General features: G+C 47.9%; 3 protein-coding genes and 1 non-coding gene across 4 annotated transcripts; all 4 read right to left on the bottom strand.

Annotated features, from left to right (window-relative positions):
- Positions 1-63,746: 63,746 nt before the first annotated feature.
- LOC8030498 (ras-related protein Rab-34) lies at positions 63,747-106,713 on the bottom strand. The gene is made up of 9 exons (XM_042290099.1): positions 106,670-106,713; positions 106,088-106,321; positions 102,442-102,507; positions 97,530-97,631; positions 91,396-91,460; positions 84,411-84,544; positions 79,997-80,087; positions 67,435-67,548; positions 63,747-66,763 (listed from the first exon to the last, which is right to left on the bottom strand). The coding sequence occupies exons 1-9, from the start codon at positions 106,711-106,713 to the stop codon at positions 66,690-66,692; spliced, it is 924 nt and encodes a 307-aa protein (XP_042146033.1). The 3' UTR covers positions 63,747-66,689.
- On the bottom strand, positions 101,332-101,404 carry Trnas-gga. Its single transcript has one exon. It is a non-coding gene; the product is annotated as a tRNA-Ser (tRNA).
- A 5,796-nt stretch (positions 106,714-112,509) lies between the features above and the next one.
- Positions 112,510-118,688, bottom strand: LOC115311613 (corrinoid adenosyltransferase). Its single transcript, XM_029970334.2, has 8 exons — positions 118,577-118,688; positions 118,438-118,484; positions 117,245-117,390; positions 114,815-114,887; positions 114,638-114,735; positions 113,182-113,246; positions 112,758-112,817; positions 112,510-112,650 (listed from the first exon to the last, which is right to left on the bottom strand). Exons 1-8 carry the CDS (start codon positions 118,642-118,644, stop codon positions 112,575-112,577), a joined length of 633 nt encoding a protein of 210 aa, XP_029826194.2. The 5' UTR covers positions 118,645-118,688; the 3' UTR covers positions 112,510-112,574.
- A 2,988-nt stretch (positions 118,689-121,676) lies between these two features.
- Positions 121,677-143,547, bottom strand: LOC8030493 (lissencephaly-1 homolog). Its single transcript, XM_002401435.5, has 12 exons — positions 143,392-143,547; positions 142,384-142,513; positions 139,381-139,459; positions 137,595-137,669; positions 136,149-136,355; positions 133,800-133,896; positions 132,447-132,518; positions 131,780-131,882; positions 129,413-129,509; positions 128,556-128,798; positions 127,988-128,144; positions 121,677-123,630 (listed from the first exon to the last, which is right to left on the bottom strand). The coding sequence occupies exons 2-12, from the start codon at positions 142,419-142,421 to the stop codon at positions 123,557-123,559; spliced, it is 1,242 nt and encodes a 413-aa protein (XP_002401479.3). The 5' UTR covers positions 142,422-142,513; positions 143,392-143,547; the 3' UTR covers positions 121,677-123,556.
- Between the last annotated feature and the right edge of the window lie 632 nt (positions 143,548-144,179).

The following is a 144,179-nucleotide window of genomic DNA, read 5'->3' as shown; positions in this document are numbered from 1 at the left end:
GAGATCCACGGTGAAACGTGCCCTGTCAAGTTCGTCGTTCTGCAAGACTGTTCGAGGGACGTTATCCTCGGAATGGACTTTCTCTGCGAGTATGGCGCCGTCATCGACCTCGGAACAAACCGGCTGACGCTACGAAAACCTGCTCCACCAGCGGAGGAACCCGAAGCGACGTCACCCACGGTCCGAGTCCTCGCAAACCACGTAAACCTACCACCGCGGTCGAGTGTTTTCGTACTTGTCGGGATCGATGAAGCTTCCTGTGGCGAAGTTCTTCTCGAGGGAAGCCTCCAATTGCTCCTGGGAAGAGGCATAGGCGTCGCAAGGGGAGTAGCTGAACTTGAGGATGGGCGGACTGTGGCCCTCGTGACGAACTTCCGAAACGAAACGCAACACCTCACGAAAGGTGCAGCCGTGGGCCACGTCGAGAAACTCCGAAACCCCGCCGAAATCACTGCGATCACTGACGAATCCTCGCCGCCCCAGCAAGACAGTACGTCGCCAGCGCAGCTAGACATTGACCCTAAGCTTCCGGACCCTGAACGGCGTCAGCTGGTTAACCTCCTCGCCGAATACCGCGACTGCTTTGCGACGTCGTCGAAGGTGCGCAAGACCGCGGTTGCCAAGCACCGCATTGTTACTGAGGACGACGCGCGCCCTGTGCATCGATCGCCGTACAGAGTCTCCGCTAAGGAAAGGGAGGTGATCCATCAGCAAGTTCAAGAGATGCTGAATGACGACATAATCCAACCTTCAAGCAGTCCATGGGCCTCTCCAGTCGTGCTGGTTAAGAAGAAGGACGGAACTCTTCGGTTCTGCGTGGACTACCGGCAGCTAAACACGGTTACGAAGAAAGACGTCTACCCACTCCCCCGCATCGACGACACTCTAGACCGGCTGCGCCACTCTCGATACTTTTCATCGATGGACCTGAAGAGCGGCTACTGGCAAATCGAGGTCGACGAACGGGACCGAGAGAAGACAGCCTTCGTCACGCCGGATGGACTGTACGAGTTCAAGGTGATGCCCTTCGGACTATGCACAGCGCCAGCAACTTTCCAGCGTGTCATGGACACCGTACTGGCAGGGCTGAAGTGGCAGAGTTGTCTCGTCTACCTTGACGACGTCGTAGTATTTTCAGCTGACTTCGACGAGCACTTGAGACGACTCCGAGCTGTTCTTCAAGCCATTCAGACCGCCGGACTCACACTCAAGCCGTCAAAGTGCCGGTTCGCCTATGACGAACTGAAGTTCCTTGGCCACGTGGTTAGTAACGAAGGCGTCCGCCCAGACCCCGAGAAGACTCGCGCCGTCGCGGCATTTCCAGCGCCGACAGACAAGAAGGCCGTGCGAAGATTCCTTGGACTTTGTGCCTATTATCGACGCTTCGTTCGGGATTTCGCAAGGATTTCCGCACCACTTACGAATCTCACGAAGGACGCCAAGAAGTTCGAATGGGCCGAGGAGCAACAGCAGGCATTTGACGAACTGAAACGACGACTCCAGACTCCTCCTGTGCTTGGACATTTCGACCAGGATGCGGAAACAGAAATTCACACGGACGCAAGTAACGCGGGACTGGGCGCAGTACTAGTCCAAGTGCAAGAAGGCATCGAGCGAGTCATCGCCTACGCAAGTCGGACATTGTCCAAGGCGGAGAAAAATTACTCCACAACTGAGAAAGAATGCCTTGCGGTCGTCTGGGCAATAACGAAGTTTCGTCCGTACTTGTACGGCAGCCCGTTCCGTGTAGTCACGGACCACCACTCGCTCTGCTGGCTTGCGAAGCTGAAGGACCCGTCAGGACGCCTCGCTCGATGGAGTCTTCGACTACAAGAGTTCAACATGACTGTGGTTTATAAGTCAGGCCGCAAGCACAGCGACGCCGACTGCCTGTCCAGAGCCCCCGTCGAAACCCCTTCCGGCGGCAGCGACGACAATGACGACGAGTGCTTTTTAGGAGCAGTGAACACCGACGATATGGCACGACGTCAACGGGACGATCCTGAGCTGCGCGCATTAATCGAGCACCTGGAAGGGGGCAGGAGTACCGTGCCACGTGTCTTCTCACGAGTACTGCCGACCTTCGCCATCCGACAAGGTGTACTCTACAAAGAGAACTTCGGCAACAACAACACACCTTGGTTGCTGGTAATCCCGAGTGACCTTCGAGAGGAGATCTTCCAAGCCTGCCACGACGACCCGACATCCGGACACCTTGGTTACAGCCGGACACTGGCCCGTATTCGTGAAAAGTATTACTGGCCGAAGCTCCCCAAGACCGTCCACCTATACACACGATCATGCCACGAGTGCCAGCGACGCAAGAAACCGCCAACGAGGCCGGCCGGACTTCTGCAGCCCATTTCTCCTCCAACTACACCCTTCCAGCAGATCGGAATGGATCTACTTGGTCCTTTTCCGCCTTCGACGTCGGGGAACCGCTGGATCATCGTCGCCACAGATTATCTCACGCGGTACGCCGAAACGAAAGCTCTTCCTTCAGGGACTGCTGTGGAAGTCGCCAAGTTTTTCATCGAGTCCATCGTCCTCCGGCACGGCGCTCCCGAGGTTCTGATTACAGATCGCGGATCTTCGTTCATGGCCCAGCTGACGCAAGAGATCCTTCGTCTCAGTGGCACCGGCCATCGTCGAACCACTGCATACCACCCGCAGACCAACGGACTGACCGAGCGACTCAACAAGACAATCGCCGATATGATCTCTATGTACGTCGACGTAGAGCACAAGACGTGGCACGAGGTGCTGCCCTACGTCACGTTCGCCTACAATACGGCGGTTCAAGAGACCACTGGATTCACCCCTTTCCAGCTGGTACATGGTCGGAAGGTAACGACCATGCTGGACGCCATGCTGCCCCATGAGCCATCTGACAACGAGAGCGACGACGCCCAGGCGGTTGCTCAACGCGCTGAAGAAGTTCGCCAGCTCGCCCGACTCCTAATTCAAGACCAGCAACGCGTCGACGCCGGCCGCTACAACCTTCGTCGCAGGGACGTCCACTTCCAGCCCGGAGATAGGGTGTGGGTATGGACGCCCATCCGTCGCCGCGGCCTCAGTGAGAAATTGCTGAAACGATACTTTGGACCCTACAAAGTGCTTCGTCGACTCGGGGATCTGAACTACGAGGTGATGCCCGACGGAACACGAACATCGTCACGCCGCCCACCACGACCTGAGGTCGTCCACGTCGTGCGCCTGAAGCCGTACTACGCTCGATAGGACTGTGGACCTTTTGTGCTCCAAAAGACTCTTTAGTTTATCGTTCTTTTTTTTATTTTGATTTGTTTTACACTGCATCGGGGCGATGCACTTTTAAAGGGGGGAGTAATGCCGCGCGCAAGGCTGAGAAAGCAACGCTCGGTCACGGTCCTCCAGAAAGTTCCCGTTTATTCATGTACCGCACGTAACTTCTATCATTTATCCCTGCTTTTGTTTTCTAGAAAGTGCGTGTTCATTCTCGCCCCGATCACGCGACGCTCGAACCGCTTTCGCCGAATCTTCGAGATAGCGGAGCACTCTAGATAAGAGGCCGCCCGCGACCTTGTCGAGTCAGTCTCGCCCCAGCGCTCGATTCTGCTGACACGCCGACTTCGACGCCCGCGACGCTCTGCTTTCTTCTGTTTCCTTCTTTATTTTTTGGCACAAGTTCGCCACATTAAACGTTTATTTCTTTCTGTTTATTTCCTGTTTTTTTGTTTGGTCACCACCCGTGACAATATGTGGTAGTTATCCAGCACATGTAGGAAGAGTTAGTGCGTATACCCAAAAGCTAGTGACTGGACAACCCGTAAACTCGTACAGTGCCGTACTCGGCGGCCGCTGCCGCCGTGCGTGTGCCATGCCGTACTTGTCGCTAGTATACCCAAAAGGTAGCGACTGGAAAACGAGTGAACTCGTTCAGTACCGTACTCAGCGGCTGTCGCCGTGTGTGCAGTCTTCCGTACTCTGTCGCTAGGCCTAAATTGTCATCGGGGCTCCGTGGATGGAGCGGCGTTGCTCTACGACGCGCTGCCAGTGAAGTACAGTACTGGGGGCCCTCTCGCTTTCACGCTGCGGGTCAGTAACAGACACGAAGCTTTGAGGCTTTCCGGCACGAGCTGCTGCGTTAGGGCTGTACATGTCCGTTTTTGCATTCTTTTTTCCTTGGGCGCGTAAAAGCCAAAGTCCACTCGTCGAACAGCGTTTACCCACACCTTCTTCAATTTCTGGTACGTTGGAAACTTGTGAAAAAGCACCTCCGGGTTGTGCAGCGGGTTGTTTGAGCAGCCCACAGCACTATACAAGTTCTACTCGGCATCCTTCGAGGAACAGCTGGGCAGTCTTGGGCGCTACGAGTTGCTCGCTAAAACCAGTCTTTGAGTCCTCACAAGCAAATAAACAAAAGGCTATACCGAAGCTACACGGGCTACAGATAAAAGCAGTGGCTAAACATGACAATCACAACTCCAAGTAGCGGTGGTAGCGGCTCAAAAAGCGCACTCCGCGTAACGCTTGGAGGAAAAAAGAACAATACTGACGTCACGGCCCAATGTTGCTTTAGTGATCGGCAACCCGCTAGCCGACCGCTAAGGTGCAGCGGCTCGCGGCGGGTCACATTTTTATTATCGGCATTAGTTGAGAATGCGGCATCCCACGGACGTAATATTTTGGCTGGGGTTGTATTTTGTGTCACTACAGCGATACCAGTAATTTCTTTAATTTCGAGTTTTGGCCGGAGTTGCCCTTTAAAGTCATCGTCCGGATTGTCCTTGGATAACTGTCAAAGCCGTAGTCGGGATCGTCTTCCATGAAATTGTTTGAGTCTTCACCTGGGTCATCATCAGTGTCGTCATCAGTTTCACCACCACGGTTGAAGACTGTTTGTCATCGAGGCCGTTGTCAGGTTGGTTGTTGACATTGTAGCCGGGTTTGGTCTTTGGAGTTGTCGTCCGTTTCATCATCAGCGTAGAAGTCGTCATGATATTTTCGTCTAAGTGTGGTAGCCAGGGGCTTTGTCAAGTTCATTGTACGGGTCGCTTCCGAGGCCATAGTTGAGGTCGTCGTTGGTGTCAGAGTTGGAGTCGTCCTCGGATGATTTCAAGGACGTCGCCTTCACGATCGTCGTCTTCAGAGTTATCGTGTTCACAGATGGTACGCTTTATTGGCATAGACTGCGTTACCCTGCACACCCACCAATATGTCATGAACAAAAACAAACTTGATTAATAAAACTTCAGATCAATGTTAAATGCAGCGAACTTGTGCCGAGAAACATAAAGCAACAAAGACCACACATACTTTGACGGCGACAAAAGGACGACTGACTCGAGCAGCCATGCGAAGCTCTTTTTGTAAGCCCGTAGGTATCTAGAAGGTTCCGAGCTCGAATAAACAAGATTCTCGAGTCATCTCAAACATTCTAGGCGTGCAAACAAACAAAAGATTCCCCATTCCACCCAACTCCATTCCAGAGAATTGGAATTTTCTAATACTAATTCCATTCCTTTGAACTCCTGGATGGGCTGTCCTCACAGCCCATCCAAAGCTGTTATTACAATAACAGCTTTGGATGGGCTGTGAGGACAGCATTCACACTGAACTGGGTCTTTGGATGGGCTGTGAGGACAGCATTCACACTGAACTGGGTGCCTTGGTGACTATCACCAGTGTTGAGGAGTCGCCACTCCAGAGTTGGAACGATTCCGCACTTCCACAACCCTGGAATCGAATGCAAATAAAATGGTGGCAGCACTGGAATGGAATGGGAATGAAATTAGTAGTTACATTTTGCCCAGAATAGAGTAGGAATGGAATAGGCTTTGTTCTAATGCGAGCTGCTTAGATGCCGTCAAAGGGGCTTTCGAAACGGCATTATTGCACTTAGGTAACTGACGGTTTGGTTATCTGACTGCTTATGTTCCTTCGAGGATGAAAGTGGCAACCCCAGTGAAGCAACCCAAACTGTAGAGTTGTAGGCTCACAAGGGCAATTTACTCGATCTTAATCCAGGGTAAGGGTTTTGTACCTCAGCGTTCCAAAAACTACCCGTGCCCAGCACTTTTCAATCTGTGTTGTCACGTGACACGACGAAGTATTTGAATTCGGAAGCCTGTTGTGCAGATTTGTACCTTGCATTGTTTCCGGTATTTTTTATTTCTTTTGTATTTTATAATGGACAACAACCGTTGTAATCTCGGTATTGTTGCCAAACCTGAAGGTTTTATCATCGGTGCACTTTTAAATAAATACATATATGCCACAGCCGCAGCTCAGCGATGAGCACTTACACTGCGACTTAGGTGTTTCGTAAGTATTCATTTTGATTGCGCGATAATGATGTTTGTCTTCTGTTAGAATTAAAAAAACCAAAACAATATTCAACATGATGGATAATTTTGGACACCCGCGGCATGTGTGATCTGAGCATTTGTTCTTTTCATCTGAAGTGTGTCTCTTGCTTACTACCTATAGAGTATACGATGTTGTGGACGGAAAAGATGCTGCGACCGACTCCGAGCAATAAAAACATTCTGTTTATTCTCATGTCGTTGAGCTCGTGGTGACGAGTATGAGTAGCACTGTCATCTTTGGCGATGCCAAGGCTGAACCGATAGACTGCCGCAGAGCTATCGCCCTCAGCTCTGCACTGTGAGGAATGGCACGATTTTGTTGAAGTGATTGCGGCTCCAGAGAGGTGTCGTTGCTGTTGACATGTACCGCAAGCAGGATGACATACTAGAGAGCAGGAAAGAGAGCGTTTGGAAGCCGTGCATGGTAGTTCCCGAGATCAGGAAATGAGGCAGCAGACGGGGGAAATCGACCCTGTCGTGCTTTCAGTCCGGCTCGATCAGTTTGTAGTGTACAGCCTCGGACTGAAAGGGGGATGCCGGCCGACTGCGGGGCCGATGCAACATCCCCTAAGATGAGGAACCGGACTGAGAGCGAATGCCTGACATGGCAACAATGGGGAGACCCTGGTCGGCTAGCAACATGCCTTGTGAACAGTGTGAAGATGTCGATGAATATTTACTTGCCAAGCCGGTGGGGCAAGCAAGGTGGTCGCAGCCCATTGCTGGGAGATGCCGGTGCTAGATGCGACAGAGCAGAGGTGGTTGCGGAGGCGCTGCAGATGTGGAGGCTGAGAAAGTTGAATATGTGCCTACTGCATTTTCGTCCAAAAAGGCAGAGCCATTGCCGTGCCCTTGGCCACGAAGAACATTCCCCTGGATAGCAGGTGCTCGGAGTCAATCATCATGTCCAGGTCACCAATCTGTAGCACTTTCGATCTTGAGGACGGAAGAGACGGTGCAACAGACTCTGAGTTTAACTGTGAAAACATTCTCTTTATTCTCGTACCGTCAAGCTCGTTCCGACGAGTAGCTTGCTTTTATACACTGCAGTCATTAGCATTATAGTTGATCTAAGTATTTAGCAACACTATTAGTACGGCAGATTGGGCGAGTTGGTACGGCATAATTACGAACCAGCGCACAGGTAGACCAGTTACTCAAAATCCAAATACACAAAAATATACACTCGCACAACGCTGATGTGAGTTTTTTGTGTTTGGATTTTTGGTAACTGTCTACCTGTGCGCTGGTTCGTAATATTGCAACACTGCCGTCTTTAGGCGGTGTGGAGGCTGAACCGATGGACCGCCAGAGGCCCATATCTGTATCTGTTTCATATACTGAATGCCTTTTTGCACGGCTCTGTGTTTACTTTTGTCTTCCAGATTTTTACTGCTCACTTGTTTTTTTAATTTTATTTAGAGGATACTACTGGCCATTGAAGGCCCAAGTAGGAGTGGGGTACGTACAACATATGCATTCACACACCTACAACAACAAACAAATAACACGACACTAGGTTTACAACAACTAACCAGCAAATATACAGGGTATATATATTTAAAAGGGGGGGGGGGGGGCGGCGGCACAGCATGCATCAAGCAGCATGTAATTCAATCATTTGTAATAATAGATGTGAAATTTAAAACTCATATTTAAGATTGAACATTATCAAACAAATGTGAATTTAATTAAGCTATAAATTTTATATAGACTGTTACTTTTTATACAATTTTATCTAGATTTGTCAGGATACAATCTGCAAGTACACATAAAGTAACTGGAAAGTTGAAAGAAGCAAATTAGAGATTGCAAAACCTACTTCTCAATAGATATTTTTTTCCCAAAGTATTTACGTGATAGTGCAGCTGAAATAAGGCTCCTTTTTCAGTTTTTTTTTATTTGAAACACCTTAAAAATACATTGTTTTCTAAGATTTTTTTTTATTATTATGCTTGGAAAATTAAGTTACCGATTGTGTTCAGTTTATTCTAAACTATTTATATGAAATTCCAGAGTGCTTTTGTGCATAACAGTGGCTAGATAAGGTTTTTATAATTTCTGATAAAACAAACTGACTAGTTTCTCTTTGGTGACCGTTTCGCCAAGGTGACAGCAGAACAAGTAACGGATCCCGACGTCAAACTGCAGGAATTTGAGATATATGTTTTCTTAGCGAATGCACGCCACTGTTGTGACATATTTGAATATCCTTATCGCTTGCTTGGGCTCAGCGGGTAATGCAGGTCGGCACTAGCGTGAGTATAAAGGCTGAACTGCATAAAGCGATTTAGCGAGCGACGGCGACAGCGACGAGTCAGCGACGTATTACGAAGATTTCTTACTATCGCTCGTCGCGTCACTCGGTTTTTGGATTTCTAGAAAACATCGTTCCGCTTTCATGCGGCTTGCGTCGTCGCGCGAGTGACCGAGCGTCAGCGAAGCGGGTCGCCGTCGCTGTTCTCGTCGCTCGCAAAATCGTTTACATTCGGTTTATACTTCACACTGTCAATAATATCGACTCGAGCGCGCATAATTTCATTTCCACGGGAGCGCGTGTAAATCAAACCCTAAACCAAGACGGGGGCTGCAGCCAGCAGCTTTGAGAGCGTCATACAATGGATTATAGTTTGACAGAAGCAAGCACACACTTCGCTAGCGCATTCCAGCCTTCAGCGCTCGAACTTCCGAAAACGAAACCAGATTTTGCTACATTTTGGCTAGCTCGAAACATTTTTTTAAAAATATAGGGTGTCTTTTAGCTATAATCTAGACTAAGAGAAATGTGTACCTTCCCAAATTATATTTATGTCGCCGTACTATATAAGTAATAATTGTGTAATATCGTTACGTTCATATAAAATACGGGGGGTGTCACCGGACCTTCGTCTGAAACAAAAAGTCTGCTATATATACCGAGCGGGTTTCTATTTCGATTGAGTAGGAGTGTCGGGTTGTTAGTGCCTCTGTTCGTTGTTTGTGTATGTAGATGCTTGTATGTTGATCTTGTGGTATGTGCTGTGATGTATGTGTTGGTATGCTGCCGTCCGTGTTCGAGCGTGTCACTTCCACAAATGCCAAAATGTCCTTCATTTTTGTAGTTTTCCGCATACTCACTAGGTGGCGCAAGCAGCCGCCCAATTTTATTTTAGCTTCGCTTGTACGTAGTCCATTTATGTGTAAGGAACCACACCACATAGCTACGGTCTAGTAGAAAAGTAACCGCGTGTTTAAATGGCGCGCCGGCGTTCAGTTCGTCTTCGTTCGCTGGCCGTTTCGGTAGCCGATTCGTACCCGGAAGCCGCAAAATTTGCGTACACACGAGATATGAGTGGATACGTCGAAACGTCGCGTACAACTTTGCTCGCGGTAATGAGGTGAGCGGGACGTCGGTAACGCCGGTCGGGTCGGGTCGGGTCGGGTCGGTGTCGGAGCTATTCGTCGTCGCTCGCGGCAAACGGGCTTTTTCAATAAAGTTCATGTCTGTGGTCGCGAAAAGATAACTGCTGTGGGAATTACCCGGCGTCGGTGACAATGCAACCGGCTTGAGGCCTCGGCGATCGGCTGAACCGCCACGCGAACGAGACCTGCTCGATGGGGAAGCACGCTGCTGGATGCAGTCGATGGTCGCTCCCACTGTCGCGTAATCGCCGTAATGGATACGGCGTCGGCGCTTGGGGGTGAATGCTTGCGGTAGTTCAGCACGTATGGACGATTACGAACGAACACGTGCAAACTACGCTTTTGCTGCGGCGAAAAGCCGTGTAAAGCGCTGGGCCTCGCTCGTCGAACCCGTCTTGCGTCAAACGGCCGCCATTGTAAAAAAACACCCCTAGACGTGTGATCGCAGAACGAAGTACACGTTCAAAGATGTTCATTTTACACGAGACCTCGGGTGCAAACGAAATACACCGAGCCTCGCGTGTAAAACGAACACCATTTGGGGAGTCCGCCCTGGGACAACGGTTTACACGTCCAGGGGTGTACTTTTTCGCTGTGTGTGTAGACGCCACTTGCACGAGCTGCAACCCCCTTCTCTCTCCTCTTACCCCAGGGCTCGTCTCCCTTCGTTCGACGCGCCGGACGGCTGTTCTGGCAGCTCCAGTGTATTCTATGGAATGAGTACGTTTCGAAGCACAGCGTCTACATGGCGTTTCACCGTACTCTATTGAATGCACAGGTGTGCAAGGAGAATCTAGGTGGCGCTTCAAACGACGGGAGGCAAAGGTGGTTTTAACTTTTACGGGAACTAGACTGAAGTGAGTGAGGAGTAGAAGAGGGGGGGGGGGTATTTCCCTCCGCAGGTGCTCCACAACTGAGGTAATCTAGAATTGTTGGTACAAGGTCAACTTATTGGGCTTCGTACCACTTGTGGCGGCGTCGCTAAGCTCGAACGTCACGTGACCGATGGTTTCCTCGAGACTTGTACGTAGTCCGACTACACTACTCAAGTTACTCTAGTTTACCTACTTTTATGGGTATAGCTTAGTAACTTTCAATTACGTTTTTATTTCGGTAAATAGTAGTTTACTTTAATTATTTTTAAGCGTAACTTTACTCAAATTACAAATTACTTTTTAATTTTAGTGGAAGGTTTGCTCATTAACGAAAGTTCCTGCACATAAGGCGATAAGATATTGGAAGATCAGCTGATATTTGCAAAAAAAGGGGGGGGGGGGTAGCATGCTAAATGTATGTACGGGCTAGTTGGTTCATGAGCACCTCGGTCTAAAATAGCGCGACAAGACAAGGACAAAGCATGTGGCGTAAGTAAGGAAAAAAAAAAGGGGGGGGGGGGGATGATTTGGATGGTCCAAAAAAACCTACAATTTTTATGAGCGCCCCACTGCAACAACCCTGCTACGAGGCACGCGGAGAGGACACGTCGCCAGTGAGGTCGAGTAGCTGCGGGCTTAGCGTCTGTCCCGAAGCTCAAGGAGACTTGACCCATTTGAAAAAAACGCATGTTCCCGCTTCTCCCTAACGTAGAAACTCCAAGGACGACGCCTAGAGGACGACGTCTATTTCGACCTTAAGGACAACTTCTACGACGACCTTGAGGACGAAGTCTGGGACGACCTAAGGGACAACATCAAGGACGACCGTGTACACGCTGCATCCTCACCCAAAGGAGGCAACACCCCTTTTGAGTGAGGATGCACTCAAAGGAGCAACACAAAGGAGGGAGCGCCACACGAAACTCACGTGCTGCTCCCGTAGTTTGTGCTGTACTTGAAGAATCACGTGCTAAAGGGCAACGCAAAGGTGAAAAGGTGACCCCTCTGCATTGCCTTTCCTCTCAAAGACTCGGAATATGCAGGTCTTCCAAGATTCGAAGATTGTTCGAGAAACAATTCCCCCAACGTGTTTACATAAGAAAATATTAGCAAACAAGTAATGTTGGGGAGTGCTTTAAATACATGGTACTTAAAGTGCTACCTAAAGTAGGTTTAGAAAACCTGTACTTTACTAAACCCTGTACTAAAACAAAAATGACGTATCGTCGTGTGAAAACGCGCTATCGTCCTTTAAGACGTCATCTGGTCATTTCTCTAAGTAGAGTAATGGTGGCTATAAGACCGATACAAATAAGTGCCTTATAAGTTGATTGTCTTAAATAGTTTGTCAGCGAGAGTAGAACAACTACTCGGTGGCGACTTGACTTTATCCAATATTTGCCGCCATTTTCGAAAAATATTGATGCACCTCCGATTAACCTTGAGCAGTTCATACCAGTTTAAAAAAGACACTGTATAGGGGACGAGGAGGCATTATAAAATATGGTGTTAAAACGTACTTGTACTTTACTTTGAAAGTACATTGTATTAATATTACTTCACCTCAAGTACATTTTACACGGTGTACTTGAGGTTTCGTACTTCAAGTACATAATCTCTAATTTATTTTCTACTTCTCTTCAGGTACTTTAGATGTACCTTACGCAACACTGTAAATAAGCAAACAATGTCTGCAAAATCAAGCTGAGGAAGTGCTAAACCTGAAAAAAGAAATGATGCATCCGCACTGTCATTAATCCCCCCCCCCCCCCCCCCCCCAAAAAAAAAGTACAATAAAAATAAACACGCGGAAGCAGAACAAGCTATTAAAGCATTTCTGTTAAAACACCAGATTCTTTATATTTGGCTAACAGAGTTTTGCTAACGAATCAAAACCTACGGACTTTCTTGTTACCATGAAAAATAACTTCAAAAGTGATTGGCTATTTTTTTACCCTAGTTAACAATTTACTCAATTACTTTACATTTGAGTAATTTCTACCCTACTCAAATTGCTTTTGAAGACAATGCTCGAGGCGCTCGAGGTGCTCGACCAGGACTGAGAAATATTTGGTGCATCTGTTGTAATATAAACGCCTGATCATTAGTTCGAAAAAAAAAAATTAAGTGTTTAGGGAGAAATTAAAATACTGTAAACGACTTCATTTTCGCGAGGTCCCAATTTTCGCTCATTTCGCGTGTCGCGTAAAATTCGTGAAAAATAGATCACGCGAACATTCGGGCAGATTTTCAACACATAGGAAGCTACAGCGAGGTGCTGGTGGCTCTCGAAAGTTAGAGCCCGCGAATAATTCTAATTTTTTTGTTTTTTTTTAATTAGGACCAATTCGCGAAAATTTGAGCCGCGAAAATTATGTCGTTTACAGTATAAGAAACTATCTCTTACGACCAGCGTCAGTAAAAGCCAGCTTCAGTCAACAATACCGGACACCTGTTTTATGCTTTATTATCATGATGCGTTTATTGTGAGGTATAGACAGCCGAAGTTAAGCATTAGTTTCGCCCCCTTTTTTTATTTTTGTTCGTTCTATAACTTCAGTGTTTAGGGGTCCATTTGTTTCCCCGTTCATTGTTCGGTTTGAACTCGACTTTCCCTTTCGAGAGGTCAGGGTGACCTCAATATCCTAGATAATGGACCTTAGCTAGTCCTAAAGATATCAAGGTCAGGTTGTCGCAGTGGGTTCGGATGGGAAGAATGGAGAGGGGTGAGTCAGTGTCCCCCTTTCCCCAACTACCCTGAACTCTAGTAGGTGAATCCATTCGTCATTCGAGCACTGGCAAGTGTCGAGTAATCACTTCTTCCTAGATCGCTGTTCTGTAGTTTTTCCCGCCAGAAAACCTCATCTGCCTTTCGACGCCCGGACATTGAGCAGAGCAGATACGAATTGACCTTCAAAAGGATTTCACGGCTGCGCCGAACCACAGGCGCGGATGGCGTTCTTCAGTCAACAGGCAAGTGAACTTCACTTTCGCGGCGATCCCCTGCCAATGGCGCCGACGTGTAGCGAGCAGTTCTCCGTGAACCAAATGCAACAAGGTCTCATGAAGGAACCAACCTGCACCCTTGAACAGCCGCAGTACGAGGCACCGACTAGCATTGTGTGGAAAAACGCTGCGACGGGACATCAGTCGATCCTCTTCAACGCTCCTCAAGGCCTACCACCGGTGAGTGTTACGGCGCCCCAAAGCGTCGAGCCCGGCAACATCCAGGTTCTTCATGGCAGCGAGCAGTTCTACGCGAACCGAATACAACAAGGTCTCTTCGAGGTACCAACCTGCACCCTCGAACAGCCGCAGTACGAAGCAGGGAGTAACATTGTGTGGGACAACGCTGCGACGGGACCCCAGCCTCCGTTGAGCGCTATGGAGCATCAAAACGTCCAAAACCTAAGCGAGAGTGCCGCGCGTGACGTCGTGCCTTGGCACTTCCAGGCTGTTCCTGACACGCAACCTCCGGCGTCAACGTGGTCGCAAACTGTCCGGGAGAAGAGATTTCTCTGCAGCCTCTGCGATTATATTGGCTCCAGCGAAGAGCATTGGCATGCGCACGCAGAGGCCCACAGGATGTCCGCCTGCAACATCCGTGCGAAGCAGGTCAAGCGAGAGAGCCTGGCGCCTCAACGCAAGAACGCTACACAACCTCGACCCCGAACGCCCAAGATGTTCCAGTGCACCTATTGTCCGAAATCCTACGTGAGAGAGGTGTACTACCTTTCGCATATGGAAAAACACCTGACGGCTATTCAAGAGTCTGGTCTGAACGCGAGAAGCCCCGGCTGGGATCCCGTTGCTGTTGTGTCCGCTGCTCCGATGCCCGCTCCGGTCGTCTTCGATCCCGTGCCATGTCCCTCATCGACTGTCTCGATGGCGTCTCCTATCGCCGCAAGCGACGCCGCATCTGCCGTTGCGGGTAGCCTGCCTGCTATGAAGTTCCCACCGGCGGCAGAGTCTCAGTTTTGTCTGGACGACCTCGACCTCTCCGAAGCATTGGTGTTCCCATCGGAAGTGGAAGAAGAGAACTTCGAAAAGCTTTGGGAGGCGATGATGTACGATATCATGGTGACCAACTTTGGGGACTTTGGAGACTGTTATGGGGGCTAGGACACTCGAGGTCGATGGGTCTTGCACCCGCAGGCGTTCTTGATACCTGTGATGCTGCCTGTGCCGGTGCTGCTTGTGCTCTCACTACACGTAGCTTTGAACTTGGGAAGAGCTCAGTGCTTGTCTATTTTTTATTCCTTTCGCATGACAAACGATGCTATCGTGCAATATGTATCGACTTAGGACTAATAAACAGTCTTTTCTTTGACGTTGATTTCGCAGTGCATATAAGCATGCAGTCGTACTATTGGGTTTTAAATCTAACCGCCCAGGAAGTGTTTGTTGTCGGGTATCTTGTGACTACTGAAGCGATAAGTACAGAGCATTTAAGAGATAAAATAGAATCATCAGGTAATTCATCGAAGAGGTGTTTTATATCTAGCTGAGGTATTATTTTCTGCTGGCAGTTGCATAGAGCTTGTGCCAGTAGTCATGTAACCTATTATATCCTGTAGAGGTGTTTTCAACGGCAGTCCACGTGAAACTTGTATTACCCTCTTACCTTGTGTCAGCGAACAAGGGTGGCACTTTTTGTAACACCAGAGATTCATTCATAATTTCAGAATGTAATTGCCAAAACGTCCAGTGTCAATTCAGCAAATTCGGCTCTCAGATACATATCTCGAGATGCGCATGCCGACGTTGCGTTCGTCACACGACTGCCAGTCAAATAATCAAGATGTTGCTATGCCCTAGAGCAAAGGTTTTCAGGCAACGTCGGCCTCTGCTGGCCGACGATGGGTCCTTTCCGGAAAGTAATGTACAGAATTCAGTTTTGCGATCCATTTATCTCGTAGGTGTTCGCAGCAGCCATGAGCAATGTTGCAATTTACATCCATTTACGAAGAACCGGGCGATCCGAAGATTTGCGGCCAATTCTAGAAAAGATGCGAGAAAAAATAACTCGGTTATCTACCCCGGGAACAATTTCTGCAGCAAATAGGCCAAAGCATCCGTTTGCTTGGGCCCTTTGAGTGCCTATCAAAGCTGTGCACGCAAACCCCTAGTTTTTATAATGGAACAGCGCGAATTATTGCAAGGACAGGAGAAGGAACTGGACAGGACGAGCGCTGACTAACAACTGAAAGGTTTATTCTCAGGAAACCACGAAGAAAAACACATAACACGACTCTCTAATCACGATGGAAGTGCGCATGCGCCTCACAAAATTGGGTGCTATCAGTTACACAATGTTACATGCGTCATCCCCGATCTAAAAATTCGACCTCATTGTCCAGCAAAATCAAGGAAGCCTGACTCACGCAGGCTGACCCCTCCTTCTTTATTCTATGAGCTTCAACAATCTCTCGAGCTTTTTGGTCTCGGTGTTTATACAAAACAACGGCTTTTTCCAGTAACGGGGTGCAGGCGCAGTCCCTGCAGTGTAACGCCAAGTGGGAGCTTGCCGTACCTGTTAAAGAACTACGGTGTTCCCGCAGGCGAATGTTGAGGCACCGCCCCGTTTGTCCGATGTATACCTTCCCGCAGGTGAAGTTTTTGAAGTGTCGCAGGAAGTTGTCTCCGTGTCTACGTTATTAGATTAATATGCTGCATTCACACTGGCTTTCGAATCGCAACAGCTAAGCGGATCCACTCGTCTTCATCATCAAATGCGCGTGAAAATGCACTGAATCATTAAGCCGGCGGTCCCACGGCGTCCATCTTCAAAAAGCTTTTAGTTCAAGCACTAGATGGCGGCACTCATTCGTGTGGCCTCAAGTCCCTGGATAAGAGGTTCCTACAAGTAGTGACATTCTTTGAAGCGCCGACTGCGTGACGGTGCAGGTTTTAGGAAGTGAATGGCGGCCCAAAGCAGAGGTTTGAACTGAATGCCGCCATTTTGGTCCAGCGGAACGTGCCTTGTCATTTGTATTGGTTGCCGTTACTTGTAAAACAAGCATCAAGGGACTGATGTTCCTCCTCTGCTCTTAATTTCCTCCTTTCTGCTGCTTGCCCGTGCACGTTCAGGGCTCAGCGCGTGCTCTCGCTGACACATATGCCAGCAAACGTGCCAGTGGCGCTGGCAGTACCCAGTTCGTCCAGAAGCGGGGCCCAGCTACCTCATGTGCCCAAAGAGGGTGCCAAGTTGGGCATATTTTGTTCTTTGATGCTGTTTTTAGGCTGGTTCAGACATGTACAACGAGCGCGATGCGTCCGTTGCAACGGGAGCGACCGGAACGACCGCTCTGCGCCGCGCGTACACACCACTGCAAGCGCAGCAGGTCGGCAGCACGGCGACCGCTTCTACGCCGCCGTCAGTTGTTTCAGCGGTGCCTCTAAAAAGGGGACGCACTGCCACTCAATGCCGTAAAAAATATAAACAGACAGTTTTCTATAGCCTAAAGCTTTAATAATATCTTTTTTTTTTTTCCATGATAGGCTTGCAGGGTACAGTGGATGAAAAAAAAGAAAAGAAAAATATGGAGTACGCCGTCTTGGACGATCACGGCTCTAATACACGACTTTGCCAATAGTACAAATCACGCCACACGCCTTTACTACGATTATAAAAAGACGATGTAATCTTATCAGCGATATAGCAACGTAGAAATATAGTGTAGTGATCAGATGGACGTCGCGAGCGTTCAGGATTGCTAACACTAATCACTTTTCTCCGGTGATGAAAACGCGTGAAAATTTGCATCCTTTACACGGTACGTGCCAGTAATACCTTGAACTTGAGCACACGCATGAAATGCGCCAAATAAGAAATCCGGGCGATGTTCGAGGATACAAATGCTTAGAAAGCACCACTGTATAGTTGAAGTAAACAAACACGACGGCACGCGCGTTTCTGCTGTCTTGAGTGCCGCCACGACATCGCCGCACGAGAATGGATCTTCCCTTCTAGTACGTGCTGGGTTATCATAGCGACACACGACGAAAATTCACAGTCAAGGAGAGCGCTTCTACGCGGAACGATGAGCTTTCACCACGTCGTCCATGTCGACGATCACCACCGACGCCATGTTTGCAGATGGAAGGAGCCGGCCCGCGACCGGCATGCAACGCGCGCCACCCATTCTCTTCGACCTGTGATTGGTCTGTCGTTTTGGTTGTTTCCAACGCAGCGGGGAAAGTTGGGCTCGCTCCAACTTCTTGCGTTGTGAACGACACGTGCGTGCGTCCCTCCGTCGCTATGGCAACTGACGGTTGCAGACCCTTGCAACGGTCGTTTCGGTTGTTGCTGTCGTTCTGGTCGCTACGGACGCATGTGTGTGAACGGGCCTTTTGTTCCGCGCTGCAGGGTGGGCAAAGCGATTTCGTTAAAGGCTCATAAGCCAGTAGCTATCGTTTTAACTATTCAAGCATTAAAAACGTATTTTCAATCAATCAGTGAAGAATGTTATCAAACGATAAAGAACATATATAGGACATGCCTTGTCAGCATTTTGTGAATTAAAGAGGTTTCGCAAAACAAACTTTTAAATTTATTTTCACTGTTGGTCAGAGCGCAGCCGAAATAACAAGTAAATTAGGCCACTCAAGCAGAGCCAAAAGCGCTACGTCACGTGTTTATTGGATTTTACTGTAAAAAACGATATATAAAAGTATAATAAAATATATGAATACACGATAGTAATATGTACAACTACATTAATACAATAAAACACACATGGCCAACCTTTCATGGACATCCTTCAAATGCTTTCGGTAATAATCTTATCCGAATCATAAACACCATAGAGTTATTATAATGTACGCTAGAGGTTCAACTGGCGCTAGTGTCTACGCGACTTCCGGGAAGCAAATTGAAGCAGACAGCAACCAGTCTACTTTTGCAGTGCTCTTGTGCATCGCTATGGGAAAACGCGCGTGCATTTTGTCTCTTCACCGAAAAATAACATGAATAACTTTTGTTATTTCGGTTGTACCGGATAGTATATACCTTTAATAATATTGGGAAAGCGTAATTGCTTTAGTTACAACATTTTTCTTTACCACTGAACGTCGCTGTATTTCAGGCCCAAACCTATGTTCCATGGCAGGTATGTAAAAACGAGCGACGAATCTAAGCAAAATAACGATCGAAAGGAATGTAGAGTGTGTTCAAGGTTAGCTAGCATTCCGGCGGTGCTTATATATTGCTAATATATAAGCCTGTCATTATATGAAATTGACCCCGTCGTGCTCATCTTTACGATCGGTTAAAAAAACATTCGGACGTAAAAAATAAAGTACGTGGGCTACAAAAGGTTGTCTTTTTATTATTTTCTATATCGGGCAGTTTTTATCAGGCACCTGTTCTCTGGCTTCTCCCTATTTTGGAAGATTTGCAGCGTGCGAGTGATGATTTGAACCCAGAACAAGCATCTTCGCACATATTCACGAGCAGAAAGAATAAAACAGTACTTATTTAATGGAAAGAGGACTATACTACGTGGCTTTCAATTTATTTTGATCCTCTGCATGCACAAGGAGTTACTTATCCAGTGTTCCAGCGTAGTTCTTCCAGTCTCTCTTAGTTTTCCACATGTCCTTCGTTCGTTTGGCACGTATATCCCCCACGCTAGAATGCGCCGACGCCGTGTTCGCGCTAACAGTGTCCGACAGTGCACATCTACGAAGCAGTTTTCACACCGTTTTTCATGCCATGAATTTAAAATAAAAACGCCGTAACTGACCAATTATTTCGTCCGCGTGGCTGAGAAATGCTCCAATGTATTTAGTACGTACAAAATATTCGTGATATTTGCTCTTATAGTCGAGCGCAGAGAGAAAATGCACTCGCGTTTTCCCATAGAAATGCATTACCGGAAGTCAATTTCAGACTAGTTGCTGTCTGCTTCAATTTGCAGCACCACACTAGCGCCAGTTGAACCTCTAGCGTACATTATAATAACTCTATGATAAACACTTCTCGAATCTCTCAAATTTGGAAGTGTTCCTATTGTGTGCCGTACGGAGCTACGAAGAGGCAACTACACTGAACTATTTGGGAATATTGTGAACAAAACTACCCACGTAACTTGTACCATAAACCATGTCTCTATTTTTTTTTAAAAAACCTTACGACTTATGAAGTGCGACAAAATACGGGTACAAATAAAGGAAAGCCCCTGTCATATTGACTGTCATTTTTTGTTTTATAAGGTACAGTTTTCTACCCTTATCAAAGACCTATTCGATATTGCAGTTTCAGTCTGGTGTGCTGAATTCGCTTTGACAAGGTCTCCAGCGCTTGGAGTGAAAATATAAACGAACCTTTGTTCTCTTCGCTCTCTAAAAATAAGGTGCCTCCGCCCAAAGATCACGCAAACTGCTTTGCGAATGGGTCTTTCATATTGCAGTGATGCAAGTGCTGCGACGATTGCGCCATGAACGGAAGTCTGCTACATGTCACGCCAAAATGCCATTTTTGCCCAAAATTGCGTCACACCTTCGCCAATAAGAGCTTGAACAAAGCACACATACAAAAAAAGATATTGGTTGGCACAAATATTGAACGAAGCTGAAGTGACAAAAAATGTTAAATACAAGATATTCCACGGGGGTTTACTCAAATAGCTAAAAAATTTCGCCTGAACTTCCAAACGATGATGTCGGAGCGGTAACGGCTAGAAGTCGCGAGAAAAAGATAAAATGGTGGTATGGAAATTGCTGCGATCAGATAGAACAGAACCAGGGTCTTATACTCCTAATGAGATCACTTGATTTGCATGTCAGGCCCATGCCTCCACGCCGTGGCACAATCGCCGCTCGTGTTAACCTTCACAACCCTCGCACAAGCGCGCGTGCGTCGAGCTTCACGGCGTCGCATCGGTGTGTTAGGCGAAGTGGCTTACGCAGGTCAAGCGCGGTCCAAGCGGACTCGTATAGACCAACTCAACTCTCCGACGTCACGTCGATGCGGTAGTGCTGCTATCGGCACTGCGCATGCGCAGATGCTTCGCCTCGGGCGAATCTGGTTTCTGCGCGCGCGCAGTGCCCTCACCCGGTGGGCAAACGCGGGTTTGTTTGTAAACAGTGTGTTGGTCGATAGACCCTTTCCGAAATTGAGTGCCATCTTGTGGTTCGTGTAGCAGTTTAGGTTTTGCCATAACAATGGCGGAAATGAGCTTGTATGTTATCGGTCACCGTCACTTTCGCAAGTCAAAGGCACGCGAGAAATTGTTCAATGGCAATGTTTTGCCGTCCTCCGTTCTACGAAGGACTGTAAAAAATAAGACCGGCCATCATTCCTTACCTCAACGCTATCTCCCACAATTTGAAAAACAAAGTTGCGGGACGTTACAAAGTTCCGGTTGTTTTTACGGCCCCGAACAAGCTTTCGTCAGTGTGTAGAAGAATCAATGCTCCAGACAGAGATAGTGAAGAATCCAAAAAGAAAAACCAGAATAAGTTTTTGGAGTTCACAACCTTTTTGCTTTCCACAACATTCCACTTAAAGTTCTTACATAAGGGCTTCCTACAAGCAGCGACATTTTTTTGAAGCGCCGACTGCGTGACGGTGCAGGTTTTAGGAAGCGAATGGCGGCGCACAGCAGGGGACTCGACTGAAGGACGCCATTTTTTTCCAACGGATTGTGCTTCGTCATTTATATTGGTAGTCGTGACTTGTAAAATGAAGTATCAAGGGACCTTAATTTTAGTATCCTGCGGGCGCACCTACGTGGACCCAACAGGCCGCCGCGTAAATGACCGTACTAGAGAAGAGGCACCGGCTATCAAATAGACGCCGTCTGGGCATCTGGCCGGGCATTGCGGACGATGTCCGTGCACCCCCTTGTTTTCAATCACAACCAGCCTGGGACGACAGCGGAAAATCAACTAGGGAAATTCAAGAAGCGTTTGTCATCAAAACAAGGGGCGTCGATAAATGCATCAGTGAGCCGTCTGTGGCACTGTTAGATAAGGAAATGCTATTTTTAGAGAGATAGAGAGAGAGGGGGGGTGGCTGGAAGTGACGGGGTTTCATTAAAGTATTTAAGTCAGGGTTTTTCGAATAAACTTTCAGTAAGTCATGAACCAACTAGACCAAATTAACATTTTGTTGCTATTTCAACTTTTTTTGCGTGTGTTTCTTGCCGTATATTATTCTTCGATCTAGTTGAGTGGGTCCCATCTTTCTGATTGTTGCAACTGGGGAAACTAAAAAAATCCTTTCCCAGGGAGGAATTTGTTCTGGAAAGTTCTCAAAGTCCTTCGTGCTCCATCCCAAGAGTTTTATAAAATCTCCTCCAGCCGGCGTATGTTTCAACTTGAGCTCGTATACTCCCTCCTGTTGCTTTCGAAGCTCCTCAAACGTCGGAAAGGGGACACACTTATGTAGCTCTTCGAGCTTGACGTTCTTCGGCAGCCCCGCGGTGCATCTTCTCGCATCGTTATGCAGGCTTTCAAGTTTCATCACGTCCCGCATAGTGACATGGTGAAATCGCAGTCCGTACATGATCCAGGAGACAAGCGGAGACTTTGTCAGTGAACGAGGTACCAACTCTGCTACCCCCCGCCCTTCCCCCCTCCCCCCCTAGCATGTGAACATCTTCTGCATCCAACTCCCCTCGCTGTTCCTGGTGTTTACGCGGGTGCGGAGTATGGGGTATTCGTCTGTTTTCTCGATTGCCTTTCTGTCAATCTCGAGGTCTACGTGGGTCGGCGCCCCCTTATTAAAAATTAAGTACTTTGCCTTTTCGGCGAGGGACTGAGGCCTACGCTCTTGAGTTAATTTTGTATTGTGTCGAGTCAGGTTTGAACAACCTCTCGTTGCTAAGAGTGATATCTCCTGTTCATACATAGCGTTAATTCGTCAGCATTAACGTACTCTTAGACCGTCGATCTTCGCAAGCTCCCAAAACAGCGGGGCCATGGCTAGGTTAAAAAGAGTTGGAGAGAGCACAAAGCACTGTGTGGTATCTCAATATTGTTCGTTCTCATCGAGCTCAGCGTGTCACCCCACCTTGATAGTATATCTACAGTCTTTCAAGAAGCTTTTCGCAAAGTTTAGCGTTTACCGTTGATTTCTTGTTTTCTGAGACACCTGAAGATGACTTTGTGCGGGAGGGTGTCCTAGGCTTTCTTTATGTGCACCGCAACCATCATCCGAACTTGGTAGTGCCTGGTCGGGAGGAGGGTGACTGCCTGCCAAATGAACGCAAGACTATCGTGTGCGCTTAAGTGCTTACGGAAGCCCGTTTGAGCGGGGTGGCAGGTGCCGTGTTTGTCCGTGATCCAGTCGGTTGTACCTAGCACCATCTGATCCATCAATTTGCAGAGAACAGATGTTAGGGAGATCAGTCTCGTGTTTTGCGGTGCATAGCTTTTTTTTTTTTTTTTTTTTTGGCTTTTGTTATGGGGGCAACCCAAGACAGCTTCTGATCCTCTTATAGGTTCCCCCGTCTCCATACTTCGTTAAACTGTTTTTATAGTAGTTCTCTCGTCCTTGGAGGTACGTTTCGTAGCATGGTACCGCTTACCTGAACGGGTCCAGCAGTGCTCTTTACCCTTGTTTTTGGAAAATCTGCATTGTGCGGCATAAAAGAGTCCACTTCAACCGAATCGTAAATCGCACAGTTCAGTGCTGCGGTTTGCTGCGGAAAAAAAAAAATTGGTCCAATTTCTGCCGGAATTTTTTCTACCGCAACATCTTTTTCCAGCGCCATGTAGGGTGCTGCCTGTCTGGTTTTCTTCTTCCCCGGCAAGGCGTTAAAAAGGACCCACACCTTGAATAACGATGTACGCTCGATGAACGTCTCGCACATCTCGAACCAGTTCTCCTGTCCAAGCTTACGGGCGTGTTCTCTTGCTTCTTTGGTCAGGTGGTCGACTTCTTTGAGTCGTAGTGGTTCTTTTTTTTTTTTAGACTCATTCAATTTGATATTCTTCAAGTACCATAACGAGAAGAGCCTCGTATGCGGTGTTGGAGCGTCAACAGCCACCTACTCCTTGACGGTGGCCATGTTCACACCCTCCACCATTGTCTTCGTGAGGTCCATTATGGACATAGCGTCATGTGTTTCCGCGAGTTCTCTCTCCTCAACGTATACCATTTTATGTTTTTTGCTGCCCGCCTCGCTCTGCTCTTTACCACACTGCATGGTGATCTTAATTTCTATGTACAAAGGGAGTTCTGGAACACCTCCCACTCTGCTTGAGCTTTTTCGACGTAAAAGTTAGGTCTGGGTCTGAGTGAAAGTCAGGTCGCCACGGGATGGCGCCACATCCAAATTGGCTAGGAAACGTTTTCTGCAAGCCCCGACAGATGGCGGCGGGATGCATGTTTTGAGACAGCGAAGGGAGAGTGGATTTCAAAACTGTAGAGATTACCAAGCAAAGATTAAGTGAATGGTGGCAGAAAGCGAGAGAAAACTAGGTATTTACTTATTAACTGATGGCAAAGGGGTTTTATAGCCTCGCTTTTTTTTTTTTTTTTTTTTTTTTTGCAGTGCGGAGTGAATATAGATTTCACGTTTAAATATTCTAAGCTTAAATGGTAAAACAAAATGGCTAGGTGGCGTAAGCTACCGCCCGATCCAAAGGGCTCAGCCGGATTCATCCATCCATCCACCCATCGAGGGGCTAAGCGATAGGACGCATAGCAACGGAGGCTGCACTGGATTGGATGGTCAGGGAGCGTCGCCATCAACCACCCCCTTCACCAATTTTGACGCCGCGCAGTGGGGGACGGCGAAAAAATGTACCAGCAGCGTCAACGCTACTTGAGTGAGGGCATACGAATAAGAAGCAAAACGAAGCTACGTGTTCTCACAGCATTGCAGGGCTTTAGAAGCGTGGAAACCATGCTAGCCTCGAAAACGTAGCACTGGAAAGTCTACACTTTTTCTAGCGGTTATCACCCAGGCAAGAAATGTTGAGTCACTGGGCTTTGGACACCTGCGCGGCGTCTGATACACCACGCTAGTGCGCATGCGCAGAATGCGTCCCATTGTCCAGTAATCAAAGAAGACAGCAAGCAGTAGAAAATTATTGAAATGTTCTATGACCATTCTAATAACAGCCTTCTTGGCATTTTTACCCATTGGGCTGTTGAACGCGCGTTCTGCACATGTAGCTTTCTTCTGCGAATTATCAAACGTTGCGCACACGTTGTCTAAAGAAGCAGGCGAATAAGGACACAAGTGAAGCACCCACGTCCAGTATGCGCCTTTCGGTGTCCTCCGCAAGGAAGATCACGCGTCCTTGCCATTTGTCGCGTGGGCTAATTTTTTTTTTTTCACGACCAGGACCAAGAAAATAAAAACGATATTTTGATATAAACGCCTAATCATTCGTTCGAAAAAAAAAATGGAGTGGTTCAGGAGAAATTAAATTATTAAGAAATATAAGTATCATGCATGAATGCGAGCAAAAAACAGCGGTAGTCAACAAAAACTGACACCTCTTTTCTGCATTATCACTGTTTATTCTAAGGTATAGATAGCTTAGTTTCTCCCCCCATTTTATTTTTTGTTCGTTCTAGGAATTCAGTTTTTAGGGTCCATTTTTGTGGCCCGGCCATTGTTCGGTTTGAACTCGACTCTCCCTTTGAGAGGTCAGAATGACCTCAATACCCTAGATAGTGGACCCTTAGCTTAGCCCATCAAAATCAACGTCAGGGGGTCGCAGTAAGTTCTTCGGATGGGAAGAAAGGAAAGGGGGAGTGACTGTTCCCTTTCCCTATTACTCTGAGCTCTGGCTGGTGAAACCATTCGTCATTCGAGCCCTTGAAGGTGTGGAATAATCACCTCTTCCTAGATTGTTTTTCTGGAGTTTTTCACGCCAAAAAACCTCATCTGCCTTTCGACGCCCGGACATTGAGCAGAGCAGATCCGAATTGACTTCCAAGCGGATTCCACGGCTGCGCCTACCCACAGGAGCGGATGGAGTTCTTCAGTCAACAGGCAAGCGAACCTCACTTTCACCGCAATCCCCTGCCAATAGCGCCGACGTGTAGCGAGAAGTTCTACGTGAACCACATGCAACAAGGTCTCATCGAGGTACCAACCTGCATCCCTGAACAGCCGCAGTACGAAGCAGCGAGTAACATTGTGTGGAACAAGCCTGCGACGGGATCCCAGTCGATCTTCTTCAATGCGCTTCAAGGCCGTCCTCCGGTGAGTGCTACGGCGCCACAAAGCGTCCAAAGCCGAAACCAGAGTGCCGCGTTTTGGGTCGAGCCTGGCAGCGAGCAGCTCTACGTGAACCAGATGCAAGAAGATCTCAACGAGGTACCAAACTACACCCTTAATCGGCTGCAGTACAAAGCAGCGAGTAACATTGTGTGGCACAACGCTGCGACGAGACCCCAGTCGATCCTCTTCAACGCTCTTCAAGGCCAGCTTCCGTTGAGCGCTATGGCGCACCAAAATGGCGAAAACCCAAGCGAGAGAGCCGCGCGTGGTGTCGAGCCTCAGAACTTCCTGGCTGTTCCCAACACGCAACCTCCGGCATCAACGTGGTCCTCCACTGCCCAGCAGAAGAGGTTTCCCTGCACCCTCTGCGGCTATATTTGCTCCAGCGAAAATCAATTGCGTGCACACACAGAGGCTCATACGCTGTCCGCCTACAACGTCCCTGTGAAGCAGGTGAGGCAGGAGAGCCCGGCGGTTCAACGGAAGACAGCTGCGCCATCCGGGCTCCGTACGCCCAAGATATTCCGATGCACCTATTGTCCGAAATCCTACGTGAGAGAGGTGTACTACCTTTCGCACATGGAAAAACACCTGAAGGCCATTCAAAAGTCTGGTTTGAACGCGAGGAACCCCGCTGCTCCGATGCCCGTTCCAGTCGTCTTTGATCTCGTGGCATGCCCCTCCGCCGCCAACGTCACCGCATCTGCCGTCGCGGGTAGTCTGCCTGCAATGGAGTGCCCACCGCCCTCAGAGTCTGACCTTCATCTGGACGACCTCGACTTTTCTGAAGCGTTGGTGTTCCCATCAGAAGAGGAAAGAAAGAACTTTGGGAGGCGATGATGCACGATATCATGGTGACCAACTTTGGAGACTACTGTGTGTAATAGGACACTCGAGGTCGCTGGGTTTTGCACCCGCAGGCGTTCCTGATCCCTGTGATGCTGGTTGTGCCGGTGCTGCTTTTGCTCTCACCACACCCAGCTTTGTACTCGGAAGAGCTCTGTGCTTGTCCATTTTTATTCTTTTCCTATGACAAACGATGCTATCGTGCAATATGTATCCACTTAGGTCTAATAAACAGCCTTCTCAGTGACGTTGTTTTCGTAGTGCATATGAGCATGCCGTCGCACCAATTTGGTTTTAATTCTAACCGCCCTGAAAGTGTTTGATGTAGGGTGTCTTGTGACTACTGAATCGATAAGTACTCAGGTAATTAATTAAAGAGGTGCTTTATATCTGGCTGAGGTATTATTTTATGCTGGCAATTGCATAGAACTCTTTTGCTAGTAGTCATGTAACCTATTATATCCTATAGTGGTGTTTTCAATTAAAGTCTTTATTAAACTTGTCTTAGACTCCAAGCTTGTGTCAGCGAGCAGAGGCAACACTTTTTGTATGCAGGCCTTCATTGATGATGTCAGAAGGTAAATGACGACATCTCGACTGTAAATTACGCAAATTCGGCTTTCATATTACCCTCTCAGTATTCGCACTCCAACGTGGCGTCCACCACACGACGGCCAGTCAAATTCTAAAGATGTTGCTATGCCCGCGAACGACATGTTTCAGCGAACGTCTACCGGCACTGGCCGATGATGGGTGGCATCCGATGAGTGGCTTGCGAAATCCAGCTATGCGATCTTGCTGTATAGGATGTGGTTGCAGTATAGCCGCGAGTGATGTTGTAATTTACATACATACAAAGAATCGGGCGACCCGCACTTCTATGGGTGCTTGTAGAGAAGATGCCAGCGAAGACGACCTGAGCTAATCTAGTAACATTGCCCCGAGTATTCACCCTTTTTTTGTTTGGCAACAAAGTCAGTGTCAGCACCTATTTGGTAGCCCCGGCACACTTCCGGCTCACGTATACTTTCAAATTTTTTACTCATCAATCACCAGAGTGAAATAAGTCTGACAGTGCAATAAGTGGCCATTCTCGGAAGATAGCGTGTGTATTTGATTTCGCAGATACTGCAAAACCCGCCGTCTAGCTCAGAACCGGGAGTGCTTGGGGGCTATTTGCACACTGGCGCCACCACGTTTCACAAAAAGTGAAACCGTCTTAGTCTCACCTGGATGCTCCAGAACAGTACAGAAATATTGAAATAGTCTAAGTCTCTAAGAGAATTCTTTTTTTTTTTTTTTGAGGGGGGGGGGGGGGGGGATTGGTGGACGAGTGGGCTCTCACCCACCGTGTTCTCACCTTAGTATAAACTATTGTTAGCTCGCGCGCTAAAAGCGCGAGGTGATGTAAGGCATGAGGTCCAAGTCTTGTAAAGGAATTAAGAAAGTATATTTACATTAAAGGTACACGTTAAGTAGTAGGGCTAAGAACGAGTTGGTGGTGGCTGGTTGGACTGGCTGAAGGCTCGACAAGCTCGCGACAGGCACCAGACAGGAACGCACGAGCGGTCCGGGCCGCGCATGAGGGCGGCTTAATTCTTTGTCTTCCGCCACCAGGCACGCTCACTTGGGGCGCGTCAAAGGTAATAGAAAGAAGAAAAGGGGACGGAGTATACCACACGCTCACACTAGTCGCTTTGAATGAAGCCGCGGCGGCTGCACGAGCGCTCGTGCAGCAAGTGCTAAAGTCAAGGCAGTCAAGGCTGGCCGCTCGCGCTAGCACAGCCTTCGCGGTTAGTCCATGCTAGGGTGAGACGAAGTATCGCACACCAGGTCGGAGCACGTGGAGCGGAAGCTCGTGCTGCAGAACCCAGGGATCCTGGGTTCGAGCCCCACCCCTGCCCGTTTCGATCTGGATGAGCATCGTACCGGCGTGCGGTCGTGGCTAAATTGCCCATCTACAGCTGAGACACCAGACGCCCTCTGAAGCAGGTTAACTTCCGGCTGTGAAAACATACGCTCAACAATTTGCTTTATAAGTGAATTTTTTCACCCTTCGGTGGGGCGGTCATGTGTCCTTCGTCTTGATGCGTCAAATAGGCACAAATGAGTATAGTCAGATGCAACCTGAGAACAATCTTTTAGCTCCACCCACAAGCGCATAGCGCCCATCTGATGTGCCTCCGCCGTCGAGAAAGTAGTTCGCTAGCAACGTTGCTTTTTCTTCCTCCAGGAAACGTGTCTTAAACTACTACAATATTTATTTAATTCATTCAGGACATTTAAGTAAGTTAGAATACGTTTTTGTCAACAAAAAAGCTGTTTAGTAAAGAAAGAAAGTCATGTCCAATGTACCGTCTTCCCAATTCATTTTCTGTCCAAGATACTGTCCAGCTCGCTTGCACCTTTGCATTTAATTGCATTATCATCATAACCTTAAATTGCAAGCTTCACCCTTGTTGGTGTTAGACTGGTGGCAGCTGATAAAACCCGTTTGCTCTACTGATGTCTAACCCCTGGTTAGCTCAATTGGTAGAGTGCTCCACCTGTAATGGAGAGGTCCCGGGTTCGATACCCGGACCAGGCGGATTTTTTCGGTCGCGCACCAGACACCTAGCTGTGTTTGGAGATTTGTGTTTGTCCTTTGTCCCTCTTGTTCCCCTTCTCCAGGGATTATTTTCGTCATATTTTGTTCTTTGATGCTGTCTTTAGGCTGGTTCAGACATGTACAACGAGCGCGATGCGTCCGTTGCAACGGGAGCGACCGGAACGACCGCTCTGCGCCGCGCGTACACACCACTGCAAGCGCAGCAGATCGGCAGCACGGCGACCGCTTCTACGCCGCCGTCAGTTGTTTCAGCGGTGCCTCTAAAAAGGGGACGCGCTGCCACTCAATGCCGTAAAAAATATAGACAGACAGTTTTCTATAGCCTAAAGCTTTATTAATATATTTTTTTTTTCATGATAGGCTTGCAGGGTACAGTGGATGAAAAAAAGAAAAGAAAAATATGGAGTACGCCGTCTTGGACGATCACGGCTCTAATACACGACTTTGCCAATAGTACAAATCACGCCACACGCCTTTACTACGATTATAAAAAGACGATGTAATCTTATCAGCGATATAGCAACGTAGAAATATAGTGTAGTGATCAGATGGACGTCGCGAGCGTTCAGGATTGCTAATACTAATCACTTTTCTCCGGTGATGAAAACGCGTGAGAATTTGCATCCTTTACACGGTACGTGCCAGTAATACCTTGAACTTGAGCACACGCATGAAATGCGCCAAATAAGAAATCCGGGCGATGTTCGAGGACACAAATGCTTAGAAAGCACCACTGTAGTTGAAGTAAACAAACACGACGGCACGCGCGTTTCTGCTGTCTTGAGTGCCGCCACGACATCGCCGCACGAGAATGGATCTTCCCTTCTAGTACGTGCTGGGTTATCATAGCGACACACGACGAAAATTCAAAGTCAAGGAGAGCGCTTCTACGCGGAACGATGAGCTTTCACCACGTCGTCCACGTCGACGATCACCACCGACGTCATGTTTGCAGATGGAAGGAGCCGGCCCGCGACCGGCATGCAACGCGCGCCACCCGTTCTCTTCGACCTGTGATTGGTCTGTCGTTTTGGTTGTTTTGGTTGTTTCCAACGCAGCGGGGAAAGTTGGGCTCGCTCCAACTTCTTGCGTTGTGAACGACACGTGCGTGCGTCCCTCCGTCGCTATGGCAACTGACGGTTGCAGACCCTTGCAACGGTCGTTTCGGTTGTTGCGGTCGTTCTGGTCGCTACGGACGCATGTGTGTGAACGGGCCTTTTGTTCCGCGCTGCAGGGTGGGCAAAGCGATTTCGTTAAAGGCTCATAAGCCAGTAGCTATCGTTTTAACTATTCAAGCATTAAAAACGTATTTTCAATCAATCAGTGAAGAATGTTATCAAACGATAAAGAACATATATAGGACATGCCTTGTCAGCATTTTGTGAATTAAAGAGGTTTCGCAAAACAAACTTTTAAATTTATTTTCACTGTTGGTCAGAGCGCAGCCTAAATAACAAGTAAATTAGGCCACTCAAGCGTTACGTCACGTGTTTATTGGATTTTACTGTAAAAAACGATATATAAAAGTATAATAAAATATATGAATACACGATAGTAATATGTACAACTACATTAATACAATAAAACACACATGGCCAACCTTTCATGGACATCCTTCAAATGCTTTCGGTAATAATCTTATCCGAATCCTAAACACCATAGAGTTATTATAATGTACGCTAGAGGTTCAACTGGCGCTAGTGTCTACGCGACTTCCGGGAGGCAAATTGAAGCAAACAGCAACCAGTCTACTTTTGCAGTGCTCTTGTGCATCGCTATGGGAATACGCGCGTGCATTTTGTCTCTTCACCGGAAAATAACATGAATAACTTTTGTTATTTCGGTTGTACCGGATAGTATATACCTTTAATAATATTGGGAAAGCGTAATTGCTTTAGTTACAACATTTTTCTTTACCACTGAACGTTGCTGTATTTCAGGCCCAAATCTCTGTACCATGGCAGGTATGTAAAAACGAGCGACGAATCTAAGCAAAGCAACGATCGAAAGGAATGTAGAGTGTGTTCAAGGTTAGCTAGCATTCCGGCGGCGCTTATATATTGCTAATATATAAGCCATTCATTATTTGAAATTGACCCCGTCGTGCTCATCTTTACGATCGGTTAAAAACCATTCGGACGTAAAAAATAAAGTACGTGGGCTACAAAAGGTTGTCTTTTTATTATTTTCTATATCGGGCACTTTTTATCATGCACCTGTTCTCTGGCTTCTCCCTATTTTGGAAGATTTGGAGCGTGCGAGTGATGATTTTAACCCAGAACAAGCATCTTCGCACATATTCACGAGCAGAAAGAATAAAACAGTACTTATTTAATGGAAAGAGGACTATATTACGTGGCTTTCAATTTATTTTGATCATCTGCATGCACAAGGAGTTACTTATCCAGTGTTCCAGCGTAGTTCTTCCAGTCTCTCTTAGTTTTCCACATGTCCTTCGTTCGTTTGGCACGTATATCCCCCACGCTAGAAAGCGCCGACGCCGTGTTCGCGCTAACAGTGTCCGACAGTGCACATCTACGAAGCAGTTTTCACACCGTTTTTCATGCCATGAATTTAAAATAAAAACGCCGTAACTGACCAATTATTTCGTCTGCGTGACTGAGAAATGCTCCAATGTATTTAGTACGTACAAAATATTCGTGATATTTGCTCTTATAGTCGAGCGCAGAGAGAAAATGCACTCGCTTTTTCCCATAGAAATGCATTACCGGAAGTCAATTGCAGACATGTTGCTGTCTGCTTCAATTTGCAGCACCACACTAGCGCCAGTTGAACCTCTAGCGTACATTATAATAACTCTATGATAAACACTTCTCGAATCTCTCAAATTTGGAAGTGTTCTTATTGTGTACCGTACGGAGCTACGAAGAGGCAACTACACTGAACTAATTGGGTATATTGTGAACAAAACTACCCACGTAACTTGTACCATGTACCATGTCTCTTTTATTTTTTTTTAACAACCTGATGACTTATGAAGTGCGACAAAATACGGGTACAAATAAAGAAAAGCCCCTGTCATATTGACTGTCATTTTTTGTTTTTATGAGGTACAGTTTTCTACCCTTATCAAAGACCTATTCGATATTGCCGTTTCAGTCTGCTGTGCTGAATTCGCTTTGACAAGGTCTCCAGCGCTTGGGGTGAAAATATAAACGAACCTTTGTTCTCTTCGCTCTCTAAAAATAAGGTGCCTCCGCCCAAAGATCCCGCAAACTGCTTTGCGAATGGGTCTTTCATATTGCAGTGATGGAAGTGCTGCGACGATTGCGCCATGAACGGAAGTCTGCTACATGTCACGCCAAAATGCCATTTTTGCCCAAAATTGCGTCACACCTTCGCCAATAAGAGCTTGAACAAAGCACACATACAAAAAAAGATATTGGTTGGCACAAATATTGAACGAAGCTGAAGTGACAGAAAATGTTAAATACAAGATATTCCACGGTGGGTTTACTCAAATAGCTCAAATTTCGCCTGAACTTCCAAACAATGATGTCGGAGTGGTAACGGCTAGAAGTCGTGAGAAAATAATAAAATGGTGTTGTGGAAATTGCTGCGATAAGATAGAACAGAACCAGGGTCGCATACTCCTGATGAGATCACTCGATTGGCATGTCAGGCCCATGCCTCCACGCCATGGCAGAATCGCCGCTCGTGTCAACCTTCACACCCCTCGCACAAGCTCGCGTGCGTCGAGCTTCGCCGCGTCTCATCGGTGTGTTAGGCGAAGTGGTTACGCAGGTCAAGCGCGGCCCAAACCGACTCGTATAGACCTTTCCAGCGCTTATCACTCGGACGAGAAATGCTGAGTCACTGAGCTGTGAACGCATGCGCCGTGTCTGATATCCCGCACAACAGAGCAACAGCGCATGCTCAGAAGGCGTTCCACAGCCCAGCAGACAAAGATGGCAGCGCGCAGAGGGTGATTTTTGGAAAGGTCTTGGACCCTTTCCAAAATTGAGTGCCATCTTGTGGTTCGTGTAGCAGTTTAGGTTTTGCCATAACAATGGCAGAAATGAACTTGTATGTAATCGGGCACCGACACTTTGGCAAGTCAACGGCACGTGATAATTTGTTCAATGGCAATGTTTTGCCGTCTTCCGTTCTACGAAGGACTGCAAAAAAAAAGACCGACCATCATTCCTTACCTCTACGCTATCTCCCACAATTTAAAAAAAAGTTGCGGGACGTTACAAGGTTCCGGTTGTTTTACGGCCCAGAATAAGCTTTCGTCAATGTGCAGAAGAATCAATGCTCCAGACAGAGATAGTGAAGAATACAAAAAGAAAAACAAGAATAAGTTTTTGGAGTGCACAACCTTTTGTCGTCTACGGCATTTCACTTAAAGTTCTTAGATAAGGGCTTCCTACAAGTAGTGACATTCTTTGAAGCGCCGACTACGTGACGGTGCAGGTTCTACGAGGCGATGGTGGCGCACAGCAGGGGACTAGACTGAAGGACGCCATTGGTTTTCCAACGGAATGTGCTTTGTCATTTATATTGCTTGTCGTTACTTGTGAAAAGAGGTATCAATTAAGGGACCTTAATTTTACTATCCTGAGGGCGCACCAACGTGGGGCCAACAGGCCGCTGCGTAAATGACCGTGCTAGAGAACAGGCAGCGGCTATCAAACAGACGCCGTCTGGGCATCTGGCCGTGCATTGCTATCGATGCCCGTGTACCCTCTTGTTTTCAATCACAACCATCCTGGGACGACAGCGGAAAATCAACAAAAGAAATTCAAGAAGCGTCTGTCATCAAAACAAGGGGCGTTGATAAATGCATCAGTGAGCAGTCTGTGGCACTGTTAGATAAGGAAATGTTATTTTTAGAGAGAGAGAGAGAGAGAGAGAGAGAGAGAAAGAGAGAGAGAAAGGAGGGGGGGGGGGGGCTGGAAGTGACGGGGTTTCATCAAAGTATTTAAGTCAGTGTTTTGCGAATAAACTTTCAGTAAGTCATGAACCAACTAGACCAAATGAACATTTTGTTGCTATTTCAACTACTTTGCGTGTTTCTTGGCGTATATTCTTCGATCTAGTTGAGTGGTTTCTATCTTTCTGATTGTTGGAACTGGGGAAACTAAAGAAATCCTTTCCCAGGGAGGAATTTGTTCTGGAAAGTTCTCCGTGCTCCGTCCCGAGAGTTTCATAAGATCTCTTGCAGCCGGCGTATGTTTCAGCTTGAGCTCGTATACTCCCTCCTGCTGCTTCCGAAGCTCCTCAAACGTCGGAAAGGGGACACACGTATGTAGCTCTTCGAGCTTGACGTTCTTCGGCAGCCCCACGGTGCATCTTCTCGCATCGTTGAGCAGGCTTTCAAATTTCTTCACGTCCCGCATAGTGACATGGTGAAATCGCAGTCCATACATGCTCTATGAGACAGGCAGAGACTTTGTCAGTGAACGAGGTACCAACTCTGCTAACAACCCCCCCCCCCCCCCCCCCCCCTTTAGCCTGTGACCATCTTCTGCATCCAACTCCCCTCGTTGTTCCTGGTGTTTACGCGGGTGCCGAGTATGGGGTGTTCGTCTGTTTTCTCGATTGCCTCTCTGTCAATCTGGAGGTCCACGTGGGTCGGCGCCTCCTTATAAAAATTAAGTACTTTGCCTTTTCGGCGACGGACTGAGGCCTACGCTCTTGAGTTAATTTTGTATTGTGTCCAGTCAGGTTTGGATAACCTCTCGTTGCTAAGAGTGATATCTCCTGTTCGTACATAGCGTTAAGTCGTCAGCATTAACGTACTCTTCGACCGTCAATCTTCGCAAGCTCCCAAAACAGCGGGGCCATGGCTAGGTTAAAAAGTGTTGGAGAGAGCACAGAGCACTGTGTGGTATCTCGATGTTGTTCGTTCTCATCGAGCTCAGGTGCCGCCCCACTTTGATAGTATATATCTCCAGTCTTTCAAGAAGTTCTTCGCAAAGTTTAGCGTCCTACCGTCGACTGACTTTGTGCGGGAGGGTGCCCTAGGCTTTTTTTTTTTTTTTTTTGTGTCTACCGCAACCATCATCCGAACTTGGTAGTGCCTGGTCGGGAGGAGGGTGACTTCCTGCCAAATGAACGCAAGACTATCGTGTGCGCCCAAGTGCTTACGGAAGCCCGTTTGAGCGGGGTGGTAGGTGCCGTGTTTGTCCGTGATCCAGTCGATTGTACCTAGCACCATCTGTTCCATCAATTTGCACAGAACCGAGGTTAGGGCGCTCGGTCTCTTGTTTTGCAATGCCTATTTTTTTTTTTACCGGTAACAACCGGGAAAAAAAATGTTATGCACCGCAGAACAAGAGACCGACCTCCCTAACCTCGGTTCTCTGCAAATTGATGTATGCATGGGAGCAACTCAAGACAGCTTCCGATCTTCTGGTAGGTTTCCCCGTCTCCATACTTCGTTAAACTGTTTTTATAGTAGTTCTCTCGTCCTTGTAGGTAAGTTTCGTAGCATGGTACCGCTGTCCTGATCGGGTCCAGCGGTGCTCTTTACCCTTTTTTTTTTTTTAATTTGCATTGTGCGGCATATTAGCGTCCACTTCAACCGGATCGGAAATCACACAGTTCAGTGCTGCGGTTTGCTGCGGGAAGAAAAATCGGTTCAATTTCTGCCGGAAATTTTTCTACCGTACTATCATTTTTCCAGCGTCATGTAGCCTGTCTGTTTTTTTTTCTTCCCCGGCAAGGCGTTAAAAAGGACCCACACCTTGAATAACGATGTATGCTCGTTGAACGTCTCGCACATCTCTAGCCAGTTCTCCTGTCCAAGCTTACGGGCGTGTTCTCTTGCTTCTTTGGTCAGGCGGTCGACTTCGTTGAGTCGTAATGGTTCTTTTGTTCTTCTAGACTCATTCAATTCGATGTTGTTCAAGTACCATAACGAGAAGAGCCTCGCATGCGGTGTTGGAGCCGCAACAGCCACCTACTCCTTGACGGTGGCCATGTTCACACCCTCTACCGTTGTCTTCGTGAGGTTTATTATGGACATAGCGTCATGTGTTTCCGCGAGTTCTCTCTCCTCAACGTATCCCATTTTATGTTTTTTGGTGTCCGCCTCGCTCTGCTCTTTACCACACTGCATGGTGATCTTAATTTCTATGTACAAAAGGAGTTCTGGAACATCTCCCACTCTGCTTGAGCTTTTTAGTCGTAAAAGGTAAAAGTTAGATCTGGGTCTGTGTGAAAGTCAGATCGGCCACGGGATGGGCCAAATTGGCTAGGAAACGCTTTCTGCAAGCGCCGACAGATGGCGACAAGATGACGACGCGACAGATGGCGACGCGTAGAAACGGAGGCTGCACTCCCTTCACTAATTTCGACGCCGCGCAGTGGGGGACGGCGAGGAAGTGCACCAGCATCGTCAAAGCTACTTGAGTGAGGGCATACGAATTAGAAGCAAAACGAAGCCACGTGTTCTCACTGCATTGCAGGGCTTTAGCAGCGTCGAAACCACGCTAGCCTCGAAAACTTAGCACTGGAAAGTTTACAATTTTTCTAGCGGTTATCACCCAGGCGAGAAATGCTGAGTCACTTGGCTTTGGACGCCTGCGCGCCGTTTGATACACCACGCTACTGCGCATGCGCAGAGTGCGTCCCATTGTCCAGTAATCAAAGAAGACAGCAAGCAGTAGAAAATTATTGAAATGTTCTATGACCATTCTAATAACCGCCTTCTTGCCATTTTTACCTATTGGGCTGTTGAACGCGCGTTCTGCGCATGTAGCTTTCTCCTGCGAATTATCAAACGTGGCACAAACGTCGTCTGAAAAGAAGCAGGTGAATCTGGGCACAAGTAAAGCACCCGCGTCCAGTATGCGCCTCTCGCGGTCCTCCGCTAGGAAGATCATGCGTCCTCGCCATCTGTTACGCGGGCCATTTTTTTTTTTTTTTTTTCACGATTAGGACTAAGAAAAAAGTGACATCGTAATATAAACACCTAATCATTCGTTCAAAAAAAAAATCAAGTGGTTCAGGAGAAATGAAATTATTAAGAAATATAAGTATCATGCAAGAATGCGGGCAAAAAACAGCGTTAGTCAACAAAAACTGACACCTCTGTTCTGCATTATCACTGTTTATTCTAAGGTATAGATAGCTGAAGTTAAGCCTTAGTTTCTCCCTCCCCACCCCCCTCCTTTTATTTTTCTGTTCGTTCTAGGAATTCAACTTTTAGGGTCCATTTTTTGGCCCAGCCATTGTTCGGTTCGAACTCGACTCTCCCCTTGAGATGTCAGAATGACCTCAATAACCTAGATAGTGGACCTTAGCTAGCCCCATCAAAATCAACGTCAGGGGGTCGCAGTAAGTTCTTCGGATGGGAAGAAAGGAAAGGGGGAGTCACTGTACCCTTTCCCTATTACTCTGAGCTCTGGCTAGTGAAACCGTTCGTCATTCGAGCCCTTGAAGGTGTTGAATAATCACCTCTTCCTAGATCGTTTTTCTGGAGTTTTTCACGGCAGAAAACCTCATCTGCCTTTCGACGCCCGGACATTGAGCAGAGCAGATACGAATTGACTTCCAAGCTGATTTCACGGCTGCGCCTACCCACAGGAGCGGATGGAGTTCTTCAGTCAACTGGCAAGCGAGCTTCACTTTCACCGCGATCCCCTACCAATGGCGCCGACGTGTAGCGAGAAGTTCTACGTGAACCACGTGCAACAAGGTCTCATCGAGGCACCAACCTGCACCCCTGAGCAGCCGCAGTACGAAACAGCGAGTAACATTGTGTGGAACAAGCCTGCGACGGGATCCCAGTCGATCCTCGTCGACGCTCTTCAAGGCCGGCTTCCGTTGAGCGCTATGGCGCACCAAAGTGGCGAAAACCGAAGCGAGAGTACCGCGTGTGGAGTCGAGCCTCAGAACTTTCAGGCTGTTCCTCACACGCAACCTCCGGCATCAACGTGGGCCTCCACTGCGCAGCAGAGGAGGTTTCCCTGCAACCTCTGCGGCTATATTTGCTCCAGCGAAAATCAGTTGCGTGCACACACACAGGCTCACACGCTGTCCGCCTACGCCGTCCCTGTGAAGCAGGTCAGGCAGGAGAGCCTGGCGGTTCAACCCAAGACAGCTGCGCCGTCCGGGCTCCGTATGCCCAAGATATTCCGATGCACCTATTGTCCGAAAACCTACGTGAGAGAGGTGTACTACCTTTCGCACATGGAAAAACACCTGAAGTCCATTCAAAAGTCTGGTTTGAACGCGAGGAATCCCGCTGCTCCGATACCCGCTCCAGTCATCTTTGATCTCGTGGCATGTCCCTCATCGGCTGTCTCCATGGCGTCTCCTATCGTCGCCGCATCTGCCGTTGCGGGTAGTCTGCCTGCAATGGAGTTCCCACCGCCCTCAGAGTCTCACCTTCATCTGGACGACCTCGACTTTTCAGAAGCATTGGTGTTCCCATCAGAAGAGGAAAGAAAGAACTTCGAAAGGCTTTGGGAGGCGATGATGCACGATATCATGGTGACCAACTTTGGAGACTACTGTGCGTAATAGGACACTCGAGGTCGCTGGGTCTTGCACCCGCAGGCGTTCCTGATCCCCGTGATGCTGGTTGTGCCGGTGCTGCTTTTGCTCTCACCACACCCAGCTTTGTACTCGGAAGAGCTCTGTGCTTGTCCATTTTTATTCTTTTCGTATGACAAACGATGCTATCGTGCAATATGTATCCACTTAGGTCTAATAAACAGCCTTCTCAGTGACGTTGATTTCGCAGTGCATATGAGCATGCCGTCGCACAAATTTGGTTTTAATTCTAACCGCCCTGAAAGTGTTTGATGTAGGGTGTCTTGTGACTACTGAAACGATAAGTACTCAGGCATTTAAAATATAATATAGAATACTCAGGTAATTAATTAAAGAGTGCTTTATATCTGGCTGAGGTATTATTTTATGCTGGCAGTTGCATAGAACTCTTTTGCTAGTAGTCATGTAACCTATTATATCCCATAGTGGTGTTTTCAATTAAAGTCTTTATTAAGCTTGTCTTAGACTCCAAGCTTGTGTCAGCGAGCAGAGGCAGCACTTTTTGTATGCAGGCCTTCATTGATGATGTCAGAAGGTAAATGACGACATCTCGACTGTAAATTACGCAAATTCGGCTTTCATATTACCCTCTCATTATTCGCACTCCAACGTGGCGTCCACCACACGACGGCCAGTCAAATTCTGAAGATGTTGCTATGCCCGCGAACGACATGTTTCAGCGAACGTCTACCGGCACTGGCCGATGATGGGTGACATCCGATGAGTGGCTTGCGAAATCCAGCTATGCGATCTTGCTGTATAGGATGTGGTTGCAGTAGCCGCGAGTGATGTTGTAATTTACATACAGTTACAAAGAATCGGGCGACCCGCACTTTTATGGGTGCTTGTAGAGAAGATGCGAGCGAAGGCGACCTGAGCTAATCTAGTAACATTGCCCCGAGTATTCACCCTTTTTTTGTTTGGCAACAAAGTCAGTGTCAGCACCTATTTGGTGGCCCCGGCAAGCTTCCGGCTCACGTATACTTTCAAATGTTTTACTCATCAATTACCAGAGTGAAATAAGTCTGACAGTGCAATAAGTGGCCATTTTCGGAAGATAGCGTGTGTATTTGATTTCGCAGATACTGCGAAACCCGTCGTCTAGCTCAGAACCGGGAGTGCTTGGGGGCTATTTGCACACTGGCGCCACCACGTTTCACAAAAAGTGAAACTGGTTGCAGGAACACAAAGCGATGCATTTACCTTAGTCTCACCTGGATGCTCCAGAACAGTACGGAAATATTGAGATAGTCTAAGCCTCTAAGAGATTTTTTTTTTTTGGGGGGGGGGGGGGGGGTGATTGGTGGACGAGTGGGCTATATTTCGTCTCACCCACGGTGTAAGATAATACTCTTCAGGTGAGGACAGCGCGCTCCTCGCGCAGTGCAGATAAAGTTCGTTTTTCACTCTCTCTCTTTCTCTCTCTTACTATGGTTTCAAGCGGCGCCGGCAGATGACTCTTCGACCCGTGGGCACGGCAAAGACGGCTCGTGCCCCCTCATGCTCCACACGCGCAGAGCTCCAGCGAGGTTGTCGCACGTGCAGAAAGACCACGGTGTACCGGGGTGTCATGGCAACGAGATAATTATTTTCGCTCTCACACAGTTTCGCCGTTTGGCCGCCGGCGACACTGTCAAGCGTGTTTCGCATGCAGCGGTTTTGGCCCTAGAGCGGCGCGATTTCTGCCGTCGCGGAACTCTGGCCAGCACCAGCGGTTGAGCGGCACGTGCTCCGCGACGGCAGAAATCGCGCCGCTCTAGGGCCAAAATCGCTGCATGTGAAACACGCTTCAGCCGCGGGCACGATGGCCGTGGAATAATGCAGCCTTTCGGTCGGATGCCCGTCGAACGAACACTATCTGATTCTTCGCGCCGCGCGTTCAGCCCCGCCGTGTCCTCACCTAAAGAGTATCTTACACCGTGGTCTCACCTTAGTATAAACTATTGTTAGCTCGCGCGCTAAAAGCGCGAGTTGATGTAAGGCATGAGGGCCAAGTCTTGTAAAAGAATTAAGAAAGTATATTTACATTAAAGGTACACGTTAAGTAGTAGGGCTAAAAACGAGTTGGTGGTGGCTGGTTGGACTGGCTGAAGGCTCGACAAGCTCGCGACAGGCACCAGACAGGAACGCACGAGCGGCCCGGGCCGCGCATGAGGGCGGCTTAATTCTTAGTCTTCCGTCACCAGCCACGCTCACTTGGGGCGCGTCAAAGGTAATAGAAAGAAGAAAAGGGGACGGAGTATACCACGCGCTCACACTAGTCGCTTTGAATGAAACCGCGGCGGCTGCACGAGCGCTCGTGCAGCAAGTGCTCAAGTCAAGGCTGGCCGCTCGCGCTAGCTCAGCCTTCGCGGTTAGTCCATGTTAGGGTGAGACGAAGTAGCGCTCACCAGCTCGGAGCACGCGGAGCGGAAGCTCGTGCTGCAGAATCCAGGGATCTTGGGTTCAATCCACAGTCCTGCCCGTTTCGATCTGGGTGAGCATCGTACCGGCGTGCGGTCGTGTATCACCACTGCGTGGTGCACGTTAAAGACCCCAGGCTAGCGGTTGTACCGCACTGGCTAAATTGCCCATCTACAGCTGAGACAGCAGACGCCCACTGAAGCAGGTTAACTTCCGGCTGTAAAAACGTACGCTCAACAATTTGCTTTATAAGAGAACTTTTTCACCCTTCCAAGTGAAAATGCTCTAGCAGAACCTTTTCAGCAGGTTCTGCTAGAACCTTTTCACTTGGAAACGTTGGGAGTGTCCGCTTCTTTTGTGATAGAGCGGAACCTGTAAAGTCACGGTGCAGAGGACAAGTCGTATGTGATTGGTTGATGACGACGAGAACGAACTATATAAGAGGGGGTTGTTGAAATAAACTTGTAGCTGAGTTTGAGACTTGTCTGTTTTTTCTGTTACTTCTGCTCTTCAAAAAACAAACCCAGTCTCAGGGCAAACGACGAAATGGTTATTAAAGCATTTCTGTTAAAACACCAGCCCATTTATATTTGGCTAACAGAGTTTTGCTAATGAATCAAAACCTACGGACTTTCTTGTTACCATAAAAAATAACTTCAAAAGTAATTGGCTATTTTTTTACCCTAGTTAACAATTCACTCAATTACTTTACATTTGAGTAATTTCTACCCTACTCAAATTGCTTTTGAGGACAATGCTCGTGGCGCTCGAGGTGCTCGACCAGGACTGAGAAATATTTGGTGCATCTGTTCTAGTATAAACGCCTAATCATTAGTTCGAAAAAAAAAATTTAAGTGTTTAGGGTAAACGACTTCATTTTCGCGAGGTCCCAATTTTCGTTCATTTCGCGTATCGCGTAAAATTCGTGAAAAATAGATCGCGCGAACATTCATGCAGATTTTCAACACATAGGAAGCTACAGCGAGGTGCTGGTGGCTCTCGAAAGTTAAAGCCCGCGAATAATTCCAATCTTTTTTTTTTTTAATTTGGACTAATTCGCGAAAATTATGTCATTTACAGTATAAGAAACTATCTCTTACGACCAGCGTCAGTAAAAGCCAGCTTCAGTCAACAATACCGGACACCTGTTTTATGCTTTATTATCATGATGCGTTTATTGTGAGGTATAGACAGCCGAAGTTAAGCATTAGTTTCACCCCCTTTTTTATTTTTGTTCGTTCCATAACTTCAGTGTTTAGGGGTCCATTTGCTTCCCCGTCCATTGTTCGGTTTGAACTCGACTTTCCCTTTCGAGAGGTCAGGGTGACCTCAATATCCTAGATAATGGACCTTAGCTAGTCCTAAAGATATCAAGGTCAGGTTGTCGCAGTGGGTTCGGATGGGAAGAATGGAGAGGGGTGAGTCAGTGTCCCCCTTTCCCAACTACCCTGAACTCTAGTAGGTGAATCCATTCGTCATTCGAGCACTGGCAAGTGTCGAGTAATCACTTCTTCCTAGATCGCTGTTCTGTAGTTTTTCCCGCCAGAAAACCTCATCTGCCTTTCGACGCCCGGACATTGAGCAGAGCAGATACGAATTGACCTTCAAAAGGATTTCACGGCTTCACCGAACCACAGGTGCGGATGGCGTTCTTCAGTCAACAGGCAAGTGAACTTCACTTTCGCGGCGATCCCCTGCCAATGGCGCCGACGTGTAGCGAGCAGTTCTCCGTGAACCAAATGCAACAAGGTCTCATGAAGGAACCAACCTGCACCCCTGAACAGCCGCAGTACGAGGCACCGACTAGCATTGTGTGGAAAAACGCTGCGACGGGACATCAGTCGATCCTTTTCAACGCTCCTCAAAGCCTACCACCGGTGAGTGTTACGGCGCCCCAAAGCGTCGAGCCCGGCGACATCCAGGTTCTTCATGGCAGCGAGCAGTTCTACGTGAACCGAATACAGCAAGGTCTCTTCGAGGTACCAACCTGCACCCTCGAACAGCCGCAGTACGAAGCAGGCAGTAACATTGTGTGGGACAACGCTGCGACGGGACCCCAGCCTCCGTTGAGCGCTATGGAGCATCAAAACGTCCAAAACCTAAGCGAGAGTGCCGCGCGTGACGTCGTGCCTTGGCACTTCCAGGCTGTTCCTGACACGCAACCTCCGGCGTCCACGTGGTCGCAAAATGTCCGGGAGAAGAGATTTCTCTGCAGCCTCTGCGATTATATTGGCTCCAGCGAAGAGCATTGGCATGCGCACGCAGAGGCCCACAGGATGTCCGCCTGCAACATCCGTGCGAAGCAGGTCAAGCGAGAGAGCCTGGCGCCTCAACGCAAGAACGCTGCACAATCCCGACCCCGAACGCCCAAGATGTTCCAGTGCACCTATTGTCCGAAATCCTACGTGAGAGAGGTGTACTACCTTTCGCATATGGAAAAACACCTGAAGGCTATTCAAGAGTCTGGTCTGAACGCGAGGAGCCCCGGCTGGGATCCCGTTGCTGTTGTGTCCGCTGCTCCGATGCCCGCTCCGGTCGTCTTCGATCCCGTGCCATGTCCCTCATCGACTGTCTCGATGGCGTCTCCTATCGCCGCAAGCGACGCCGCATCTGCCGTTGCGGGTAGCCTGCCTGCTATGAAGTTCCCACCGGCGGCAGAGTCTCAGTTTTGTCTGGACGACCTCGACCTCTCCGAAGCATTGGTGTTCCCATCGGAAGTGGAAGAAGAGAACTTCGAAAAGCTTTGGGAGGCGATGATGTACGATATCATGGTGACCAACTTTGGGGACTTTGGAGACTGTTATGGGGGCTAGGACACTCATGGTCGATGGGTCTTGCACCCGCAGGCGTTCTTGATACCTGTGATGCTGGCTGTGCCGGTGCTGCTTGTGCTCTCACTACACGTAGCTTTGAACTTGGGAAGAGCTCAGTGCTTGTCTATTTTTTATTCCTTTCGTATGACAAACGATGCTATCGTGCAATATATATCGACTTAGGACTAATAGACAGTCTTCTCTTTGACGTTGATTTCGCAGTGCATATAAGCATGCGGTCGTACTATTGGGTTTTAAATCTAACCGCCTAGGAAGTGTTTGTTGTCGGGTTTCTTGTGACTACTGAAGCGATAAGTACAGAGCATTTAAGAGATAAAATAGAATCATCAGGTAATTCATCGAAGAGGTGTTTTATATCTAGCTGAGGTATTATTTTCTGCTGGCAGTTGCATAGAGCTTGTGCCAGTAGTCATGTAACCTATTATATCCTGTAGTGGTGTTTTCAACGGCAGTCCACGTGAAACTTGTCTTACCCTCTTACCTTGTGTCAGCGAACAGGGGTGGCACTTTTTGTAACACCAGAGATTCATTGATAATTTCAGAATGTAAATGCCAAAACGTCCAGTGTCAATTCAGCAAATTCGGCTCTCAGATACATATCTCGAGATGCGCATGCCGACATTGCGTTCGTCACACGACTGCCAGTCAAATTATCAAGATGTTGCTATGCCCTAGAGCAAAGGTTTTCAGGCAACGTCGGCCTCTGCTGGCCGACGATGGGTCCTTTCCGGAAAGTAATGTACAGAATTCAGTTTTGCGATCCATTTATCTCGTAGGTGTTCGCAGCAGCCATGAGCGATGTTGCAATTTACATCCATTTACGAAGAACCGGGCGATCCGAAGATTTGCGGCCAATTCTAGAAAAGATGCGAGAAAAAAATAACTCGGTTATCTACCCCGGGAACAATTTCTGCAGCAAATAGGCCAAAGCATCCGTTTGCTTGGGCCCTTTGAGTGCCTATCAAAGCTGTGCACGCAAACCCCTAGTTTTTGAAGTGTCGCAGGAAGTTGTCTCCGAGTCTACGTTATTAGATTAATATGCTGCATTCACACTGGCTTTCGAATCGCAACAGCTAAGCGGATCCACTCGTCTTCATCATCAAATGCGCGTGAAAATGCACTGAATCATTAAGCCGGTGGTCCCACGGCGTCCATCTTGAAAAAGCTTTTAGTTCAAGCACTAGATGGCGGCGCTCATTCGTGTGGCCTCAAGTCCCTGGATAAGAGGTTCCTACAACTAGTGACATTCTTTGAAGCGCCGACTGCGTGACGGTGCAGGTTTTAGGAAGTGAATGGCGGCCCAAAGCAGAGGTTTGAATTGAATGCCGCCATTTTGGTCCAGCGGAATGTGCCTTGTCATTTGTTTTACAAGTAACATTGCCGTTACTTGTAAAACAAGCATCAAGGGACTGATGTTCCTTCTCTGCTCTTAATTTCCTCCTTTCTGCTGCTTGCCCGTGCACGTTCAGGGCTCAGCGCGTGCTCTCGCTGACACATATGCCAGCAAACGTGCCAGTGGTGCTGGCAGTACCCAGTTCGTCCAGAAGCGGGGCCCAGCTACCTCATGTACCCGAAGAGGGTGCCAAGTTGGGCATATTTTGTTCTTTGATGCTGTCTTTAGGCTGGTTCAGACATGTACAACGAGCGCGATGCGTCCGTTGCAACGGGAGCGACCGGAACGACCGCTCTGCGCCGCGCGTACACACCACTGCAAGCGCAGCAGATCGGCAGCACGGCGACCGCTTCTACGCCGCCGTCAGTTGTTTCAGCGGTGCCTCTAAAAAGGGGACGCGCTGCCACTCAATGCCGTAAAAAATATAGACAGACAGTTTTCTATAGCCCTTTATTAGTCTTTAAGCTTTAAAATTAAGCTTTATTAATATCTTTTTTTTCCATGATAGGCTTGCAGGGTACAGTGGATGAAAAAAAGAAAAGAAAAATATGGAGTACGCCGTCTTGGACGATCACGGCTCTAATACACGACTTTGCCAATAGTACAAATCACGCCACACGCCTTTACTACGATTATAAAAAGACGATGTAATCTTATCAGCGATATAGCAACGTAGAAATATAGTGTAGTGATCAGATGGACGTCGCGAGCGTTCAGGATTGCTAACACTAATCACTTTTCTCCGGTGATGAAAACGCGTGAAAATTTGCATCCTTTGCACGGTACGTGCCAGTAATACCTTGAACTTGAGCACACGCATGAAATGCGCCAAATAAGAAATCCGGGCGATGTTCGAGGACACAAATGCTTAGAAAGCACCACTGTAGTTGAAGTAAACAAACACGACGGCACGCGCGTTTCTGCTGTCTTGAGTGCCGCCACGACATCGCCGCACGAGAATGGATCTTCCCTTCTAGTTCGTGCTGGGTTATCATAGCGACGCACGACGAAAATTCACTGTCAAGGAGAGCGCTTCTACGCGGAACGATGAGCTTTCACCACGTAGTCCACGTCGACGATCACCACCGACGCCATGTTTGCAGATGGAAGGAGCCGGCCCGCGACCGGCATGCAACGCGCGCCACCCATTCTCTTCGACCTGTGATTGGTCTGTCGTTTTGGTTGTTTCCAACGCAGCGGGGAAAGTTGGGCTCGCTCCAACTTCTTGCGTTGTGAACGACACGTGCGTGCGTCCCTCCGTCGCTATGGCAACCGACGGTTGCAGACCCTTGCAACGGTCGTTTCGGTTGTTGCGGTCGTTCTGGTCGCTACGGACGCATGTGTGTGAACGGGCCTTTTGTTCCGCGCTGCTGGGTGGGCAAAGCGATTTCGTTAAAGGCTCATAAGCCAGTAGCTATCGTTTTAACTATTCAAGCATTAAAAACGTATTTTCAATCAATCAGTGAAGAATGTTATCAAACGATAAAGAACATATATAGGACATGCCTTGTCAGCATTTTGTGAATTAAAGAGGTTTCGCAAAACAAACTTTTAAATTTATTTTCACTGTTGGTCAGAGCGCAGCCGAAATAACAAGTAAATTAGGCCACTCAAGCAGAGCCAAAAGCGCTACGTCACGTGTTTATTGGATTTTACTGTAAAAAACGATATATAAAAGTATAATAAAATATATGAATACACGATAGTAATATGTACAACTACATTAATACAATAAAACACACATGGCCAACCTTTCATGGACATCCTTCAAATGCTTTCGGTAATAATCTTATCCGAATCATAAACACCATAGAGTTTTTATAATGTACGCTAGAGGTTCAACTGGCGCTAGTGTCTACGGGACTTCCGGGAAGCAAATTGAAGCAGACAGCAACCAGTCTACTTTTGCAGTGCTCTTGTGCATCGCTATGGGAAAACGCGCGTGCATTTTGTCTCTTCACCGGAAAATAACATGAATAACTTTTGTTATTTCGGTTGTACCGGATAGTATATACCTTTAATAATATTGGGAAAGCGTAATTGCTTTAGTTACAACATTTTTCTTTACCACTGAACGTCGCTGTATTTCAGGCCCAAACCTATGTTCCATGGCAGGTATGTAAAAACGAGCGACGAATCTAAGCAAAATAACGATCGAAAGGAATGTAGAGTGTGTTCAAGGTTAGCTAGCATTCCGGCGGTGCTTATATATTGCTAATATATAAGCCTGTCATTATATGAAATTGACCCCGTCGTGCTCATCTTTACGATCGGTTAAAAAAACATTCGGACGTAAAAAATAAAGTACGTGGGCTACAAAAGGTTGTCTTTTTATTATTTTCTATATCGGGCAGTTTTTATCAGGCACCTGTTCTCTGGCTTCTCCCTATTTTGGAAGATTTGCAGCGTGCGAGTGATGATTTGAACCCAGAACAAGCATCTTCGCACATATTCACGAGCAGAAAGAATAAAACAGTACTTATTTAATGGAAAGAGGACTATATTACGTGGCTTTCAATTTATTTTGATCCTCTGCATGCACAAGGAGTTACTTATCCAGTGTTCCAGCGTAGTTCTTCCAGTCTCTCTTAGTTTTCCACATGTCCTTCGTTCGTTTGGCACGTATATCCCCCACGCTAGAATGCGCCGACGCCGTGTTCGCGCTAACAGTGTCCGACAGTGCACATCTACGAAGCAGTTTTCACACCGTTTTTCATGCCATGAATTTAAAATAAAAACGCCGTAACTGACCAATTATTTCGTCCGCGTGACTGAGAAATGCTCCAATGTATTTTGTACGTACAAAACATTCGTGATATTTGCTCTTATAGTCGAGCGCAGAGAGAAAATGCACTCGCTTTTTCCCATAGAAATGCATTACCGGAAGTCAATTTCAGACTGGTTGCTGTCTGCTTCAATTTGCAGCACCACACTAGCGCCAGTTGAACCTCTAGCGTACATTATAATAACTCCATGATAAACACTTCTCGAATCTCTCAAATTTGGAAGTGTTCCTATTGTGTGCCGTACGGAGCTACGAAGAGGCAACTACACTGAACTATTTGGGAATATTGTGAACAAAACTACCCACGTAACTTGTACCATAAACCATGTCTCTATTTTTTTTTAAAAAACCTTACGACTTATGAAGTGCGACAAAATACGGGTACAAATAAAGGAAAGCCCCTGTCATATTGACTGTCATTTTTTTGTTTTTATGAGGTACAGTTTTCTACCCTTATCAAAGACCTTTTCGATATTGCAGTTTCAGTCTGCTGTGCTGAATTCGCTTTGACAAGGTCTCCAGCGCTTGGGGTGATGATATAAACGAACCTTTGTTCTCTTCGCTCTCTAAAAATAAGGTGCCTCCGCCCAAAGATTACGCAAACTGCTTTGCGAATGGGTCTTTCATATTGCAGTGATGCAAGTGCTGCGACGATTGCGCCATGAACGGAAGTCTGCTACATGTCACGCCAAAATGCCATTTTTGCCCAAAATTGCGTCACACCTTCGCCAATAAGAGCTTGAACAAAGCACACATACAAAAAAAGATATTGGTTGGCACAAATATTGAACGAAGCTGAAGTGAACAAAAATGTTAAATACAAGATATTTTACGGTGGGTTTACTCAAATAGCTAAAAAATTTCGCCTGAACTTCCAAACGATGATGTCGGAGCGGTAACGGCTAGAAGTCGCGAGAAAAAGATAAAATGGTGGTATGGAAATTGCTGCGATCAGATAGAACAGAACCAGGGTCTTATACTCCTAATGAGATCACTTGATTTGCATGTCAGGCCCATGCCTCCACGCCGTGGCACAATCGCCGCTCGTGTCAACCTTCGCACCCCTCGAACAAGCGCGCGTGCGTCGAGCTTCACGGCGTCATATCGGTGTGTTAGGCGAAGTGGCTTACGCAGGTCAAGCGCGGTCCAAGCGGACTCGTATAGACCAACTCAACTCTCCGACGTCACGTCGATGCGGTAGTGCTGCTGTCGGCACTGCGCATGCGCAGATGCTTCGCCTCGGGCGAATCTGGTTTCTGCGCGCGCGCAGTGCCCTCACCCGGCGGGCAAACGCGGGTTTGTTTGTAAACAGTGTGTTGGTCGATAGACCCTTTCCGAAATTGAGTGCCATCTTGTGGTTCGTGTAGCAGTTGGCGGAAATGAGCTTGTATGTTATCGGGCACCGTCACTTTCGCAAGTCAAAGGCACTCGAGAAATTGTTCAATGGCAATGTTTTGCCGTCCTCCGTTCTACGAAGGACTGTAAAAATAAGACCGGCCATCATTCCTTACCTCAACGCTATCTCCCACAATTTGAAAAACAAAGTTGCGGGACGTTACAAAGTTCCGGTTGTTTTTACGGCCCCGAACAAGCTTTCGTCAGTGTGTAGAAGAATCAATGCTGCAGACCAGGGTGTAAGATAAACAGGTGGAGAAACGGCCCATAGCAACCTACCGCAGCGCCGTGACCGGATTGTGTACTCGTCTGCTTGGGGGTACCCCCGATTTGCGACAGATGGCGCTGCGGCGAGAAGAAAAAAATTTGAATCAAATTTGCATGGAATTTTATAGGAGAGTGCGCAAAATAAACCGAGAGCACGACAGTCTTCCATTGAAAATCCACGAGAAACCTTTTCCGTCAGTTTAGCCGGTCGCCACCGGTCGCCCACCCGGAGTGAGGGTTCGCGGTGCTCCACATAGATAGCGCCACAGAAAAAGAGAAAACCGAGGGGGACACAATCCGGTCGGTCATTTGGCTCTCGTTTCCCCACCTGTCTATCTTACACCCTGCTGCAGACAGAGATAGTGAAGAATCCAAAAAGAAAAACCAGAATAAGTTTTTGGAGTTCACAACCTTTTTGCTTTCCACAGCATTCCACTTAAAGTTCCTGTAAGGGCTTCCTACAAGCAGCGACATTTTTTTGAAGCGCCGACTGCGTGACGGTGCAGGTTTTAGGAAGCGAATGGTGGCGCACAGCAGGGGACTCGACTGAAGGACGCCATTTTTTTCCAACGGATTGTGCTTCGTCATTTATATTGGTAGTCGTGACTTGTAAAATGAAGTATCAAGGGACCTTAATTTTAGTATCCTGCGGGCGCACCTACGTGGAGCCAACAGGCCGCCGCGTAAATGACCGTACTAGAGAACAGGCACCGGCTATCAAATAGACGCCGTCTGGGCATCTGGCCGGGCATTGCGGACGATGTCCGTGCACCCCCTTGTTTTCAAACACAACCATCCTGCGACGACGCAGCGGAAAATCAACTAGGGAAATTTAAGAAGCGTTTGTCATCAAAACAAGGGGCGTCGATAAATGCATCAGTGAGCCGTCTGTGGCACTGTTAGATAAGGAAATGTTATTTTTAGAGAGATAGAGAGAGAGGGGGGTGGCTGGAAGTGACGGGGTCTCATTAAAGTATTTAAGTCAGTGTTTTTCGAATAAACTTTCAGTAAGTCATGAACCAACTAGACCAAATGAACATTTTGTTGCTATTTCAACTTTTTTTGTGTGTTTCTTGCCGTATATTATTCTTCGATCTAGTTGAGTGGGTCCCATCTTTCTGATTGTTGCAACTGGGGAAACTAAAAAAATCCTTTCCCAGGGAGGAATTTGTTCTGGAAAGTTCTCAAAGTCCTTCGTGCTCCATCCCAAGAGTTTTATAAAATCTCCTCCAGCCGACGTATGTTTCAACTTGAGCTCGTATACTCCCTCCTGCTGCTTCCGAAGCTCCTCAAACGTCGGAAAGGGGACACACGTATGTAGCTCTTCGAGCTTGACGTTCTCGGCAACCCCAGGGTGCATCTTCTCGCATCGTTCAGCAGGCTTTCAAGTTTCATCACGTCCCGCATAGTGACATGGTGAAATCGCAGTCCGTACATGATCCAGGAGACAAGCGGAGACTTTTTCAGTGAACGAGGTACCAACTCTGCTACCCCCCCCCCCCCCCCCCCCCTTTAGCCTGTGAACATCTTCTGCATCCAACTCCCCTCGCTGTTCCTGGTGTTTACGCGGGTGCGGAGTATGGGGTGTTCGTCTGTTTTCTCGATTGCCTTTCTGTCAATCTCGAGGTCTACGTGGGTCGGCGCCCTCTTATTAAAAATTAAGTACTTTGCCTTTTCGGCGAGGGACTGAGGCCTACGCTCTTGAGTTAATTTTGTATTGTGTCGAGTCAGGTTTGAACAACCTCTCGTTGCTAAGAGTGATATCTCCTGTTCATACATAGCGTTAATTCGTCAGCATTAACGTACTCTTAGACCGTCGATCTTCGCAAGCTCCCAAAACAGCGGGGCCATGGCTAGGTTAAAAAGAGTTGGAGAGAGCACAAGCACTGTGTGGTATCTCAATATTGTTCGTTCTCATCGAGCTCAGCGTGTCACCCCTCCTTGATAGTATATCTACAGTCTTTCAAGAAGCTTTTCGCAAAGTTTAGCGTTCTACCGTTGATTTCTTGTTTTCTGAGACACCTGAAGATGACTTTGTGCGGGAGGGTGTCCTAGGCTTTCTTTATGTGTAGCGCAACCATCATCCGAACTTGGTAGTGCCTGGTCGGGAGGAGGGTGACTGCCTGCCAAATGAACGCAAGACTATCGTGTGCGCTTAAGTGCTTACGGAAGCCCGTTTGAGCGGGGTGGCAGGTGCCGTGTTTGTCCGTGATCCAGTCGATTGTACCTAGCACCATCTGATCCATCAATTTGCAGAGAACAGATGTTAGGGAGATCGGTCTCGTGTTTTGCGGTGCATAGCTTTTTTTTTTTTTTTTTTTTTTTGGCTTTTGGTATGGGAGCAATTCAAGACAGCATCTGAACCTCTTATAGGTTCCCCCGTCTCCATACTTCGTTAAACTGTTTTTATAGTAGTTCTCTCGTCCTTGGAGGTAAGTTTCGTAGCATGGTACCGCTTACCTGAACGGGTCCAGCAGTGCTCTTTACCCTTGTTTTTGGAAAATCTGCATTGTGCGGCATAAAAGAGTCCACTTCAACCGAATCGTAAATCGCACAGTTCAGTGCTGCGGTTTGCTGCGGAAAAAAAAAATTGGTCCGATTTCTGCCGGAATTTTTTCTACCGTAATATCTTTTTCCAGCGCCATGTAGGGTGCTGCCTGTCTGGTTTTTTTCTTCCCCGGCAAGGCGTTAAAAAGGACCCACACCTTGAATAACAATGTACGCTCGATGAACGTCTCGCACATCTCGAACCAGTTCTCCTGTCCAAGCTTACGGGCGTGTTCTCTTGCTTCTTTGGTCAGGTGGTCGACTTCTTTGAGTCGTAGTGGTTCTTTTTTTTTTAGACTCATTCAATTTAATATTAAGTACCATAACGAGAAGAGCCTCGTATGCGGTGTTGGAGCGTCAACAGCCACCTACTCCTTGACGGTGGCCATGTTCACACCCTCCACCATTGTCTTCGTGAGGTCCATTATGGACATAGCGTCATGTGTTTCCGCGAGTTCTCTCTCCTCAACGTATACCATTTTATGTTTTTTGCTGCCCGCCTCGCTCTGCTCTTTACCATACTGGTGATCTTAATTTCTATGTACAAAAGGAGTTCTGGAACACCTCCCACTCTGCTTGAGCTTTGTCGACGTAAAAGTTAGGTCTGGGTCTGAGTGAAAGTCAGGTCGCCACGGGATGGCGCCACAGCCAAATTGGCTAGGAAACGTTTTCTGCAAGCGCCGACAGATGGCGGCGGGATGCATGTTTTGAGACAGTGAAGGGAGAGTGGATTTCAAAACTGTAGAGATTACCAAGCAAAGATTAAGTGAATGGTGGCAGAAAGTGAGAGAAGTATAGTATTTACTTATTAACTGATGGCAAGGGGGTTTTATAGCCTCGCTTTTTTTTTTTTTTTTTGCAGTGCGGAGTGAATATAGATTTCACGTTTAAATATCCTAAGCTTAAATGGTAAAACAAAATGGCTAGGTGGCGTAAGCTACCGCCCGATTCAAAGGGCTCAGCCGGATTCATCCATCCATCCACCCATCGAGGGGCTAAGCGATAGGACGCATAGCAACGGAGGCTGCACTGGATTGGATGGTCAGGGAGCATCGCCATCAACTACCCCCTTCACCAATTTTGACGCCGCGCAGTGGGGGACGGCGAAAAAATGCACCAGCAGCGTCAACGCTACTTGAGTGAGGGCATACGAATAAGAAGCAAAACGAAGCTACGTGTTCTCACAGCATTGCAGGGCTTTAGAAGCGTGGAAACCATGCTAGCCTCGAAAAGGTAGCACTGGAAAGTCTACACTTTTTCTAGCGGTCATCACCCAGGCGAGAAATGCTGAGTCACTGGGCTTTGGACACCTGCGCGGCGTCTGATACACCACGCTAGTGCGCATGCGCAGAATGCGTCCCATTGTCCAGTAATCAAAAAAGACAGCAAGCAGTAGAAAATTATTGAAATGTTCTATGACCATTCTAATAACCGCCTTCTTGGCATTTTTACCTATTGGGCTGTTGAATGCGCGTTCTGCACATGTAGCTTTCTTCTGCGAATTATCAAACGTTGCGCACACGTTGTCTAAAGAAGCAGGCGAATAAGGACACAAGTGAAGCACCCACGTCCAGTATGCGCCTTTCGGTGTCCTCCGCAAGGAAGATCATGCGTCCTCGCCATTTGTTGCGTGGGCTAATTTTTTTTTCACGACCAGGACCAAGAAAATAAAAACGATATTTTGATATAAACGCCTAATCATTCGTTCAAAAAAAATGGAGTGGTTCAGGAGAAATTAAATTATTAAGAAATATAAGTATCATGCATGAATGCGAGCAAAAAACAGCGGTAGTCAACAAAAACTGACACCTCTTTTCTGCATTATCACTGTTTATTCTAAGGTATAGATAGCTTAGTTTCTCCCCCCATTTTATTTTTTGTTCGTTCTAGGAATTCAGTTTTTAGGGTCCATTTTTGTGGCCCGGCCATTGTTCGGTTTGAACTCGACTCTCCCTTTGAGAGGTCAGAATGACCTCAATACCCTAGATAGTGGACCCTTAGCTTAGCCCATCAAAATCAACGTCAGGGGGTCGCAGTAAGTCCTTCGGATGGGAAGAAAGGAAAGGGGGAGTGACTGTTCCCTTTCCCTATTACTCTGAGCTCTGGCTGGTGAAACCGTTCGTCATTCGAGCCCTTGAAGGTGTGGAATAATCACCTCTTCCTAGATCGTTTTTCTGGAGTTTTTCACGCCAAAAAACCTCATCTGCCTTTCGACGCCCGGACATTGAGCAGAGCAGATCCGAATTGACTTCCAAGCGGATTCCACGGCTGCGCCTACCCACAGGAGCGGATGGAGTTCTTCAGTGAACAGGCAAGCGAACCTCACTTTCACCGCAATCCCCTGCCAATGGCGCCGACGTGTAGCGAGAAGTTCTACGTGAACCACATGCAACGAGGTCTCATCGAGGTACCAACCTACATCCCTGAACAGCCGCAGTACGAAGCAGCGAGTAACATTGTGTGGAACAAGCCTGCGACGGGATCCCAGTCGATCTTCTTCAATGCGCTTCAAGGCCGTCCTCCGGTGAGTGCTACGGCGCCACAAAGCGTCCAAAGCCGAAACCAGAGTGCCGCGTTTTGGGTCGAGCCTGGCAACGAGCAGCTCTACGTGAACCAGATGCAAGAAGATCTCAACGAGGTACCAAACTACACCCTTAATCGGCTGCAGTACAAAGCAGCGAGTAACATTGTGTGGCACAACGCTGCGACGAGACCCCAGTCGATCCTCTTCAATGCTCTTCAAGGCCAGCTTCCGTTGAGCGCTATGGCGCACCAAAATGGCGAAAACCCAAGCGAGAGAGCCGCGCGTGGTGTCGAGCCTCAGAACTTCCTGGCTGTTCCTAAGACGCAACCTCCGGCATCAACGTGGGCCTCCACTGCCCAGCAGAAGAGGTTTCCCTGCACCCTCTGCGGCTATATTTGCTCCAGCGAACATCAATTGCGTGCACACACAGAGGCTCATACGCTGTCCGCCTACGACGTCCCTGTGAAGCAGGTCAGGCAGGAGAGCCCGGCGGTTCAACGCAAGACAGCTGCGCCATCCGGGCTCCGTACGCCCAAGATATTCCGATGCACCTATTGTCCGAAAACCTACGTGAGAGAGGTGTACTACCTTTCGCACATGGAAAAACACCTGGAGGCCATTCAAAAGTCTGGTTTGAACGCGAGGAACTCCGCTGCTCCGATGCCCGTTCCAGTCGTCTTTGATCTCGTGGCATGCCCCTCCGCCGCCAACGTCACCGTATCTGCCGTCGCGGGTAGTCTGCCTGCAATGGAGTGCCCACCGCCCTCAGAGTCTCACCTTCATCTGGACGACCTCGACTTTTCTGAAGCGTTGGTGTTCCCATCAGAAGAGGAAAGAAAGAACTTTGAGAGGCTTTGGGAGGCGATGATGCACGATATCATGGTGACCAACTTTGGAGACTACTGTGCGTAATAGGACACTCGAGGTTGCTGGGTCTTGCACCCGCAGGCGTTCCTGATCCCTGTGATGCTGGTTGTGCCGGTGCTGCTTTTGCTCTCACCACACCCAGCTTTGTACTCGGAAGAGCTCTGTGCTTGTCCATTTTTATTCTTTTCCTATGACAAACGATTCTATCGTGCAATATGTATCCACTTAGGTCTAATAAACAGCCTTCTCAGTGACGTTGATTTCGTAGTGCATATGAGCATGCCGTCGCACCAATTTGGTTTTAATTCTAACCGCCCTGAAAGTGTTTGATGTAGGGTGTCTTGTGACTACTGAAACGATAAGTACTCAGGTATTTAAAATATAATATAGAATACTCAGGTAATTAATTAAAGAGGTGCTTTATATCTGGCTGAGGTATTATTTTATGCTGGCAATTGCATAGAACTCTTTTGCTAGTAGTCATGTAACCTATTATATCCTATAGTGGTGTTTTCAATTAAAGTCTTTATTAAGCTTGTCTTAGACTCCAAGCTTGTGTCAGCGAGCAGAGGCAGCACTTTTTGTATGCAGGCCTTCATTGATGAGGTCAGAAGGTAAATGACGACATCTCAACTGTAAATTACGCAAGTTCGGCTTTCATATTACCCTCTCATTATTCGCACTCCAACGTGGCGTCCACCACACGACGGCCAGTCAAATTCTAAAGATGTTGCTATGGCCGCGAACGACATGTTTCAGCGAACGTCTACCGGCACTGGCCGATTATGGGTGACATCCGATGAGTGGCTTGCGAAATCCAGCTATGCGATCTTGCTGCATAGGATGTGGTTGCAGTAGCCGCGAGTGATGTTTTAATTTACATACATACAAAGAATCGGGCGACCGGCACTTTTATGGGTGCTTGTAGAGAAGATGCGAGCGAAGACGACCTGAGCTAATCTAGTAACATTGCCCCGAGTATTCACCCTTTTTTTGTTTGGCAACAAAGTCAGTGTCAGCACCTATTTGGTAGCCCCGGCACACTTCCGGCTCACGTATACTTTCAAATTTTTTACTCATCAATCACCAGAGTGAAATAAGTCTGACAGTGCAATAAGTGGCCATTCTCGGAAGATAGCGTGTGTATTTGATTTCGCAGATACTGCGAAACCCGCCGTCTAGCTCAGAACCGGGAGTGCTTGGGGGCTATTTGCACACTGGCGCCACCACGTTTCACAAAAAGTGAAACCGTCTTAGTCTCACCTGGATGCTCCAGAACAGTACAGAAATATTGAAATAGTCTAAGTCTCTAAGAGAATTTTTTTTTTTTTAAAGGGGGGGGGGGGGGGATTGGTGGACGAGTGGGCTCTCACCCACCGTGTTCTCACCTTAGTATAAACTATTGTTAGCTCGCGCGCTAAAAGCGCGAGGTGATGTAAGGCATGAGGGCCAAGTCTTGTAAAGGAATTAAGAAAATATATTTACATTAAAGGTACACGTTAAGTAGTAGGGCTAAGAACGAGTTGGTGGTGGCTGGTTGGACTGGCTGAAGGCTCGACAAGCTCGCGACAGGCACCAGACAGGAACGCACGAGCGGTCCGGGCCGCGCATGAGGGCGGCTTAATTCTTTGTCTTCCGTCACCAGGCACGCTCACTTGGGGCGCGCCAAAGGTAATAGAAAGAAGAAAAGGGGACGAAGTATACCACGCGCTCACGCTAGTCGCTTTGAATGAAGCCGCGGCGGCTGCACGAGCGCTCGTGCAGCAAGTGCTAAAGTCAAGGCAGTCAAGGCTGGCCGCTCGCGCTAGCACAGCCTTCGCGGTTAGTCCATGCTAGGGTGAGACGAAGTAGCGCACACAAGCTCGGAGCACGTGGAGCGGAAGCTCGTGCTGCAGAACCCAGGGATCCTGGGTTCAATCCCCACCCCTGCCCGTTTCGATCTGGGTGAGCATCGTACCGGCATGCGGTCGTGGCTAAATTGCCCATCTACAGCTGAGACAGCAGACGCCCACTGAAGCAGGTTAACTTCCGGCTGTGAAAACATACGCTCAACAATTTGCTTTATAAGTGAATTTTTTCACCCTTCGGTGGGGCGGTCATGTGTCCTTCGTCTTGATGCGTCAAATAGGCACAAACGAGTAGCAGGGCATCGGATAACTCCGCGGATCAATTAGGAAAGGCAGGAACCATGGCGAGTTTTGGGACGTCTGAGCTTGTTGAAAATAAAAATATCGGCGTGGTTCAGGGCGTGCGAGCGGTAAGCACTCGGCGTGTGGGCCACGTTCGAGTAAAGGTTTGTGTTTTCTGTGTCCCGACGATCTTGTCCTTCGTACAGGGGAGCAGTGTGCATCGATCCTCACAGGCGTAAAGGCGACAACAGCCTCCTAGTGTGATGTACAGGTAGCAGACTACTTGCACACTGAGGAGGAGCGCTGGCTGGCTGTAATGAGGGCATACCAGGTTGTGGCGCGTTCTTAACTTGTATCTGGCTACTGAGCCACAGGGCTTCTTGCCATTCGCTTTTTTGCACCTCCAAAGTCCTCCGAGGGTCGCGCGAGGCACGGATTTCGCGCATTGGAATGTTTGTCGCGACAGCCACTCAAAACGACGACTTCCGTCGATTGCTGGCACCCATCAAACTCCTCAAGGGACAACCACAACTCATGAAGTATGTACAACTGGTGAAGAGGAAGAAGCCAGACATGCGACCTTCAAGTTCGTCGATCGGAGAATGGACGGCCGCGATTCGGTCCTCGCTTTCGCGGAACCAGGGGTATCTGGTCCACTCCATCAGAAGGTCCATCGTCTGGGAGACACTTCACGGAAGAGCCTGCTTCGAGGTAACGCTACAGCGAGCAGGCGTGATCCGCAGATTTATGGGCAGCTCGAGCGTTTCACGGAGGCGCTATCGATAGATTTTGCAGGCTGCATCCTTGATGTAATATTGTTAGCAATATTCAGTTAAGCTCCAGTGAGCCGTGGCACCGCAGAAAGGGAAGTCACCAGTATCATAAAGGCCTGCAGCGCCGCGCCTAATGATGATGCAATGACATTGCATAGAAGAAAAAAGACTGATTATCATGTTTTGAGCGGAGCTTGTGGCCAAGAGTTAGAAGCTGACGTTGCGTTCGTTGACTTCATCTTCGTCTTTGGTCTGATATCATGGTAGTGATATCTGACCAACGACGCAACCAATGCAAAAGTTTTAGTTCACCGTAAGTCTCCAACGCACAGTTGCGTTTGAGAGCGTTTGAGATGTGTTTGACTGCGTTGCGTCGAGAAACGAAAGCGAGTGACCGGCACATGTGTGCCTTGTATAAAGCGTGGAATACAATTCAAAAAGTAGCTTGGCACGCGACATATAAGAGGCAGGGATGTCCTTGTTTCTCGCTGCCGCAACGCACTCAAACGCTTTCAAGTGCAACTGTGCGTAGGGGTCTTTAGGGAGTTTTCGTAGACCGTTTCCTTCCCTTCACTACGCTCTTCGGAACAAGGACGCCGATACTGCACATGCGCACGGCTAGCCTTGTCTGCACAGTTTGTGATGTCGTAGCGGGGTGCGGTAAGCGTTACGGGGTGGTGGAAACAATCTACGAAAACTCTGTGTGACAATGAAAGTGCGGTATAACGATCTGGGCGGCTGCAGGCGACCTTGATGGTTCTGGGAGGTAGTACCATGTGGACCTTCCTGGCGGTGCTGAGTCGACGCCAGGGCGGCTTCAAGCACCCGGTCAAGCTGCTCTTCTACGCGTCTGTGGGCGTCTTCGTGGGCGTGCTCACCTGCATGACGGGAATGCGCAGGCCGCCTGGTACCAATGTCAGCAAGGCTTCGCTGCTCCTGCGTAGCCTCATGACCGCGTGCGCCTTCGCCTCAAGGTGAGCCGATTCAGGGATGAACCATCTAAAGCTATATATAGACCATTCCTGCTGCATGCGAAGCAGGCGTCTCCGACAAAACATCACACGACGCACAGGCATCTCTCAGCATTTCTCATCAGGGTGATAAGCGGAAAGGTGTATCGGTGGCTTATGATGGATAGGTAATCTGACTAAAAGGACGGACATAACACAGGTGTCAGAGGAGCCTTCCTTGTTCTTGTATACTTTGTGTCAGTTCCCTCATTCCTAAAGCTGACGTGCCTTTTTAAGTTTACTACACGGTGGCGGAACACGCCAGCTAGCGTATCATCTGCACCACGCGCCCTCGAAACTTCCAATATCACTGGGTTTTTCCAGTAAGAAAGACGATTGGCATCTTGCTGCAGTGACAATGCAGTCTCATTGGCAACAGCTAGGAGTTCTTTCAGTTCTTGAGACGCCGTGACAATTTAGGCCGGAACACCGCTCGCTCTTCACATAGGCAGGTGGCAATGATAGGTGTTTCCAGTGCATCGCGGGCCAGATGTGCGTATAAGCAGGAAGTTCTCAGAGGCGAAGGTGAGATCCTATTTTAGAAGAGCAATTCTTCTCGCACCGAGCATGCGTAGCAGCGTTCCGGAGGCACCTGCTGTGTATCGCCTGACCGCACGAAGCCAACCCAGCAAGCATCCTTTCGAGGGTATTAGCACAGTTCGCACATGCCACAGGCCCATGGCTAAAAGTTCACAGTGCAGTATAAGTGATTGAAATGAAAGCACCGGGATCGAAAGCAGGCGGTGACGTATGCGCGCGCCGCTCATTGACCACCAGAAAGACTTCGACCCATGAGGCACCCAGGAGGTTTCTAACGACTGGCCGGTTGCGTGCGCCCAGGTTCGCGTCCCTGTGGCACCTGTCCCTCGTCGACTCGGCCGTGGTGACGAGCACCAGCCTGGTGCTGACCCGGCTGCCGGAGCTCGCCCAGCGCCGTACACCGCGGTCCTGCATGCTGGCCGTGTCCCTGCTGCTGACGGCCACGGCCCTCGGCCTGCTCGCCTTCAGCGACATGTCCGAAGGCCGCCCGGAGGGACTCCGATGGGCGGTCGTGTCCACGGCCTTGCACTCTACTCAGCAGCTGCTCAGCCCGGCCACGGCGGGCATGCCGCTCAGCGTGCTCCTGCTGCACACCAGCTTCGCCCTGCTGCTCCTGTCGACTCTGCTCGCCGCGTACCTGATGGAGCGGCCTGAGAAGCTGTTCACCGAGGCCGACATGGGCACCATGTCGCTGACGAGTCACATGGGCTTCGCTTATGTCTACTTCGTGTCCAAGGGCCGCGAGGCCGATGACGGTGGCCTAGCCAACATGTACAAGAACTCGTTCGACGTGATCATCGCGTTCGCCTTTAACAAGGCCTTCCTCGACGAGCCGGTGGCAGCAATAAGCTACGCGGCTGCGGCGCTCGTGGTCACCGGAGCGACGGTCTCCGAGCTTCAGCGGGTCGCGGGGCTGTCCCACTACCGCAAGAGGTTCCGTTTCTTCATCTGACGGCAGCCTCTCACCCTATTTTCGTCGTCCAGTTTCTTTCTCGCGTCGACTGCAATGAAAGTGCCGACCGCCATCTCGAAAACATCAATTGGGAGCCTTTCCCATCGTTTTCAGAGTGAGGCTGACGGCACCACTTTTCACTTGATTTCGCAAAAAAAAAAAACAAAAAAAACGAGGGATTTATGTTTAGGAGTGACGGCGATTTAGTATAAAGTGTAGGGTTATGATCGGACAAACTCCGACTGACATGAGCAATTGCTGCTTTGTCTATAATGCATGGAAATGTATAGTCTTCGCCGGTCATTCGGATATAGTCCTTTCCGTGCTCAGGTGTTCGCGCTGAGTCAGAGTTCAACAACTGTATGCCCAATTTGCTGAATACAAAATTTAGTCGACAAAACTTATGCTATATATACTATGCAACATTTATTCGTAACATGAGAAATACAATGTGCGTTGGGAGAAACGTCAATGCACATGATGGGAACTAAATTTGATATTGTCACGAATTTCAAATGATAAGGCGGCTAACAACTGGAGAAACTAAACGTTTAATGGGGCGAACTTGTGCCCAAAACAAAATAAAAGAAGCTTGGCGTTGCAGGCGTCGATGTCGGCGAAACAGCAGGATCGAGCGCTGGGGCGAGTGGCCTCGGACGGCCACGCAAAGAACCTTCTGTACCCGCGTGAGTTTCTGGAACATTCGGCGAAGAACATTCGTACCTCGATCAGACGACCAGGTTCTCGAACTCATGATAACGCTAAATTGAAAGAATGCATAAAAGAAGCAGCCGCTCCCAGGAATCGAACCTGAAGCCGCCGCGCGAAATCCAAGCACGCGGTAACCGTTCGGCCACGCACGCGCACGCTCGGCGACGCGTAGCGAAGGCTGATACCATATCCTCCTCTATTAGCGGCGAGATGTTTCGGTGGCGCCCTCGTATGGTTACCTTTCGTGACGTCATTACCTTGTGAACAACAAGTTCGATGGTGTTTGTAATGGGCATGCTGGAAGCCTGAAATCATAGCACTCCCAAAGGAACACTACCAACACCGTCAAAATTGAAGTTCTTACATTCCTCTTATTTCCGTCGATGAGACATCCTTTGCTGACGTCATAATCAGCATTCGGCCAATCGTGGAGTGCCGACCACAGCGACGCTTTCGATCGCTCACGTCGCTAATACTGCCAAGGCCTGGCAGATCGCCACGAGACGCGGCCGCCGAAATTGAAAAGGTAGAGCGGCAGACAACGGTTGAGAGGAGAGTCTATGAAAATGGCAATAATATTCCCTGGAGAAGGGGAACAACGGGGACAGAGGACAAACACAAATCTCCAAACACAGGTATAGGTGACTGGTGCGCGACCGAAAAAACCGCCTGTCCGGGACCTGGAAATGGAGAGGTCTCAGGTTACATACCCGGACCAGGCGGATTTATTTCGGTCGCGCAACAGTTGCCTCTATCTGTGTTTGGAGATTTGTGTTTTTCCTTTGTCCCCTTTGTTCCCCTACTGCAGGGATTATTATTGCCATTCTCGTCCAGCTCGCTAGCACCTTTGCATTAATTGCATCTTAATCATAGCCTAGGAGAGCCCAGGGAGAGCCAGGTGTCGGGCGCCCCGCTGCGGCGAGACGCCGAAACACACTTGTCCCGAGCGATCGAATGTCCGCTCGTGCTTCTCGCGTTACTCTCGATACCGCTTCTTTTCTCGCCGGGTTCGAAAACCATGTATCGGGTCCTCGCCGCGGCAAAAGCTGTGCGTTGACAACCAGGTTCCCCAAGAAATGCTCTGGGTCACCAGATCCCCGCGTTCTAAATCTGCGGCCGGGCGCTCCGTGGCTCCGTCGTCGAACTGCCAGGGTTTGTGAGTGTAGAGGAGGCTATGCTGATACACCCTGTACTGTCTCTATGTTTTAAACTGTCTTGGGGGGGGATGAATCACCTTCCCCCTGTACCACCTGTTCCCAACCCGCTGTTCCTAAGCCACTGGACTGGAAATATTTATAGGAAATAGCTCTGCTTTTGAATAGGGAATGCTCTTGTTTTCTCCTTCCATGTTACCCTCCTTCCAACACACATCAACACGCTCGGAAAGCACCAGTTCTTTTATTGCGTTCCTTTTCCGGTGTCGTCGTATTGCAATATATCCTTACTTCGCGCTTATTTTACCTACAACACAACGTACTACAACTGCATTGTAGCGCATACATCTTTGGAATACATGCCACAACTATGCAGAGGGTGTTCATCTCCGCACAAAAATATAGACGCTTTACAGCAGCTGTGCATGTGCGCCGCCATAACTGCCCTTCAGTTTTTGTTCCCTCTTATTCCGTTCGCTTCACTTCATCATTACCACAGCAGGACAGGTTGTTGCCATTTTAGATGCTACTGTGTTCTTGTACCCAGCATAGGCCCTTGTGAAGACCCGTCAACGCCCGCTTCAGTGGCTCGGCATCTCGGTAAGACAAGAGAAGGGCGGCTATGGCGGCTCAATCTGGCGCGTGTGTAAAGCGTCTATATGACTAGACAAAAGCAAGCACCACGCTACGTAGTGTTCTCTAGAAGGGAAAAAAACGAAAATGCTAATTGAAAACTTTGTTCCCGGTGAAGCAGCGACCTGCGATACAGCAGAAATATGTCGTCTGTTTCCTCCGACCCTGCACTGTATGGTGCCTGGAACGCGTCTCCTGTGTGCCTACTGCGTTTTCGTTTTATACCCCCTAGAGTCACTGAATATTCCCAAAGTACCGAATTCCATTCAGTCCGCTTACCGGAACTCAATTACGCAGAATTCAGTTCCGATTGTCTGGTTTAACCCTTGGCGGAAGTTATCAGTCGGCCATTTTGTGGATCGTTCCTAAAACATAAAAAAACACATAAACCTTTTTCACGCTACCCCGCGAGTGCGGGTACGGACGGGTGGGAGCTCTGGGAATCGATGAGTTAGGACCGAACGGAACATGCGTGGAGCTTCTTTGGTTTTTGTTTTGTTTAGTATTTCAAGTAGCCACTAAAATGGTTAGCCAAAGAAGATTAGCGGCTTGTTCGCCCGCTCCGGTTGCGCTTGCACTGCTTTTTTATCTCTACGCCTCGACCGCTAAGCCTAACACTCAGCTTCGATCTGTTTCGAGGAGAGAGAGAGAGAGAGACAGACGACGAGACACCGAGGAACAAGTCACGCACCGCGCAAAACGAAAAAAAAAAAAATCTGTTAAAAAAATTAATGACGTTTACAGTTCTCTGTAATGCGGAACTAGAGCGCACTTCCTGAGGAGGGAGAGGGGAGGGTACGAAAGGGAGGGTATGCCCGTCCTCTTCCTCCAAACCCTCCCCTCCTCCCTCCTTTCCTTCTCCTCTCCTCCTGCCGCTGAATATTATCATGGGTGACGTGAGAGGAAGTCGTGACGTCATTTTCCCTGCTAAATTAGCTGGGAAACTGAATTAGTGTTGAGACCGCGTAACGTCAATTTCTCCGCTAAATATAGCGGGGAAATGTCCCCGCTAACTTTAGCGGGGAAACGTCCCATCATGCAACCCGCGCGGTTACGCCGACGCCGCTCAACCCGCAAACGGGCGCCTAAGAGCTGAGCTCTAAAACAAACCAATGTCTAAGCGGTTCGAGTTGAGCTAGAAGGTGCATCTCTCTGTGCATGTCCTGTCCTGAATGTGTGTAAGTGTTCAGTGTTCAAGCTGTTTCCTCGTAGACAAACCAGTGTCGCCAGAGGCTGGGAACGCGGACTGAAGAGTTCACAGGAGAACGAACGGTACACTGGGTTAGTTCGATTTAGCTACACCTTCTGCATTGGTGCAGAAAAGTGTTGGGCGGTGTACTTCCGGTCGTACCTCAATGCACATACCGGAAGTACACTGCCCTACACTTTGCTGCACCGGTGCCGGCAAATCGAACGAAGCTACTGTACGCGCTTCGCTTCGAGAGCACAGGGCGGCGCCATATTGGGGATCGCGACTGCATGCGCCGCCACTCGGTTCTGAAACGAAGCTTGGCAGTTTCGGTACTCTGGGAACACTCAGTGACTCCATAGTATCCCACGACTCCCGCCAGGGGACGCCACAACTGTTCAATACTGCAGGGTTTGTCGTGACCCTGGCGGTGGCACAACACCGGAGGTGTATACGACAGACGCCTGCCGGCCTGCCGCAGCTCAGTCTGCAGCCGGCCAGACCACGGAAATTCCAGCAGCGCCGGCGTTTCTGCAACCAACCGCCAGGATCGCGACAACCTGTAGCACTACTCGTCCGATTGTGTGACGCATTTTGTTGGCGTTTCGGGTACGCTAAGACTAGAAGACAAGGCCTTTTCCTCCTCTAGCGTCATCACTAGTGAATCCACGGCGTATTCTTGTCGAGTTTCCGCACCTTTGCCGCTTACGGCGGGTCGAGTATCCACGCGATGACGTAATGCGCACGCCTTGTCTTTTAAGTTGTATTGGATGAGTGCACCAGTCGGAGACGTGTTCTAGGCAGCGTTCCAGGCCGCAGTCCGACGTAGATCCTGGTGGCCTCGTTCGCAGACTCGCGCCAATGCCATCTCGATGGCGTGTTCTGCCAGCAGACTCACGCCTCCATGGAAGCCCAATCGCACCGATGACCATTTCACACTAAGATGGAACGCAACGAAGCGACGAACGCATGCACATAGACTGCTCTGAAGTGACATCAACTGCCACGGTGGTGGCCTTGCAACTGGGCACACACGCTTTGCAGCACACATTTTGAACCACTCAAATTGTTTATCTCGGCAAGAACAATTACGATTGACTAACAGCATGGTACGACGACGTCAAGCGCTGTATTCGCGGCGGGAAGGTTGAATATCGCCGCCTGGTGGAATTGTTTTGACAACCCAGAGTGAGGATACATCAACTTCCTCTGGTGGTGCAAGCATGTCCAACGCCAAGCTTTTATGCGCTAGGAAAATTAAAACGTAACTGCGTGGGTAGGACGTGCACTACCCACAGTGAGGAAAACAGAAGCGTAGCTTCTCACCGCGAATACAAACTTGAAGAGCCGAGTCTCGTTTGCCAATACCTGCTTGGCGACTGAAGATCGAAGTCACATGCCGTTTTCTCGGCAGTCGATTAGTCAATAGACCGATCTCATTTGCCAGCCTGGCTACGTTACCGCTGCCATACTGCATAGAGGGAACTTTAGTCCTTAAGCACGTGAAACGAACTTGCTGTCTCCTATGGTACCTATGGCCTGCCCCCTGTGTACCAAAGCTATGGCGGCGTCACGCATGCGCCAAACGCTTGGTGGAATCGGTCTATTGAGGCCGACTAACAATAGGACAACAGAGCATTCGCAGCTCGTGGTTGGCCGGTAGACTTCGCTACGGTCCATCTTAGCGTGAAACAAAGGTGCAGCTCGCGCCTACACTCATATCCCGCAAGTATTGTCCACTGCCACGAGATGTGTTCGAACGATGTTGCAGCGACTTGAGCAGTCACTTGGAACACGATTGCTTGCCGGAACACTTGGGGGCCTTAAGTTTCTTGCCGTGCTTGCGTTTGCGCAGTCCTGAAAGCAGATGGAGAAAGGAGACAAATGACGGTAAGCTCAGAATAAAATAGGTATAGGTTACGTAAGAGTACCTAGTTTAAGCTAGTTTACGCAGACTCTAGCCCAGATCGTGTTTGGAAAAAAAAAATATTGTAAATTATGTTTCACATGATGCACGTAATTGTTCGCAGAAACTCGTAATCAACGCCTCCTTATATCATCGGCGCTGAAAAAAAAAACTATAGACACGATGATGCATTTATCGATATACTATGGTCCCATGTAGCCACAAATAGGGGAATTCAAACTATTCGGAGTCTGAAAACGGTATGCAGCCCAGATCACGGCTGTCCGATTTGTGCGCGCAAATGTCAACGTCAATGAATCGTTAAATTCTTCAAACCAACTTCCGGCATACCATACCTCTCCAGCGAATGTAAATAAAGTATACTAAAAAATGACTTTTCTCAACTGATACCCAATGAAGGCCACTGTATTTGTAAACTTCAAGAAACGCACGGCTACTTTCAACTGACGATACCAGGCGAAGCTATGTCTCGAAGTATAGCGAGGAAATGCCCTCACACTTCCTGGAATCATAGAGAAGCGCGAACCTTGTTGCATCGATTTCTTTGCCTCTGTGTAAACCACGAAGGGGTTTAAGGCCCTGCTGAGGCGGCTCTACTCACGCACGAACTCCCCGCTGACCGGCCCTTCGGTGACCTTCTCTTGAAGTTCCCTGGTGAGGCACTTGACGAAGCTCAACGCGGACACTCGGAAGAACAGCTGCCGAACGTTTTCACCTGCACACACACAAAGCCCCACGTATTCGATCTCTTCACTTTCGTGGGACGAAATGAATCACTGTCCAAAATCATATGTTTGTTCCCGGTGAAAGTTGGACCACGAGAGGGAGTGCGTAAGCCTCGAAACTACATCGCCAAAGGCACAATGCATGCACGCGGAAGCAGGCAAGGACACTATAAATGCACCATCATCTACTTTAGCGCAAAGCATTTGGGGAACGAACCAGTGTGCTCTATACTCGTTGTCCCCTCAAAAAAAAAAAAAAAAAAAAGAACAAGTCTTGCACGTTGTTCATATGTCACGCTAAGTAGTTCGATTTGCTTGTCGGAGAATGAAACGATGCTTTTGACGTTTCGAAACGCCTTGAGAAGATGGCTTTATAGCTAATCTGAAATACATTCACAAATATCTTTATTCTCCGCATAAAGAAAAAAAAATTAACAATACGCCGCGAGATGCAGAACTTTCTGACTACGGTTCTTAATGTGAACACAAGTATGGGAGAATTGCGAAGACGGAAACCCGTATCTGCTTACAAATGAAACCTGAAATGTGACACACGAGCATGAAGGTAACATGCGAAACGTCATGGTGATGTACAGTCTCCGGCAATATGAAAGACCCACTGGGAGCGCGTGACCGAGGTGGTGGTTGGCGGGGGCGCTGCGAGCGCTCCGGGCAGTTCCATTCTGCTTCAAGGGGAGGACGCTCACTCGGGGCTCAGCTAAAGCGCGCTCCTATCAGTTTGTGCTGAGCTTGAGTGAGCGTCCTCCCCTCGAAGCAGAATGGAATTGCCCGGAGCGCTCGCAGCGCCCCCGCCAGCCACCGCCTCGGCCACGCGCTCCCAATGGGTCTTTCATATCGCCGGAGACTGTACAAACATCGCTCAAATATATATATATTTTTTTTTTTGTGCCACATTTTTTTTATAGATGGCAGTTGTTTCTCCAAGAGCACCGCGGGAAAGTAGATGAACGAGCAACATTTGGAGTGTGCTTGTATGCGTGTTTTCGAGGATGGTAAACAACATCGCCAACTCGAGCGCCACCCGTATTATTGGTTTTAACTATCAGGCTGTGCCGTCGATCGTTCCTTAATGGACCTTTTTCACATAAAGACGCCGCCTGGCGGCGGATGTACGAACTAGAGGTGGTTGAAGGGATTTGCTTTACCAACTGTCATGCCTTTCCGGCTTTAACCGACGGCATGGACGGTACGCCAGGAATACAGACGTACTGGACAAGGAATTTTCACACAACTCGATCAACTTCGTGGGCAGAACCAACGGGCAACGAGGCAAGCGACTACCTAGCGAGACCGCAGAGATCCCGATGACCGCGATGCAAGCATGCAAGCGACCATGCATGACTTGGTTGGTCCGGTGGCGACGACGAGTTCGGCACGTATTCTGCCAACGTAGCGCATTTCACGCAAAACTCGGCAATGCACCATCGCGATGAAGGGGCTAAGGCAAGAGGTTCACACGAAGTCTAGGCGGATGTAGTCTTGTACACGTTACTAAAAAAAGTAATCGATTACAATTACTATTACTCTTGGCTAAAAGGTATTCGATTAGATTACTTGATTACTCTACGGCAAAAGTAATTGGACATTACTTAAAGAAGTAATCGTCACTTTTCCGATTACTTTATTGTGTGAAGACACATCTTTAGCGCTCATAACAAAGAATTACTTCCAACCTATATTTCACATTAGCACAAGTATTGAAGAAGAAAAACTGGCTCCCTCGTCGTGATCGTTGCACCTTTCACAATGCAGACACAAGCATAGAATTCGTTTGAAGAAGTTAACGATTTGGGCGTTCGCCAGTGTGTGTGTGTGTGGGGGGGGGGGGGGGGGGGGGCTTTTTTTGCGTCGCTCATTTTATTATTCACATGTGGATGAGCTCGCATGTTCTACAAAAGTGCAGCAGCTCCAGGATTTGAAACGGATCATGTGCAGTATTCATTAGCGAAAGAGATCGCCCCGACCACTTCTCAACTCGAAACATTGCTTGTCACAAAGGCCACGTAGGGGAAATGGGAAAATATTTCAACTGCCTTTGTTATATTTTGCATCCGCTTTAGGCATTTTTCGGTTCTGGTTCTCCTACGGGCTGCGAGAAGGTACCCTAAGCAGTATTTTTTTATTTTTTTTTTTTATTTTTGTGTGTGTGTGCGTCAGGGGCGGATTTATGGCTAAGGTTTGGGGGGGGCGGTGAGGATTTTTTTTTTTTTTTTGCTCGCGGGCTAGCGATTTTTGAGGCACCTACAAAAAGCAACTATTAATCGTGTTTTAGCGTTTGTTACAGCCTAAAAATTCCCACCAAATTTGTATTAGTTTCTTGTTCTTTTATATAAACCCGCACCTGTTGCTTCAGTGGTTCAAAGGTTAGCACTATAAGTGGTAAAAAACAAAAATAGAGATAGAGAAAGACATACGTATGCATGGTTCTAAATTCTTTGTCTAAACCATTTAAGCAACACGGGCAATTGAGGCACCCGGTGTGAAAGAGTTTGTGCAGGGACTCGATCAAACAAGATACATCAATTTAGACAAAAAAAAAAAAAAAAAAAAAAAACACCACAAAGACTGGAGAGGAAAGGATTTGTTAGCAAGACAAATGTAAGACGGCCGAATAATATGGAGACTTTCTAAATCCTGGACGAACGTGATCAAAATACCTTCTTAATTGCATTGTTATTTTATTGACTCACTCTCGAAAATGCAGAGTTCTTGAGAAAAGTGAGCATTTTGTTGGAGTAATTAAACTCTGTTCGATTCTTTATGGTCTTGTGGATCCGTGAAACCAATAAAAAAACAAAAATGCCAGCTCAAATGGTCTTCAGCGCAGTGCCTAGACAAATTGCATGGAGCAACATTAAACTTATTTATTAAACAGATTCATGTTTATCTAATGAGATGAAGAAAAAAAAAAAAACCTACATTTGGGGAGGATAAAATAGAGACATAATTATTTACACAAGTTATCAAATTAAATGTTCTTCAGAGCACGAACATCGCCTTCCTTCGTCGTGCTCCCTGCGCGTAGCGGTCTACCACCTTCTCTTGGTCGACGTTCACGTCTCGGTGGACGTGGAGGAGGGCAAGACCGTTGAGTCTCTTTTCGCCGCACCGCGATCGAATCCAAGTTTTAATTCGACGAAGGGTGGAGAAAGACCGCTCAGCCGTCGCAACACTAACGGGCAGTGTAGCGAGAACGCGCAGCAGAGTCCTGATGTTCGGATAGAGCTCTGGCTCCGACTCTTCAAGTGTCTCCACAGCTGTCGATGGAAGAGGCCCCTTCTCTTGTTCGCGTCTCCATTTCGCCGCCCACAGTGAAAATTCGGCTCTGATGATGGTCTGCAAAGCTACGTCCCCCATTCCGAGGAGCACGCCGTATTTTGCCGCCAGGATGCTGAGCTTTGCTTCAGCTCCCTTCTCATTCACATGGCGAGGCAAAAGTGTGTTGAGGCTGTACACCTCCAGCACCTCTTCCGGAAAACGCTGCTTAAGATCTTCCACGACAGATTCCACAAGAGGAATGTATACATGTGCGCGGAAGTATGACTCGGCTGTCTGTGGAGGCAATTTTTCGCAGCTCATTTGTCGTTGGACTAGACGAGGCACATCTAGTTGCGCTCCCATATTCTCGGCAATTTCTTCTGCATGCGCGAAAATTTCTCTGAAAGTCTTCTCGACGTTTAATGGGTTCCGCTTTTCGCTCAGGACGACGATCGTGTCTTTTACGATGTCCGAGGCACTGTTCATTTCCAGATCCGGCTTTTGGAGCAGCCGACTTAGGGGAAGCGTGACTGAGAGTACATCGTAGAGAGCTACGGTTGCAATTACAAATTCGGCATCCAGGATTGAGATAAGCAGTGATCTTGCCTTGGCAGCCGAGCTTGGTTCTCGCCATTGCGAAACCGTTTCCAACGCCTTTGCGATGCTTCCCAGGCTCTCTCTAAACTGCAAAACAGCGTCGTGACGTTCGACCCAACGTGTGTCGCATAACTTGGTCAGCTGTTTGCCAAGCTGGAGTTTCAAAACGGCGTTACGCTTGGGCGAGGCCGTAAAAAACGCAATGACTTCCCGCATTGTCCCGGTGGTGTTTCGGACACTTTGCACAGTTGATGTTTTGGATATAGAAAGGTTCAAGCTGTGGTTGAAGCAGGGGCATCGAACTGCATGCACGGCTACTTTTTGGATTTCCTGAATGGCACCGCAGAGCTCGGAAGTCATTACTGAGCATCCGTCTGTTGCAATGCCTACACAGCCTTTGGGGTTGAGAGACAATGACCTCAGTAGACTTAGCACGATTTTTCCGAGCTTGGTACCAGTCAGTGTTGGCTCCAGTGCGTCGTCTTCGTCTTGCTCTTCCTCGTCGGACCCGCTGTCCGACATGGACGAATTCCGATTCTGATTTGAATCTTGAGGCTTGAGTTCTCGAGGATCTAAGAAACCCACAAAATCTTCTCTGATCTTTAAATCATGTTCATACCTCAAAACAAGAGATAGCTGAGACTTGTGAGCCACGTCGGTTGTCTCGTCGAACATAATGCCATAATATTTGCTCTGCCGAACTCGTGCCAAGATCACGGACAGAACTTCGTCTCCGCAACATTCAATAAGGGCATTTTGAGTTGTTTTGCTTGTGAACATCTTCCTTCCTGTGGCTGTGGAGAGATGTTTTTCGAGGGCATGGTCACCACATTTCACTCTGAAGCGCAGCAGCTCCTTGAAGTTTCCTCCATTCTCTGAACTGTCATTGCCGTTCTTCCCAGTGACCACTGGGCCGTCATCCCGATGTCCACGGAAGGCAATATTCTGCCGGGCCAAGAACACAACGTTGTCGACAATCGAGACAAGCCGCGCGCGGTTTTCAGACACCTGCCGCATTCGCTGTGTATCGATCTGGTTTGCCACGACCCTTGCTGGGTCGCGACAAGCTTTCAGAAAAGCCTTGCCCGCTTCCACTGCTTCGATGTGATATCTAGCTTTGGAATGGGTTTCCAAAGCTCCATCTTTCCCCAGAAGCTTCGCGAATTTTTTCAAAGGCTCCGTTACAAGAGCCTGAAGGGCAACTGTCTTGTGTTTACCCCCAATGTGCCCGGTGGCAAAAAGAGGACAAAATTTGCAGAACAAACCTGCCTTGGCATCCGAGACAACCAGCCAAGGATATTTCAGCAGGTGGTCACTTCTGACGTACCTCCGTTCGACTGTCTGTCCCTTGTTGTGTTCGGAGAAAGGGAAGGAGTAACCTTGAGGTGGCATCCAATGGTGTTCGAGTAAGCCAACCACGGTGTGGTCGTCTGGCCTCGCCCCAACGAAGTTGCCAATGTCATATTGCAAACCAAAGTCAGCCGCTGGATTCCGAACTGTGTGGACGGCTGGATCTAGTGGGGTAGTTCCGTCAGAATTCTTGACCATGGGCGACGGGAGAGCCTCAATCTTGAGTTGTTCATCCACGCCATCAGACTTCAAAGTGAGCTTCGAGTCGTTGCTTGCAATGTCTGCCTCAGTGATAATCTTTTTGGGCACAGCTTGGAAGAAGTTATGCAGAGTGGTACTTTTCCGCTTGGACGACTTTGGTGGACCATCTTCACTCTATGTAAAAACAACTTGTTTTACTAAACAGATAGAACTCATTCATAAGTGACGTAATTTATAAATACCACGAGTGACTGAATCAGCACTAATTACCAATATCAGCTGTGCGATCTTATGCGTCTCAAGCCGAAGTGTAAATAGAACGTGAAAGTAGTAAAGGCTGCGTACACAAATACAAAGAAAATCTATTAGAAAAAATAGCTCAATATAACATACCAAGTCCCAAACGCTGGTTGGCTGGGGGTTCTTAAAACCATCAGTGTCTTTCCACGCCACGAAAGGATTTAGTGAGCGAATTTCGCATAAATATTTTGATTATCCATCGACCGAAAGAAACGCCGCACACAGTCTATGACTAATTTTTATGCATAGAAAGAGGAGGAAACAATTAATGTCTGCAGCGCGACGTTTTCGTTATGTCGCTGCGGATGGTGGAAAAGAAACGAACAGTCCACACGTTTCATTTAGCTTTTTTTTTTCCTTACTACCTATGTCAATTACTTTTCCGGCATGGGTCACGGCTACCAACCACCTCATACGCGAGCGAAGTGCAGAAAATGCCTCGTTATGATTTGTCGAAAGAGCAACGTCATTTTACGGCCTAAAGTGCAACTCACCATTGTAGCGGCTGCAGAACTCGACTCCCGGTTACTTCATCCGCCTTGGGCTCACTTTGTCTCTGGAGGTCAACAGCACTTTCTCGCTACCGGCCGAATCACTGTTTTGCCCAGGAGTGAACGTGTGAACGACAGGTCGAAAGCGCCGCCACTAAGCTCGAACGTGCGCGTCACCACGTCTTCCATGTCAATCGTCACTGAAAAACAGCGATCCGCGACGGAGAAGGGATGAATGGTGCAACACGGTAAAGAAGTCCACGTTTGGTTTCCCTCGCGGATCTTGGAGCTGCACTGTTCTCGGCGCTCTAAACTACCCAACTGACTCCCCTTCAAAGTAGCCTGACCGACCGTTCCTAACTTGTGAAACGTGAGCGCTGGCGTTGCCGAGTTACCTTCGCTCAGGCCCGGCGGCGCATCACTCAGAGCCCACACACGCACGCGTGTACAATGTGGTGACCTACGTTGCTGACCGCTCGAGAGAACTCGCCCTGCCTCGTGGCCTTGCTGCGCTCCTCCCGCTTCGGGAGAACGTAGCCGAGGAGAGGGGAATGCCCGTCGCCTAAGACGGGAAGCGAAAATGAACCAGTTGAGCTTTGGTATGCGCGCTCTCTTTGTATTTCTTGTTGACCTCGCTATCGCCATCTCAACAACACCTTGTTATGACCCGTCCCACCTCCATGTGTGTGTGAGTGCGTGGGAAGGTCATCGAAGCATTTTCCCAGTCGTTAAGACCACTTTGGGGGAAGGTTTCGCCCAGGCTTAGCCGAACGCTCGGGGCCTTGCCAGTCTGGCTGGCGTCAGTCGCTTCCGGGGAAGCGCCGCTCAAGGACTCCTCTCCCTCACGTCACGTGTCAACCCTTCGGACTTCTACCTGCGGCTGGCGCCGAGGCGGCGGAACGCGACAATGTGTGTTCCGTGCTTTCCCGATTCTTATCCGCCACGGTGGCGGGAGGGGAGATTAAACGGAGCCGGCTGTCTGCGGGGAAACAATCCAGGGAGCGTCCAGCAGCCAATTGAAGACCTTGGAGATGTTTCCCATCCCCATTCGCAGGATTCCAAAGTGGGGGGATAATCGTCGTCTTCAGGTCCGATTGTTCGGGAGATGGTCGTCTTCGATCACATATTTTGCTATGAAGTGAGAAAGGCTGGACGCCAGCGAGATGACCATGCTACCCGAGAGACATGGCTGGGCGTCGACACCGAACAACCTCCTTTCCACCCCTTTATCCGAGTCTTGCGGTAATAGTGGACTTTTCCCGCCTCTCTTCGCCTTTCAACCAGTGGTGCCAATTCAGCGGCACAGGATGGCTCTACAGAGGGACGGAGGGAGGAGGGAGCCTCGATACCAAAGCCGCCGCCTTCGTACAGGGTGGAGAGACGCTTTGGACGAGCCCGCGCCGCAAAGCTGCTATCTTAGGTTCTGAACTTTGAACAAACACCGCTTTCCCTTCGCCGGTACATTTCGCGTCTGGTAAACTTGTCCACTCCTGTCTCTCCATTTTTTTTATTAAATAACAAAGACGTTGCCAAGGAAAAACAGAAGGCCGAATCTACTGTCCTGCGTCGGTAGCACAGATCTAGTTTGCTGACCAAATAATCGCTACTTGACCAAAACCAAATACTAAAAAAAAAAAAAAAAAATTCAGAATTGTCTTGGGGGGGGGCGGCCGCCCCCCCGCCCCGCCCCCCCCCCCCCTAAATCCGCCCCTGGTGTGCGTGAGGGGGCTAGTTTGAACGAAGGACTCACAAAGCTACATTCTGCTTCCTCAAACTTCGCCCTAAATGGCCTTTGTCACGCACTGTGGCTTCCCTGGGGCTTCCCACTCCCAGTCCCAGCTCGAAAAAAAAAAAAAAAAACGGAAATTCCACAGAAACTGTATAGACAGTGATGGGCCTCGTTTCCTACAGCTCCGCAAAAACTTTCTTTTTTTTTTTTTTCGTTCGAAAAAAAAAAGAAGCAAATGTTATTTTTGTCATTTCATAAAAAAAGGCGTGTGCTGAGGGGGAGGCCGGGGGGGGGGGGGGGGGGGGGGGGTCCCGTGGACAAATTGTATCGGTTACAAGTAATTTTATTACTTGACAAAGTAATCAGATTACTCTCGTGATTACTGCCTAATAAAAGTAATCAACTGATTACAAAATTACTTCAAAAAGTAATCGATTAGAAGTAATTTGATTACTTGTAATGCGTACGGTACAAGTGTAGGTAGGTCTAGAGTCACTGAATGTTCCCAGATGCCGAAACTCCCAGGCTCGATAACGGCAAAATAACGGCTCAATTTTTTTTATTGTTATTATTATGAGCGTTTAGAAAGTTTTTTGTGTTTTTTTGCGCAAAAACAAATGGAAGCTCTTCTTGTAGGTACGTTTATTAGAGATTAGTACAGAATGATAGGAGCGAGATGTTATCATAAAAGGTTAGTTTACAATGTCTTCCGGCACAATTAAAGAGGCCACGAAACGAATTTTGGGCTGGGATAAATGATTGTAAATCGGGTCTTTACTAATCGCATATCGCTTAGTTGGCCAAAAGAAAGAGGCTAGAAAGTCAAAAGCCAGCTTTTCGGTACGAACATTTGAAAATATAGCGGACTATTTTGTACCTTCTTGCCCTCGAAAGCTCTCCGCCTTTTCACTACGATACATCCGCGGTTCCCAAAGCGCTTCAGCGGTGCCAACCTGACGTCAGCCGAGCCCAGCTCACGCATTGGACACGAGAACTGCGTCACTCGGGCGTATGCGCTCGTCAACAATCAATCCGTCGAGGAATATTTGGATTCGCGTTCGTGGCCAATGAGTGCCCTGACGGAACTTATTGTCACTGGCGAATGACAAGTTCTATGTTGTGCGTAAATAGCGCGGTGGAAGCTAAGAGTCATCGCACCGGTGCCGAACAATGTCACAACGACGTGATTTCACAATTCGCATTTGAGTTGAGGATTAATGCTAAGGAGGGAGAAGTAGGAAAATCGTTTCATGACCCCTTTAATATTGTTTGTATACAGCCACGGGGAGAGCATGACGCCCCACAGCCGTCACAGCGGACGCTATCGAATGCGACACTCCGGAAACATTCAGTGACTCTAGGTAGGGAAACGGTGTTGGTAGGCCTAGGCGGTGTTCGCCGAACCCCGGACGACTCTGTTCGTTAAGTCGTAGCTTTCTTCCGCTTCCGCCAGTCGACCGGGTGTAATTCGAGCGTTCGCCTCTGCGAACACGCCAACACACAACAAAAATGAAATGTCACGGCGCATTACAAAATTACGTTAGTTTAACAGACAGCGGGAGTTTCGTACGGTGACATCGTTACCCGTTGTATATTATAAATATAGCCAGTGCACTAAAACCGTTAGCTCGGGGTCTTTAAATCGCGCAGTATAGTGATACACGATCGCACGCCGGTACGATGCAGATGGGCGATTGAACCCCGAGTTCTTGCGGATTCTGCAGCGTGAGCTCCGTGCTTTGAATGGAGCTCGCGTTCGCGCATTTCTCCACGTGCTCTGCTCTGCAGTGCGTCGACATACTTGGCCAATGATCCCGCACCGCACTTGGCTTAGCCTACAGCACGGTGGCCTACAGCCACTAAATGAGATACGCTTAGAATATAAGCACTCGTTTCCCCGATATTGTTTGGGCGCCGCCATCTTTGTGCTTAGTACAAAGCAGACGCAACTTCCGATCGTCATGATTCAAAAGTGCTACTTCCCCAGCATTAGTTTCGGTGTTGGGAAGCTCCTGCAATATATTGTTTTGCTTTGTCACGAACTGTTTAAACATTTATACAGGACGGAAAAGCGTTTCCTGTGGTTTCAGATGCAGCTTCAGAAAACTGACAACCATGAATTTAAGCACCAATATTCGTAAGTGTCATTACTTTGAAGCGTAGCTTATTTAGTGGCTCCAGCTTAGCTTGACCCCACGGGCACAGAAAGTGAATGAACTGCATGACCTCGCACTCCTGGCGCTACTTCAGTGGCTTCATCAGCCCCGTTGGCTGCACTTTGATTTAAGGTAAAGCGAAGCAAATATTCAGATCTTAGTTTTTTACAAACCAACTCAACAAAAATCATGGAACACGCCCCAGCAAAAAAATAAAATAAAATAAAATAAATAAATAAATAAATAAATCGCGGGTTTGTTTTGACTAACTAAAGATCTTTTGACGTGCAACTGAAATCTCAAGATTGACTTCCGTCAGATCATGGGCACTTCGGTAGGTATTCAAACTCGGCAAATAGGGATTCATAGGCCAGCGCGTTGGCTCAAAGCCACTGAGACGTTTTAATGTTTAGTGTTTTATTTTATTATCATTGCCATGTAAGAGCCACAACGGAGGTTGTGAAACAAAATATAGTGAAACCATTCCAACAAGCACAGTTCGATTGCGAAAATGATTTCTGCAATTGATAAAAAAAATATTCAATTGTTTTTGCATACGTGGCGGAATCCCAACTGGCTGAATCGCTTTCATATGGCGCCCATTTCATTTTGATCGCGTTAGGCATGCGTACGGACGCGCAGTAGAACGCGCGCAAAAGCAGCTGTGGTGCAACCGCATCCTAGCGCTTGTTGTTTTCGCATCTCTAGCTAGCTCACTGCGGGCATCCAGGCATCTGACACCCTAACATATGGTGCTTTTTCTGTCTTTCACGTGGAGTTCCTAGCGGCACATGACGGCAAACGCACATCAAGCTATACTTGAACACTTGTCGCCATCTGTATTTTATATTAAGAAACTGCAACTTGCCGTAAGTGAATGGGCAGAGTTTGAGGCCCAGTAACATTCTTCACGTGTAATATATCGATATGAAATCTCTTGAAAATCTAATATCAAAGGATGCTTCGTAATTTAATGTCTCGTAATTTTGATTAGTTAAAGTGATTCCGTTTTTATAAGACGATAAAGAAATACCATTTTAAACTAATTTTCTTATTTTAAAATATGCATTATCTGTACAGTAAATTGATTACTTTTTTAATTAATTACATCAGATAGACCGTTCACGCAAATTACCGTGAACGATGGAACGTTATAACTAGAGAAATAATGTCTTCAGTATTAGAGAGCGCGGTCTATTAAAAGCTGAATATTAAACTAACCACTCAAAATTATTGTAATATCGCGACATTAAAATATAGTTGAAAAGCAGTTCTTTAATTTGAAATAAACATTGTGACTGTAGGATACATGGAAAAAAAGTTATAAACCAACAAAAAGTGAAAGCCGTTTACAACTCCCTGTAACGCCGAATTAGAGCGCAGCTCTTGAGGAGGAGGAGGGAAGGGTACTGGGAGGGGTGAAGTGACCTTGGGGGGTCGTGACCTTGAGGGGTCACGTGACGATGCCGATGATGTCATTAGTGACGTCACTGATGACGTCATCAGCGATGATGACGATGACGATGCGGATGTCGGTGACGTCATCAGTGACGTCACTGATGACGTCATCCGTGATGATGACAATGACGATGCGGATGCCGTTGACGTCATCAGTGACGTCACTGGTGACGTCATCAGTGATGATGACGATGACGATGCGGATGCCGGTGAGGTCATCAGTGACGTCACTGATGACGTCATCAGTGATGGTGACGACCATGCGGATGCCGGTGACGTCATCTGGTAGGTCACGTGACCTCGGCGGGGAGGGGTCACGTGACCCTGGGGGTGGTCACGTGACCTTGGGGGTGTCACGTGACTTCGGGGGTCACGTGACCTCAGGGGGTCACGTGACTTGGAAGTGTCACGTGACCTCAGGGGGGTCACGTGACGTGGGGTCACGTGACCGCTGGGGAGGGGTCACGTGACCTTGGGGGTCACGTGACCTTGGGATGACCTTGGGGGCCGCGTGACCTTGGGGGTCGTGTGACCTTGGTTACGCCGACGCCGGCGGCGACGCCGACGGCGACGGCGACGCCGCTCAAGCCGGGAACGGGCCCCTAAGAGCTGCGCTCTAAAAAGGAACAAAACGCCATGCACGGTGAGGTTGCACCGTAAGCAAAGCGCGTAGGCGGCCATAGCTGTGTGCGCGACTACTGAGCGCGAGCTGACGGCGAGCTTCCACAGCTGTTTTGCAAGGCGCATTCCGCACCATCAAGGCTGCCGGTCTTAGCAGCCTGTGAATGTGAGCTCTAAACAGCGAACTCAAATATGACGTCCAGGGAACACGGTTGTGTAATTGCGGCTTCCCCGTAAGACCCGAAGGCGGACGCACCTGACTTGGCAGAGACGGACCAATACTCTGCGTCCAGCCTCCGCGCGATCTTCGTGGCGTCCTCTTCCATGCCGTCCAGAACGCCGTCACTCTGAGCCAAGAACCAAAGCAGCGAAAGAGTGTTACCGAACAACGGACATTGCACGCACGTAAAAACATTTACAAGAACATGAATGTTATCCTGATCATTCTGATAAACCCGGAGAGCACAGAATGCGAGAATGCTATAACAAAAACTTTACCGCAAGTTTTTTTTTTTTGTATAGCTGCGTGCGGGGCCTCGAATTCTTAGTGCACTTTAATTGCGAGGAACACGTTTGAGGTACCTGAAGGAATCGCGAGGGGGAAGAGGTTTACCGCGCTCCCTCTATATTGACTGTTGTCGAAATTTAATTGTGACGTCATACGCCAGCTGAGATATCCCTCGGTACGTTATAACTAGGATTACGAGTTTTCGAATAAATCCGACAAAATACGAAACACACTCGCCGGTAAAATTTTCGTGAATTCGGATTGATCCGAAAAACACGGAATTTCGATGTCACAAGGCGAAACAAACAAAAAAACAAAAAACAAAAAAAAAAACATGGTATTCTACAACTAAGCTTGCTCACAGCAGAGGGTCCATGGCCCTGAGGACAGGCACCTCCACTTAATTTTTTTTTTTTTTGTTTTTTAAACCTCTGGCTGGGCTCACCGCTTATCTTGTCATGTTTTGCGCTGAACAACGGGGTCATTGTAAATTTGGATCACGACAAAAGCCACTGTTCGTCTTTGCAGTTCTTAGAAAAAGGCGACTTTGTGCTTTGCCAAGAGGGAAAGCTACCACCACGGGAGGGAGGGGGAAGCTAAAGGCTGTATCTCACCACCCCACCCCGCGCAGCCGCGGGGTGAAGCGGTGGAATGGAATGGGAAGAAAACGAGCTCTCCGCAGACTACACCGAGGATTTCAGTTATTACAAGGTATCAATATTTATTAAAGCAACATTTGTTTGCAAGCTTAGTTGTGGGACAGTCAGTATTGCCAGTGGCGTACCAACTTGTTTTTGAGTGGCGAGGGCAAACCAGAACCCCCCCCCCCCCCCTCCTGGGCCGGGGGGGGGGGGGGGGGGCGGTGGCCTCTGTATCCCTGCCCAGTAGCGGCTGTTTTAGGGGGACAAAACACATGCCTTGCCCCCCACTCTGAGAATTGGGGGGGGGGGGGGGGCAACCGTCCCCTTGCCCCCCCCCCCCCCCCCCCCCCCGGTTGGTACGCCCATGAGCATTACCACTGACAAAGACGCGAATGCCCGATTCAGTCGAAGAAATATTATTCGACAAAGGTGAGTTCTTGTGAATTTAGGGCAGGCATGTGTCCGGATGATATTCGTTTTTATTTGGAATTTTGTAAAAAAATTGCGCACACACCAAAATCAACCTTCGTATTTCGGAGAAACGAAAACCTATCACAAATATTCTCCAATAAACTCCAAATTAAAAAAAAAAAAAGACGAATAACGCCAAAAAGCATTTTCCAAATTTCACGAGAAATAAACTCCGAAAACACGAAACCCTATGTTGCGATCCAGACTGTCATGTCGTGAGTCCATGCTTTATCATTCGGGAGCCAGCTCATCATCCGCCGGCGGTCGCCGGCGGTCGCCTGCGGTCGCCTGCGGACTAAATATGCTGGAGTAAATATGACTTCCCACCGACGCCCGCCTGCGGGCTAGGTATGGACTTCAGTACGACTCGCCTGCGACAGTCGCCTGCGCACTAAGTACGCTGGACCAAGTATGACTTTCCTCTGACGTTTGCCTGGGATCTAAGTACACTGAACTGAGTACGGCACGCCGCCGACACTCGCCTGCGGACTGAAGTATCCTAAGTATGACTCGCCACCGACGGTCTCCGTCGAACTAAGCACGACTCGACGGCGATTGTCGCCTGCATACCAAGGTGTTTTTAGGTGCAATGTCTGTCCGTTGTTCGGTAACACTCTTTCCCTCTGGTTTTTGACTCAGAGTGACGGCGTTCTGCGCGGAGGCTGGACTAAATATGCTAAACTAAGGATCACTCACCGCAGACAGTCAACTACTATACCACAGGCGATCGTCAGCGACAAGTCGTACATAATCGAACTGCTTGCGCTCTCTTTCGCCCCCTTTCTGTGGCGCTAAGCAAAGGCGTTGGAATCCGGATCGCACGGTCAGCAGTCCGAAGTCCAACTAAGCCCCGTGGAAAATCTCGCTAGGGCCCTATAGGGCTCCTGGTTTCGATTAGTTGCGCAGACTCCGATTGTGCCAAGGTATGCTTTTGTATCAATTATAATCCCTACGCGTGCCCTCTATATGTCTCGGATGGTTATGCATTGCATGTTAAGGGTCGGCTCGTTTCACGTTGCCTTGGCCTGCATATAAGGCTGTTTCGTCACACTCGAGCGTTAAAGGGATACTGAACCGAACTTTCCAGCTCACAAAACAAGGCTGGACGGATAGGCGGGACGCTGCAAAACCCAAAAACATCACTCATGCAGCGATATCTCTAACGGATCGCCGTATTTTTTGGAAAAGAAGTGCGCGATTGAACACGGCAGACGAGGCCGACAAGACAAGTGACGTCACGATCCTCGTTTCCTCTCCTCCTCGCTACGTCCCGTCGAGCAGGTGAACCGAAGCGAGGTGGAGAGAAGCGAGGCTGCTTCCCCTCATTCTCAAATTTTCCAGGAGGACAATGACGTCATAGCCCTCGCCATTTATCGCGCCCTTCTTTTCCAATAGTACGGCCATCGTTTGGGATGTCGACGCTTGAGTGATGTTTTAGAGTTCGTAGCGTCCCGTTCAACGCTTCTACGGCACTATTTTGTGAAATCCAGAATTTCGGTTCAGTATGCCTTTAAGGGCGATTTACACACTTGCGTTGAGACCGACCGAGTGCGGCTGCAACGGCTTGTCACGTTAATCCTTTTACGGGTTGCCATGGCGACGGGGTTTCGAGCCGCGTATACAATTCCGCCCCGTTGCCATAGCAATCCATAAAAAAATTTACGTCCAAGCCGTTGCAGTCTCGGTCGCACTAACGCAAGTGTGGAAACCAGTTTTTACTCTTTCGCATAACATCCAGATCATAAGCACGTATTGATACGAACAGGGTTGCCTTGACTGAACCTAATATGGTCACAGTCACAGGGTCGACAAATACTCGTGTCGCGGTCAGCCCCACCGAGAACTTTTTTCGTACATACAGATTGCACCGACGGTCATTTCGTCCTCCATTCTGGGGCTCTCGACTCGTCAAAGCGCAGAGTCATCGTCCTCGCGAGAGTTCAATCGGTGCGCTCTGTAAAGTTAGATGTGTTTGGCGTGAGCCCCTGGTCGTTTTATCACTCACGAGCCTTACCGCGCCTCTGTTACATCTATGTTTTGGTACTTCGTAGCAAGCAGCAGCTATACTTTGTTTTACCGTAGCGCAGCCGGGGGTCGATTGCGACAATCAAGCATGACTGAAAACGCAACGTCTCCGCGTTCGCTACCTCTCTGTGCGTATGTTATCGAAACCTATTAACCACAGTGAATACGCCGTGACCTCGCACCTTCGGTGTGTGTGCGTTTGTGGGTCTTACAACCTTTGACTGTTAGGGTGGTTAGGACCTCATACCCCCCAGATGAAGTCATTTGCAAGTCTGCCCCGCCCCCTTGTGAGCACGTGCTAGAGGCGTCCTGCACACGGATCGTAACTTTGGCAGTCTCGGGACCACACGTTCTTGTTCACTTGATAGTATAGACATGGCAGCGGTCAAAAGCTCAAAGTAGAACACTCGGCGGGAAAATCGGCGAGATCGCCGACTTTCTCGACGACTGTCCAACTTACTAGAGCCCCAGGTGAGCTCTTACAGGTGGCGAGCTGCAAAGGGGCTACCGCAACGTGCGTTATACGTCGTCAAGATTGTCGTTCCCGGCAGACGACAAACGGAATCCCGTTCTGGTGATGCACAATGAACACCGACCTGGATCATCCGGTGATGCCCTGAAAATGGCGGCCTAATGCCGCTGCCGGTATATAAAAAAAAAAAAAAAAATCTGAGGGAAGTTTGCGAATTGCGGCATTTGATTTTTAAATATTTTAGTTCATTGCAGACACGCATAATTAAAACTTCTATCTTTTCAGGCGTTCCGCTATACTGCGCCACTGAAGAAACCTACGACATGAAGCTTTTCCTTTTCAAAAGTTTCCGCCATCCAGTAGCTGCTGCGACAGTTAACCAAGACCGTCATTGTTCGGGCGCGTGCCCTGAGCTTGTATTGGACACGAGCGCTGACGTGCAGCCTTCGGCGAAGGCTCGGATCCAATCGACGCTTCGGGCCCAAGCAATGGCTACCGCCAATGCTGCCCGAAGAACTTTTGCAAAGAGTGCATTGAACGAGCGGGAACTCACGACGAGGTCCTTCTTGGTGCCCACGAGGAAGCGCAGCGGGTCGTGCCCCCCGTTGCTCTCGAGCGTCTCCTCCAGCCACTTGGGCGTGTTGTACAGGCTCGAGGCCAGCGACAGGTCGAACACCAGGATCACCACTGGAAGACATCACCGGAGCAGGACGAGGAAAAGAGTTACTATACTGTAAAGCCCCTAGTCACTGTAGTCTGTTGCAGGTTAAGAATGGCGGCACAAGACCCTCCAGCAGAACTCTCTGCTCGCCATGATTGCTGGTATCCTCCACTAGCCTCCTTTACAGCGTTCGCTCTGCTATTCTTAACGTGCAACAGAACCAGCATCGCACGATGCTGGTTCTAGGTGTTCATTAGAAATGTGTAGCACGTCGTGAAAAGGGGCACCTAGGCTATATTGTATGGCCCAACGTGAACCCGCATCATGTCGCTATATTATTGCCATGTTCAGGTTGTCTGAGCAGATGACGGCCATCTCAAAACAAGCGCCATGTTACGGGTCTAATTTTAATGAAAGTTAGTGGTGCGCTTTCTGAAAAGTGCAGCTTTCTGACGCCGATTTTTTTTTTTCTTTTTCTGAATTGCCCAAATAGTTGCAATCATGAAGCCATCCACTTTTCTCTCGCTTCCTCCTCTCCCCCTTCTACCCTGTCCACCGTTGACTGTTTCCCCCTCCCCCATGGCCAGGAGGATCTTCTGCCTTGGAGAATCTCAGGTCTGGTCGTCGGCCTTTAACACGATTATTGGGTTCCGGTTTTTGCGATTGGTAACTTGTGAGGTGCCAGGGCGGATCTCTGTAGAAAACTTTGTTTGTATTCAATACGCTTGTGCTCCGGTGGTGTAGATAGTGCTATACCCGATACTGCTGTACCCTTCGGATAAGAAATATCTGTGCACGCTTTCGGTGGATAACTGAAGAAAAAAATAAAGAAAGAAGCCGAGCGCTTTCTGAATGCTATAAAATACACCGGCAAACATCGCCGTATATAGACATTGTACCTATGTACACTCTTTATATTATAGTGCATGCACGCACCACTCGCGAAGTCATCTATAACGTCAGGGTGTGGGTAATAATGACCGCGTTTTGTCGCTTCGCATGTTGTTCTCGATTATTCTTATGGCATTGATGCAAATCTTCGGTAATGACCCCGTGGTTGATTGACAGGTTATGGGAGATAAAAAAAAAATTGCTAAAAAAAATACGATTACGATCGGACAACTGCTTTGGACCCTGACACGAATACGGATTCCCGTGAACTGCGGAAACGATGAGGCAACCGTCGAACGAAAGCACATTCCTGCTGCCAAGGCAACCCGCGGAGCGATCCTGCATCCGTGTCGGACTGTTTTATCTTTCTCGATGTTTTTATTTTTGTTTGATAGATGATCTCATTGTCTTAAATAAGCTATCTCGCCAAAAGGCTGGCTGTAATAATTCGACGCCGTAGAAAATGGGTGTCTCACATGTTCGCTACAAGCTAAAGAACAACGTCCGAACGAATAAGAAAAAAAAACGGGCACGAGAAACAACTCCCAAAGTGGGATTTTGTCACTTTTCATTCTCAAAAGCTACGATGTAATACACAGTGCGGCCAAGTTAACGCAAACACGATATTGGCGTCTTTTCTAATTTTACTAAAACAAAGCAATGGTAATATAGTAATAGTAATTTTAATCTTAAAGGAACACTAATGCTCGCCGAGGTTTTAGAGCGCAGCTCTTAGGGGCCCGTTTCCAGCCTGAGCGGCGTCGGCGTCGCCGTTGGCGTCGCCGTCGGCGTAACCGCGCCCCTCCCGTCATTTTATCTCCTCCTCCTCCCCTCCTCCTCCTCCTCCCCCTCCTCCTCCCCCTCCTTCTCCTCCTCCCCTCATTGTGTAGTATGGTCCGGGCGGGTCACGTGACCTCGAGGGGAGGGGGTCACATGACCCGTTTCCAGCCTGTGCGGCGTCGGCGTCGGCGTCGCCCCTCCCCCTCCTCCTCCTCCCCCTCCGCTCCTCCTCCTCCCCCCTCCTCCCCCGCCAAGGTCACGTGACCCCGGGGGGTGACTCCCCTCCCCCCGCCGAAGTAACGTGACGGCCCGCCCAAGGTCATGTGATCCCGTCCCCTCGAGGTCACGTGACCCCCCGGACCTCTGCCCTCCTCCTCCTCCCCCTCCCCTCATTGTCTAGTATGGTCCGGGGGGGTCACGTGACCTCGGGGGGAGGGGTAAAGGAGAGGGAGGGGGAGCAGGAGGGGAGGAGGACTAGCAGGCATGATCACGAGGGAGGAGGAGGAATATACCCTCCACTCCTCCTCCTCAAGAGCTGCGCTCCAATTCGGCGTTACAGGAAGTTGTAAACGGCTTTCACTTTTTTATCTGAACATGACCTAGAAGAGTCCAACTACCCAGAGCACAATATGCGGCTCTAAATTCGTTTTCTTTCCGTCAGAAAACAGTCGATCGAGAAATGGCCGGTTTCAGTCAAGCTCACTCTCTCTTCCAAGGTCACGTTGCGCTCAAACTATGCGTACCAAATATATTCCAAGTCGTGTGTCACCTAACGCACACATTCAATAGTAAAAATAAAAAAGAACATGAAACCCATTTTTTTTTTTGGGGCATCCCAAAAAACTACAAATACGCTTATTGAAAAAGAAAAATTGTAGCACAGATCAGAGGAAGTACATGTACACGTCATTCTCAATACGGCGACGTGCTACGGGGCTGGACAACGCGAGTGCGGCGCACGACGAACGAACGTTACGACCGACGCGGGGCCGCTGCTCCGGAACTGTCGTTCGTGGTACCGGCCAGTCGATCTTCGAGCGCAGAACATCGAGCGGAACGGTTATAAGTGAGAACTTAGAAGCAATCGTCCGACAACCTGTGCACACTAAAGTCCCTCGATGTTTTTAAAAATATCCAGGGACGTTAGTGCACACAACTTCGTCGTTATCTTTGTTGTCTGCTTAATACAAAAAGCAGAGAGAAAAAAAAAAAAAAAAAAAAAAAAAAACGCCGTCGGGTGTAGCCACGGAACCTCGGCAACATTCTCCTCTACATTTCTCCCTCCTCCTCGGTAGACATCGTAGCGTACACATGTCGCGGTCATGAGCTTCCGTGCTCATGTTTCGGTTTCGGTTTAGAGTAGTTAGGTTTATTTTTTTATTTTCTCGCTTTATTAAAACATAGGTGGCCTTCTAGCAAAATATTAATTGGGTAGTCCCCTCACACCATAATAAATCGCCTAAAAAAGAAATGAAACTTTTTTTTTCTTTTTTATACCCACGTCAGATCGTAGAATGATGATCCAGGCCATATTTTTGATATATATATATACTTTTTAATATATGTTAAAGTCATGTTCTTAAGAGCAGCATTCAGGTACTATATATGCGAACGCCGTAGCTAATTTTCTTTCGGTGACATTAAATTTCGAAGCTCGAGGAGCGGAGATTGCCAAGGTTTCGCTATGGAACTTTGCAGAGCCGTCAATTTCACAGCTGCAACTTAATGGAAGTTTAAAGAAAATAAAAAGGTGAGTTTTTTTGTTTTTTTTTTCATATATGACGTTTAATTTTGCAACATTTGGAGAAGTTGGCTGCTTTCTGCATTAGTACCAAAACTACAATAAACACTAAGGATATTTTTCTTATATATCCTTAAAATTAATTCAAAGATGATCATTTTGATATATTTCGCTTCGTTTTCTACAAAGTAGTTCGTTAGTAAATAATTTATGCGTGTATTTCTAAAACACGTTCATTTGACATGTTTTGTAAAATTGTTTTGCATGGAAACATTTGGTAAAATAAAAAGGCAAAAGCGTGCATGCTTCGGCGTGTAATAGACGGCTGTGCACAGCACCACAGCGAAACCTTGACAATCTCCACGCCTCGAGCTTCGAAATTTTATATCTCCGGAAGAAAATTAGCTACGGCGTTCACATATAGCTGAATGACCCTCTCAAAGACATGGTTTTAACATATATTTTGTTTTACATAAATATAAAAAATATGAACCAGATCATCATTGCACTATCTGACGTGGGAACACCCTATATTTTTTTAATCACCGGCCTTCATCCTTTCCGGTATGCTATTTAAATTCAGAATATTGATTGTGAAATCGGCAAATGAAAATGATGCCAAATTCCACCATTCAAATATACCCGGGCTTTTTAGTGCCGTGACGTCGACAGTGGCAAGCAAGCTTGCCAGTCGAGCAGGAAGTCTAAAAATTTACTATGCCGAGCATTTGATTCTAGCTGCTGCTCGGGTGGCGTAGCCAGCTCCCAAAGCATTCACTTGACACCCTGAAACTGCTTGTATTCCGTTGGGAACAAAGTCTACGGTTTAAATAGTGAATCTCTGCCAGCAGCTGGCGTGACTTTTTCATTTATGCCAGTAGAGATTTTCAGTTTGAAAAACACAATGAGGACCAAAATAATAATTTCGATACCTTCGCGAGAAAAAAAAAAAAACATTTGGCCTCATAAATGGGATACTATTTTAGCGATGTGTGTTGGTGCGTTTAAAAAACTTTCAGATAAATCCGGGACCATAAAGATAACCCCGGAGTACAACTTTGAGGCAATACAGAATTTCCTTGGAGCTGAGGCAAAAAGGTATTGACGAACACCATATGTTGCCGTTTAAACTGGTCATCGATTGTTGCGCGTGCTCCGTGAATATAGCCTATTGAGTGTCGCATATATGTGGCAGCATATTCCTGGAGGGATCACAGGCTGCACCACCCGAATCTATCAGCGTTGTATCAACCGGCGGACACTTCGAGCGCCTTCCGGTTTGCTATTTCAGCGCCATCTCTTATCCGTTGGTATTCTATTAAGTCTTTCCGGTTTACGCCGGAAAGTTTATTTAATAGGATGAGATACATATTATTGTTGCTACTTACAAATTTCAAAAATTATCCTGGTAAGATGAAACAAATATCTTGGTTAGCTAAAGTTTCGCCCTCATACTTTGCTCTCATTGGCCGGTTGTTTTTTGTATTTTGACCGTTGAGAACAGTTGCGCGTCGGCTGCCGCGCTCGCGGATGCGTCGGCTGCTCGAGGGAGCCTGTGCCAACGGTGCGGTGGTGGTTTTCGTTTGCGGCAGCGGGCAGTGGCGTTGACCTATTGGTTATCGGTCTATTTCTTCTACCAAAACACGGAGGAAACGAAACCTTGTCTATTGCTCGACTCAGTGGTGCTCTAATTCCAGTGGCAACATCTCTGCCAAGTTCTTTGGGTTCCCGGTCGAGTGACGAAAGGTAAAGACGGGCTGCTATACTTTTGGTTATACAGTTTCGGATTGCCGAAAACTTGCTGGTGCATGTTTCTTTATGGAAGAGTTATTGTAAAAGGTCACAAGGGACAGCGCATGTATTTTAAAATGGGCGGTGTGGGCGGTATCGGTGTTAGAGCACCGCAGCTCGGTAGCTCGTGCGTGGAGCAGCTCGCTGCAGAAGGAACCTGCGAGAAACCCCGGCGATCGAATCACTGTCGCTAACTACCGCAAAGTTAAATGTGTGATTGCAGGTCTGTGAATACTTGAATAGTAGTTTCGTGTAGATTTTGTTACTTTGTTGTGCTGTGCAGTGAACGTTTTTTTTTTTTTTTTTCTTCTTCTTCTTTGTATAACGAGCGTGCCTAATAAAAAGAGAACTTGCAAAAGAAGTTTGGACTTGTGCTCAAACTGGCGATGTGCGCCCATCTTAAGCCGCTAAACAGCAGCGGCTGGGCGTGCTTTGCATTCATTCATTCACGATTTTATGAGAACTGGCTGTCACTGAACATGCACTGTTGCTAAGCCGATCTCAATCGAGCGAGGCAAAGTCAAGTGCAATTGTTTCGGAAGCGTCGGACATTCGCAAAAGAAGGTAAACACTTTTTTTGTTCTAAAAAAGATTACATTGTATTGTAGAAGAACGAGACGGCGGCAATGGGAGCAGTTCCCTCTTCTCTCAACATCAGCGACAATAAGATGCAAATTCGTTCGGAGTTCGGAGGCTGCTCCGAACTCCGAACGAACTCGCATCTTTTTGTCGCCGAGGGTGAGAGAGAGGGAGAGGAGGGAACACACTTCTCTCACCCTCTCTCATAACCAAGCGGTTGCCATGACGACGGTGCGCGTATTGTTTTGTCTATTTCTTATTTCTTTTGGAGAAACCCAACGCCCGTTAGGGGAGATTTGGCGCTGCCGTCTGCAATTGGAGTCCCAATGGGAGGTATACGAAGAGTCCGCCGGTTGGTTGTATGGAGACACCTAAAAAAAACTTTCAGCCTTTCCACTCTGGTGAAGATGGAAGTCCAGCGAAGCTGTACAATGGAAAGTAATGGCGGGCCGCGAGTCGGCAAGCCAGAGTGGAAAGCCTGCCGCCATCTATGAGCGACGGGGGCAACCAGATACGTGGCTCGCCGCCGTCGCTCATAGATGGCGGTAGGTGTCCAGAGTTCCGCGTCTTCATTTCTTTGCCGGGGACAAGATCCTGGGAAAACTAGCCCTGAACAGCTCCGCTGTAAAAATAGGAGTTCAGGTACACCGCTGGAGACGACGAGAACAGCACGGGCAACCCGATACCCGTCAACCACTTCCACAACAATTCCGTTCGTAGCCCCGTAACACACGTATCATCCCACAGTAATACATTAACCCGCAAACTAAAAAACAAAATCCATAGGGTTTTAAAAAACATCATCATGACTATTGAGAATTATTTAGGTTCAAGTTGATATACAAGAGGGGCTTCCTTCTCTCCCTCCCTCTTTCTTTCTCTCTCCCTTTCTAACAAACACCAAGAAAGAAAGGCAAGTGTCTCTGCAGTGAGCCTCCAGCTTCGTAGAAGGAGCCTTCTTTTGGCAAGGCAACTCGGATGAAATCACAAATACACGCGTCAGAGGGACACGGATCATATCCATCGAAAGTTACTTAGGACTCTTAAAACGATGACACATTACACACGCGGCAAATGCTTCGAGATATGGCTCACCTTGGGCGCCCCTGTAGTAGGCAGACGTGATGCTCCGGAATCGTTCTTGTCCCGCCGTGTCCCATCTGCGAATCAGCGAAGGTTGGCAGAGCAAGAAAACTCACAAACCAATACAAGCCAACAAAGTTTTAAAAAAAAATCCAGTTCAGTGTGGCGGAAGCACCGTACGACAACGGAAGCTCCCAACTCGAATGCAGACCGTCTTGTATTAAGGGTTCTCGCTGCCAGTATCAAGGACATACTTTTGGTACCACTGTACCATTGGTACCAAGGGTCCAGTGGTGGCAGCGAAAAGAAACCAGGACGGCTCCAAAAATATCTAACAGGCATTTGACATACTGTTATTAATGTAATTTTATTTTACTTGAACAACACAGAAAAACTAGTTTAGGACGTTTTAATGTATACCCTCGTATGGCGCATTTGAGCAGCGGCTCAACAACTTGGCACACACATTAAAACGTATTTGCCTATACACTCCGTGCGACGCGACTGGCGCGCCGCCGCGCGGCCGGTACCGAAGGTAGGCAGTGAGAACCCCAGAGAAAACGAAACCGAAACCACGTCGCGTACGTTGGTACGCATTGAAGTCGGAGTGGTGCGGTTGCGCTGGGTTCACAGCATGAAGTGCTTGCTGCCTGTGCTGCGTCATTAAGTGCTTCAATAGTTATGCTTCATATATCGTGGAGACAAAGTTTCACAGTTTTTCACTTTGCCGATGTTTTGTGGAAAAGCGACAACGATGGAGCCGTACCGTACGACGCGAGAAATTTGGTCTCCCGATCATGTCTGCCACTGTGTCGGCACGGCTGACATATTCTAGCTACACTGCCGCTTTGCGCTCTGCGTTTGTTTTCGTACCAGTAACGCCTACATCTGTTAGCGCCGATGGGACGAACTGAAACGCCATCCCACATTCCCGGGTATGCAGTGCCAATTTCGTTGGAGGAATGCCCTCCAAAGAAGTTTCGTCCCCATCGTCCGTGTCGATGATATTTCCGGACAAGTATGGCACGCAATCTGTACTTCATGAAGAAAGATTCGAACGGTAAAAAAAGTGACAAATATAAATCTAAAGAAAACAACAATGAAACTCGGAATTACTGGAGAATCGACGTTTGAGTATGGAAGTTTATGTGGTGTGCTTTCTTTCTTGATCAGCCTCCTTTTGGATGTGGAAACGCTGACACCCCGAGTTCTGTAGACAACAATTTTTTTTTCTCGGCTTTAGAGCCACCTATTGCAAAGCGGTTCTAACTGGAAGGAAGGGTCCACTGGTCCCTTCCTACCTGTAAAGTGTGCACCTCCCACGATGAGTGGTATTATCTGACAGCCTTTGACGGTCAAAGCCAGTTCCCATTTAGTTACGCCGCCCATACTAAATTTCCACCTGGTTTCGCTATGCGAACTCTTTTTGTTATATTAAGTGTTGTGCCAAGTGACGGTCATGGCAGAGTACCTGTGCGCCGAAAATCAGCACCTCGCACCACAGATTATTACACAACAGCAGACCGCAAAAGCCCTTGGCGGCCAAACCGTGTTTTGGCCGACAACTTCGTTTTCTCGGCTTTGGAACCACCTTTCGTAAAGTTGTTTCAATTGGAAGTACAGTCCACTAGTCCCTTCCTACCTCTAAAGTCTCCACCTCCCCCGACCAGTGATATTCTCTTGACAGCCTTTTCACGGTCAAAACCGGTTCCCATTAAGTTACGCCGCCCAAACCAAATTTTCACCTGGTTTCCCCATGCCACCTTTTTTTTTTTGTATAATAAGTGCTGTGTCATGTTACTGTCAAGACCAAGCACCTGTGTGCCCAAATCCGCGCTTTACACAGCCCGCTATAACACAACATTTTGGGTCGAATATTGGATATCCCGTACAGCTTTATTTCTTTATTCATTAGAAACATAACTTTCACACCTGCTGTTTTAAAGAAACTTGGCACTCTTCGTGCACAAACTTAGTGAACATCTCACTCGCCTCCAAATATCATCGTTCCAGCAGTCCTAGGTTTACAGCGACGAGCGAAATAAATTTCCCACCCAGAGCAATCAAGGTGGCGGCCGTCTTGTTTTTCGGAATTCGGCCGCAACTAGAGAAATTATCCCTAATAACGACTCAAACTCAATATAGAAGAAGTGGAGAACAGTTAGATGCCCTTCTCAGGTCTACCCCAGCACTCATGCAACGTCACCCTCAACTTATCGGCTCAAAAAGCAAAAGTTTCGTCCGTGCGAGCTTCCACCGCCACAGCTTGGCATGCGAAAAGGCGCCGCAGGCTGCTGAACGCGCCTCACAGTCGAACGCCAGCTCCTCCGCTAGAGGCGCTGCGCGCGTTTTTCAAAGCGCCCCCTATAGTTCCCGCACGGAGTGTATAGTTACGCGTATAGCAGCATAATTCCATCACAAAGCACTGTGAAAACATACGCTCTGAACTCAGAACTCGAAGGCACAAAGAAATAAATCTAATGCACGAGGAGAGCACGTCACCATATCCCTATGACGGCGCTCACGATGCGCAGGAGTAGGCGTACGTGCGATATCCCTGAATGTTGAACCTGAAGAACTACACGCGTAAGACGGGTTGTAAGCACCGCCCCTATACATGTGTTGTGTTGCCTTGCGTCAGTCATTTCGACGTCTCCCAAAGGCAATACTCCGGGAAAGCCGAGTGTTCGGTAGGACACTTCTTCGAGGAAGCCGTCAGGGCAGGTCAAAGTGTTTTTTTCTACAGATTGCATAATCCCATAGCATCATTACCGGTTTCTCGGCCCCTCCTCTAGCTACGGTATCGATATGGAGAGGCACTAAGCCGGCGACCAATGGCATGATCACTATACTGCGTGATGCACGTCAAAGACCGCAGCTGAGCATTCGTACTGCACTGGTCAAAATGCAGCCCGGTGCAACCGAACATCCATGGCAGACCGACCTAGCAAAACGTCCGGTTTGCTTCGCATCTAAAGGTTGTGTGAAGCGGTGAAAGCCACATGTACAACGGACAGACATGACCCTCAAACACACTCGACTTGCCCACATTTGCAGGTTTGCTCAGTCTCTTGCTTTCAGGCGAGTCACCAGCTCGCCTGTTTCCTTTAATAGACCATTTGTCTCGTGACGATTTCACATCTGTGACACACTGAAGGGAGCATTTCGCGTTCTGTCGTATTGGATGCAAGCTCGTTTCGCAACTGGAGTCCCTGATCCCCCTCCATTTACAAAAAGGCCCTCGCTGAGTCGCACCGTCTCGTCACCCAGAGGCCAGGGCAGCGCCATAAACCTACCGTCGTTGCGTGATGCGAAGTCGCAAATCTGCGACGGCAGAAGTGAGCGTCTACCGTGCGTGCACACTGTGCAATCTGCATGCACATCCGAGTGCAACCGTCTGCAGTATGCTCGTTCGCGAACCCAGGAACCGCTGTTGCAACGCGGGCTGGTTTCCGCAGATGGTGTGTGTTGCATGCCCGCGACGTACGCGCTGCAGAATGGCGTAACCGGCGTGCGAAACACAGGTGCGACGATAGCCAGACCTTGATGCACGACGATTGACTCGAAGCACATGAGTCGTGTGCGGCGCTCCGTCACGAGAACTGCATCCTGATTTGGAAATTAGCCCCAGCAGGGAATTTTAAGACAGTGTTATGCAGTCGGTTCCGTGAGATGAGTGGGATATTACGAAAGAGCGTCACGCAAAACCTCCCCACGGCCGCTACACTTGAAGAAATCCCGTCCCACTAAATTTAAATGAATTCAGAAATTCGATAAAAATAATTCATAATAATTGTGACTAATTATAAGGAGAAAAATATACGCATCAGTCCGCTGACTCCCAGTCTCGCGACTTTAACCGTAAAATTAAGATTTTTTTTTTTTTTTTTTAAATCGAGTTTATTATAATTGGTAGAGTATCGGCACTCTGTTCACCGATGTTGTTGTGGACGACGCCATCTTGGTGCTTGTGCAGAGCAGGCGCAACTGTCGATCGTCATGATTCAAAAGTGCGACTTCCTCAGCATTACATTCGGTGTTAGAAAGCTCATGTAATGTCGCTTTGCTCTGTCGCCAACAGTTTAAACATTTGTGGAGGACGGAAAAGAGTTCCTTGTTGTTTTATATAAAGTTTCAGGTAACTGGAAACCACGATTTTAAGCCCCAGGATTCTACAACAGAATGGTTTGCATGTAAATAGAAAAAGAAAACACGAAAGGCTTAGGAAGTGACCGTAAACGAATTTAAGATTATTTTGGTAGGACACCGCAACAACCAGAAGCACGGAAGCAGGGAGACAAGATAGGTTTTAGTGACATACAGCCGAAGAAAATATCAAAACAAATTGAGGACATAGTAGCCACACAAGAAGAGAAAGAGTGGCCGTAAATTAAGTTAGTAGAAATATTCAGAAAGGAGTTGGAACGAAGCCAAGCCAGAGTTAAGAACAAATGCAAACACAAGCCAAAAAGCTAGCGGGGTAAGGAAGCCAAAGCAGCCATAAATCAGAGACAAGAGGCATCCAGGGAGCATAGACAATTAAAAAAGAGGGGTGCTTTATCAGAGGAAATAGTAGAAAAATGGAAGGACTTCCAAGTAAAGAAATGAGCGGCCTATGCTTTGATCCAGGACAAGTTTGGAGAATGCGAAACGAAATGAGGAAGGGAGATTTTTTAAATCGGGCGAAAATCGATCGATTAATAACTATCTACTAAACCATTACCCTTTTGCGACCTTTTTAATATGGTCTGGCATCAAAAATTGCCGCTAATACTTCAATTACAACATGACCCCTAACACTAATCATCAGAAATAAAAATTAATTAACATATCTTAAATAATTACCCAACTTACCCTGACAATTATGCACTCAACCAATCACGTTGAATTAACCTGAGACTGGGGTAGAGAGGAAACATCAGAAAATAGAAAGGACGACTCCAATCTCAGGTTAATTCAACATGGTTAATATTCACCAGATCGCCTGCACCCTTACGATTTTTTTTATACTCATCCAATGTTCGCCGAGCCTGATAAATACACGGCGAAGACAGCACTCGTCTAACTCTCAATCTTTTTTTTTTTTAAAGTCTGCTCGGATTAAAATCAAACACTGTATGATATATGTAATGGTCGAGTCCCACTAGAGCGACAAACAGAAACAACCGACGCGGGCAAGCCCCAAACACATGCAGCATGTAAAGACGCCGGAACCTGGGAAAGTAGCGCTGGTAGCGCCACTGCCTTCCATACATGCTAGCCGGACACTAAGAGACACTCACACGCAGACGACCGGAACCTCGCAAGGCGATTGGCTGATCAGTTTCCGTTACCATGACAGTCGTCATTCTGGTCTCTTCAAAACGTCAAAGCGTCGAAAGGGTCTTTCTATTCCAGTCGCGCCAAGATAGCTATGGAGCGTCATTGTTCTGAAAGCGTTCGTCGTCAGGGAGTTTTCGTAGACCGTTTCCCACCTCCGCTACGCTCTCCGGAACGAAGACTTCACTACCGCGCATGCGCGGCGCTTGTCTTGCCTGCAGATTCCCGGATTTCGTAGCGGATTGCGGAGAACGTTTCGGGACAGCGGAAACGATCTACGAAAACTCCCTTATATAAGCGTTTAGGGCTCTGCGAGTGTAATGAACTTATCAATCGTCCTAATCTCCACAGACGTCTTACAATTATATTGTTCTTCCTGCGTCTTTTAAGACAGGGAAAGTATTTTTCAATGCCGCCAAGCACTGACGCCGCTTGCGGAGATGTGTGCTTGTTTCGCCGCTGTGCGGATAACACAATCTCGGTACACGAGAAATGTCTTTATAATGTATGAACTGCCACCGACAGTTTGGATCGCCTCACCAAGAATGGTGAGGTTGAGGAAGACTCCTTCTCATTCCACGAACCATGGATGGCAACCATGCGGGGAGCTTGGCACTGCTTTTTCCAAGATTCAGTTATACTTTAGCGGCATGCATGCAAATATATCTTTTTCAGGTTTTCAATCGCTCGTGCTTACTTCGCGAGCACCGAGAAAAAAAGGTATCATCGCGTGCAAGCTGCATTTGTTCGAGGCTTGTCGGTGCCGGTTGTTTCTGTTTGCCGCTCCAGTGTGACTCGTTAGATATGACCGAGGCGAGCGCACTCACATTTGCAGGCTAAACGGCACGTGGAGCACGCTGAACTTCTCCACTTCGAAGTCCACGCCGATGGTGGCCTTGTAATTGGCGTCGTACACCTCGTGGCAGAACCTGCAGGGACCGGCGCCACCTTCAGGGAACGCGTCTCGAGCTACTGTAGGCAAACTGCCCCGGACCCAATTGGCCGATCAGATCGGCCAATCGGGTCCGCGTGACCGTCGGAGCATCATACCAATCGCTCTCCTTGTTGGTTCAACAATTAAAAAAAAAGACTACTAATTGGTTTGGAGTACGGTCAATACAGTGTGCAGGACTGGCTCGATCGAACATATAGTTTCGCTATTGGCGACGGGCGCGACCCAGACGTCGCTGTGGTCGGCCTTCGGCGATAATGAATACTTTCATTAATGAAAGTACCAGGGACGTCAGACTGTCAACTTTGGCGGACTCGGAACTTGTCAATGACTCTTTTGGTGAAGTGCACTCGAAATGCAGAGCCATGTCAAGAAGTAGCTTAAGAAACGATTTTTATGTTCACGCCCTCCATTATTCGTGCCCCTGCCTTCTTACCTGCCAATAGTTGGCTGCGACAATAAAACGCTCGAGACTCGCCCCACTCCACGTTTCTTAAATTGTCAGTGACTATAGCGACAGACAGACGCATTTCCCTCTCAATTCCCGTGAAACCAAATGTTTACAGTCGCCTTGAAATTTTACTACTAATAAAGACGTAACGCCGTTCGAGAGAAAAGGCCGGATAATCTGATGAGTGGTACACGCTCCATGAGCTTCGTAAGTTAGTCTACGCCTATATTATAATTAACGAAATTTATTTACAGTATACTACGCTCCCTTTAATAATATCGCGTTATGTTATTCGTTTTTTTTTTTGTTTTTTCTTTAGCCGAGGCGGTTGGCGAGGCTGCTACTGTCTACCGACCTTTGACTAAACTTCCCACTTAAATGAATATTTCCCGTTTAAGTGTAAAACGAATCGCAATAAGTCGGCCAAGCGGTCTTGTTCAGACACAATAGAAAATAAGTTCCGCTGTGCGCGCTCTCTCCGTGGTCCCTCGGAATACGATTACACACGCGGTTCCACCTCGGGAGTTCCGACAAAGGAACGGCGTCGACCTTACAGCTTCCGCGAAGATAACTCACCAGCTATGGCCTCTGCACGGCGAAAGACTATAGGGGCTGCTGCAACAAACTGTGACCCGATTGTTCCCTCGAGTCATACGTACAAAGACCTCAACTAGAGGCACTGTTCAAAACCGGAGCTTTCAACTTTTAAGCCTGGAGGGTACCAAAAGCTCCAATGTCGAAGTAGCGCGACAAACACTAAAAGCTTTACGCCAACCAAAAAAAGAAAAAGTTTTTGGAATATTTCTTAGCAATAATAATAAGAAAAAAAAAAAAAGGCTCGAAGCGTTTTGCGGTTTTAGTGTTGTATCAAACTACAGACGCCCGAGTTTGAAATTTGTAAACACTACATTTAGCGAAATTGACGGGACGTACCACTCTTCGACACCCTCTGAAAAAAAGAAAAAAGTTTAGGTTGTTAGAATTTGTGAACGAAGAATCCGTCACAGGAGTCATACGTGAAAACATGTGCGTACATCACGTGAACTCGTGTGATCACGTGACTTGCGCGAAATCACCCAAAAACCCGATCCTCCCTGAACACACAAAATTAATTGATCACGGTATCGAAATGTAACGTATTCCTTTACGATAAATGAGAAAACGCAGCATTCGAGGTGGTTCATAGTGCGCGGCCTCGCATTAGCTGCACTCGGCTGCCCATCTGTCAAATGTCCGACCGGTTTGCCAACTGGAACATGGCCAACAGCAGCTCTCCCCGGTCAATCGGACGCGCACTTCGCCAAGACGCCGGAACTAAGCGCTGCCGAACAAAAACTCCGACGACCGTAAACACCGCGTAACCCGCGTATGCACCCGCCCGATGGGAACCTGAAAGGAGAATGCATCGGGGTCACTGCGTTGCTCCAGATATAGAGAGCTTTTACCGCAACAGGGACATAAGCACGGTAGTACAATCTGCCATAGGCACCATAAGGAAGATACGCCTTTGCAACTAAGTATATCCACTTAGGATATCGTGGTCCATGGTTGGATAAACAAGGAAATGGGCAAGGAGGGGGAGCAGTAATTAGAGGCGTTCAATATACTTAATGTGGACAAGAACGTGGGGCACCTTATAGATAGGCAGTATTATTTAAATTATATCCTTTTTCGAAATAACTATTTTAGACACTTTTTTAGCAGCCCTCCAGCTAAAATCGTCAAAACTAATGAGAGGACACGAAGGGAAAAAAAATTGTAAACGCACTTAAAATTGTAAACACAGTAAGGGAAAACACAGCGACAGCTGAGGTGCGACTTCGGAGCCGCTGAAGCGTCATTTCGGAGCACATGGAATGAATGGGCGGTGAAAGTGCCAGCGCGCACGATAGAGTCCGCTAAAGCGTTTCGTAGTAAACCGAGTAAAACACCGGACGAAAATTTTATAGCGCTATGGAATCGATGAAGGTAAATTAAGTAGAGAGAGTTTCAGCTGTTTGCGCAAGAGGGAAGCGTGTTCTCGTACGTCACTTGGGTACTATCTAGTACTATCGGTAGTACGGTAGTACTATCTGTAGCACGATAGTACTATAGTACTACCGGTAGTACTATCGGTAGCACGGTAGTACTATCTGCCTATGGCAGATAGTACTACCGTGCTTATGTCCCTGTTGCGGTAAAAGCTCTCTTTATCCGGAGCAACGCAGTGACCCCGACCCGTGCTAAGCGAAAAGCGCCGAATAAACCGGGACAAGGAAGTAGACAAGACGAAATGCACTCTCAAATGAAGGTTTATTAAAACGAACACGCGCTATTCATACCATCTTTCTGGCGATTCGTTAGGAAAATGAAACTCTGTATCTGTCAGGTGCACTGCCGAGGCACTAACGCACTTGCTTTTTCCTTTCATTCTGATACAGAATGCATCGAAAAATTCTCGGACACGGTTTTATCTGCGGATCTCGCGAGAATTGCTGTTGGCGCAAATTCTGGGTCACATGGGCACGCATCCCAGTGCATAGCCAGATTGCCCGGCGGGGACCGTTTCACTGAACATGCACGCATGTTATCTTGCCACCACGCATGACCATGCTTGTTATCTTGCTTGCTTGTTATCTTGTAATCAGCGGTCCCTGGAATCTTTGGGCGGAGTGCCGAAAATGGCCCGGGTCGATATGGAGCGCGGTGGACGGCGCGAAACCCCGAAGTGCCCCACTGACAGCTCTATCGCTGTAATATTGCCGTACAATGACGAAACAACTGACATCGTGGAACGAGCAAGTCATTCCATAATATAATGAGAGTCGGAGCTCGGACAGAGCCGACGAGCCAATCAAATAGCGTCGAACGTGCAACGTCACTATACGCTCATCAGCTTATTCAGTGAGTGTGTTGTGCCTTCGAATCCAACATAAAGGGCGCCGTTGTGCAGCGATTCCACAGATGCCAACAAAGGGTAGTCTTTCAAAAGGCGTGTTTTGTTTTTCTTTCCCCAAACTTCGAAGGACTGCGACGTATGAGAGCTACGCAAATCTTTCTCATTTCTTTGGTGACGAGAGTAAAAATTCGATAATCGTGTTTCTTTTTTTTTTTTCCGACTCCTCTGGTTATGTTTTCGCAGTAGTTGAGGGCTAAAGTAATTTCTGGAGAAGGGGATCAAGGGTGACAAAGGACAAACACAGATCTCGGAACAAAGCTGGCTGACTGGTGCGCGACCGAAAAAATCCGCCTGGTCCGGGTGTCGAACCCGGGACCTCTCTATTTCCAGTGGAGCGCTCTACCAACTGAGCTAACCAGGGGTTAGACGTGAGTACAGCAAACAGGTTTTATCAGCTGCCACCAGTCTGACACCAAAAAGGTACTATTCCAACGGATGTAGCTTTGAGCTATATTAGTCCGGGTTATCTTTCCTTTTAATCAACCCGGGTTATCGTTCGGCGACTATCTGTGACCGGAAACGTACGCGAGGGCGGAACAGGCGTGCGTGACGACTCTTTGTTCACGCAATTAGTAGCCGAGATAAGCTTCCTGCGCCATTGACGGCACCGTCGCAGCAGTGACCAAAACGCCGCGACAATTAACCCGGAAGAAAGTCACACGCACGGTGTGCCCATTGTCGACGTGCCGAGGTCGCCGCACGCGTACGTCTTTTAATTGTTATGCGCTTCATCGCCTTGGTCAGTCGCTGAAAGGCCCTGCCGGCCTTCTGACGTAGTCTACGTAAGAACGTGACGTCACGACTCCTGCTGCCTTCGTCTCGCGATAAAAAAAAAAGTCTAGCTCGTGAGAGCTGAACCTTTTGATGGAGAGATAATGTACCTAATATTAACAATGACCAAAAAAAGAAGAGTACAAAGTGTGCGCAAGTTCTTTTCACGAGAACATGTCATTGAGCCAAGGATTCGTGGGTGAATGAGACCGTTTGATATAGGCTCGACCATCAACATGAGGTTGGCATTCCGTGTGTTCGGACCAGTTCCTTTCACCACTCTTTCATGCTATCTACATCCAGTGATAAGGAGCGCGACCTTCATGCTGACCGTTGTTTTTCTTTTTTTTTTTCTTTTTTTTAAATAAAAGCGTTGGTTTCTGTTGTTACCTGATTTTTGGTTATCATATTTTCCCATGTTTTCGTTTTTCTTCGATACCTTTCGTGAGCGCTTTTCCCTTTCTAATGGTTACGTCCTCCGTCAGCGTTCCTGTCCTCGCACAATGAACGCAAGTCCCAGCCGAACGCTTGTCCGATGTGTGCCACGCGCAGGCCCCCGGAGGGTGATGTCACTACGGCCTCGTTATAATCGGGAGGTTGCGCGCTACATGTTGCGGCCTTACTCACTTTGTGATGAGGCAGGTCTTTCCCACGGAGACATCCCCGACGACGATCACCTTGGCCGCGCGGACGCTGCGTAGAGAGAGAGAACGCACGGAAATCCGCCCTTAATCGAGGGAAAGTCCACAGAGAGAGAAACCGGGGCAACGGACGGACGAACGGACGCAGCCGAGGCACGCATTCCCCCTTCGAGCGCTTCCCCGAACCAACCCGAACAGACTCGCGACCGCCTCGTCACGTCAGCTGTAACGTCACACTCGTCGGAACCGTAGGACGTGCGCTAGGCCGCTGGACACGGCTGCATCGCTTCCTGTTTCAAGTTCTTTCGATCCGCAACTTACTTTAAATTCATCGCACGTTGCGGCACTGTAGTTTACCACGGGAGTGCTACTATACTTCGTGTAAGTCCGGACGGAACCGACGCTACGAGCTAATCAGGACAATCAAACAGCTGTTCGTCACGTTTCTGTACGCATTCTTTCATCGCTGAACTAATCATGTACGAGGAAGGCCCAGGGACTTGCACTTTTCACGCTGCTTTATTCGGCCTATCAGCCAGTAGTGTCGGCGGCGTCCGGGCCGAGCTTAAATTGTATTTGTTTTCGCGGAAATTTGAAAATCAGCCTTAATCAAAAATTACATATTAAAAACAATTAAGGTTTGTCATGGACTGACATGGCTTCTATTCATTATAAAGCGAGAAAAAACCACGTTATTTTTGGTTATGGAAACATTCGATGGGCTGCGGGATTCGAACGTTAGATGAGTCAGCAGGATTTTAATTTTCTCCTCCTTCCGTGAAATCGAACAATGCCGAAGCTACCATGGCCCGTATTACCTTGCTTTACAGCCTCAAATGAAGACGGTTGAACTCAAGCGAACACTCTGGTTTTCCGTGAACTCCTACGGTCCAGGGACATATCGGACATGGCGAGGCACCTCTGGCGCCTTGCCGCCCGCCTGGTAAGACGTGTCCTTCCACGAACGTTGCCTTTACCGAGCCGTCGCCGGCATAACCATCATCGAGTGGCGACGGCAATGACCCCGTGGAACGTTTTCCAGTGTGTCTGTGACTGGGGAAATCCCGTTCGGACGTTTCGCCGTATTGGGAACTATGTGGAAGAGCTGACAGACGCAGGAAACGCGGGCAGTCTGGTCTATGACAACAAAGATAAAATAAAAATTCATATTTCTTTTTTTCATGTGTATTTTAGTGTGAAATCGTAAGTATATATACGCACTTGGGTATTCAATCAGTCAATTCAATCAGTCATCGATATATCCCCATGAAAATGGCTTTTTTGTTTGTTTTAGTCTTAAACGGCAAATTCACCGCTTCGTTGTCCAGTCATGCCCCTTTACCGAGCGCCACGAGCAGACGAAGAAAGTATGTCGAACCACTTTTTGTTAAATTTTGTCAGCGATCTTGCGTCAAAAGTGCGGGTAACCAAAAATCTAAACAGCCATTTTGAGAGTAACTGAAATAATACTTAAAAAACAAGCGAGCTGGTGATGATTCATGGTAATAAAACCCGAGACTTAGGAACACAGAAGGGGACGAACACAACACAACGTCTCTTGAGAGGCGTCCTCCTTGCCGAAGACGAGCCGTGTTACGACACGGTGTCTGGAAGGGAAAGCGAACGAGGCTTGAAATGTGACAGAGGAACTCGATGTCCTCTTGTGGGCCCGTGACAGGGAGTGGAATGACAGCAGAAGGCCGAGCTTGTCTGGAAGACTTGGACACGTGCCATTATGTCGTCTGCCGTTGGAGCGTGGACAGAAAGCAGAACTGAGCGAAACAGATCACTCTGTCCGCGGCTGTAACGAGGGCAAATGAGTACTCGTTGTTCGCTTGGCACCGAGCTTGGAATGTATCGCTAAAAAGAGCCCGATTTCCCCGAAATGCCGGAAGGATTCTCAGGCTATATTTAAATTCTTTTCTTTTCTTCTACTACTTTTGTTAAATTTGAATAAGGTTTAATTCGTTTACTTTCACTGTATTTAAATTTTAATTCGTTTACTTTAATTATATTTAAATTTTAATTCGCTTACTTTATTGAATCTAAAATTCAATTCTTTACTTTAATAAGGTAAAATAATTGTGTTGTAGAACCGATGTTTTCAAGAACTGCTTTTTATAAAAAAAATATAGGGGATTGGGAAAAATAAACCCGCCAGTTTCTGTAGCAAGCATTGTGTCTAAGGATGTTTTATTTAGAACGGACACCATCGTGTTTCTAGTTTCTTGTATGTATTAGAACAGCCTGATAATTGTTGTAATAGGTGTATAGTACAAACTGTTTTATGCTATCGTATTCTTTTTATATTTCTAGGGTTTATAACTAGCACTCCCTCGGTCCCAAATGTCCCCCACTGTAATGCCTCATGACGCTGAACGTACTCGAATAAATAATAATAATAAAAAGTCAAAAATAAACTATTCCCACTTTTTTAAGGTAACTGCCGAGTTTCAGTCACGGTGGAAAAAGAAAGAGGTGCCTGAACAAGGCCCGCCAAGGCTGCAAAGTTCAAACGTCTGCTCGGGCTTCGCTAATCTACCGCCAGGGGCATTGTCGGTTGAGAAGCCTTCGCACAAGCGGGGGCCTTGTAAAGGTGTACGCGAATAAGAAGGGTTCCTCGCGTGGCTCTCATCGGCCCCCTGATGCCCATTAAGATGCCCATAGACACGTTGCTCCATCTTATATTAACTGGGGTTGCGTGGACATTTATAGAGCGTGTAGCTGGTCAGCCATTTCAAAGTTACGACGAGTGACTCGCTGTAGATGAGCGATTTAGCCAGTGCAGTGCAACCGCTAGCCTGGGGTCTTTAACGTGCACCACGCAGTAGTGGTACACGACCGCACGCCGGTGCGATGCTCATCCAGATCGAAACGGACAGGAGTGATTAAACCCAGGATGCCTAGGTTCTGCAGCGCAAACTTTCGCTCCAGGTGCTCCGAGCTGGTGTGCGCTGGCCCACTCGGCCACCGATGCCCCCTCCATCCAACTCACGGCGTTTGCCAAAAGTGCGAGCGAACCTTCGGTGCACAACAATTGTTCCATGTCGATGCGGCGTTGTTCAAACACCTCTCTTCTGCAACCAAGATTTCAATGCTCCGAAAAAAAAAAAAAAAAACTAAGAACGCCGGTTAGCCAACTTTCTTACAGAACAAGCGGTGCTCTGCCGGAAAGCTTCTACCCAAAAGTGCAATAGGCCGAATGTTTCTCACTGATTGAGACCCACCCGAAGGCGGGAGTAGCATATCTCGCTTGCCCTCAATATATAGTGACGCACAGATTTCGGGGCTTTCGATCCGGGCGGTGTGTCCAGGCAGGCTATTTTGAGGAAAGTGAAGTGCCTTTTCCTACCCGACACAACGTAACGGTCTCTGATTGATCTCCCAACCCCCAACACCGGGAGCCTCGGAGCTTTTTGGGACGAGCTCGCGCCGTATTCTTAGCGTGGCTAAAGTGGAAGGTGTTGGGTCGAAGCCGAGAAGAGCGCGCGGCTGTTCCGAGTCCCTGGCTGACTTCCCACAGAGATCGGAGGGAGCGGAGGTGCCAGAGAATTTTCCAGTTCCGCGTTTCAGCCGCGCGCCTCTTTGCAGAAAGACGAGCAGCCCGCGTGCATAGCAGCAGCCCGACTCACTCGGCTCCTACGGCGCTGCGTCGCAGGCAGGCTTCGCGCACCTCGGTGGGGAAGTCGGTGTCCGGGTACGGCGTGTCCAGGTACGAGTACGCCTGCGAGCAGAGATGAACGCCACCCTGCAGGATCGCCGCACTCGCTCGACCAAAACAAGATATGGAGTTGAGATACCAAAGAGATAGCGTAGAGCTGTAGGAAACTTTAGCCGCGGTTAATACACCGTACAAAAGACCGTCTCCAGACACTCAGTCTGGTGCGAGTTCCTATACCTAGTCATGTCACATTGGTCAAACAAAAACTGCCTGCAGACGTGTTCCAAGCGAAGTAAAAACATGCTTAAAACATGATTGAGTCCGCAGATAATCCTGTCAATACGTCTTCAGCGCGAACATAGTGTGTCTCGTATGGGGAGTGCGATGGTGGCTTGAGTAAACCGGTTTCGCGCTCCGATAACGAGACACGATGACGATACGATGCACTTGCAAAGCCACCGGGGGAGTATTGCTACCGGAGTTATTAGAACGCTCAACTAAGACTCTTTAACATCGCATCCACGACCATCGATCCGACTAGGGTCAGTGAGACTCCACCGCCGCGCATGCGCAGACTCCGTAGAACTCACCGATCATGTCGTGTCCATTTTTTTAGCGTTAAATGGGAGTTTTATTAGATCGTCCCCATAACTCCGGTAACGTGCTCTGCTGACACCTTTGAGCAAGCATTGTATCGGTACAGGCATTAACGGATCGGTCTACTGTCGAGATCGGTTATAACGAAGTCAACGGGAATCGGAAATCACTTCGCTATATTCGCTATTTCGTTATAACCGGCTTCGGTTATAACGAAGTGCAAAAAGGAATGGGAAATCGTGATCGATTTGCTGTAGCCGCTATTTCGTTATAACCGACTTCGGTTATGACGAAGTGCAAAAGGGAGTGGGAAATCGTGATTGCTTCGCTGTAGCCGCTATTTCGTTATAAACGACTTCAGTTATAATGAAGTGCAAAAGGGAATGGGAAATCGTGATCTCTTCGCTGTAGCTGCTATTTCGTTATAAGCGACTTCGTTATAACCGGTCTCAACAGCTCTAAAACTCACTAATAGGGAGTGTTTGTATCCTCCGATAACGGTACCCGATGACGAAACGACGCACGCGCGAAGGTGCCGCCGGAGTAACGGGTATCGTTATCGGAACGATTTACTAAAACTCACCTTTTCGTATATCGGTTCCGCCGTCCCGCTACGCACTGCGCAACGAAGACATCCCTACTGCGCATGCGTGTATCCCTAAACTGAGAGCGCGGTGAGTGCGCTAACCGAACCGATCGAACGCTTCCCTTTTCTAGCCTGACCTTCTGAGCGTGCCTATGGGCGGGAGCCTGATCACATGGCGAAGATAGACTGGTCCAACGAGCACCTATAGCTTCCGCAGCACTGTCTGCGTAGGGGTGAACAGTCGTGCGCGAATAGTGGATTTGGAGTAAGCGAAGTGTGGTTTTGGCCAAATATTTTTGAATTGAATATCGAATAGTTTGTCCGGGCCTTTCACTTTACTGCACCACGCGTAAACGAAAACCCAGCTGAACTCGAAAAGGTTGTTCCCGAACTCCCCAACTGTCCACTTCAAAGTTCAGTAACTTTTTAATACGACTATTTATAATGGCATGTAAACGACACATTCGTCCCAACAATCCTAATTGAGAAAATTTCTAGATCTGATTGCTGTGTGCAAATACTCTTTCCTAAATTTAAAATTTGAAAGAAAAAAAATCCCGAACAATGAACGCCTGTTGCGAAGACATCGCTAGAATATGCGGGCAGACACCGAGGGAGAGGATGAGCCGAGAGAGCGCGGGGGAACCTCAGAACGCCGAGCTCTGATTGGACGGATTAGTGGGTAGACCTAAAGCTAGCTGCCATTGTCTCCACTGCACTCGTCGAACGCGTTAGAATGCGTCCGCTTTTTCCTTTCTAAACCCACAAAAGCAACTTTTTTTTTGTTTTTCGTTTTTTTTTTTAAGGAAAAAGACAACATATATTGGATATTCTTTTTTTCTTTTATCTGAAAAGAAATGTAGTTTTGGGTAAAATGGCAAATATTAGGCTAAAAAATAAATTTGGACAACGCTTCGCTGGGCCTATATATTGGTGTAACTAAACGAGAGATCTAACGTCAAACTTTTAAGCTATGGTGCAGCCCAGATACGCCTGATCAAGGTCACTTGGGAATCCTTTCACTGTCCCCAAATATCCTTCCTTAAATCTCAAATTCGATTAAAATAAGAAACAACATAACGACCAATCAGGACTTGTCTCAATGTTACAGTAGCCGCTGTTTTATTTTGGAACGTTCACTGCAAAGTAGGGTGGTACGCCACAGCACTCACCGAGTTATTATTATTATTGTTGTTATTATTATTATTTATAAACTACTCGATGCGTGAGCGTGCATCATCTCGTTCCAGAGAAGTGCTTTCCGTGTGAGCACGCGGCTGCTCTGCGGCGAAGCGAGTTGCGCAGGATCGCGATGTGTACCGTGCTCTGCAACTGTCGCTTCTCCGCAGTACATTCGTGTGCGGTGGGAAACGCACACAACGAAGCCTACTAACCCGGTCGACCGGGCCACGAACACGGAAATACTACGGAGCTCTAGACTGCTGTCCATCAAAGTTCGATTCAAAGATAAATTCAAATACAAGGTTATTCGAATAAACAATCGAACATTTAGAAAGGTCGCACAAGGCCACTGTATCGACCAGCGTGGCGCAGCAGCTAAATTAGTTTCAGTACTAGAAAAATGATTACTTCTTTTGCGCGATGTTTAAACGAATTATTTTTTTCACATTTGAATTAAATGTACTAGAAGGTAGAGCCACTGACGGGTCTTCTCGTTGCTCCGCCTCCAGAGCTTGCTTGCTATAGTTCCTGACACGGTAAGAACGGCGGGGCGTCTCGCGGCCTTCCGTCGTGCTTTGACAGCGTGAGCACGCTCGAGCCTCACGACATGACGCCGAAGCGTTATCGAAGGTAGAAAGCTCGCGCTGCACAGGCGGAACTGCCGAAACTCCTCGCTGGCGTCTTCACCGTGTCAGTGATCTTTCGTAACACTTCGGCGCCTCATGCACTCCGAGCGTGCACGCGCGGCCACAGCCCGACGAAAGACAGCGAGGGCGTGCTTGCAGGCCGCGCGTCCGCAAGAGACGCGCCCTGTCGTTGTCAGCCCGCCCGTGACTATACGGCGGGGCGAGCACTTTGAAAGGCACAAATGGCGCAGTAATCGGACCCCCGCAAGTCCACCCCAGGGTCCTTTTTTTTGTGTCGTACGCGTGGCAGGCACTGGCGTCATATCAGCGGCCATTTTGAAGGACCTCGCTGCAGCGCGTGTACCTAGTGCAGCACAGATTCGCACCAACGACTGTGTCATTCTCGGCAAGAACGACTGGGAACGACGATTGGTACCTAAACAAAAATAAAAGTGGGAGAGAGAGAGAGAAGAGGGGGGAGCGATTTCCCGCATAACTCAGGGCGTCTACATTTCGGGCATCCGCAAGAGCCGACCGAAAACGCCGATTTGCCGCTTCCGTCCCGACTGACAATAGCCAGGAACAAATACAGAAAACAAGTGAGGCGCAAGAACGCGGGACACGCGTTTACGACAATTTCGTCCGTTCAAGTTCTGGCGACCTCCCCCCGGTAATCCTGTAATGATAATAATCCCCCCGTCCGTTCTTCCTTCCCGGAGTAGAAGGTCGTACTTTGGGGTGCTCGGAGGTTTCGTAACACGAAGCAAAAAGAAATGGCCTCGAAATTATACCGTCACGAAGTTGCCTGCGGTTAACCCCAAAGGCTGGCAGGAATCGGGGGCCCTCCGAGTGCAGCTGCCGTCCAGCCAGAGTTTTCATCGAAAACACTAAACCGCCGATCGGTAACGCAACAGAACGATGAACTCCACAAAATATGGCACGTCGCGTCTTTGTCGTGGTGTAATATCAAGGATAAAAGTAGTTTCTTTATCATTTTCTCCTTCGCAGAACTTGATGTTACGGGAATCGCAGTGTTGCAGTGTTGGCGCATTAACGCGCGGGGGAGGGGGAAGGGGGAGGGGGGCACTTTATAGTGCATATATTCAAACGAGGCTCGTGGATCGGACGCGAGCATCGCACGAGTACTTGACTCGCGCGTAGCTACGATGAATGTTAGTGACATGTGCGAGTTGAAAGGGTGAACGCTGCTCGTTTTTCTCCGACTTTTTCTGCGATCCCGCCACTCCGCGGAGAGGAAAAACTAACACCTGCTTCGTGGAATATGAACGTCAATAATTCATCCTAAACGGTGTTAAGTGAACGTAAAAGAACATGGTTACACCGCTCCGCCACTTTATAAGGCAGAAAAGCATGCATGCGCGAAGAACCATCCGAAATTCGGAAAACGGCAAAATCGTTTCGCACTAGTTTCAAGAACCGAGCGTAATGCACTGAACGCAAACATGGATTCGGTAAAAGGATTAATTACGACTTCCGTACCAGAAATGTCCTGGTGTGGTTAGTTTAAAAAAAAAAAAAGAAAAAAGAAGTCTGGAACTATTTTTTTTTTTAAGTTTCAATTTTTTTCGGTTGGTTTGCCGCTCATCGGTAGGTAATTTTTTCTCCACTTTAAGCGAAAGCAACGGCACAGCTAAATCTCTTCCGCGTGTTCTTTAGAAAAAAAAAAAAAAAAAAGAGAAGAAAAATTATTTGTAATTATGTTCCATACATCTAAATGAAAACATGGGACATTGTTTGAATAATTCAAAATATTAAACGACAAACGATGCGTACAACTAAACCATTTCCGTGCTAAAAAAAACAAAAACAAAAAAACAGAGAGAGAGAGAGAGAGAGAGATGTAAATTCTGCGACATGCACGATACGGCTCAGCAGTGCACGTGCCCAAGGTGCGCAATGAGCGCGACTTCAAAGTCCATTCCGTCCCTCGCTCACCTGTGGGAAGTCGTCGATGCCGGAGCGCTCTCCGGCTATCGTCATGAGCACACCTTCGCGGGGAACCTCGCGGCGTCCCAGCTGAGCTCAAAGAGCCGCACGAACAGCGAACTGCTCGCAAGAACAGACGGGGAAAACAGCAACAAAAAAAAAAACCCTGTAGCTCCAACTTCTCCGACTAGCGACCGTCGTCGACGCAGACGCCGGTGCAAAGCGGGAAAGCGGCGTTCCTGAGCGGGTGCGCTTCTGGTGGCAGCGTCGGCGAGCGCATTGTTCCACCTGCGACGCCCGTCGTCAGAACGGTATTAACCAATTCCGGGACACGCCGGAGTGACGCATGGCGCCGGTTTCTCCCTCTCGGCACCCCAGAACGTCACGGTTCACGGTGTGCGAGCAACAAACGCCCGGTCCTCGTCGCTTATTGCCGGTGGTCTCTCGCCGCTGTTGGCACGGCCCGCCCCTGGGACGCTGCGGAGAACGCAAATAACGCAACAAAAGGTTTAATTTTGGCAGCCCTGAACATCCGGTGGGGCCGTCCCGGCCACTCTGCTCGCTCCTGCAGCGACGACGTACTTCCTCGGCACCGCGCGGTAGAAAAGAAGCAGACGACGCTGTCAGCGTCGTCTGCTTTGACGCGTCTTCTGTAGTTTTCGGCGTCGGTTCCGAAGAAAGGCTCGTTCAAAAGCGCCAATGGCGAGCGAGAGGCTGTCGGAAGCTCAAGACCAGACAAGAGATTAATCGAGGCTCTTCCCGCACGAGCTGATGAGCATAAACAGAGAAAACTGGAGGCATGAAAGCGGCCATTCACGGCGCGGCGAAGGTCAAATAGCAGACGACGCCGCGCTGCCGATGTCGTCTGCTACTCCATCCCTGGCGCGCAGTAGAGGCAGCGGCCGTGGCCTTCGCGCGTATGGCACGGACACCCTAAAAAAAGCCAGGCCCCCTCTGGACTACTTTGGCGGTCATCGATTTCTGGGGAACGAGAGGGGGGAGGAAGGGGGGGACTGATGCGCTGAATCACGGCTCTTCGACCCGAAATAAGAGCCGGACATTAGCGCTCTGTGTAGACGTGCGTGGCGTCACGGTGTTGATGTCACGGCTTTTCATTTGCTGGCGCAAAAAAAAAAAAAAAGAAAAGAATTCCCTTTTTTTCTTTCTCTTCCCCATAATTAAGACAAAAGTGTGGCGTGAGCACCCAAACGTCCTGCTAGCACAACTTGAGCGCCGATCTAGCCGACCATACCTGCTAAAAAAAAAAAAAAAAGTTTCTATTACGTGAATATTTGCCAATTTTTTTTGTGCTTTTGATTAGTATTTACAGACTGTGATCAAAAGCTAACTCAAAATGTCGGGGTCTCACAGTTTGTAATTATTTGTGCATGGTATTTTCGTAGGTCCCAAAACAGGCCATGAGCAAAGCATTTACAACAAAGCCAAAAATACGTTTTTTCCCCTAAATTTATTATAAAAATAGGTCCTCATAACTGAACTCAGGAGACAGTTCCACAAAGCTACTTGTAGATAACTTCTTCAGCACCATCGTGTTGGGCTGCAACTCGTGCTGCGACGAACAAGAAGTCGCTCAGCCTGAAACAGACGTGCACCTTGTGAGAAAACATTCCATATGGCACAAAGATAATGCCGCAACCTAGCAATGTTAAAGGTGCCCGGATGAGCTCTCTGCAAGTGCTCACCTGTTCAGGTACCGCATGACGACGTCATCCACTTCATTGTCATGAACCAGCGTGCTCACCCTACCAAAGAAACAAGTCACTCACATATGTCACTAAAAAAAAATGTTTTCAGCAAAGCAGTTGGAAAAGACATTGCTCGGTGACAAAAATAATGTGATGAAGCCCAACGTTCTTGGTGCAGTTGTAAGCATACACTGAAAGTCATGCCCCATAGTGAATGCCAAGTGAAAACGGTGACTGTGCAGACAGTAGCCAGGAACCACCTTAACACAAATATGAAATTCCATTGCTGTCCAGTGGACTTCTTGTCATGACCAATAACCCTTACCACCACATTGCATCAACAGAAAATGTTCCCACAGCTGACAGATGGCTGTATATCGGAGGTAGCGTAGAAAATTATCAAAAGAAAAAGACATATTACCTCCGTTCAGCACGCCGACACACGGACCGTGCTATGTGGATTGACGAGCTTGATGGACTGCCAGACTGGACAAGAAAGACAAGGCAGAAGATTTGTTTAGACAAACATTGCCAACAATGTGGGAAACGAGAAGAGTATTTTGAACGCACTTCAGTAAGGTGCCACATTTACCCTTCTCCCAACTATTCACAAAGAAACAATGGCGACAATCTGCTTGCCATAGTTTTCTTGCCTAACCAAGATTTAGAGTAAATGTCAGCATTTAAGTCAGGCTACCGAAATAGCCTGCACTAAACCTAACTGATTCTACCAGAGTTTGTTGTACAAAAGAAGAATGAGTTAGCAGGCGAGCTGGTAAATCTTAAATATAACTATGGTTTCGTGTTTTCAGGGTTCTATTTTTTTTTTTTTTTTTAGAAATCAGGGGTTTATTTTTCCCTACAGATTCTGTGTTTTTTGGTGTCAATTTCCAGGGTCACAAAAACAATCAATATTGTTTATCGAGACTTGTGTTTCAGAAAATAAGACACGGGAATAGGATTTTCCCATCCTTCAGAGAACATCAACTATGAACTATATACTTAGAGAACGACAAATGCCGTAAAGAAATGAAAATGGGTAGGAGATGTCCTGTGTAGCTTTGGCTTTTCTTAGTCAAGGACAGCTCCAATTCGGGGTGTTTTGAATCTTCAATGGTTTCTATAAAACCGTCTCGGGGGCTAATTTTGAGGTTTATCGGTATTTACCGAAAACACCGAATCCTAAATATAACTCAACCTGAAACCCAAAAGAAGCAAGCAGGTACGATGTAAAATGAATGACACAGACTCTCTCTCTGTTGACAGAGTTAACAGAGACAATGTGTGTGTGTGTGCATTCTTCTTTTTAAGTGTCTTCGTCCTCCTTCCCTGGTTTAGTCATTTTTAAGGCCTGGTTAGCTCCCAGTCAAAATATATTTACATTCTGTCCCCTCAAAGACTACAGTAAACGAAGAGCAGTAAGCAACTGTTTGCTTGCATTCTCTACCAGCGACTAGTTACGGAACTCATTATCAGCATCCCTTTATTGAGGGAGTACGTTTGTACTACAGCACACACTAAGGTAGTACATTAAAAGTGCAAACAGAGAAGTTTTATGCTTTCCCCATATGTGATTGTCATAACGACAGCTGGTTAAAGGCAGACTTCTAGTCAGAAAGAAGGGGAGGGGTTGAGCACAACAGGCAAGTAAGATACCCAAACGACAGTTTCATGCCCATTGCGGATCACTTTGCCACAAGAAGTTCAGACAAAAGGGGCTTCTTCTCTCTCCCACTGATGAACGCGAGGAGGAGGGTGAAAATATTTTCAGTCATGCTGAAGGAGAGTCGGCAGGCCGGCCTAAAACAACGAGGCTACTATAAGGAGTGCCGGAGCCTGTTCCGAACAAAAAGGCAAGCAAAACTACCAACGCTCACAGGTAGGATGAAGTTCCTGAGGGGTTTGAGGTTGCTGGTATGTCCGTCTATCCACCGCTCCAGCTCTTCCACGTGCTCCGGAGGAAAGGCCGTTTTCACTGGGGCACGAGAGGTTTGTCTTGTCAAGCGAATACCCCAGGTGCCTCGTGGGGCAAAATATTCGTCGGACGTCCCTACCTCTCTGTCCTTCCGACGAAGACGACTTGGGGGTTGCAATGGAGGCCTGCAGGTCCTGAAGGAGGCACTGCACCTGCAACGCAAAGAACAGCAGAAGGTGGGGGGAAAGGTCAGCATTTGGCCGACAAAGCTGCCAAGCAATGTCAGGGCGTAGTTGTAGTACCAAGAATTTTTCAAATAATAGACTGACGAAGAGAGAGTGCAACCTGCCACACTCGGGAGGTATGTTTACGGGAACTCGCACATTACCCTCCTTTGAATTATTTAGAGCGCCGCAAATGTAATGACCAGTGTTGCAGAATAAGCAATTCCATTCCAACTCCATTCTGGCCCCGAATTAGGGTTATTAATAATCCTATTCCTTTCAATTTGTAGGTATGGAGACACTAGGCCATACCCACTCCAGGATTGGCTCAGCCTTTCCATTGCATTCTTTTTAATTCCGTATCTCTGACGGTAACCAGGGCGGTGGACAAGTACTGGAGCACCCTATGTTGGCAATCTATTCCCTAATATTTTTTTTTCTTTTTTTAATTTCATGTTTTGAATGATTTAATGGTAAAGGATATAAGATTTAAGATAAAGGAATATAAAGTTATATCAGCATTTTGGTAGTATGCTACAGCGTACCTACACCACAGTTATTCATTCAACTTGAACAATCAAAATGCCATCATATTAAAGGTGCAGACAAACATAAACACTTAGCTAAATCACACATTAAAGTGCTTAAAAGTCTATATTGATAACAAACAAATTAACTATTGACTCCCTACGAGTCAATAGTTAATGAAAGCAATGGAGGTCCCACGCAACACATATATATACTTTTTTTTACTACTTTAGACAGTTTATTAAATTTTGATCAAAAGAGGCCCGTGGCTCCTCATTCAAAAGTTTTTGTTTCTTATCTCAAAGAACTTTCACAAGAGCCGCGGCACTTTTTTTTTCTCTGAAGGTTAGTCCTCATGGCCTTTCTGCCTTTTTCTACCATTCCGGTTTCCACCGTTTCCGTGCAAACACCCATTTCTGTAGCTTGTTGACCCCCAGATGGGGAATTGGTGGCCAAGTGGGCTAGCACACACCAGCTCAGAGAACATAGGGCAAAAGCTCATGCTGCAGAACCCAGGGATCCTGGGTTCAACCCCACCCCTGCCCGTTTCGATCTGGATGAAGATTGTACCGGCGTGCGGCCGTGTACCTCTACTGCGTGGTGTACGTTAAATACCCCAGGCTAGCAGACTAAGTTCAGGCTGTATAAACATACCCACACCCCAGTTTTTTTGGTTTTTTTTTGACCCCCAGAGAAAAAAAGGCTCAATCTTCCTGGCGGACGCCGATTGGGGTGGAAATTTTCTGTCTACTCAAGACGACAAATACCCCAACGATTCCCGGTCTTCTAGGTTAGTAGACACCATGCTCATTTAACTAAAGCCGAGCAATGGTCACAGAGAGCACTCAGTGGTACTCTAGGCATTGAAAGTGTGATCAAGTGTAAAAGGCCCGGAACAGAAGGCAAAGTTACAACCGCCATTTTCTTTGCAAACGGACCATATGACCTTGAGTTCTAGGAGATATATATATGACCAGTGTGTTTGCTTAGAAAGGTCCTAAGAATGTCTAGTTTCTGCGTGGTGAGAAGTTACAACTTTTTAGTTTTGGTTGCATCACTGGGGGCACCACTTTCATTCTTGAAGCAGCATGACCCGGTCAGGTAATCAAGCCGTCAAGCAGAAATGCTACTTTAAGAGGCACTTTAACCGTGCACCAGCACACCCTAGCTGAAGGTCAACGCAGCTCGCATAAGCATGTGCTGAGTGCTGCACACTTATTGCATGTGCCGATGCGCTGCGCACCGAGATTGCACTGTGAATGGTTTTGTTTTGTATCGCTTACCCTTGCCTTGGCCCCTAAACAAGCTGGTGGTATTGTAAAATAAATAAAACAGAACCAAGCCCATTCTATTCTAGGCAAAAGGCATCTAATTCCACTCCCCATTCTAATACCCCCAGCACTGCTGCTATTCCATTCTGGCTCCAAGGCTACAAGCACAGACATGTTGCCTTGAATGACGCTTTCACTGTAGGCACGGCAGTCTAATAGGGAACGCAAGGGGCGACGGTTGCCCCCCATAGTATTCTGGGGGCAACCTATGCCCCACAATTCCAGGGCTCCCTTATCTGAAATTTTTTTTGTGTTTGGACGCACATGACTGCAGGTTTTGTGCAAAGCGTGTTGTTCACTCTTGTAGCTTCTGCTTCACTCGCACTACTAGTGAAATGTAGTATATATCGATCCTTACATAAGGATGTGAGACTTAAGGCAACAGCCAGTCTCGTGAAGCATTCTTCCCACCTCCTTCAGAAAGACACATCTTTGGAAAAGTTATCCCAGGCATATCGGGCGATGCTATCAGACGAGATCACCTACCGTCTTGAGCTGGTCACTGAGCTCTTCATGCTGTAGAACTGCCCTAATGTAACCAATGTGCGAGTTCAGTTCATCCGTCGTACCAAGAGCCTCAAAGACAGCGTCGTCTTTTCTCCGCCTCTGACCGCTGAATGTCACCGACGTTCCTGAAAGAGCCCATCCCAAGGATAATAAAAGAGAAGTTGACGAAGAAAGCGGACAGAAATCAAATATTCAGGCCTCGCACGTGACACCATTTCTGCATGTTGGCAATTCTAAATAAATTGATGTGAAAAATCAATTACTGAAATCAAAGCCATGTTGGGAACTACTTTAAAATGTAGGCAACTATAAGCAAGAGGGCCACAGTGAGCTTTTAGTTTTTTTATCCCCCAAAGGTCATCCTGGTGATATCCCACGCCGGCCTGGCGATAGTCACAAAATTGCAGAGGGGAAGCAAATTGGTTTAGAAGGGCGAAGGAAGGAATCTTATTTTTGGTTTTTAATTTCTAGGCTAGGTGGCGTAAGCTACCGCTCGTTATAAAGGGTACAGGCGTTAGCATCCATCCATCCATTCATCCGTGAAGGCAACGATCTTGAAGTTCGAAGTTGCAACTTACAAGTCATGGAGGTAGGAAGCTTCTGGAGGCGACATGAAGTGTGGAGGGACATGCCCCCAACGATGACCAAAACCGAGAGGAAACGAGAACCGACTTGGTGCCAACAGCTGTTTTTGGTCACCCACCGACTGCATCCTCTACTTCCAACTTCACTCGGGATTGTCTCGTTTGGCTGGCTACTTAAACTGGCCTGAGTCGGTCTGTCGCCTCCTTTTCTTCCTACCTCCATGTTGCAAGTGCAGAAAAGCTGCTTTCAGTGATGCTTCGGCGTGTGACGTGAACTTTGGTCGTGTACGCTTATCCGAAGCATTACGATAGGCAGGAAACTCGCGCTACCTTTCACATTTAATACCTACGACCAAAATACTATATTAAAACTTGTGTCACGGTCGAAATTAACGAAATGTTGGCTAAGAAAAGTTTAGTCGGGGGAATGCTCGACGTGGATGAGCTACAGAACCGTTTACGTTGTCGTACGACTGCAAGCAACAAAGTACGGCAGGTAGCGCGTAGACAGCGGCGTAATAACGTCACCTGCAATGTAATTATAACAACTTTTGCATTAAACCCGCAATTAAATCGAGGGTAACGTGCCTTTATCTCCAGTACGAGTGTAGATCTTGGGGTGCGCCGGCCTGTCGCTGTCGTCGAAGGGGGAAACAGAACGAAGAATTTCAATTCCGATTCTAAGGACGACATGGGTTAACAACAGTAAACAGTTGATCTCGCTCACCTCATCCTTCGCGCACCCATGAAGTTAACGAGAATCGACGAGGTACAGATGCGCCTCACGGTTAACATCCTGGCTTGTAAACACAAACACGAGCAGGTTGGCGTATGGGTTTGGCTACTGGCTCTCAGGTTGACTTTGGATTGACTCTGAATCGACTCGACTTTCGTGGATTGCTAGGCCAGCTAGGCTACCAGTTATGACGTCATAATATAGGCGCGCATTTTGAAAATGTATCTAAAAATTTTTTTTTTTTTAACATGAGATTGCGACGGGAGCGGTCGACCGGTCGTGTTTGCTTGCGTCGCTTCGGCGGGAACTCTCGTGTACTTACCGTACTTACTACTGAAGAAACGTTCGCGCGTCGCAAGCAACAAGCTGTCGGCGATCGTTGCCAACCTTCTGGGTCTTCCAAAACGTTTCTACCGTGCACCTTCCGTAGGAGTGCAATGCCATCCAGTGTTGAAAATCGTGGTTAGCGCTCGGGGCGTGCGCAGTGGCGACGATGCTACTCTCTGCGTAAGCAAAGCGTAAGCAAAGCGTGCGCTATTCTAAAACTGCCCAATTCGGTTTATAAAAGCCTTAATGACAGATAAAAGGCTGTTGCCCATTTTATGCAGGCCCACTGTACCTGCTCCTAATAGAAATAATTAGTAAATCACAGTAACTGTACACTGAATTTTGGTCCGAATGTCTCGTCAGTTAATAGATGGAGGGTTGCACACTTGCACAATTCTTTTATGTGTTTTCTTCAAATGGCCCTCGCATAACTTCGCTTGGGAGGGAGCGCCAGAGCTCAGCCAGAGCTCAGTGGCTCTAGGGAAGAGCATACCTTTGTGTCCCTCTGTCCGACGAGAAGTGATTGCAGTTTGCGCCAGAGCATTTCTTTCTCGCATCGTGTAGGAGCGGCATGGGAGGGCCGTTAAGCACACAAGCTAGGAGGCGAAGCGAGGCGTCACGTCTATGGAGAGACAGGCGATTCCACCCTACACCTCCGAGAAGTTCGGAAGTGTCCATATCTCTTACAGTTGGAGCTGTGACTGCAACTGGCAGTGCAAGACAGCGTACGTAGGCAGCTAACCGTAGTACACTTTCTAAAGAAGCAATCGTAGCGACCTGCCGAGGGCTCCATACAAACGAGCAGTACTCAAGCTGCGGAAGCACTAGTGCAGTGTACGAACTTCGCAGTGCTTTTGGGCCAGTCTCCCTTGATACACGTTGCACAAAGCTCAGTGTACGTGGTGCCCTGGAAAGCACCTCACTAATGTAACAGGGGGAATGAAAATGCAGATCTAGCGTGATCTCCAAAAGTTTTGTTCGCGATGTCCTTGCAATTAGGGTGTCACCGATAGTAAAGCCTGGAGGGGGCAGGGGCTGTCGGTTGGTGGCGAGTAGCATCACGGAGCACTTTGCAGTGTTGAGGGGCAGTCGGTGTATCACGGACCATTCTTGCAGCTTGCAAAGATCCTCCCGTAGTTGCTTGTAAGGGCCTATGCCTCTGATGGGCTGAAGTGTTGGATCATCGGTGAAGAGAAATGGCCTCGATTTAGGAGAACCAATCACATCATCAATGAAGATGTTAAAGAGGGTCGGGCCCAATGCGCTGCCTCGGTGGATGCCAGAGATTACCTCTAGGGCCTCGAACTTCACTCCTTAGAACACAACTCTCTGGCCTCAGCCTGCCAAGTTATTTGCGATCCATTTGAGAGTGGAGCCCGCTACGCCAGTTTTCAGCAGATTCCGCAGTAAAAGGCTGTGGTCGACCTGGTCGGATGCATTTAGAATCTAGTTGGACCAACTCGCATGCCGTGCAATTGTCCGGACATTCACTTACTTCGTGCACCAATGTGGCCAGAGTAAGCTCGTACCTACGGCGTGGGCAAAAAACCAGTGGTGGGCAAAAAGCAGGCTCCGTTCCTTTAATTGATTAAGTATTTTTGTGTTGATAATGCACTCCATTGTTTTGCACACAATTGATATAATAGAGATAGGGCGGTACAAGCGCACAGATTCTACGGAGGCACCGTTTCCTTTGTGCACTGGCTTAACCAAAGCCGATTTCCACTCGAGTGGCAGCGACTCCTTTTCAAGCAATGCAGAGAGCACGTTGTTGAGAATCGGTCAGTTTTTTGTTGCACACACTTTGTAGAACGCCGGGGAGATACCATCCGGCCCCGCTCGGTGGGCCGGGTTCACAACTTGCAGCGCCTCCCAGGCGTCTTCACAAGTTATGTCTAAAGGTGCGAGGGCTCGGAGGGTGAGGGAAGGTCTTGCAGATGGGGATGAGCTAGAAGGTCGTCCTGCTGCGTCCATGCCGACGCAAAATAGGCACTGAAGATGGCCGCAGTCTCTTGCGGCGTTCCAACTGCTTCTTCATTGTTCTCGAACACAGGAGCAGAGGAAGTCGTTTTGTGCCACTTCAAGCAGGAGCAAAACAGTCTTGGATTTCAAACAGTCTTTTCTGCAATCGTCTGTACATAGGCCGTGTAAGACAGTAGCATTTTCTTCTTCAGCTCGCCCTGGACTTGGCGAGAAAGTTTGAGGACGTGCAGATCTCCAGCTTTCAAGTCAAGTGTGCTGTATCAGGCAACGGGTGCGTTTCCAGTTCCAAACACGACTCCAATGTCTCGCAGTGGTATGGCCGTCCGTCGGCGAACATTCTAGTTTGCAGTCAGCGATTTCAATGTCCAGTGCACAGCACATTACCAACACAGGCACGAGCCGGTGAGAGCACCCGACCCTTTCCAGAAAAAAATAGCCCCCTATTACCCCTATTAAGGAATTTTACGGCAAAAATCCAGACTTCTACTTTCTACCCTCGTGTGCTAGTTTTGCTGCGACCCACTAAGTGTGGGTCACAACAAAACTAGTTTAGCAATCTTTGAACTGTTTGTACACTTACATTCTTTTTTTAATTTAGTCATAATTTTAGTAACAAGACCTTAAAAACAAAAGGCTCGTATGGTTTCGTGTCACAAGTTTTTATCCCTCAGATATGACTACGGATACGTTGATATAAGATACCCCAAGCTTATTTTTGGTCAAAAATGATGGAAAGCCAAGCAGCAGACATGCAACCGGAGAAGCCACAAAGCCCAAACACTCCAGTTGCAATTGTTTTTTATTCGGCAATTCTACATCCAGCAAATTTTCCAGCAGAGGACAAGGAACCAGTGACAGTCTGCATTGCGAAAATTGCATGAGATAAATTTTATGCTTTCAACCGGAAGAGAAAAAAAAAAAAAAGCTATTTTGAAAAAGAAAAACAAACATATCTTTACTAAGTAGAATTCTTCGTTTTCGGGTTTTATTTTCACATCCACAACATCAATACCAAAATGGGGAACTTTTTATATTAAAGTTATTGTACCAAATTATTTTTAATTTTTATTTAATATGTTTTAGACTATGCCCTAACGGAAAAGCACGGAAAAGCCCCAACAGGAAAATGGGCAAAACCCATTAAAGACTTTGGGAGCTCTGAACCGCTAAACAAAGACACATGGAGGACAACAGGAACACAACCATAAGAATGAGATAAAACTTGGACCAAATTTTATTTTGTTCCGATGGTTTTGAAAACGGTTGATAAAATAGTCGTTGCCAAAAATAAGACCCGAAAGACGAAGGACCCTATGTATAAGTACTGTACACAAAAGAAAGACCCCCCCCCCCCCCCCCAAAAGAAAAAAAACAGCAAGGAGAAAAAAAAATAGTTTGGCAGCCTCCAATTGGAGGCATCTTTCAAAAACCTATCGCAAGGAGCATTCCTATAAATACCTGTAAATACGGCACACACTCACGCAACTTAAGGTTGGAAAGGACAGACTGTGCAATAACTGCAAAAAAGGAAAAGAAAAAAAAAAAAAGAAGCGGCTACATTAAGGTTTACGGGTTTCGCTACGACTACTATGTGGGACAGTGCTTTCACACGCGGTCTACGGAATAGTTTACCTTTTTTTTTTTTGTGTGTGCAACACACGGGAAAGGTTTCCATCGACGTCGTGAGCGTAGTTTCAGTTCTCTAAAGACGCGCACGTGAGCCGGAGACGGGCGGCCGTCGCCCCGTCCCCCGGAAGAAAATGGAACGAGTACCGCCTAACGAAAAACGTGTGCCCCCCAAAAGAGAACCCCAAAGCGCCTACCTCTGCTAATCGCGACCGACTGCAAGTTTTCCCTGGAAAGTACATATATATATATATATATATATAGCGTATAAATAAAACCCAACTGTTGGCGCAAGAACGCGGTTATTTACAAAGTAAAAAAGTATTATACTAAAATGAAAAGCACACAAATAAAAAAAAAAAGACAAAAACACTCCCTCGAATGCTTTAAACTCGCATCGCGTCGTATGAGGCAAACCGCCAGAGGGATCGTCAAAAAAAAAAAGAAGTTTTCTCCTCTGGATGGAACAGAGGACCCAATGCGGTGACTTCGCTACTAGTGTAATTTCGCAGGTGGTTCGCATCTCGCGGTTTCGGCTCCAGCTCTCACCAACCACCACAGCCTCTCTAGAGACGCCCCGCGTCCCCCAACGAGCGGTTCGCGGCCGCAAAACCCCGAAAAGTGGAGGTTATTCCCGTCCCCAAAGAAAACGCAGACGAGGCGCGGCGCCGGTGACTTGCGTGTTCGTTCGAAGCGCGTGGCCACCAATCGTCCGGCTCTCTCGGCCCGGCGAGGGGTCTTGGAGGAAAACGAAAGGTTGAAGCTCGAAAATTACGGCGACTCCCAAGGGGTCAGGTGAAGCGGAAACCACGAGACAGCACCCACGTCTCGGTGCCTCGATGGGCTCTCTCCACGACGGGTCCGAGCGGCGGGGCCGAGACGTTGCTCGAGCCGAGCCAAGACGGCCGCGGGCACCTTGCAGTCCGTTCTTGAGCCTGGCGGGGGGAGGGGGAGGGGGGGTCGTCGCACGCAGCGTGAAGACGCAGGCAGGGTGGCAAAGGCGGAGGGGGCCCTCCTCGTCGTCTCGGCGTGCGGCTAGCGGCATTCCCACACCTTCACCGTCTGGTCCACGCTGCCCGTCACCACGTAGGGTGCCGTGCGGTGGAAGTCTGCAAAGGCAGACAGGCACGCGGTCGTTCAGAAACGTGTCGACAGATGGCGCGCGATGGGTCGCGTCGAGATTTCGAGACACGCACTTATGAAGTTTGTGGCACGCCCCATTTTCTAAGCTCCCGTTCTCAGCGCACGTCGTGATGGGAGCTCGGCAAAGGATGAGGCTGCAGCTAAGTTTGGATGGAAAGGTGTCACCTGCTAGTATGGTAGGTGTTCTCGGGCAGACAGCATTTCTAGGCTTATTCTCAACCTTATTTGCCCGAATCTCTTTATAAATCACGGCAACTGACTTTCCAGGTGCTCTGGGAGAATGCAGATGTTAAAGAGTGACCTTACATTACTGACTGGCCGATAATTCCGACTTGCTCGATACTTCCAACCTGAAGAAGATACCGTGACTACCCGACAGAAATAGTGCATATTCACGACCAATGTTTTGGACAGCTTGAAATCCGGAAGTTAAATTTTTCTGACTAATTTGTCGCGAGAGATTCGCGAGAAACACCACCAAGATGCCGCCATATTAGATTCTATGTTGGCTGCACATCGATTGGCTTGGTTTGACAGTGCTACTTGAGTACTGCTAAGTCCTACCGCTAGGTGACACTACGCTACGGCTTTGTTTTTTCTCTATCTGCACATCATTATCATTATCATTTTGCTTTGTTCATTCGCCGTTCTGCAGTCGTGGATTCGCACCTTTCATCTCGTCTCGGTGAGGGATGTTTCCGGACTACACTGGCTCGGACATCATAACCCCCCCATCTGTCCTTCCGCCACCGCGAAGTGTCGCTAAGAAGCGCAGAAAGTAACTCGACCAAAACGCTAGAAAAGAAGGCAGCAATTCTCAAGCGAATAGAAAGGCTAGCTTTTTAATCTGCTGAATTTTCACACTGCTCTGTTATTCTGACATTTTTTCCGTCCCTGCAAAGTCCGAAAAATAATCGGCAACTGCATAACGCATGCTCAAAGTACTGAAGAATGGTAATCTGAGATTTATAAGTCAAATACAGCAAAAACCTGTACAGCTGAGCTCAAGTGCAAGCCGTGTCATCACTATAGGTGCCCCAGCAGTGGTACACCTCCACTGGTATACTCGCACTGTGGTATGCTTTCCACAGTGGTATGCACTAGGGGTGTGAGAATATTCAAAACTTCAAATACTTCGCCCAAATTGTGCCTGCTATTAGATTCACTCCACACTTTCACCGTTCAAAGTATCAAGTTCTTCGAATATTCGGAAGCTATGAATAACGCAGAACTTGCTCGTTAGTCTGAATTTGCAGTCTCATTCCCAGTTTGTTTTTGAACTGCGCAGTATTGTTTCAAGCTTGGCAGGCCCAAAAAGCCAACCTAAGTGCCCATTTCTGTTCTTTTTTTTCTTTTGTAAGAAGCACTGGATAGCCATTTGCACGCGGTAGCGCGATTTTTCTTTCACTCGCTGTGATGTCTGGATTGCAGCGAGTGCAGCTGCACGGCGTGATCGTGCGATCTCCGACTCCGTTGTGGCCCTCCGACCCACCTTCGCTTGTGTACTTCCGTTTAGCGTATTTACACGAATGTAGGTCGACCCTTTTTAAAATTTTTGAAAATCTGAAATCTTATAATCGAACCAAAGCATTCCACCGCCGGCAAAAACAAAACAATCGCGATATCATGGACACCTCGGCTTGTTCCGAGTTCAGCCGGCTGTACCCCTAGCATTACACTGTTTTGTGCGCTCATTTTACAAATTAATTATTTTTTATTTTTGCAAATTATTTATTTATTTATTTATTTATTTTTTATTTATTTATTTATTGATACTGCCGGCCGCTAATACGCAGCCAAGGCAGGAGATATACACAATAAAATGCACTTTATATACAATAAAATGCACGTTACGCGGGCGTAACCCGAATGCACGGCGGTGAACAGAGCACGGAGCGCCCGACTCCCGGGGGGTGACGACACTTCTCGTAAGAGCCACTCCGGAGGCCGCTGGAACCGCTGGAACCACTGATCTCTATTGTAGTAGGCTGGATCGCGGACCGCGGCCTCGGCAGCTGGGGCCGAGTGTCGCCACCGGCGGCCATTGATTCACACCAGCCAATGCATGGGGCTCTATGGGAAGAACGAGAAAAAGTGACGTTTTACCCTGTTTCTAAGCTGTTGTCGGCACTAAAACTTTTTGGATGCTTTTCGATAAGCCCGTCAAATAGCTTGCGTACAAACATTAAAACTGACAGCCCTCGCAGTTCTTATAAATAAATATTTTGTGGTCGAGAGTGACTCCACTGTATTGGAGCTCAATGAGGCGAGAGTTACCTAGAGTTACCGCGGAGTCGGTGGCGGTTTCGTTGAGTTCGGTTTAGCAGACGACAACTCGAAGGCTTTGCTACGCGGAATTCGCTCACTCCCGGAAAACCGCCGTCGAGATGGAACTTCTTCGTCATTCATCAACTTCTGGGCTTCCCTAAGGACGGTCTTATTGACGGCAAGTTCCTTTGTTTTCTCCACTACGAGAGCAAGCTTGCCAGCTCAGCCGCAGGTGCTCTGGTACGTTTGATTTTTTTAAATTGGCGACCAAACCTTTGACAAACACTGATTCGATCTCCAAACACCCGACCTAAGGATCGCAGCACACCATAAAATACTCGCCTCTGAGCACAGCGTACATGCTTCAATATTCTTACTTTTGTGTGTTTCTCCCATAGACTTGCGTATATTGCCTGGTGTCAAGCAAAGCCGCCGGTGGCAACACCGACGGGCTCCCGATCCGCGATCCAGCCTACTACAATAGAGATCAGTGGCTAGAACAGACTCACGGCTCGCTCGCTTGGCTCGCTCACCCCGCGGCTTCTCTTCGCAGTTTTTCGCACGATTCACTGTCGCACATCGTTTGATCGAGTACGAGATCATGCTGGTGCGCTAACTATGTTCATTTGTGTTGAAACACGTGATCCGGGCAGTTTAGGTTTTCGGCGCTCGTTTATGGCCATTCTTCACTCAGAAGCAACCAACAACTGCGCTGTTGGACGCAAGTTCGCCCCGTTGGAGTGGGTGATGCCCCAGTGGATCTGCGGTGGCACGGAATCTTAAAGTGTGACGGCAAACGAAGAAGCTTCCGCGGGCCAAAGTCTGGATAGGTGGGGATGCCTTCCGGAGTTGGAGGTCAGGCTTGCAACGTACGCCGCAAACGTGCGCAATCGGTCCCTACCCGTGATGTCCAACATGATCGCCGAGCAAGCGCGGAAGATGCGGTTGATCTTGTCATTTGGGAAGTGCGAGACTTCATTGGACGACGCAGACGACGTGCTTCGAGAACATAGCAGTGATGACGACGGGACTGACATCACCAGTGCAGATGAGTTATAGTCTAGTCGCGGATGGAGTGAGAACGACAGTGAGCAGCTTCAGTTGTCCCCACCTCCAGCGTGAACTGCCTAATTCCAATAACGCTTGGCCATCTCATGCACCTCGCACGTGCATGCGCAGCCAAAGCACGCCAGAAGGTATCGATCGCGTGTTGGAGGCTCGGCTTTCGAAACAGATACTTTGCTGTTCTCACGTGTTTGCAATAAAATGCGCATCTAAAAAAAAAAAAAAAAAAAAAATTTTTTTTTGTTGATGTGTGATGTGGGGGAGTCGACTTACAATCGAGTCGACCTACAATCGTGTAAATACGGTACGTTCACACGGTTGCGTTCGTCCCCGATATAATCTCCAACTCTGTTGTTACTTTTTTTTTTCAATATAGTTAATTTTTTTATAAGTGTTGAAAAAAAAATTCTAGTTGTGTTTTGATTGAGTATTCTCATTTAAGTCACATCAAATAGAAAATATTTTTATTTGAAAATATTCACATTCGAAACTCTTCATATTTGAAACTAATCATATTCTAAAATATTCATATTCGTAACCTTTACTATTTGATTCAATCCACTTCAAAGATTTTGATATTCGTACACCTTTGATACAGTCACATTGGTATACCCTCAGTGGCACGCCCTCACAGCAGTATACCCTTAGCAGTATGCCCTCCATAGTGGTATACACTCACAGAGGTATGCTCTTAGGGCTCACTGTGGCATACCTTCTCAGTTATACGCCCTCACCGTGGCATGCATTTCCTGTAATATGCTTTTGCTGCATAATGCCTTTGCTGTATAAAGCCCTTGCAGTAAAAAGCTCAGAAATATTTCCCCAAGGAGATCACGACTCGTCTTCAGAGTGGAATAGCTTCGGATTAAGGTGCACTTATCGAAATTCCCCGAGCGGAATGCCCTTGGTGCATTCTTCCTGGAAGACGGTGACGCACACTCTCACGGAGCGGCAGTACAAAGGCACAAGAGAGGGCGGGTCAAGACCCACCGAGGGAGGTGCAGAAGTGTGAGTGGGCGTCTAGGGTCTTGCAGCAGCGCTGGTGTGCCAGCTCCCAGACGCGTAGGGTCTTGTCGTCCGACGCACTCAGCAGGTACTTGCCCCCCGGGTGGAACTTCACTCCACGCACCCAGTTGTCGTGCCCAACCTGGGAGGCATGGAAGGGAACGGGTCACCAAACTCTCCAGCCCTTGCTTTGTGCCCAGGTCTTCAGGACAAAAATCAGAGGGGACAAAATCCTTCTCTTTCGTGCTGCACAAACGGTGCTGCCAGTAAACTTCCCGAGTAATGCGTGCACACTGGGGGATGTAGAGGAATCTAAAATTCTGCACGCCGAGCTGCACAAACGGGCCAAGTGGTGGCCCGTAATGTGCCGACCCTCGATAGGATATCTGTCGGCAAAAAGGACACGTGGCCTAGAGCCCTTCCAGCTCCTCGGAGAATGACGAAAAGAAGCTCGAGGCCGCAGTGCAGGGCTCATCAACCGACGTAGTGAAGGTTGCGACCGTCTCTATGCAAAGACCCCCCCCCGCAAAGAACGGTTACTGAGGGCACTGACCAGGGTGAAGAGGGCCAGGCCTGTGCTGACGTCCCAGACCTTGATGGTTTTGTCCCGGGAGCCGGACACGAGGAAGGGGCCCGTACCCTGGGCCCCCCCGGCCCCCGGCCTGCGGTTGCTGTCCCCGGCAGCCCCGCACAGCTGGGCGTGGGCGGGGGCCCAGGCCACGCACTCCACCACGTGGTCGTGCTCGCGCAGCTCCAGCTTGCACTCCTTGGTGCCCACCACCCACACGCGCACCGTCTGCAAGAGTGTGGGCATCGACGCGCACGCTTGTTCAAGCCCAACGCGCATTTTTCTTTCTTAAAACCTTTTCGTTCCAAGTTATGCGCACATTCCAAAATATTAACTGTGAAGGCAACGGGAGCTGTAGATCTCTCGTTTAAAGTAAACCGGACCGCCGTTTTGAGGCACAAAAGCAACTGAAGCTATAATGTGCGAGGTGCTTAACTTATGCTAAAGGGGGTTAAGCTCTCGTCATTATTCAATACAGCACGAAGGTTGTATTAAATATGAGCGTGACCGTATACAAGGAGTAAAATTGGCACTTGTGAACACCTTTTAGGAACTCAAAAACCTGGCTGTGTGGTATAAGAACCCCATTTTCGAACGACACCCTTTGACATAAAGGAATGCATTCTCCATACTGCTGGGAGAGGCATAGCCTGCGGTCGTTACCACGAGCAAAACCGTCCCATTCAGATGACGCCCGAGGCACCGACACCGCACCGGTCGATCGTGCAACCTAGCGGGCCAAACATTCGACGCGGCCACAGGCTGGCCGGGCCTCTCGTACCTCCGGACTCTCGGTTCGAGAGGAGGCACGAGCGCGGCACACCGGGCCAAAGTGAACCCACCTGGTCGTTGGAACAGCTGGCAAGCAGGGAGCCGTCGCTGTTCACCCTCACCATGCGCACCCAGTCTCGGTGGCCCGTGAACGTCCGCACGCAGTACCTGCGAGCAAAGGGGTTAATACAATCATCTAGAGGGATTTCGGATGCGCCTTAGAACGGCGGCGGTCCTGACTAGACCCCATAGCCAGCGACGCATCGATACATGCAAGGAAGCAAATATAAGTCACTCGCAAGGTTTGTACCAGTTTTTTCCGTGCTTTATTTCGGGCAAAAACACCAATGTAGCGCGGCGTATGAAAATAAATTGAGTCGACGAGCGCACAAACAACTTTGACTCGTCGCGGCAAAACAAATGCGCCAAACCTTTCGTCCGCTTTCTTTTCTTGCTTTCCCCTCGCCCTCTTTTTCATTGTTTCCCTCAAGACTACCCGCATCTGCATTTATGATTTGCCAAGCTCCACTCCCGTCCTTACCCCCCACCCACTTCACAGAGACAGGGCTTGTCGTTTGTCCAGACGAAATGCCCTGGGACAAAGGGCGTCCGAGAGTTGCATCTCCCGCCCCCGCTAACACTCGCCCATGGACTCCGTAGCCACCGACAAGAAGAGGACAGGGTCTCTTCAAGTGCCGTACGCCGTTCTTTCGCCGAGAGATCCCGACACGCGTTATTCGAGGCAAGAAGCTCGGGCTGGAGGCAGGACGACCGAAGCACCTCCCTGCCATCCTCATTCCTTCGAGGAGTATATCGCCTTCAAAGAGACATCCGAGTTGACTCCAACAGTGAGTGGCAACTGGATCAGTCGATTCGGCCGTCAAACCAAAGGCCGATTCACACACTTCTCTACGACAGAGTGCCTTAAAAACTTTTCTCTTACGACAAGAGGACACAGTGGCGCTATCTGTCGGGTAGCCGTGGAACGCTCGCCATTTCTGAACGTTTACTACTTTTTTTTTTACAGTCATTCTTTCTTTACCGGCTTCAAGAACTTTTGACAATGTAATGAACGACCGTTTCTCAAAGATAGTATGTTTCATCTCTCAAATACCGCGGAACCTTCACTCTAGTGAAACGCAGTTCCAGGGCCACCTCATGGATGGCGCCGGCGTGCCACCGTGTTTAGGGTGCCTACATGATTGTCTGTCTGAGGGTGAAGACATCCATTGTTGCCCTGAATGTGCCAGCGTGGGACGCTCTCACGCAGTCGGTGCGTGACTTAAGCAGTAAAATGGCGTCTATGCATTAGCCAAAGCTACGCGCTCGAGCTGAGTGACAGCAGATTGCACGCGCTTCAAAATGCATAAAAAAACAATTGGCGGAAAAGTGGCTGAGATGTCACCACTCAAGCAAAAGTGTGTGTGTGTATGAAGGCACTCTAACCGTGTTCTCTCGCAATTGCGAGAACCCCATCGTAAGCAAACGTTAAAGGGATACTACAACGAAATTTCGGCACTTATTTTTTTGGTTCATACATGTTCAAAGGGGCAGTATCACATCAGACACACCAATATCTTGTTAAAAAAGACACAAAAAGAAATTTTAAAACAAATTAAATAATTAGCAAGGAGCACCTCGTGGATGTCGCTAAAGCCTCGTTTGCAATGCCCGTCTAGGAACCATGACAGGTAGTGACGATAGCTGTCTCACCTAGAACTGTACGTGCTTTGAACCTGACGTCATTCCGACAGCTCTATAGCCAGCACAAAAGAAGAAGAGAGGGAGGAACTCGCCACTTAACGGAACTCTCTTTTGTGTGTCCCAGACATCGCTATTCTCCCTCTATAGCTTTGACCTAAATCACGAAATATTGAGCCCGCAAAAAAATAAGTTGTTTACAGTATTTCAAATTTCGTTAAAGTACCCCTTCAAGCGTGCAAACCGACCTTAACGTGCTAGTTGCGATGTCAAACTTTCTGCCACAGACGTCGGCTCGGGATCGTGCGGGAACACTGGCTTCCACTAGAAACGTTCCTATACCAGTCTCTGGCACCAATCATGTGGCGGGACACCCAAAAGAAAAAAGAAAAACACTCGAAGTGCAAGCGAACTACCTAGGTTCATCAAAAAAATAAAATCTAAAATGAAAAAAAAAAAAAAAAGACACGGTGTGAAACGAGGGAAAAAGGGGAACAGACAATGTTGTGTGCAACCCCCCCCTTTTTTTTTAGTTGTCCGTTCCACCATTTGGATCATGCCCGCACAGCAATCTGTGGCTTGGCAAGTCTGAAACTGTCCTAAAAACCAGAGAAACGCTTTACCGGAAGGGTAGGGCACGGCCGAGAGAATTTGGGTGTTCGAGGAACGCCGCGGGGGACCCCAGGGAGCCGTTGGGCACCCAGAAACCCAGGGGAATGCGAGGTCAGTGTACTCACCCGGTGGCCACCTCCCACATTTTGATGCTCTTGTCTCGAGAGCATGACACCACGTGGTCGCCGCTCGGGAGGAAGCACACCGACGACACGTTGTGGTCGTGCCCTGCGTGCGGCGCCAAACAAAAGCGCGGAGGCGGCAATCAACGGAGCGCCTCGCAGGCTCGGGAGTGCTCCCGTCGGTGCCAAAGTCACATCCAAAAAAACCTGACCAACTTTTTGCTTCTTTTTTTGTTGTTGTTTGTTTTGAAAAGGTTGAAGCATTTAACTGGCTTCTCCATCACAGACGTTAAAAATGGCAATTACCGGTGAATCCTCAAAAGGGTAGCGGACGTTTGTTTTAGAGGTATAGCATGCTCGTAGAACGCTTCACGAGACATTCATTGGTCGCGATTTCTAACGAGCGTTGTAAAAACTGTAGCACGACAGAAAGGCATTGAGTCGGATTTCCTCAGAGTGAATATACTCGAGAGGAAAAGAATGTCTGCCAGAATGGGCAAGATTCGAGCATCTGAGAAGAGCCAGACGAAACCTTTTTTTTTTATTCCTTACACTACTACCGCAAGGGCCTAACCGCCGACTCAGACAGATCTTTTACGTCGGCGGTTTCGCGGAAATGGTGAGAATGGAAACTGGGCGGCCAATCTCCGGACGGACCGAGCAAACTCACCATGCATGGTCCTGAGGCATTCGTAGGACTTGAAATCCCACAGCTTGATGGTCATGTCGGCCGAGCAGGAGGCTGCAAGACGGACGGTTCTATCGGACGCCGATCGGGCTCTAGAGTCGCCACGAAGAGTAAACCGACTCTCTCGGCAGAAACAGACCCAGATGTTAAAGGGGGGGTGCAACAATTTTACGATTAAAAGAATTTGTATCTCGTCATTTTTTTATGTTGCTTATCGTGTCCCGGAGGATACAGAAAACACCTCCTTCATTAAAAAATGACGCAATTCCGCTGCATAATTGCAAAGCAAAAGTGTAGCTTTTTTCCCCCACCTGCAGCCGCGAGTGGCAGCCAAAGGAACTACGGCGAAAAGCTTACGTGACCTCGCTCGGCTCTAAGCTGCAGCATAACGCCCGCTAATGCCAGCAGAGAGAGGGAGAGGAAGCGTCCTCCAAGAGAGCACACGGGAACCTACACGGTGCCCTGAATTACCTCACTAGGAGGGGGACCAGGTGCGACCCTGAAGACTGGGAGCGAGTTGAGGGGTGCCAGAAATGCTAATATTTATCTCTTTTTGTACACAACAACTAGGACACGCAGGCAAAATCGATTTACTGTTCTTTACTTTAGAAGTGTCGGAGGGCAACTTCCACAAATGTTTGACCGAAGGCCGGAAATCGTTGCACCCCCCCTTTAAGCGCTTGCGTGATCCAAAAATAAAATAGTAAAAGAAGGCAATGACTATCCTTCCAGTTCTTTCTTTTTTCGAGGAGCCACTCATTGATTTTTTCATGCGCAATATTAATTATAATAAATAAAAAAATCTTGACAAGTGGCTCGGGGAAGAAGAGACACAGTAAGAACCCTGGAACAAGCAGGTACATCTTTCTTTTTTTTTTCTAGACAAACTTTCTAGGACTCATTTTCTCCTCTCTGGTCTCACGACCCCGTGCACCCTAGTGGAAGGCGGCTGCAACTCTTGGTAGGCGGGCAAGGTTTCAGGGTTCTTCGGGAAATCGATACTGTGTCCCAGAAAGGTAGGCGGCGCTTCGGGAGCAAACGGTAAACTGGGACATTACGATGGCTTCCCCTTTCCCCAACTACAAGGGTGGAAAAAAGAAACATAGGGGACAGAGAGGAAGGCACAGTTTCATGGATTCCCCACTCAGAGGTGGAGCGGGAGAGGACGTCAGAAAGGAGAAAGCGAGCGGAAGTGGAAAGCACAAAGTGTACCTCAGAATTTCAAAGGTTGACGTGCAAAGTACCTCCAGCAAGGCTGGATACCTTCCGACAAAAACAAGGCATAAATCCTCTTGGCCAAACCTTTAGAGGACAGCAAAAAGAAAGGCTACTCACCCAAGAACTGGCCAGTGTGGTCAAAGGCTATGTCCTGCACAGAGTCCGTGTGTCCCTTTATCGTCCGTTCGAAGTCTCCCGTCTCGTAGTCCCACACCTGCGTCCAAGGAAGCACCAGGCAGCCCCGTCACTCGGCCCCAGTTCATGGGCTCTGACGGTGCAATTTGACGCTCCAGAGGAAATGCCCAGCCGCCAGAAGGCAACGGGAATATTCACGGAAACAACAAAACCTTTGTGGAAAGGTCACACAAAACCTGAGCAAGAGCAGTTTTGAAATGCAGTTTCCACATAACACAGTGTGTACTGGGCATGAAGTCGGGCACGAATTGATTTCCTTACACAGCTCCTGAAGTAACTTCTAGCGGATAAGCTTCAAGAAATCAATGTACCATTGGGTTCTTTAGGGATTCTCAGTCCCAAAAATATGGTACACATTGAAAAACCAAAAGGGGTTTCTTCTTGCATGCTGACAGTTACGTACCGCAAGCCTGTTACAAAGACAAAGTTTGTAAAGTAGCGGGAGCGGTAAGAGCCGTTCCTAAAAAGGCCCGATAAAATGACAGAATTTTAAAATATTGTTCAAATAAAGTGCAAAATAATGTGCCTCAAAAGAGATAGTTCTAGTCATGTGTGAATAGTGGATTTTGAGTTTAAAGCGAAATCGAAGCAAATAGTGGTTTTGGCCGAATATCTTTTAATCAAATATCGAATAGTTTCTGCAAGCCTCTAACTACCGTTGCACCATGCTTAAACGAAGACCCTGCTGAAATCGTGAATGTTGTTCCCAAGCTTCCACTAGTCCATTTATAAGCTAATTTCAATCTAACTACATTTATGAACAGTAATCTCAGAGTCCAATGCCTTCGGATGGCAAGTATGTGATAGACGTGACATAAAAATAAAACTATAGAGACGTGCAGCGACACCTAATTGAGTGGAGTTACAAATCTTGCTATGCAAATATTCTTTCTTCAATCCAGAATTTGAAAAAAAAAAAGAATCATGAATGCAGGTTGTCAGGGCATCTCTGCCTAACATACACTTTTGCATAACAGACACAGTTTAATATTGAAAATTGTACTGCAATGTAGATATTAACATTCCCAAAGTTTGCTTATTTTTAAGTACACCACGTGCATCATCCCGCTTTGAAAGTGTGTTTTTCTCCCAAGCACGCAATTGCGATATTTAAACTTTTGCAAGCGGTGACTGTGGCGGGTTGCCCTGTTGAGTGCACTTCTTACCGAGCACTGGTGTACTGCAGAGAAGTAACACCCACGAAGCTCGCTTTCACGGGTATTACTTCTCCACAGTGCACCGGTGCTCAATAAGAAGCGCACTCAACGGGCCAAACCCGCTGCGATCAGCAATTAGAAAAATATGAATATCGCACTTCATCTTGAAGCGAATCTCGAATAGTATACTATTCGAAACTACTATACGAAATTTTGAATATTTGCACATTAGATATTTCTAAAATGATCTGTTACAAATGGAATCACTACAAGTGGACTACACAGTACAACACAGTTAACAAAATTTTCTTGCAAAACTAAAAGGCCACCACACAAAACTATGTGTGCCATGGAAACCTAATCTTCCCCTAACCAGACAGATTTCTGTCGAAAATGTTCTCTTTCATGCCATAGAAAGTACTTGTGCGCAATACCATACTGGGACAACAAACCCTGGTGCTCGGCAATAACCTGCACGATTGCGCTGGTTCACAGAGCACCGTTTTCTTAAGTTACGAAGCTTATGCACGTAAGTTGAGATACGACTGCAAGTCACTGGCACACCCGTGCTTCGTATTCTGCGTACCAGTCCACTCCTTTACTGGTTGAAACGCTTCATACAAACATAAATGCGCCAATCACTTCCAGTCGTATCTCGTGGAAGGTGCACGCAAGCTTCGCGACAAAAGAGAGCGGTGCAGCGTGAACCAGTCTTTACGATGCAGAAAAAGCATTGACGCTGCATCCGCAAGAAATGTTTCACGCAGCCCATGCCATCTCTCACGGGCTGCTTTGGCACGACTGGCCAAGCAGTTGTCGGCATGGTTGCCAGCGACCAATTAACGAGCTCCATCTCCACATCCCGGCAGACAATAATCGGCCTGCATTTCTCGACCGATGGCGGAGGAGGCTGACACAAAGTCCCTCGATAAAATCCACGCTTGGCGTTTCTTACAAGCACTACCAACCATTGTTCAAAAACGCAGCAGACACGTTCCACGAGCAAGTGCAAGTGCCACGAGCAAGGGTTGAGCGAGGCAGGAGTCTCGTGCATTGGTGCACTGGACGCTACTTTTGAAACGCACCCGTCGAGAAGTTTTAGGCTGACACCCACCTTGATGGAGGCATCCTCGGAGGCAGACACCACGACGCTGTACACCGGGTGGAAGAGCACCCGGGTGATGGGGGCCCGGTGCCCTAGCAGGGCCGACCGCTCGGGGGGCCGGGGGATCCACTCCATCGGGGAGCGCTTCTCCCGACTTGGGGTGCCCGAAATGTACTCCTTCTCCGCCTCGGCCAGCCGGCCCTCCAAGTCCATCACCTAGGCAGACGCGCCCACACGCCCACGTCAAGACTGCGTATGGATGTTTAATACCCTGGGACACAGCATAATGTTGTGCTAGGCGACGCTGGAAGAAAAACTCAATCCCAAACTGCCTTGCACACCGACACTGCTCTCGTTTGCTTGCTGCTCAGTCAACTATGTTAGGCTTAGGCTACGTCTGCTCCATGCCCGTGGTCTGCTTCGTTTGCCCGATGTCGCGCCTGGCTTTCAATACGATCGGCGCGCCCGAAGAAGTTTCTATGCATACTCACAGTCACGGCACGAAGGAAGGCAACGAACGCAGCATTCTCAGCGTTCGTGCTTGCGGCACCCGATATGTTCACTTTTCAAAGACACGCTACGATGACTCGCTCTAGACGACACTACCAGCACGCTGTTTAAAGCGTGCTGGTAACGTCAGGAGTACTTGGCGTCCCGGTCACATGGGGGGGTGCCACTGATAGACGTGCTGCGCTGCGAAGTTCTACAGAACAAACGCGTGATTAAAAAATTGAAAATGAAAACGATGAGTTTACATTGAGATGAGGAGAAACACAACGAACACAAATGGGCGCAGCACGTCTAGTGAAGTGTGAAGTGAAGTGAAGTGAAGTGAAGTGAAGTGAAGTGAAGGGGGGGGGTGCCACCTCTGGCGGCATCCCCCCCCCTTTACTTTACTAGTTGAGATCTTGGAGAGTGAATTGGGGGATGGGAGGCACCTCCGGCAGCATCTTCCCCCCTTTACTAGTTGCAATCTCAAGGAGTGAAGGGGGGGGTGGGGGGGGGGGGGGGGAGGCTAAGAAATACCTAGGCCACGGCTCAAGCAGGTCGGCGCTCAGGCGGGCTCCAGACGGCCAGTCACACCGCCCATTGGAATATCATTATTTCCGAAAGTACCAACCCAAGTTTTCACCGTGCAGTTTAATTTAATTTAGAATAAAACATATTAGTAATATTTATTAACATAGGAACCCTTCTCAAGAGAAACTCTCGAGACAGTAAACATACTCTTTCTGACAAAAAGGAACGAATCAAGAAACATACAAAACGAAATGCTCGCGTGGTACACATTGTAGGTTTGAAAACAACTCCGCTGAAGTTCAGTATTACGCAGTGTCACTGCGTTGAAACAAAAAAAAAAGCTACTTGCACAGATGTCATAAACGGTTCATGGTAACGAAATATACAGCGGCACGGGCCAGAGTTTTTAGTTTTTCTGTCTTGCCACAGCCTCACCTTCTTCTGCAGCCTGATGACAGAAGTCCACTTCTTCTCGAGCAGGCCTGCATACTTCTTGTCAATATCCCCCGGCTGATTGCAGCAGAGAAAAAACAAAATGGACAGACGCCGCATTACGTATGTGGACAGGGCAGGGCAGGTAGCCGAGCCTCTGATGAACCGCTTCACCACAAATACACTCACAAGAAAGAGACTGCCTCAGTAAGCAAGATAATGCGGGAAAAGTCAACGAAGACAAGCCAACTCAAGTTGGATCCAATGTATGCTAGTGCACATACAACAATGAAATGCATCCAATATTTTTTTTTGTGCTATTATTGAAGTCAGGACAATTACCACCTCTATTCAAGGCTATAGCAGCAGTGACAGATAAAATAATCTAGCTCCATCGAGCAGAATAACTAGCAAGCTTTAGTACCATTGAAACAAAAGCACACAAGCTGAAATATACTACACACAAAAAAAATTATAATACATTTTTTATGCCTGTGTGAACCAGGGTGGCAGAAGCGAACGAAAACAAAACCGAAAAACGAAAATGGAAAATACTTTTGGGTGGAACGAAAGCACAATTGAAATGTTATTTAATATATCGGTCCAGAGTAAAAATGAAAATTTTGTTTTACTAGTTTTCAGTTAAGGGGAAAGTTCAAATAATTCCGTATCTTCTGGTTCTTGAGAGGAACCAGAAGATTCCCTCGAGTGTTTCTTAAGAAAAAAAGAAGCCGAGGCGGCAAGAACCCTCACTTGACAAGTGTGCTAGGCCCACTGGAGATGGCATGCTTGCTCGAAATGCTGGATATGGAGCCACGCGCTCCAATAACCATAAATGTTTTGACATTTTAGGAAGAATAAAGGTAATGGCAATCGGAACTGTGCACTTTAGAGCAAGAAGCCCTTGGCGTACCGTTCACAGGTCAGCATGGACCGGGCATTCTCCGGGCTCAAGTTTATTTTATCGGAACAGAGGTCTCGCATTTCACCGAGTACACCCAATGATGTGCTGCTTCTGAGATCGTGCTCAGTGGCTTGAGCCATTCTTCCTCACGGTGTGCATTACCCAGATGCTTCCATCTTCTATTGTTGCAATAAGAGTACACTTGGTAGAGATTTTCAATTACCTACCTTTCGATAAAAATAAATGTTTCATTTTCATCTTTAATTTTGGTTCTGAATTTACTTTGCACACAAGCACGAACCATTATGGACCATCATTCTTTTTGTTCCAGAGCAAAACCAGAACGGAACTTTTTCTTTTTATAGAACGAAACTAAAACCAGAACGAAAAATATTTTGTTTTGACAATCTGGTGTAAACACCCACATAAACTACTCTACGGAAGTGAGCATAACATCTTCATCCTTCGTGAACAAACAGCTTAATCATTTTAGCTTGGAAGTAAACCAGACAATGAAAAAGATATGTATTTTCAGAATATCAGCATACTATACCCACATTGTCACTATTGCCAGAGTACACACATTATATGCTGTGGAACCAACACTGCAATAGTTCCCCCCCCCCCCCCCCCCCCCCCAAAAAAACACTCACTGACTGACACAAACATGACAAACGAAATGACCTCCACAAATATAAGCACCATAGATGAATCTTTACCAAGCAGTTTGGATCTGCAAGCCGTAAATAAATGAAAAGACACCTCGCTGTTCCCAATGAGTATCAGGTGTGCCATACTCTACTACTTCTACAATCAAGAGCTGCAGAAACAACAAGTATGGCGCATAAGGAAACTCCTCAAGGTGTGCTCTCAAGGTGTACTCACCATGTCTGTCTCTTTCTTAAAAGACTCGAGAGCCTCCATGAAGCCATTGGATGCCAAGTAGTCGGCAATGGCCTTGTTGCTGCGAGTGAAACAAACCACCAATGTCAGCTTGCCTGCTGCGCCACTTAATCACCTTCAACCTCTTGCACCCTTTGAGACACGCTCGGAAGTGTTCCTTGTAAGTAAATTCTACTGAAGACTTACGAGGCATTGTTGTCACAGGCACAAACACACAAATCAACCCTCCAATCCCTTATAAACTGTACGCACCATAGCTTTCGTAAGCGGTGCATGTGCATGGTGTTGACATTAAATCGGTGCACCCTGTTTAATGTGATGTAAACAATTTCATTTTGGCGAGCACCCAACTTTTTTGCAAGATTAATGGTTTAAAACATTTAGCAAAAAACACTACTACATGTACACATCACCTCACAGTACCAAATACACAGCATACTACCCCCAATCACAAAATTTTGTGCCTAAGAAATTTTCGCGAAATTCACACTTCACAAAACTTGCCAAATTTAGAACCAGCGAAAACAGTCGTTCTCGTCCGGTTCTGAACCATAGACCAGAGTTTTATTCTTTAAGGTGCATTACAAGCTCACTGCATGCTCAAGACAGACACAAAAGCTTCTAGATTTAGAAATAAAAACTCGTTCAGACAAATTCTCTACACTGCTTAATGAAAGAGCACCAAAGAAAGCTTGAAATTAAACTGCACGAAATATGAGACTATTTTCTATGAAAAGGGCAACAAAAATAATCCCTTCTCTCTCGTCAAGAAAATTCAAACTGCTCTTAAGTTCAATATACTTCCAAGGATTCCTCTTCATTCCTAATACAATCTCCTATGCAAATGAATAACACTCTCAATCCTCTCCATCTTAAGCGAATGAAGTCGTACGCTAAGGTTGCCATTTGCAAGCATGTCTTAATGAACTGCTCATTAACATCTAAAAGAAAACACTCTCCAAATAATGCACAATTAGCAAGAGTGATTCTTCAAAATTTCTGACGAGTTGTTCGGCGATGAATATTTGCACAAACTGCATGTCTGTTCAGCTCTTCTATGGTGGTTACAGTGACTCTCCATCTCATTAACATTATAGATATAAATATATATATATATTTACACACAAATGAATACATGGTGTATATATCATATGTGAACCTAAGAAGGTGAAGTCACTGAGCCAAATGTCAGAATGCAATTCGCTCGCATGTTGCAATTTCAAACTTGTTCATTGTAAGCAATACTGAAGGGGTGAACATGAAGTGAATATAATAACAACATGTACGTGGAGAAATTCATGTGAAGATGGTCACAATGTAATCACAACTATAAAAGTGAAAAAGAAAAAAAAATTATTAAAAACTTTGTATGGTCAGTAAGTCACAATGTGGCCCTGTAACAGTCCCGCATTACTGCAAACAGCCAGCTGGTTTGTTTGCGGAATACAGTGGCACAAAAAACAACAAACATCCCTCTTAGTCAAACCTAAAAATGAAAAAAGCTGCCATATACCAAAATGAAATGCAAAGAAAAAAAAAATCAAGGTACTGTAAAATTTTGCACTATGTTCAAAGGCTTTGCACAACGACAACCTCGCTTCCTACAAAAGAGAGTACTACGTCGGACACGGAACCTGGCCCCACCACCGCCTTTCAGCCCACGTGGTCAGAACAAGCGTGAGACATAAAACTAAACAAGGACACCGCTACAAAATAGAATCTTGGTCAGAAACAAAGTGCAGTTTCACCCAGAAACTCGGCTAGCAAGCTGGCTGACTGACTGGCTGGCCGGCCAGCCAATGAAAACAACAATGCCAACAGCTCCCGCCATCCCCTAATTTTGTCTTTACTTCTGTCCCTCTCAGGACAGATAAGGCTGCTGGAAGAACGGGGCTTTTTAAAAAAGCATTGTCTCGGCCAACCTTTCCCACGCTTGCAGAGGACAAAAGAAGCGGGCGACGAGATTACACCTCCCAAACTTCGATGATGATGATGGGGGGAGCACACCACCCAAACACAATGGAGGCCAAAATTGAGCCTCATTAAGAAACACTGGGAGAGTAGAGAGAGGGGGGGGGGGGCTGTGTTTATCCTTTCATTTTGGGTCACTCTATGGAAGCCTGGCAAGTAGGCCCCTCGATTTAACGTCGACAAGCACACCAGAAAGTGATTTACGGCCAGTGAGATATATCTTGCTTACTTGGAGCTTTTTTTTTTTTTAGAGAGAGTAAATAAGAACAAGGAGTTCATGCCTATTTGAACTGATCAAAGGCCTAGTGTTTCTACAAAAGAGAGGAATATTAGATAACAAATGTGTGCTTACATGCAGAGGAAGTGCAGTGACCTTAAATGTGGTGAAGTAAAAAAGTAAATAAAATACACTGTGCATGCAACAAATAAGTTGCTTTTGATGAAACTTGTTTAGTTACCTTTTAGTGTATCCACAACCTTTTTCAAATTGTTGCGCTACACATACAGTACAGTACACTTGTTTTGTTTAGTCGAGACCCGACTAAAGCTCGAGCAAGATTTGGATGTCTATAAACCGAAGCTGCAGGACCCTGATACGTTCTTGAAAGACGTCAGAAAACTCCTCGAAACGCGACAGAAAGCAACGAGGCTCGCCCCACATCATCACAAAGCCTGCCCGCAGCAACGATGTCCCAAGCACACGAGGAAAATTTATAGAAATCCACTTTGCAAACGTGAACCCATCCGCTGGCTCTGCTCCAAAGCACACACACGCACAGATACACTGGCATTTCCGCTCACGACCCGACAACCACCCTCCTCCCGATGCTTTTACTTTTTTGAAGACTTTTGAAGTGTCGCGTCAGGGGGACAATCTTCGGAACGCGCTTCGCTTCATTGATCTGTTCCTAGATCCGCTGCCCGATCCGCCTCCGTGCGTGCACCACACCATCGCCCCCGGCGACCGATCGCCACGCGAAGGTGATAATCACCCAAAAAAGAGAAGTGACTTACAGTTCCTCCCTCTGCCTCTGTGACAACACCATTCTCATAGTCCGGGGGCTTTCAGGGGAGGGGAGGGGGGCTGGAGCGGCGTCGCTTCACAGATCGTAGGAGCTGGGCGGTTCAAGGCTGTGGCCTTTACCTTGGCACGGAGGTAAAGGAAAAAAAAAGAATAATAAAGACATCATTGTGGAATTAGAGCAACCCGGGAGACATTGGACTTACCAACATTGTGCACCGCGAGAAAAAAAGATCAAAACAAAAAACATCTTCCACACTGATCAAACGGTCGCGCTCGCTCGCAGTATCGGGTCAGCGCTGCACTCTCTTGACCGTAATTAGGCGTAAAGGCGATTTGACATTGGTGCGAATTCGAGGCACCGCTTTGTCGTCCGTCGTCTCAGTTACGCAAGTGTGGGGCTGTACTCGCGCGACTCCCGTACACTGTCCCCAAACAGCTGCTCTCCGCACAGACGCCAGCGATGGCAGGAGGGGCGAACTCGCCGTATTCCCTCGAGAAAGATGTTTACTCCGACAGCGCGAAAAGGGCCCGCTGTCATGGGGGGAGGGCCGCTTTCCGGCGGTTCGTCGTCGGTCAGGACGACGAAAGGACGACGCCACGAGTGAAACCGAGGACATCACGACCGTTCCTCGAGCGCGCACGAACAAGAAAATCGGATTCCAGTTTGCGTAGGCAGCTACTGGACAGCCCCCCTCAGCAACGGCCTTTAAACTAGCATCGTCGTTCAGTTGGCGCCTCGCGACGCCGAATAGAAACCTGACGCGCGTTTGAGATGACAAGTGACAAACCCGAACCTGGCTAATGGAAAATACCTCCGAATTAAATAAGGTGGAAAAGATGTTCTTTGAATCGAGTCCCATGTCCGAAAAATTAGGCTTAGGACGGACCCGTTCCCATCGAGGAGACCGCACAAACACGAGCCGCGCTCGGAATCGCGCCAATGCCAGTTTTCGGGCTGCGGTCGAGTCGAACCGCGTTGAATTCCGAAATCGACTTACCTGGTGCTGTTCGCTAGTTCATTCATTCCCTAAAAGCAGATTTAAAGAGACAAGCATTCGGTTGTCACCACACTACCCACAATCCCGTGCGCCGGCCCCAGTAGCACAGCGCACTCTCGGAAAACATCGTTTGACAAGAGAAAGAACGAGACTGACGAGATGACAAAAAATCAACGTTGCAAAAAATCAATCGTGAGGGTGAGGGCGTAGAGTGTGCGACCGGCGCGACGGCGGGACGAGGATTTGTTTGTTTACGGTTCAAAGGGCAAATCTATAGCCAACGTTTATACTTTCATCTTGTATATTATATAATCACCAGCACTAGACGCGGTACCGCGGGCCTCCATGGTACGGGCTGTTGCCTTTCTGCGATGCCGCGGCTCTCCTGAGCAAATGAAGATTATTATTATAATTATTAAATGTGTACAGCATTTATTAAACGAAGTGCGTGTCTTTTGTGTCGCCAACTGGCCTCGGCGCTTTCGCCTTTGGTTATCCAGTGCGGCTGCGTTTTGATACCGAAACTAACTGGCTCGTCTCAAAATCGAAATCAGAACTAATAGCGTTGACCTGGTTGCGCGCGTTGCGCGTCGGCTGCGTCGGCCCTTTGAAGAGACTGCATGAATTGATTTCGTAGCGTACAGTGCCAAGATAAACTGCAGATGCACCCGTAGGTGGTGTGTAAGGTATACCAGAATTTAAATAATAATGTAACCTGAGTAAAAATTATGAAAATGAAAACACATTTCTTCTATCTACGGCGTCCGCTTGCAGAAGACATATGTCTG

Source organism: Ixodes scapularis, unplaced genomic scaffold (assembly GCF_016920785.2).
Source record: "Ixodes scapularis isolate PalLabHiFi unplaced genomic scaffold, ASM1692078v2 PGA_scaffold1__304_contigs__length_218370807, whole genome shotgun sequence".
Taxonomy (NCBI): Eukaryota; Metazoa; Arthropoda; class Arachnida; order Ixodida; family Ixodidae; genus Ixodes; species Ixodes scapularis.
Note: the sequence above shows the minus strand (reverse complement) of the source record. Positions and strands in the feature narration are given on the sequence as shown.

Excerpts from the sequence above, each read along its gene's own strand:
- LOC8030498 (XM_042290099.1), bottom strand. The coding sequence starts at position 106,713 with ATGATCGGTGAGTTCTACGGAGTCTGCGCATGCGCGGCGGTGGA. Across the intron at positions 80,088-84,410 it reads GCACCAAGAAGGACCTCGTC|AGTGACGGCGTTCTGGACGG; the intron begins GTGAGTTCCCGC and ends TTCTTGGCTCAG. Across the intron at positions 66,764-67,434 it reads GGTCAGCGGGGAGTTCGTGC|GACTGCGCAAACGCAAGCAC; the intron begins GTGAGTAGAGCC and ends ATCTGCTTTCAG.
- LOC115311613 (XM_029970334.2), bottom strand. The coding sequence starts at position 118,644 with ATGTTAACCGTGAGGCGCATCTGTACCTCGTCGATTCTCGTTAACTTC. Across the intron at positions 114,888-117,244 it reads TCAGTGACCAGCTCAAGACG|GTGCAGTGCCTCCTTCAGGA; the intron begins GTAGGTGATCTC and ends TTTGCGTTGCAG. Across the intron at positions 112,818-113,181 it reads TGTCGGCGTGCTGAACGGAG|GGTGAGCACGCTGGTTCATG; the intron begins GTAATATGTCTT and ends TTTCTTTGGTAG.
- LOC8030493 (XM_002401435.5), bottom strand. The coding sequence starts at position 142,421 with ATGAGAATGGTGTTGTCACAGAGGCAGAGGGAGGAACT. Across the intron at positions 129,510-131,779 it reads ATGTGGGAGGTGGCCACCGG|GTACTGCGTGCGGACGTTCA; the intron begins GTGAGTACACTG and ends CTTTGCTCGCAG. Across the intron at positions 128,145-128,555 it reads GCCTGGCCCTCTTCACCCTG|GTTGGGCACGACAACTGGGT; the intron begins GTCAGTGCCCTC and ends CATGCCTCCCAG.